Genomic DNA, 144,179 nt, shown 5'->3' on the forward strand with positions numbered 1-144,179 from the left:
CAAATGTCTGCTGCTGGGCTTGTGGGGTGACTCACAGCACAGACAGCTCTGTCCCAATCATTGTGACTAGTCAGAAAGCATCTGCTAGAATCATCTTCTCAGAATACCATGCACGATTTGGCTTCCACTGTGGTCCTGGCCTCTTTTTGTTATTTTAACTTGGCTGAGTTCATTTTAAGGATGATATCATTTTCCAACGGACATGGACTTCACGACTCATATCTACCTAGGGAAGATTCCATATAAGATGGCTAAAGCATTTAATCAAGGGTTTTGTTTTGATTTTTTTTTAAATGTCGTTTAATCTGAAAGTGTTGGAATGAGAACTGAGATTTCTTATAGAAAACTGTATGCTTATTAATCTCTAATGACACATACAAATGAGAGTAAATTAAAAAACTCAGAACATGAATCCTGTTCCCTGTGATAATTATGTACTTTGTTTGCTCATCATTTAATATGCTAAGCAGCTCACTTTATTGTCTATGTCACCTGGGAAATCATCTTTCCTTAGATTACAGCTTGGGATACTGCTGGAGCGCCTGGAACACGTTCCAAACCTTTCATCTTTGACGAGCAGAGTCAGCATTGCGGTACCTTAGCCATCCTTAAGTAAGGGATGGCTGAACTCTAACCTGCCCAGGAAACCCTGCTTTAGATAGGTCACAGAAGAAGGCTCTGCTGTTTTCTATCTTCTCCACCATGTGGTTTCTCCTCCCTTCTGAGGCAAAGATCTTAAATGCATATCCTGACCACTCAGACCAGTCTTCTTTTCCTAAACTTCTTTTTGAACAGTTTTGTCTGTCTGACTTTATCCATTTGTTTTTCTGACTACTGCCCCTCCCTTTCCAGAAGGGTCTGCTTTCTTTCATTTCATTTCTTGGCTCTGTTTTTTTTTTCTCTCCCTACTTTGTTTCTTATAATGTTCCTCTCCATGTCCACCCACCATGAAGTATGCTCCCAGAGCACTACTTCTCACTCATCCAGCAAATATTCACTGAATAAATATTCCTTGATATTCTCTCACACCCACATACAGACCATCACATTTGTTGGCTGTACAGTAAAACTTATTGAGAAATTGACTTTGATTTAGTATACCAATGTGGTTAACACCACCATGGCCTTTTTGCTGGGCTTCAGTCTTTCAATCCGCCTCTATTGTTGCTTTTCACTAACATCTACCCCTTGGTTCTTCATCCAACATCTGGAATATCATTCTTTTATAACTCATCTCAATGCACACTTCTCTGCCTAAAACACTCACAGGACTTTTCTGTTCACTTAGGTCAAAAGAGAAAGTCAGGCAGGCTCCTTATGTGTTCAGCTGTTTTGTAGGACAAGATACACAGAACCTCTAAGGTGGATAAGTTTAACTTGAGCTGGTTGATTCAGTGAAGGGGGAGTGGATTGTTTGTTAGAAGTACTTATACAGAAAGATACCATGAACCAAGGAATGTAGGCTTATACCTGTTTTCTCCTTTGATCTTACCATTTCTGAGCATGCCAACCTGAATTTCTCTAGTCCAGAGTTACACAATCATTGGTAAGTTGCTGTGTCTCTGTATGATGGATGGGGATATGTGAAAAACAAGTATTGTTTCATGGCCCTTTAGTTAATAAATGTTGCAGTTGAGAATAAAGGTATCCCAGATATCTTGCGTCTTGACTACACTATCTATGAGGGGTATGTTATACATTAGGTCTGTGGACTAAGGGCCATACCTACTGAGTTAGATTACAAAATGAATGGATTCCTGCTTGTCTTTCTGGACTTTCTTCAACCTTACCTACTCAGTTTCTTCTGAGCACTCTTCAGATAACCGAAGCTGACATATGGAGGAACCCAAATGATGACAATGATTGCTATACAAACTTTTTTTGTTTTTTTTTAAGGGTATAGATTTTATTACTGGACAAACCATACCCCCAATTTAGACATGAGCAAGTCTCCAGGTTAAAATGTTGAGCTCCATCTGGTAGGACTGGTCAATGACCATGATTCAGTATAAACCCTCAGTCTTACCATTGTGTGAACTGTTACAGACTCAGCTTCGTTCTCCTCCTGTGTCTTAGAGTTCTACCTAATTTTGTTTCCAGTTTTCATTCAAATTCATTGGGGCAATAGGACAATTTTCCTTTTGTTTCTTGGCCAGGAACCACTTGATTCTGAAAGTCCTGCGAGAAGGCATGGCAAGAAGCCGAATCAGGTGTAGGGCAGAGGAAAGGAGAAGAGAGTGCTATACAGATTTTGAAGAATAAAAATAAAACATCTTGTGGTGAGAGACAAAGTACGCCAAACCAATCAAGTGTAAGATACAGAATGAGGTGGCTTATATTTTAGTGAAATAATTTGAACTGTAGGCAAATGGGTTAGGATTGTTTCCGGTTCTGTGAAATCTTTTGTGTTTTGGGATGAAAACAAAATCCTGAGTATGATGGATCTAGCCATAGTACTGCCACAGGTTGGGGACAGGAAGCAGTCACAGGAAAGTTGGTCAGTGATAAAAAGCTTGAGCCAAGGCATTAAGAGGTGTGTTACCTAAGCAGGAAAGAATGGAAGAAGGGAGAAAAAAATATGAAAAAAAAATGTAGCAGTCCTCTAGGTTGGTGGTATTGAGAGCAGAGATTTTAAAAAAATCTGAAGCCATGTAAGTTTGAGTATCATTAATAAAGATAAAGAACGTAAGTGTGAGATCTGGTTTTGATGAGCTAAAGATGCTGTCTTTGCCATGGGAAGTAGACATATATGGAGTAGACAGCCCTAGCAGACAGGAGCTCTGGAAACCTGAGAGGGTTGGAAGGGTTTGGTTACAGGCTGTTATTGAAGCGTCTGGCTATTTTGAAAATCTCAGAGAGTATTGCTTTATAGAAGCTCTTAAGTTCTGCCTTTGAGACTCAACAGAGGATGAGACTGTCATGGTAACCTATAATTACTGGTGGACTCTACAACGAAGCATACATGGAAATTCCATCACTAGCCAGGCAAGTTGAGGACTCCAGAGGTTCGGGGAAGCAAGAAATCAAGTTCAAGGAACTTGGCAGTCATAAATCTGCATTTCTGGAAACATATTTAGCCAAACTACCAGCCATTCTTCTGAGGGCTGGTACTACTTGCCCCTGCCTGGATTCACGACTGCACCTGCCACCCACACTGCAGAAGAATCCATCCCTTTGCTGATACTCTTCAGAGAAAAAACAAGTTTAACATCATTCTTCCTTACTCCATTCTTCTGCAGTCACAGTTTCCATTTCTTTGACTATTTCTATTCATGTCTGAAGTTTCCCCAATTTTCCTTTATTAAAAAAGAGAGGGAGGAGGGCAGACACACCAAGACCTTCAAAACAGCAAAAACTGGCTCAGTCTCAAGATTATTTTTCCCTCTAAATGTCACACTCCAAATATTTACAGACTTTCCCACCTGCTTTCAATCTGTTAGCTAGTATTCCTCTTGAATTTATGCTAATTTTTACAAAAACTGTGATCATGAACTTGAGTAATTTTAACTTCAAAAATTCAGAGTTAGAATGAGTATTTCCTTTCTTTCCTCATTTCTGGAAGATTTAAGTAGAAGCTTCTCGAATGTGGTCAATTTGATTCTTCATTTTTAAGCATATGACGGAGTGTGTGAAACAAAGTTGCCAAAACTTTTGCCCCTGCATAATTCAGTTTAAATCTTAGGCTAAAGTGTGAAAACACGGGGCAAATGATTCTGCATTGACCTACTAATCAAAACCTGAAGTAGTGGAGGCGGCTCCCAGGAGCTCAGGAATGGCTCCCTTACATCTTCGGAAGTAATTTTCCATGTGCCTGGCAGGGAGATCTTGTAAAGCACAGCCTCAGGTTGCACAAGCTGGGCTTGGACTCCGGCGGATTTACAAGCTTCATTACTGGAAAGAGTCTAAGGCTCTCCTGGCACCGGCAGCAGGAGAGATGTTCACCGGACAATGAAAAGTTTCTGTTTACAGAATAAAATCAAAAGCTTGGGAGTGTGACAAGCGCCTCCTCAGCCAAGCAGGCTGAAGCCCCGCAGTCACCACTCACCTCCGGGAGCGCCCGGGGTTCAGTAGAGAAGTAGATCTAGACAGGGCGTGCCGAGGAAGCTTCTGGAACGAGGGGAGAGCAGAGGGGCGCACGCTCCGCAAGCAAGCGCCCTGGAGCTCGGGCGTGAGGCGGTGCACGTAGGCGTAGGCGGCTCGGAGGGTGGGGGCGCAGCCCGGGTAGCCCCGGGACGCGGGGTCCCGGAGCAGCGCCCCGCCCCCGGCCCTGACCCCGCCCCCCTTGGCTGCTCTTAAGCCCGCGCCGTGCGCGCCACCGGTTGGGTCATCCGCTCTGTGCGCTCCGGCTCCGCCGTAGTCCGCTCAGTCCTCTCCGAGCGCTTCGGTACCCACGCAGTCCACTCAGTCCGCACTCCGCTCCCGTCCCGGGCCCACGTCTGGCCCGTTGCTCTTCGGGGTCTCCGCGTCTCGCGAGAAGTCCTCGCCGCAGGCCTCCGGCTCCCGGGCTCAGGGGCGGATGGGGGACCACGGAGTGAGGCCGGGGCGTCTGATGCCGGTGCTCGCCCTGCTGTCATGGGCGGCCGGCCTGGGTGTGGCGGAGGAGACGCCCTTGCGCATCCCTACAGGTGAGCTCCGCACGCCGGCTTCGACCGGCGCGTCTAGAGGGCATGTTTCCTCTTTGCGTGCTTCATCCGTGGGGGACCTAACCGCGGGGCTCCGTGCTTGCCGATGGACAGGAACCTTCTTTTCTGCGCCCCGGGAAGCTGCTCTCCATCCTGCCTCTGTCTACACGCCGCGCTTGGGACCTGGTTATGAGCGGACCCAAAGCGCGCCCACCCACTCCTCCTTCTATTATACTTTGGGGCGCCCCTGAGCCCTTGGTTGGCCCTGGCCGGTGTTCGGAAGCTGAACTAAAGCTAGTAGTTGGAGGCAAGTTCCTGTGAACAAACTTTCTGGGTTCAGCCAGAGGAGAGCTCCGCCGCCTATTTGTCTCAATGGGACTTTATCACTCAGGGGAGTTCTTTGGCCACTTCGACTTTTGGGCCTAAACTCTCTGGAACTGAGCCTTGTGTTTAAATGACCTGATGTACTCCGGTGGTGAGTGGGTGGATGCGATAATTTTGCATTCTTCAGTAACTAGTTAGATTCTATTCTGCTGGAAACCAAGCCCAGGAGCAAACATTTCCATCTTGGGATTCCAGTTCAGAGGGTGACACTTGGCACAGGTCCACCTGGTCCCCGTGTAGCCATCGCATCGGGTGGTTTTTTTTTTTTTTTTTGTCTTTCTCTAGGCTCAATATGTGAAACTTAAGGGCTTTTAGAAGCACCTGGTTCTGTGGAACAGTGCTCGCTTTGTTGGCAGCAGAAATGCTTGCCTTTATTCTATCAGTCACAGGGAAATCTGAACCTGTATGGTTATTCTGGTCTTGAACTAAATTTAATCACATAACAAAGGTATTTCTTTCAGGATAATACTAGAAGACCACACAGAGAAATGCAAATAGAGACACAGAATATAAAAACTTATTCTGAAAACTGTCTTTGCTCAAACACCCAAACAAGCTTTTATTGATAAGTAAAAATAACCTCTAGGATTTGCTAATTTTAGAGTTTGGCTTCAGCGTCTGTGTATTTTATGCCACCGCGATGCAACCTCTCACTTTTTACTGAGGATATCCGTGCCAGGTTGCTACCTTTAAACTTGAGGTTAAAAAAAAAAAAAATTAACTTAACCTGTGCAAACTTTTACATTTTATGGAATTGGATGTTAAATTTTTAATGGATTGTAATATCTGAAGCAGGGGATTTCAGATATGAAAGTTTTCCATATAAAGCCGATGGTTAATATCTGAGACATTTTTTCCTGTGGTAGGTGGGCCCAGAGTTTTGAGCTAAATGTTGGAAATGTTCCCGTGCATTAATGGAGCCAGCTGGGCAGCAGCCATTCTGGTCAGACACACAGAGAGATTGTTTTACATGGTCTGTGTTAAGCTAATAAATGCAGAAGAGGCATTGTTTGTAAATTTGGTCAGATTTATTATCAGATTTATTGGTAAGTTTATGCCTGAAGTAGTACAACTGAAAATTATTACATAAATATGAGAAGATTTAATCTTTAAGATCTAAATTGTCTAGAAGAATAGGCTTTCAAGAAGAGTGCAGATCACCTGTGACCCTCATTATTTGTCAGTGTGTTCTAGCTGGTCAGTAAAAAAGTGTATTCGGAGCTGGGGAGATGGCTCAGTAAAGTACTTGTCCCCAAAAGCGTGAGGATCTGACTTTTGGATCCCCAGGGTCTACTTAAAAGCTAGGCATGGTGGCCTGTGCTTATATTCACATCGATGATGAGATAGATGGTAGGCAGACTTCGGCAGAACCCTGGAGCTGACTGGCCACCTCGTATAGCTGGCTTGGCAAAGTTTGCTTGGCTAATAACAGCTCCTGTGTCAAACAGAAGGTGTCTGGTTCCTGAGGATGACTCTTGAGATTGTCTTCCATGCCTTCACATGCAGCCCCACCCCCACCAGTATGTGCTCACTCTCTCACATAAATAGGAATGGACCCTATTGATAATTTGAGCCATACCCTCTTTGCGCAAATTGTAAGTCTAGCTTTTTCCTTGACCTCTATGTACTACATGCAGTAGTACTCTGAATGTGGGAACAGAAGTCTTCAGCAAAAGGCCAGCCTCTTGAGAGGCAAATGGTCCAGGCTTGAGAATCACTGTGCAAGATAAATAGGTGTCCTGGAGGCAATGTGACATTACAATGCAATTGGGAGGATATTAGGTCCTACTCTGCCCTTCCGTTTAGTTTTGAGACTTTGCTGAAACTTCTGGACTCACGTGATCCTCCTACCTCAGCTTCCCGAGTTGTGACTACAGGTCTTAGTTTTTAAAAGAAACAAATTTCTCTAGCAATTTTCCATTGTTACAGTGAATGTTACAATGGAATATATTCAATGGAATTCTGGAATATATTTCCTGGCTTTGGGCTGTGTGTTCAATGGTCGGGAATGTCCCGCTTGTTACAGCAACTGAAAGGGCTGCTGTGTGCTGCCCTGGATGTCTCTTGTCTACCCCAGCAGTCCAGGCTCAGAGAGAATGTAGCAAAGATTTCAGTTGAAATCATTTGTCCCCATTTGTCCTCAAAGCATTCATCGAAATTTTCTTTCCTGGAGTTTTCCCCAGGCAGAGATCTTCAGTCAGGTTCTTACGTTGATGCTTCTTTCTGTACTCCATGCCTTCTAGATGAGAGAAGTAGAGGGGGGTTCCTGCCAAGTCTTTGCAGTCCAGATGCTAGACCTGGATCCAGACTGGTGTGTGCTTTTAGAGGTACCTTGACTATTGTATGAACCCCACTGGGCCAAAACCAAGTTTGGAGCAGAATTGAAAGAGACGGTTTCAGACATTTCTGTTAAGACTAGCATTTTTCAATGATGTTCATTTATAAGCTCTTTTAATTGCTATGGTGCGTTCGAGGAAGGAAGAGAAGGCTTGTCCCTATCTGCTGATGCAAACCAGCAATTTACAGGGCGGAGAGGGAGACAGCAAGTCCTCAGAGAGGCTGTGGGGAGGGAAGGAGGGAAGCTCCTTCTCTGGACTCTGCCTTTCCTGCATGTCTCCCTAGTCTGAGACCTGGGAGATTCCCCCACTTACTCTCTTTTGTTTTTGCTTTTCTTTCTTTTATAACTTAGTATGGTCAGTTTATGCAGCTCAAACCTGTTTTGCTTTGTGTTTATAACTTAGACTATTTGAAGTAGAGGTTTACTCAGTTTTACAGTCTTTAGAGTGTACGTCTGGCTCTTTTACCACAAAGAGATTCACCGTTTATTTTGTAAGGCGTAAGGTCTCCTTTACAAATTATGAAGAGAAGCATGTAGCCTTTGAGGTTAGTAGCTGTGCCTCTTCCAGGCCTTTAGCTAACTTGGTCCAGTGTTCTTTCTCCCCCAGGGACCCTTGCTACCAAGACTGAGCACTTTAACCATGTCCTGTCAGCCAGGACCTTATTTCTAAGCTGCTGTCTCCTACTCCCTGATTTCTCCTAATAAAAGATGGTGCATTCACTGTTCCCTTCAGGTGCTTGCATGTCACAATCAGTTATAGGACCAGAATTGAGATTTGGGGTGTTTTGTACCTCAAGGCCACTGGGGAACACTAAGAGGAGCCTGTATCCATTCTGTACTGTTTCTGTTTCTCTGTGCCCTGCCTGCCCTAGGTATTGTTCTGTTGGACTTTTGGGAAAAAATTAGCAACTGGGCTTCAGTGACTTAGACAGATGGTTGTTTAACAGGGAAAGAATGCTGTTCGTAAGTTATGTATATATTGGTATACGTGCAAGACTGCAGGCCAATTTGCCCCTCAGCCAGGGACAGAATGTAAACCACAGGCCACATCCACAAGGTCAAACCCAGCGGTGTGTTTTGTATGGCCTTTCAGCAACCAGACTCCACAATTTAGGATAGATGGAAAAGATCAGAAGTAAAGTCATATATCATGGCATGTGAAAACTTTATGAACTCAAAGCTGTATTGGCTGCAGTCATATTCATGTGCTGGCACATTGTCTGTGGTGGCTTTAGTGCTCCCTGGCAGAGCAGAGTAGCTCGCCACAGATGGAATTGACTACTCCAGTCTTAAAATGTTTACTGTCTTGCCCTGTGCTAGTCCTGGCCATAGACGATGACATTCTTACTGAAGCTGTAACACATGTAGATTGCTCCTCTCTTGGAAAGAGCCACATTTGGGACAGTAGCAGCTGGCTCTGGGCACGCCAGAGGCCTGGTTTTCATTTTAGATGTTGCCAGTGATTTCTGCAAATTTTGAAACACAATACTTGAATCTAACTGAATATATGCTTTGGTGTAAATACAGTTTGTGTAGTTAAAAACAAAGTATCTTTATTTTGGCCAGATGGGAAGGAGATACATGTGTCTTTAGATTTATATTTTAAAACTTTATTCAAGAGAGGAACTTGGCCTTTGGCTTAGTTCCTTGAATGAAATAAATAGTATATTTGCCCATCAGAAGTTTTAGTCTCTTGTAACTGCAGCAGAAAATCAGGCTGAACTGGGAACGCAGTGCATTTTCAAGTGACTTGAACTGTTTGTGTGTGTGTGTGTGTGTGTGTGTGTGTGTGTGTGTCTGTGTTTTACTTTTTGTTTTCTGTGATCACACTATAAAGCAGTAACTTCCAAAACTATTACCATTTCAGTTGCCCTTAAGTAGTTAGGGTCTTAGAATATGGGCAGTGTCTCTGCGCTGAAGCTGCCTTGAAAGAAGCATGGTTTGTTAAGCAGTTGCTGACAGTGGAGTCCTGTTAAATTATTACCATACTCATTGGGTCACAAGGATACTTTTTATACCTGAAATGCTTCATAATTTTAAAATGTACCTTCAAATACATTACTGTTTATGTAAAAAATGCTGTTTATAATTTAAAATATAGTAACTTCGTGTACATTTGAATATTTTTTCATTCAAGATAACTTCACTTAGAAACTTAGATTGGAGATAGGTAATTTTTATGTAAAAAGCTAGATTTCCTTCATTTTTATGTTTTCATAGAGGGGAAATTAAGTCTTGGTAGCATTTCTATAACACATGAATATTCTGTTTTTTAAAGTAATTTAAGCCAGAGTATTTATGCATCGATCTGTTTGAGTTATGACTTGCAACAGTTTTCTCATTGTAATAAGAGGATTGCATTCACGTTCCTACTAACACACATATTTTCTTGGATTTCTTAAAGGAGGTGCGATTATGAGCAAAGGGAGCTGTGGTGACTCTTTTGGTTCCGCAGACTATTTCTATACCGTTACCAGAACTTGATTTTAACATCTACTCTGTGTAGGTGTAGAATGCTGAGTAGCTGACGAGATAGCACTAAGGAGGCATGGACAACCTTTGTTCCTGATGTTGAGAGCGGCCAAGACTGCAATCTCTCCTTTCGCCATTCTTTTTGATTGCCACGTCTCACATAAGTGCCAGCATTTGTGCGGGGTTCTGAATGACAGGGACACTCCACCCCTTGCTGAGACAGGGAGACCCTTGCCTTTAGTAGCCTTCCCTTCTGCCTGTGCATTTCTGTTCCTGAAGAACAACTGTACTCAGAGACTTCACCAGACATGAAAACCAACAAAACAAACAAACCATCACATTTCAAATGTTAATGCAACCTGCAGGACATGCTTCGTACTGTGAATAGTCCCTAGGATGACTTCTGGTGAACACACAGTAATACGTGGGGCTATTGAGGGCTTGTCAGGAGAGGTGTTTCTGTCAAACCAGGGTGAGTTTAAGTAAGAGAAAGTTAAACTTACATCTCATTTGTTACATCATGTGTTGATTTTAGTATTATCTAGTCTATTTGTTAGATGCATAAGGCATCCATTTCTCATGCTAACTTATCGTTGGCATTTTTTGTTGCGGGGTTGCAGTGTCAGATGTTGCTGAGGAAATCCTCCATTTGCTTTCCAGCTTTAAGGTTTCTTCCAAAAGCAAAACGAAAGAGGTTTTTCATTTGATTTCAACAGTGTGGTTATATACCATGCAGACAGATGAAGATTTCTTTTTGCATGGAATAAAGGGGCCATCAAATGCTTGATTTTGTGTACGGAAGAGGAGGGTCTGACTGTGTAACTCAGCCTGGCTTCATTCTCCTGCATCAGCATCTCTAGGACTGGCTAGGGTTGTGGATGTGAGCTATCATAGCTACCTCAGCATAGACAGTTCTTAATGCTCTCATCATCACTGCCTCACCCTAGGATGGGCTACCGCCACCCTGTTTCCCGTATCCCCTCTCTGGAACGGCCAGGAAGGGCTGACAGACTGGTCTCTCAAGACTCATGAAAGCTAATCCCTCTCCTTAGCACCTGGCATTTACAGATAACTTGGGCTGCAGAGGGGTTGTGGAAGACAAAACTGACTCATGACATCCAACCTTGGGCATTGCTTCACACATGACCTTTATCCCAGGGATGCCCCTGGACCCTTTAAACTTCCTCAGCCAGAAGTGAAAAAAAAAATGCATTTTCCTAAGTCTAACTGGGTGATGTCAGCTGACCTTGGGACCATTTCCTTGGGTAGAACACTTTTCCCCCTCCTTACAGAACTGACTGTGTTCTTTCTGGACTGGTCAAAGCTTCCCTTTAATCCCAGTGTCCTGTCTTGTTGTTCTCCAATAAACTCTCCAGGGAAATTGCTCCTTCTTGGTGATGTTCTCCGAGTAACTGAATAGTGCACCATGGTTGATTGTTCTGCAGCCTTAGCAATATGTGAAAGGACTGCATGGATTCAGGCCGTCACCAAGTTCCTATCGCTGAAGCATCCCTGGTTGGTAGGAGACACACCCAGAAGCCCATGCCTTTTCTCTAGAGCCCGGGGCATGTGTTTGGTGCTGCCTTTGGTTTAGTTTGCTTGGAGCCAAAGTTTATATGGGGTCTTCGAATGCTAATTACTTAATATCTAATATCTATTGCACAGAGCGGATCTTTTTCCTTTAGTTTCTTTTCTCCCCTTTAAGGCCATATCTTGCTTATATAGCCTAAGTGGTCTTTAAACTGCTGGCCCTCCCTCCTCCGTTCCCTTGGGATTACAGGCCCTTGTCACCAGGTGTGTCTCCTATTTTTTTTGTATTCTAGATTCAGTTTCTAACAGGTTCCTGGAGCATGTGAAAACTTTTCTTCTTGGTTCTTTAGGTATGGTAAATTCCAGCAGCTATTTTGTTTTCAAAAATTCTGCAAATGGAGAATTTAAATCATGTCTTTCAAAACCCAAATGACCTGACTAATTCACTCTCCCAGGAAGCCTTGCAAGACCTTGTGCCTAGGGCTGACTGTCTGGTTGGTTGTTTGAGTTTTTCCAGTTCTGGCCAAGCCAGCTCTGAGACCTCTTGTCTCCGGAGGTCTCGGCTCCCACTCCAGCTGGTATTTCCTGGCAGCCAGCCTGCACTGTGGCTGTGACCAGAATGCCCTGCTCATCCAGGCCCTACTAATTCCTACCGGCCACTTCTAGGGGACAGTTCTCTTTTTCTTCTTAGTTTAGTTTAGAGAAGGTTGGAATTTTTTAAACAGTGACTTTACTAGGTAACCAAGGGCAAAACAAAACCAAACCCAAATCTGGAAAATCACCAAAGCAAAGAAAATGACCAGACCCACGCAGCAGACAGAGTTCTCAGTGTTTTCTGACTCGGCGTCCTCAGGGCCCTATGCTCCTGGCATTCGACTGGTTTCCGAAAATCCATGCCCAACTTTTGTCTGGCCAATCCTTATCTCCTTGCTTTTCCCAGCAGAGTATTTTACAGAGACAAATGATTTCCAAGATAGGAGTTCTTGACATTTAAGGCAGAAAAAGACTAGTGGATGGTTATATTTGTAGCCTCTTGGTGACTTGTTAGCATAACCTTACCCACTTAGCGTTCCGTTTTCTGCAATAGGAGAAAAATTTTGTGTTTTTATGTATCTACTTTAAAATTTTTTCCCCTATAATTCCTTTTTTCCTTTATTAGTTATTTAGAGAGTTTCAAGTCTGTACATGTTTTGATCATATTCACTTTATCTTCCAACTCTTTCCAGGTGTAACCCCCTTCCCTAGGAACCCAGCTTTGGGGTTCTTTTAAAACACTCTTCAGGGCCATTTTGTGGTGCCCAAGTGTGCATGTATGTGTAGTCTTTCCGTGGAGCTGGTAAACTCCTTTATATTGTTATAATTCTTGGTTTTGAGTAGTAATTTGCTAAGGCTTTTGTGATTCTATAGTTTCCTAAATACTGATTTAATTAGCTAAACTTTATGTTTTCCTCTAATAAGAGTTGTTGTTGGTGGCTAACAGCACCACCATTCCATTGTTTAATACTCTGGATATGACAATATTTGGGGTCCCAGTGTTTATTGACTATCTTGTCTATGTTTTGTTGCTTTATGTGGAGAGAAGATAAAAGTAACAAACAGAATCACAGTAGATTCAGTTCTTTTGTACTCTGAAACTGTAGGAATCATGATAGGAAAATAATTCATATGTATGGTTGAAGAAATCAAAAAGCCTTTGGGGTGAACCCCAGGAGGACAGCTGGCGCCAGGAGGCAGGGACCTGAGATCCCTTCATTCTGTAACCTGAGCCCTCACCATGCCAGCAAACCTGATTTGCAGTGTGTGAGCTTTCCCCTGAGTCCTTGGGAAAACTGCTATTATTTTATTCGGCCAAAGAGAACAGAGATACACAGTGGTCTTGTGTTTTGAAGTTTGTGTTTGCTCCTAGTTATTGTATCTGTCATGGGATTTGACTGAAATTTGATGTGGCTTTTTTTCTTAACGAGTTTTTGATTTAGAGGTAAGATAATGCTAACAATAACTAGAATTAAATTTACATTTTAAAATGTTCCAAATGTTTCATATGAGGGAGGAAAAACAGTCTAGTGTTGATGTGAAGCTATTGTTTGTTTTCTTAGAGGAATTAGATAATCCAGTACATTTAAATAAATACTGTAAACATTTATAAAAGAACTGTATTCTGTTGTTCCTTATTTCAAATTTATAAATTAACAAAGGTGATGCTGATAACCCTGGCATGGCTAAAAGTCAACCTATGGAGTGTTTGCTATTTTAAAATTTTACTTTCTTTAGTTTCTTACTGAAATAGTTAGATTATCCCATAATTTTAAAATATGATGACATTTATTATACTAGAACCATAATTTCGAAATAAATCACTTTATAGTAGAAAAGTTCAGGAGCGCATGTGTGTTCTCCAGTGTACATGCACGCTTGCATGTGCTCTGCTAGATACAGTGTGTGTGTGTGTGTGTGTGTGTGTGTGTATGTGTGTTCTCCAGTGTACGTGCACACTTGCATGTGCTCTGCTAGATAGAGATCACCCTTGGGCCTTTAGAATGGAGTGCCTTCCCTGAGGTCTTGCTGGGCCGCTGCTGTCTCAGCAGTAATTGTTCTTAGTGTTTGCATATCTACAATTGAATGCTATCTAGGGAGTAGCAGCCTTATTGCTAATACTTGGAGGATTGCTTTGTCCTGTCCTGTCCTGTCCTTTCCTTTCTTTTCTTGTCCTTTTTTTGGACTATTTTATTTACAGTTTCCAAAAGGACTACACCCCATCTCCCACATTTGGGGACCAAACTTGCTCTTGCTAGGCAAGTGCTCTACCCCAGAGCTAAATCCCCCAGCTCTCCAAAATGACTTTAGGTAAATTAAAGGAAGAAGTTCAAACAGGATAATATGAAGGAAAGAGTGTAAATTTTGAACAAGGAAAATTACTCTTTTGTTATGATACTATAAAATTGCAAAATCACTCAACTTGAGAACTGGGAAATTAACCACGATCTGAGTAAACAAATAAATATTAACAGTTATTCATCCCAATATATGATGTATTAAAGAGATATCTGGTTTATTAAAATGGTAAAAACTTTAGTGTGTGGGTAGACTCTTTAGTGCATAGGTGTACATGCTCATTTGCACATGTGTGAGTACACATGAACGTGTGTGTGTGTGTGTGTGTACACGTGCAGGGATTGGAACTGGGGATCATCCTAGATCCCTCTATACTTTATTGATATCTCTCCCTGAATCCAGTGCTCCAGTATGTTAGCCGGTCAGCTTGCCCATAGGATTTTTCTGTCTTCTTTCAAGTACTGGGATTATCACTGGTCCATACCCACTCAGTTTTTAATATGGGTGCTGTGTAACCAAATTCTGGCCCTCGAGACTAAGGGCTCATAATTGATGTTTTTATGTTCTTCAAGTTCAAGCATTTTTTCTCCTCAACACAGTGATAGGTCCTAAATAGCTAAGCTAAGCTTAGGATGATGGAGTAGGATCCTGGCTGAAGTGTGAGGGATCAAGTAAGAAGTTTATGTTTTAACACATGCTGAACCACCATGCTAATGCATTTCGTTTCCTATTACTAGGTTTGGATTCTGATGGGCCTGTGTGAGCAGCTCAGTGTTAGAGTGCTTGACCTGTGTCAATCCCCAACACTGAAAATGAAAGTAAACTAATTGGTCATAGATGGAAGACATGCCTTCTTCTCAATAGTCATATCACCCACATGTGAATCAATTGAAGAGTCCATTTAAGTTGTAGTGAAGGAATGATAGGAAGCAGAGTGGAGAGAAATCACTTGTAAGTGTGAAGGAAAAGGGCCCAGACAAGTAAGAAAAACGTTAATCAGAATCCATTGATTGGGTTTTGTGATCCATTTTGATTACATAAGTTGAACCTTTAATTGTGTCCAAAGTAGAAACATGATTTGGTCAGTTTCACTGTTATCTAGTTATGTTAATTGATGCCATGGCATTTTATATTGACTCTAACGAATGTACTGTTCCAGATGTTCTTGCTAGACCATGGCATTTAGCTTGTGGTCTCCTGTGGGTGGACCCTGGCAATTCTCTCTCTCTCTCTCTCTCTCTCTCTCTCTCTTTCTCTCTCTCTTTCTCCCTCTCTCTCTCCCCCTCTCTCCCTCTCTCTTTCTCCCTCTCTCTCCCCCTTTTCCTCTCTCTTACACACACTCTCTCTTAAACACACAGACACACACACACACACACACACACACACACACACACACTCCTCCTCATACTCTGTCTCTCTCTCACACACATTCTCCCTGTCTCTGTCTCTCTTTTTCTCCCTCTCCTTCTGTCTCTCTGATTCTCTCTCTCTCTCTCTCTCTCACACACACACACACACACAGAGGAAATCAGCTGGCTGTTTCCATGATTAGCAGAGATGGAGAAAGGTAGATATTATCAACTCTACATGGGTGTTGACGGTGAACAGGATCAGGATTCTCATGTCTCTTGGTATGTCTGATGAATTGAGGCATAAGTCTGCTGTGCTGTGAATGACCTGAATCGCTGTATTAATTTCCTCTTCATCCTGTTTAACATTACCCTGACTTTAAAGATGATATCAATTTATTTTGACATACAGACAGAAATTCAGAAGGAATACAGAAGAGGGTGCTTGCTTTCTGAAAATAGCCAGAGAGGGCTCACCATAAAACCCGATGGAACTGTGAATTTAAAGTACTCATGCTGCTGCCTCTGATGCTGGGGATACCTGATGTGTTTGAAAGCCAAGGGCTTACAAACTGCTTACATAGTGACGGAAAGATAAAAGGTGTGGAAGCGGTGTAGGGCAATAGTTAAGAGGATCAAGCTTTAGACTGAACAGATGAGCCATAAGATGTCACACATTAGCAGATTATCCTCCGCACAAGCTTCTTAACCTCTCTGAACCCTCATAGCCCCCTAACAGTAACGCTGCTTCCTCAGCAATTATTTGAACAACGACTCTGACGCTACCTGTAGAGGAAGCGTGCCTACAAATAGAAATTGCCCCACTTGCTATTACTTTTGTACCATTTTAAGAAATATAATTCTAGTTAGCATTTTCTAAGGTGGAAGCTAAAATTGGTGGAATTATTCTTACGTTCACGTAATGGAATATATACAGGATCTCAGCAGGGTTTAACAAACTAAGCTGTAACGGCAGCATTTTCTGAAGAACTCAGAGGAAATAAGATAAATCTAACGGTGCAGATGTCATCTTTTTGATGATGCTGATTACTTAGTTTCAAAACTTAATTTTTTGTTATTCTTCTTATATATGATTTTTCTTTCTTTTAGTTTTTATTTTCTTTAAGCCCAGATTTCCTTGGGATTTACGATCATAAATCTAAGATTGTCTTGTTCAGGTTGGATTAGGCTAGGCGCTCAGATCCGCTGTGTGCACCATGATTTCCGTGGCATCTGCTTTATTCATTTTCAGTAGAAGCTTATGCACACATTAGTCGGTGTGTGCAACAGCTAAGGCCTTTAGATACACAATCTGAAGCTACGATGATCTGAATTCATCTCTGCTGTTGGTCCTCAGAAATCCCTTCGCTAGGAGGTTTGTGTGATCAGATCCATTAATCTCTGTTTCTAAACTCCCTCGCAGGCGTCTCCATCTGACGCCGGGCTGCGGAGTCAAATCTCTTCTGCTTATGGGATTTTAAAAAGGTCAAATAGTGTTAGGTTTGCAGGATTAGGGAATTTTACCTGAAGTCTCGCTTTATTTATTTAGTTTTTTCTTTTGGTGGGGAGAGAGAAGGAAGACGGAGAGGGAGAGAAGGGAAGGGAGAGAATGGAGGGCGGGACAGACAGGCAGAGACACCCCAGAGCTGCCTTCCCCACAGACAGGGATGCAGGGTGACCTGGGGAAGGGGTGCATTGCTCTTCTGCTCCGAAGGAGATAGCCGCAACTCTTCCACATCCTCCTCTTGCCCCTCTCAAGTCCAGTGGCTCCTAAGCAGGAAACGTTCTCACAAAGGACAAATGATAATATTTTTCAGGGCTTTGCTATGAGTAGTTGGTGCTGCTGAACTCCTGTAGATAAACACTGATGGATGGGTGAGTGGGTGGGAGGTCCTGTAAGGTCCAGCATGGCTCCCAAGGAAGAATGGCCTGTCCTGATTGGCAGATCTGCTGAGTGTGAAGACAGATTCATCATCTCAGCTCATTCCTGATTACACTGCCTGCATCCTGTGCTTCTCAGGGTTCCAGGTATATCTATGTTCCCTCAGCCGGGACTCACAGTGGACTCTTTGTTGTCAGCCAAGCTTGCTTTTACCTCTACGTACTTTGGATCATAGTTCTGGGCCCTTTAACTTTTAAAATCCCACTTAGCAATTTTAAGTCCTCTGTTAGTGCATCCACGCAACAGTTTTTGATGGCACTTTATTCTCTAAAAGCTGTCTTATTAGAAGTGGAAGCTTTCGTAGAGAAAGAATATTTTACTGTATTCTCGGTGGAGTCCTTCCTCTGCCCGCACAGCTTGCTGTTGTCTCATTGTTGGTAAGTAGCCACTGAGCAACCTCTCCTTCCCCCTGTCCTCAGCCTGTGGTTACTGATTCTATTCTCCAGGTCTAAGGGAGCAGTTTGTTTAGATTAGTTAGTATGAGTGAAGTCATGGGCTCTGTCTTTCTGTGACAGCTCTTTTCAGTTAACATACTGATTCCCATTTAATCGCAGTTGTTGCAGATGATTCTTTAACTCGTTTGTGGCTGAGAAGTATTCCAGTGTGTGTGTGTGTCTTGTTCAACTGTTTAGTGACTGGATTCATTTTGATGACACGTGTCTCTAGTATAGGCCTTTCGTGTGTAGCATGTCCCAAAATGCTTCAGTAAGAAACGCCAAAGCACCAATGGAGTCAGTGCAGACTGATTAATGTAGAAACTATGTCATTATTTAAAATAGTGGTTTTGCTTGCAGTGAAATGGGTTTCTGTAACTTAAAATATAGTCACTAGCAAACTAAATTGTCTGTGATCCCACTGTGAAGTAGTTAGCAAAATATGGGGATATTTTTTCAAGTTGATATACCTTTATGTGTTCGCTTTACAAAATCCGGTACATCTGTGTCAGCGGGCATGCAAAGACAATTTTGTATTCTGCCCTGCTTCAAAACACTGTTCTGTAAGTCTTTCCCACAGTGCTTGTTTGCTTTCGGAGCGTGGTTGTATAGTTGTAATATTTTGGTATCTGTGGAAGGCTTGTTTCAGCCTACGTTTCTACAAATGCATTGTTTAGTATGGTGCACCAATTCAGATTATTTTGTAATAGTATTATTGAAAATACACTTTGGACACATTTTTTACTTATTTGCGCGTGACTTGTAAAAGGAAAAACGTGCCATGGAGTATGGACTTTTTCTTTCTTGTGTTTTGTATCAAAGTGAATAGCAGAAAGTTGTGTGGCTTGTCATCTTGCCCCTCACATTTCTATTGAATCATGGCAGCTTTGCCAATACTGCTACTGATGTATTTCAGAAATTTGTATATTTTTTTGTTTTTGTTTGTTTTTTGTTTTCTCTCTACTTAGCGGAATAAGAGGGTTTTTTTTTTCCTCCAGTTTTCTTCCTGTGAGATGTCTTATTATTTTACTGGAATACACAATCTACTTGAGTGGAGGAAGCACTCAAGAACAAAGAATTCTATCAGTGAATGTCAAAAAGAAGAAAGAACTTGTGTGTGTGTGTGTGTGTGTGTGTGTGTGTGTGTGTGTGTGTGTGTTGATGATCTGGTATAAGAATGATGGCTTTGCAGAATACCATTTCAGGTCTCCTCAGGGCTTTGTCCCACATTTGCGTTCTTGTAAGCCAGTGGTTCTCAACCTGTTCATTGGGACCTCTTTTAGGACCTTTCACAGGTCACCTAAGATCACCAGAAAACATAAATATTCATGATAATAGCAAAATCACATTTAAAACAGCAACAAAAATACTTTCACTTTTGGGGCCTCATCATAACATGAGAAACTGTATTAAAGGGCCACAGTATTAGGAAGGTTGGCAGCCACTGTTTAAGCGGATTGAGGATGCTTTGTTTCTGAGAGAGGAGCCGTGAAAAAGCAGAGCATAAGCAACAACTTCCTGGAACTGCCCAAGGTATGTGTGCAGAGTAGTGGGCCTACCATGGTGCTAAGAGTTCAGACCCACAGACAGGTAGGAAACACCATACCAAAGAGCCCGAACACTACTGAAAACAAGAGAAAACCTGCTGAGAACTTTGAGGTGAAAGGAGCTTTTCAGGCCCTTGATGGCAGTGTGAAGAACAGATTGACTAGGTCTGGAGTGGTCGCTATGAGGGCCTTTAGAATATAGGACAAGGGAAGGAGATGATGGTGCCAGACATGGGACAGAAGAGCCCGGGCCCCATGACTGATAGAATTTGCAGACACTTTGCACATGCATAAGAAAGAGGATCATCGGATATAAGACAGCTCTACATTTTATACATGTATGGCCGTTAAATGCTTAAATTTGCTTTAATCTTCACAAAGCAAAAATGGACTATTCCTCCTCTAACATTCTGATATGGAGGTAAACTCGAGCTTTCTGAGAAGCTTTGGTGACAGTTTTGCCTTCAGTAATCACTTATTAAAGTGTTTTATCCCTGTAATTATACAAGGGTTTAATTTACTGGTGTGCCAGGGCTGAAAAGAACCGACTGCTGGAACAGGGGCCCTGCAGAGGGACTTGGAGTGTCTCTAACTCGGGAAGACCTGGAACGGCTGCTGCTGGTCACTGACCCCGTGAGTTTGGGACACAGCGTTCTTGGAACTTCAGTTACAGTACTGAGACATTATATTCCCTGGAAGCTCCAACAGTCACAGCTAGGAAATGGGAATAGGCCAGGGAATCTGACTCCAGGGCTCTAAGATCATTGCTCAGGTACCCCCGAGTCAGCAGAGGGCTGTTGCAACGTGAGAAGCATTTCTGATTTGATGCAAGATTAGCATGCACTGACTGACTGTCTTCCCTCCGCCCTCATACTCTATTGGGGTACGGTAACTAGAGGGTTTATTTTGAATTTCTGTATTTATTTGTTATCAATAAAACTTGTTTGAAGACGGGCACTGCTTTGCGTGGTTTGGTTTGTTTAAGGGAAGTCCTGGGACATTAATGTTCCCTGAAAGTGCGTTCCCTGTACCCCAGTGTCCCTTGAGTTCTTCTGGGCTGCTTTGCGGTGCCCGATGATCTTTTCTGCTGAATATTCAGCTTATGAAATTTGAAAGGAATGTTTAGATGTGTTGTTGTTATGCATTAGCCTCAGCTTTCAGTCATGGGTGAAGGGAGAAATAACTGGAAAAGAGACTGAAAAGGAGATGATTAAAGCAATGGTATTGAGAGGCGTCAGTGGAGAATGGATTAATGCGCTGGAAAGTGGATTTGGCACTAGGCAGGTTTGCTAATAGAAAAGGGAATTGATTGCATTACATAATCTTGTATTTACTGAAGAAAGGAAATCTGTTTTTCTTCACACCTTTCTCCTTGGTGGCTATGATAAAAACACTGTTAAAAGTCTGTCAGGGAGAAAGCATTTCTTCCAGTTACAGTTCCTGTGTTGGGGATGTCACAGAGGCCATAGCATGAGGGACGTAGGCATATGGTGTTCACAGTCAGGGAGCAAAGAATGATCCGTTCTTGAGTTCAGCTCACTTCCTGCTTTTCTGTGTAGTCTAGAATCCCAGTCCAGGGAATTCTCTACAGTTTAATCAATTTCTACCTCAGTTAACTTAATCCCTGAGGGAATCCTGGATCTCTTCATGTTGAAGGTTGATAGTGGCCATTGTTTTATTTCTAATGATTCTGAAAGTATGTTTCTTGGTGACAGCAGTGAAAGAGTCAGTTCATGGCTGGAGATGCGGCTCGGCAGTTAGGAGTGTATATATTGCTCCTGCAGAAGTCCTGAGTTCAGTTCCCACAAGAAACCACCTACAACTGCCTGTACCTCCAACTCTAGGGACAGTTAATGCCCTGACTCTGTGGGCACCTGCACCCACATACGCATACCCCATCCCCAGTTAGAAATAAAAAAAAAAAAACTTTAAAAGAAGTTTTAAATGATGTGCATTAAGTATTAATACTAATGATTGTTACGGTACTTTAAAGGTACTTTCAAAGGTTTAAACATTTCCTTGATAATTTTTCATTAACATTTTTTTCTGAGAGACTGGAGAGATAGCTCAGCAGTTACGAGAACAGTTATTACTCTTACAGAGGACCCTGGTTTGATTTTTAGCACCTCCCATGATGGTTCACAAGCATCTGTAACTTCTGTTCTGAGAGGATTAGACCTCTTTCTTAAGCACCAGGCATGTTGTGCACTTACATACATGTGGCCAAAATACATACCTATAAAATAGAAAAAAACATAAAAATTTAAAAACAAACAAATAAATAGATAATTTGTAGGCTGGGAAGTAGCTTCTTACTCCAGCATGAAAACCCGAATTCAGATATCTCAGCATCCTCATAAAAGCCGGATCAGTTGCACATCTGCAACTCCATCTCTGGCCGGCAGAGACAGGTGGATCCTGTTGGGCTTGCTGCCTGGTTAGCCAGCCTTGCCGAAAAGGCCAGTTCCAGGTTCTTTGAGAGACCCTGTCTTAAAAAATGAAGAGGAACACAGCAGAGTAAGACCCTTAAACTGATGACTTTTGACATCTGCACACACACACACATGCACACACATGCACAGACAGACAGACAGACAGACAGACAGACAGACACAGTTATTTTTTTTATCTCAGCATTTGATCAGTGATACAGTAAGGGAAGTTGTTCTCATCCTCCAGCTCTCTAAGAACAGAAATGACAAAGGAAGTCTGATCCTGGAACATTGATTGATTGCTGGTTTAAAACCATTTCCCTGCGAATGCATTTCTTTCCTTTAGGTTTCACTGTTAGTATAAATTTCTCAGAACTATTTCCTAACCTTCAAGTTTAATACACTTTCTTCTTTAAAAAAAATCTCTCATCTCACTATAGTTTTAAAAGGATTCTTTGTTCATTTCTCACAGTTAGCATGGAACCTTTGTTTCGCAGCAAAACTTACTGTGCTTTGTCTTCGCCATTCCCCGCGAAGTTACGAAGTTACGTGCAGTCAGGAACCTGCCTTTCAAAGTAAATCTACAGAGGATATTTCTTTAACTCAGAGTTTGTCAACCATTAGTTTATGTTCTTCTAAATTTTAGTATTCCCTTGGCTTCCTATAGCATCTCTGGATGAGTTGGCACCTGTTTCAAAGTGAACAGTGGTAACTGTTGCCAATGAGAATGAAACAAGTAATATAATTTGTAGGACTTGAGGGTAGACTGGATCCCGGACTTAAGTCCGTGGTTTAGGAGCCAGATTCGCCTCAAGAATGTAAGCGCCTTTTCCTTAAAATTTCTAAGTGTCCTGCTACGCTGGCACTGTCTTGCTATATATGAGGTTTTCATCTGGTCGTAAAGGAAAATGAACTAAAAGTAGCCTCGAGATTCTATTAGTTCCTATATTAGATTCTGTATTAGTTCCTCTGGGATTTATTCTAAGCATCTGTGTTTAAAACTTTCTTTAGGTGTTCAAATTGCATGAAGGTTTCAAAGTTATATCCCAAAGGAGTATGAAGCTGCTGCAGTGTGTGGGTGGAGCGTCCACTTTTCTTCAGTCATTCCTTATTTTCCGTTGGCAAGGGAGTCTCTAGATAAGAGTGTTTGTGTGTGTTTCTCCAGAAGGAGTCTGGAATTTTTTTCCATGCCATTCTAATGGTTATCAAAACATGGTTACCTTTCACAAGATACCATGGAAGCTTTCGACGCTTTCCACTGCTGCAGTCTGGAAGTGTGTGGGTGAGTCTGGCTTTGCTTTGCTTTCAGTAAATATAACCTCCCTGTGCTTAAATTCATTGTTTCAGTTGCCCTCAGAGGACCTATATGCAGTTTGAGCAAGTTTCAAGAGAAATTTCTTACATGTTGGTAATCAGTTTAGTATTGGTGAAAACATTGGCTACAAATATTTTAACAGCTTTCTGTATTGTATGGTCATAGCTTAAAATCCAGCAATTATTTATATTACTAGTGATTAAGGATTGCATACAGAATGAGCAAATGAGATTTTTCTTTTTAAACTTGGTACAAAATACATTTTTAAAATCATACAGGGATAGCTAGTGAAGAGGCATGCTGGCTGGTGCCATCAGGTACCCTGACCCTTCAGGTATTAAACTGGGAACTAAGCCATTAAAGTTCCAGGGCCAGGGACATAGCTTAATGGTAGCACACTTGCCTCCTGTATGCAAAGTCCTGAGTTCAGTTCCCAGAATCAGAACAACACAAGCAAAGCAAGAAAAATAAAATTAAAGTTAAAAGCATGTAAAAAATATTCTATCTGGGGCTCTTTTTTATGGTAATTAGGAGTCACAGAGAAGTTATATTTCTCATATGCCTTTCCTAATTATAGTATGATGCACAGTCAGTTCAGTTCCGTAATGGGAATGTGTTGTAACAGAAAATGCAGAGTAATTTATAAATTTGAGAAATGTTGTTTTTACTTGAATCACACATACAGGTGCATGTGCATGCGTGTGCTGTCTCTCTCTCTCTCTCTCTCTCTCTCTCTCTCTCTCTCCATAGTTTTATTGGTATTGATTATTTTATTTAGCACTAAATGAATTTATTATGTTTCCTCTTGGAGAAATCTTGGAATTAAGGGTATGCAAGGCCCACTGGGAGCGATCACTGATTCTGAGGAAATACCCAGAGTTGACAGTGCTTCTTGGCTGTAGAGGTTAGGCTGGATGAGTAACAGCTTTGCAGCAGTGGGCAGGGTGACCTTGTACTGTAAGAAGTGTTTGCAGAGTTCACAATTCTCAGGATTTCTGTTAGAAGCTGATCACATGGGATATTGGGTACACTCTCCAACAAGAGTGACGGATGTCTTCATTTACTGCTCGAAAAAGTTTCTACCTTAGCTGCTGACTGCCTGGGTACTGCAGAGCCTGGCCAGTGCTCAAAGTGGATATGGGGTTGGCATCCTGCCCTGTGTGTTAATCCTTTGTGGATTTATACACAGATGTTAGATTGCAGTCATAGAGCTATTGTATGAACATCTGTTTTAAATGTGTGTCATCTTTAAGACTAATTAATGCTTTTCTATGTTCTTGTGGAGTCATCTTAGTATTTGAACAACCACATGGCCTGCCGTTTATTTCTACAGTATCATAGCAAGAAAGTAAATGAATAGTTCTATACAGAAGACAGGGAAAGAATGGAGGGGCCAGGGAAAGGAGGCTAGCTAGATGAACCTTTGACCCAGTCTTCCCTCCTCAGCGTTTTCTGCCTGCAGGAAATTCCTTGTCAGTGAGCTTCAATGGCTATATTCCAATCCTTGTAAGAACTGTCTTAGTAATGACTTAAAGTGGTGAATTTACTCAATGTACCAGTGACTTGTTTATTTTACTCTAGTTTAAAATGAGAAAAAGTCTCTGCATACTGACTGCTCAGTCTGGTGAAATTCAAACTGATGGGAAGTATAGAAAAGCATTGGGTGTTGAGGAGAGCTCATTCCCCACTGTCACACAGTGTAGTGAAACCCACAGTAGCATGTTGCAGTTTCTTGCTAGTTTGCTGAGATTCTCCTGGGAACAAGAAAATATCAACACAAGAAAAGCTATCAGGTTATTGTCACATTCTGGGTTTCTTAGGATCTACTTTGTCATTGTAAGTACTTTTAATTTAAACGTTTTCTTGCCATTTTCTGGGCAAGTCATCTTAAATAATTTGGAATTCCTTCTTCTCTCCCTTCCTCACAAACTTAATTTAATATATCAGTTAACTTGTTGAATTTTTCAAAACACTCCTCAATCAGTTGCTACTCACATTCTTCATTGCTGCTCCTTGGTTCCAATCATGATCTTTAGCCTAGAGTGTTGTAACCGCCCCCCACCCCCGTCCTAGTCCTAGCCAGCAGTGCCTGAATTTATCCTTGTTTCTTTCAGCAAAGCCAAGCAATCCTGATAAATATTAGTGATAATGGGTGAGAAAGCCACATTCCACTGCACTAAGCATTTTGTCTGGCCTCAAATCTTGGATCCTGTCACTTCAAATATATTTTATTCAGGGCAGCATATTTGATGTGAAATAGAATGTTTAGAAATTGAATTTAATGAATAATAGGTAAATGTTATTGCTGTTAGCAGATACTAATCTTGGCCTTGTATTTTATCCCTGTTCTCAAACTTCTGATAGCATTGCTGTCACGATTAAAATCTGTAGTGACCTGTGAGGCCTTCTGTAGATCACAAGCAGTTCTGAGTTTTGCGTGTACCACATCTTCTCTTGCTTGATATCTTCTGTCCATGTATATGCCTGTCTTGTCCTTTCCCAAGCCAGAAACCATGACTTACTTTTTACTGATTGTTGTTTCTTACTAGAAAACTTCCAGAAGATTACCTGCATCGCTCACAGCCTCCGCGTTAGACTTTCCTCTCAGCGTGCTATGTGTATGACTCAGAATTGCAGCATTGCAGTGGCCACGACTCCCTGTGCTTCCTGTGCATGTACCTTAGAACAGAAAGTTATCTGAAGTATTGTCCTTGGTGTTTGCTTCCCCACCCCAGTAGCAATGATAAGACACTGTCTGGTACACATGCTAGAAGACAACACATATTGAAGTGGCTGATGACTTTCTGGCATCTTTAAACTGTTTATTCCTTACTTGCAAACCGCACAGGACAGCATCTTCCCCTGTCTGTGCCTGGTACTTCTCAAAGCTGTGCATGGTATTTTTCATTTTGACTTCCAGATGCCTTTTCTCTCAGTGACTGTGTTTAACCATTTCTTTTCATTTTTGAATGCAGAAGATGGGAGTCTCTTGCCTCTATTTCTTAGTATTTAAATCTTACTCTTTCTTCAAGAACCACCTACAGTTTATTTCTCCTATGGAATAATCCACATTACTCTTCTTCTTCCTCCTCCTATGTCTTGTTGCATCTCACTGTGGATATTTGCTGGCATACCTAGATTACTAGTTTATAATGTAATCCCCATTTCAACTTTAACAGTATCTCCTGGTGCACAGAAATTCACTTCCCAGTAGTTCTTTACACACAGTGAGGAGAATTGTGACCCAGCATCTATGTTTAAATGAGACTTTGGATAGTTCTGGCACATGTTCATGTCTGAGAACCAGTTGAAAAGGACAGTGTATGAATGGAACAGACTGATGATACCTGAAATTAGGGAACCAGTTGGTAAATTATTATTACTAGCACTGAATTGTCAGGGATCAGTAGTCCCTAGGAATAGAAAATCAAGAGTGAAATGGGGGCCTAGAACTCCAGTGTTCCAAGAATGAATAATATGGTTATTTCTCTGAATGTATCATTAAATGGGAGATGTCCTGTAGGACAAAGAACCGTCAATGAGATGAAAATAGGTCAGTGTTTACATCTGTGGTTTAGACTTTGGTCTTTTGAGCACATTTTGGATAATAGATGGTTAGCTGCCTTGCTTCCTGCGGACTTCACAGTGGGGAGATTTGAGACGGGCAAGCTAAATGTGGCACCCATGGCTTCATGGGATGGGTGAGAACCTAAGGTTCTGGATTCATGACTGGAATAAGACAAAGAAACTGGTGACTGGTGGGAAGAAGTAAAAGGACCAACTTCATAGAAAATCTTAGAATTGTAAAACATGGACACTGAGAGCGAGGGTGCTGTGCTCTTCAGGAAAAGGGTAAGTGGTCTCGAGTGTAGGGGTTGCTTTTGAGGGACAAGTTCAATATATATCACTAAGGTCAACAGAGTATCTTCTGGGAGGTACTTGGAGTATCAAATTACTCCAAGTGTTTTACGTGGAGACAGGCCATGTATTCTTTTATCTCTTGGTACAGGACTAATGGATTGGAATGAAATGCTTGGATTACCTACTGTTTATGAGCATCCATTAACTATACATGTGTATTTACTGTGTGGTTCTAAACCCTTTGATTTCCCTCTCAGTTCATAACTAGGATAAAATATACTTGAACTCTGCTCTTGGTTCTCCTGCCTGCTATAAGTTGAGATGAACCACACACCTGCCTGCTATAAGTTGAGATGAACTAAACCACACCAGTCCCTCCTCGTGGAATCGGGAGGCGTATGGAATCCTTTCCTTTCCAAGAAGCATATATTTTTGCTCCTTTTGCCTTGAACACTCATTATAAACCTGACCAAAAGCATCTAGTAACAGTCATGCCACAGACTGAATGCTAGGCTGTCATGAAATTTACCCTGTCAAATAAATAAGTTAATTGTTTTAGAGTTCAGCTTCATTCCTATTTCCAGGACACAGGGAGAATGTCCTCAGAATATAACCTGAGTGGCCTCCAGCCCAGCTTTTAGTAGTCTTTGTTGCTTCCTGAAACCTCATAAACAGTCTTTACGGCCCATGTTTCTGTCAGCATCCCTTGCTTACGGCACTCTAGGGTTTCTCTGCATCTGCTGGAAAAGTCTTCCACAAAGCAGTTCCTAAGGGCTGTGAACTACATGTTCAGTTTTATCACACTCTGAGAACCCTGGGTTTCTCTCTCCTGAAATTATTAATTTTCTTGCTGCTGTAACAGCATTCCTGATACATGCAACTTAAGGGAGGCCTGGATTATGCTAACTATGGTTACAGAGGACTTTAGTCCGTCATGGCAGAGAAGAAGTAGCATCAGGAGCTCCCCCATCTGTGGTGGAGAGCAGGACACTATGAGTGCAGACAGTAGGAGGCTGACCAGGAAGCAGAGAATGCCCCAGAAGCAGGGCCAAGCCATATGCTCAAAAGGTCACTTTCTGGGTTTGGCTTTTCCCGGGCTGACCTAACCTCTTAAAGTCCCCCAAATCCAGGCCAACAGGTAGAGACTAGTTGCTCTGTGCCTTTGGGGGACACTGCAGATTCAAGTCATAATAGAATTGAACTTGGAATAGATATTGTATAAATATAGTGTACCTGTAGAAATATATGTACATTACGAGCAACTGTATCTTCTTAAATGTTCTGGAGGATAGCTGTGTTTTAAAGTAGCTTAACTAAGTCCACAGCATAATGGTTCAATATGTTATAGCTTATGTAAACCAAATTATACTGTTGTTTCATTTGGAAACAGCTCAAATATATGTAAAAACCCATAAAAGGAAATTATAGATTAGCATGTAAAATGTGCTTATGTATAATAATATATGAAATACCCACTTGTGTGGTGTTGAGGTTTCTTTAGAAGCAAGCAGCAGAACCAGGTTTTTTTAATGTCTTGAGTAGGAACCAATCAGATGTCTGGAAATATATTTTAATTTCATTATTTACTCCAAAAGCTAAATTATAAAGAAGGAAATATTGATCATCTATTTATATCTATAAAATAAATTTTTTTAGAAAAATTATGTGCCTAAGTGTTTTGCCTGAATGTATGTCTGTGCACCAGTTGTGAGCTTGATACTCAGAGAGGTTAGAAGAAGGTGTTGGATCTGCTGGAATTGGAGTTACAACAGGTTATGAGCCCCACTGTGTGAGTGCTGGGAATCAAACCTGAGTCCTCTGGAAGGGAAGCCAGTGCTCTTAACCATTGACCCATTGCTCTAGCCATATATGCATGTATGTATGTATATATATGTGTGTGTGTGTGTGTATATATATATATATATATATATATATATATATCTCCCTATGCTGGGCAGCTCATAACTGCCTGTAACTCCAGTTCCAAGGAGATCCAAAGCATCTTATCTCTGAGAACAGCTAAACCCATATGCAAAGATTTCCCCCAAAACACACACACACACACACACACAATTAAAAATAAACCTCTACAAATTATTTTGCTTTATTTAAATATTCTTAATGAGATGTATGTACATACACACACACATATATATACGTGTATACACATACACACATACACACACACATATATATATATCCACACACACACATATATATGTATACACACACACACACACACACACACACATATGTAATATTTGACTTGGCACAGTGAAACTAGACTATTATACTTTCTGAAACACCCCCAGGCTGTTAACTTTTTCAGCAAGATGAGAGTATGACAGTTGGTAGCAGAGCATACAGATGATTTTTGTGATGATTGTAGTCATCCCACAGAGGCCTAGTCTGGAAAGGTGGCTTTGTGAGGAATTTGGGAGTTAACGTTTGTAGCCCTGAGTTATTATGTAATATGCTAGTCCATATTTTTGTAATCTCTTACATGGAAACTTCTTTTGAATAATGTGAACTGAAGCAGCAGGAAGGTGGTCTAAAGATTCTGACTTCCTGGAGAAGATGCTGTAAAACCTTAAAGACAGAATGAAGCTGAGCTGCTGCTGCTTAATTGAATGTTCTCGACTGTACATAAAAGGTAGACAGGGCGGGCAGGATCACCTGCTTCCACTTCTTACATTATGCTGTGAATCAGGCCAGGCCAGGAGTATGCTAAACAAGCACTGTAATGAAGAACCGAGAAACAACATTCCAAGCTCGGCAGTCCAACCCGTTGAAAATAATTCTGCAGTGTTCTCTTAGAATAGCAGGGTAGAGGAAACAGCTACTCCCTTGTAACTGAAGATGAGAAGTGAAGTTTAGGACTTTGTTTCATTAAGTTTCAACAGCACATGTTTCTGGATCTTTTAATTAGATCATTCTCTTAGAGCATGGTCTCTTAATCCCAGCACAGCTGCAAGCGGCCCCTGCTGCAGGGCAGCTCTTACAATTGTGTGAGCTAGTGGGAATGTATGTTATCTTTATCTGTGTTCCTTTCTCCTGGTCCCTAAATGGTGGCCCCTGTGGGGGATATTTTTGATGCCTGTGTAAAATATGGAATAGATAGCGACATCTTAAATGTATTTCTACAAGCTACATAATCTGCTTGGAGAGTTCAGAAAGGCAGTTTCCCAGTCTCTGATAAAGCATTTGGCCAGCAGATGCATTACTCCACACTGCTCAGAGGAAGTTCTCACTTCTTTCTATCTTCGTGACTGTTCATGTGTCTGAAGCCCTGGAGTTCATTAATGTATACTTTTTCTATCGGGCGGATGGTTGGCAGCCTTTTGTGTCTTTGACATTCAAATAATATCTAGTGTTCACATTTTGTGATATGTGGAGGTATCAAATATGCTGTTACAGATTCTGGAAAGTTGCACTGTATTTGTTGGATCTAAGGGATAGAGTGCACATTCATTTTCTCATGTAGCTCATTTATTTTGGATGCATCTTACTCTTATTGTTGACACATCTTCCTCAACTAATTACTCCTCTCATAACCACCTCTCTAAAATTATGCAGAAAAACCTAGTTTTTTTCCCTCTCAAATGAAATGAGTTAGTGCAAAAGGTGGTTGATTACTTTCTTATTTTTTCCTTTGTATCAGGGTAGGAAAACATCTCAGTCCCTAAACTATTATTACATGGCATGACTTCCAGATCTCTTGCTACCCTGGTCAAACCTCACACAGTCAACACTTCCCGACATAGCTCACCAGTGTCTTGTGACTTCCCACCTGGGAAGGAGCTAGCACATGTCACCTGCCTGACTAAGATGGCTGTTCTCTTTGCTGGTTTGGCATGTGTTGGCTGTTTCTGAGCCTGTGCTCAGCCTCGTGAGGTTTTTGTTGTTGTTTTATGTCACAGTTTAACTCGGGTTTTACGTGCCTGAGTTGCGAGTCCTTTAGCATGCTCATTCTTTGGTATTTGAACTTTGTTTTCACATTCTAAACTCCAGAAGAAACCTCTTGGATCTCTGTGTATAGCTTTTGGCTGTCATTCAGGCTTGTGTAATTTTTATTTCCATGTTTCTGGGAAGGGATTACTATGGATGTGAAGGAGTGAATCCCTTCATTTTTCTTCCTGTCACTTATTACATTGAACTTGGGGTCCTTTAACATTCGATAACATGTTTAATATTACATTTAACATGGGTCTGCGGGAATGGTGAGGGAGTGTTGGGGGTGAGTGGGGGCATTCTTACAAAGTAGTTCTGAATGGAATGCATTTTGTACAGATTAGATAAGTTATGTGTCTTGAGTCTTATTAATCTTAAGCTTGTAACTGTTGTTACAAAAAGGGCATGAGCTTATCTGAACTAGGCATTGTGTTATGGCCAGCTAGTCTCATTTTAATTTCTGTGATCAGTCATTGTAATCCCACTGACATAAAGTATGTGGCCAACAATATATTAAAACTTACATCATAGAGTAGGACAGAGTTTATCATTTCAATCTTTACCTAATAATCACTTTTACTATAAAATATACTAATTGTGTTTTTATTTGCAATATAAATAATCTACTTGCATACTTTAAAAATGTCTTTAAGCACCCATAGCTCCATGAAGGTTACTTTGTTTTCTGATCACGATGTGGCTACCTACAATAATATGCAAAACAAATGGGTATGTATAAATATATTATCAGAAAAATGGTATGGAAAGGAAAAGAAGTGCATTTAATACATGTTTTAAAGTTTTAATTCTAGTACGTGTTCAATTTTATTTGGAGTGAGTATATAGAAATGTATTTTGGTCAGGCAGTGGTGGCACATGCTTTTAATCCCAGCACTTGGGAGGCAGAGGCAGCTGGATTTCTGAGTTCCAGGCCAGCCTGGTCTACAGAGTGACTTTCAGGACAGCCAGGGATACACAGAGAAACCCTGTCTTGAAAAACCAAAAACGGGAAAAAAAAAAGTGTGTTTTGTTTGGCAGTCTTTGGGAAGAACTGTCATAATCTCCTTAGTGATGTCTATCATTTCTTGCAGGTATAATCTGTTTGCCTCAGTCTGGGTCCAGAAGAGTTTGCCTAGAACATGCTGTGTACATGTAGGACAGATGATCATATAGCCAGTAGCTGGGGACACCCACCACAGTATGCACACTGCTGTGGTGATCAGTTTATCCTGGTTTGCCCATGGATTTTTCTGCTTCTGTAACCACATGCAGGACGTGGGGAAGGGAATGGGTGAACAGCCGACCCGTATTCCCTCTGTGAACACAGCTCCCTATATACTGTTTGTCTTACCTCGTGCAGTTTAGTGTGGAAGTGCAGATGAAACTGTTCCCCTGTCTCCCATTGTTCTCACTGAAATTACGATGGGAATTGCTCTTGACGCACTTTTACCTTGAGTTCCTTCCAACAGTTTCACAAGATAAAATGTTCTTCCCTAGCCACCTAGAGTGCAGTTACACTGTCGGCTGTAGCTCGGTACTTAGCAACGAAATGGTGCTGTAAGATCTGGGAAAACACATTTTTAAGATTTATTGTCTGTTTCTGGGCGTGTTCTTGTGACTGTATGCCATTGTGCAAGTGCTCCTGGAGCCAGAAGACAGTATCATATCGCTTGGAGCTACAGTTGTGTGCTCTTAACCGCTGACTCAGCCCTCCAGCCCCCAGAAAACCTTATCTTTATGTAATTTGTATCTCAAATGTAGTTTTAAATTGACTACTACCTAGCTACAGGATCTTAGGCAAGTCTTATTTTCTCTTCAGACCATCATTTTCTCCCCCCTCCCCCCCATAAGAAGTGGGTTTACTCTTCTGTTGCTGAAGTTATTTACATTAATAGGAAATGACTGTTTATGGAAGACTGCAGCATGCCTACCCTTCGCATGAATTCTGCTTCTGGCATTTGTTTGCAGTCTTCTCTATATGGCTAGCTTATATTCTGAATCTTGAAATGATGAACAATTGTATCATTTAATTAACCAGTTGGCCTTGTTGAGGCATCAGGTTCCTTCCTATACCTACCTGTCAGGGATGTGCCCAAAGGAGTGAGGATTCAGCCCAAGTTACAGAGATAGGAGGATAACTTGGGCTGAATCCTCAGGGTGTTTCAAAGCAAATGCAGCCTTGGAGACTCTGGAGGGCCATGCAGTAGTCTCCTAGTCTTTCCTGGTGTAGTCAAACAGGATGGGTTCAGTTACCCAGCAGCCAGTATGCATGAGATGTTGGTAACATGGGAAGCTCTCCAGTGACTCAGTACCCCGTTTTCACTGAGGACTTCTGACATACTCAAGCTCCTTACCACCATTCCAAAACCTGGCAGAAAATAAGGTGTTCAACACGAACCACATTGGACAGCTTAGGCACAGTGAACAATTCTTCAGGAAGGTTGTTCCTCTTGAAAATGTAGTAGACAGTATCTGGGGCCCAACTTTGCACAACCCTTTTTAGGCAGGCCTTTCTGAAGAGGGAAGCCTCTGGCTTACCATTCCTTTTCTGCACATTTGCACATATACCATTCTTCATTATTATTATTTTATTTATTTGTATCCCAAATGTGTTTCCCCTCCAAGTCCTCCCTTGAAGAATTCTTTTCCTGTCCTCCCTCCCCTTTGCTTCTGAGAGAGCCTCTCCCCCCAGGGCATCCTCCCTCCCTTGGCATCAAGTCTCCACAGGATTAGTCTCATCTTTCCCACTGAGGCCAGACAAGGCAGTCCTTCACTACATCACACATATTCTAAAGTTTGTTTTTGGCCCTGTGAGCCTTTGCCAAATAAGGCTGCCTTAAATACTGGAAACAAATGGGCTTTACAGATTAGCTCCTTGTTCTGCAAATAACTTGTTTGGTAGTATTAGCTAAATCACTTATACTATTTAACTCTTACTCTCCTCATCTGTGAATGCCAGGTAGTGCTATGTATTTTGTTGAAAATGAGTATTTTATGTACATGTATGCATGTGATCTATGAATTTGTCTATAAATCTACTCAATCAAAATTTTGTTACATGAAATATATATATGCATGAAAAATTTCTTGTACTCAATTATATGTACAATTTTATGTTATTTTGCATCAATTGAAAGTGAAATTAAAAAGTTTAGTAATCCACAGAATACCACACTACATACCATGAATAACCTCGTGGCGTAGTTAATGGTTAAGGACATCTAGACTCTTTGGATACAGGCTGGTTGGAGAGAATTTGATCATAAATTTAAAGTGTTCTAGGGAATTCATAATTACTCTTACTTAAGATTGTTAAGAACAGTATGCTATTAATGAATGAATCTTTAAAACAAAGACTGGATGCCATCCCTACTGCATATAGCCTGCTGCCTGGGAGCTTCTTTCTGCAGGCTCTCCTGTCTTTGCCTTGTGTCTTCTCTTCTGTGGGGCATGCTGGGACCCTTGTGCTGTTGCTGCTCCCAACCTCCTCCCTTCCCCCTCTCCCCATGTTCTGGACATCCAGCTCAGATGGTCAGCATTGACAACTTTTCCAGCCCTGGAAAATTTTCTTTTCTAAAAATAATAATTTAAAGATATTAAGATATGTTTACTCAGTGTCTTAGTCACTGTTCTATTGCTGTGAAGAAACACAAGCAGGTGACTCTTAACAAAAGAAAGCATTTAGTTAGGGACTCACTTATAGCTTAATCTATAAACATCATGGAGTAAGCAGACAGGAATGGTGCTGGAGCAGTTGTCCAGAGCTTTACAACCTGATCTTCGGGTACCTGGCAAAGGGGGGCTGGAGGTGGGTGGGGAGAGACAAACCGACAGACAGACAGACAGACAGACAGACACACACACACACACACACACACACACACACACACAAAGAGACAGAGAGAAAGAGACAGAGACACAGAGTCAAAGAGACAGAGACAGACATTGGGCCTGGATTGGCCTTTGGAAAGTCAAAGCCCACCCCAGTAACATCTCCTCCAGCCAGCCTACAACTCCTAATCCCTCCTAAACAGTTCCATGCCTGATGACTACCATTCAAGAATATGACCCTGCGGTGAGCATTTGTATTCCAGCATTCATACTCAGACCTTCATAACGACTGATTGATGTCTTTATCTTATTTGGAACATTTATTCAACCAAAATTTTGTTTGTTTGTTTGTTTGTTTTTTCAAGACAGGGTTTCTCTGTATAGCCCTGGCTATCCTGGAACTCACTCTGTAGACCAGGCTGGCCTCGAACTCAGAAATCCGCCTGCCTCTGCCTCCCAAGTGCTGGGATCAAAGGCGTGTGCCACCACCGCCCGGCTCAACCAAAAATTTTGTAAGGTAATACTTTGTAATAGAAATCTAGAAATGCATTATTTATCTTCATGGAAATGGGTTTTTCTTTTTTTTTGTTTTGAATAATGCATGTTTAGCTAACCTACATTAATTATACTTACTTTCTATAGTAAAATATTTTTAGAATTTGATAGGAAGAATTACCCTAATTTGTTATCTGATTTCTGTGATCCTAATGGCTATGACTAAAGATTATTTATGACTTAGGGGCCATGCAGGACCTTCTCGGTCTCCTTGCATCACTAGGCTGTGGAGAATTGCGTGGGATAGCTTGATGCTTACAATGTTGAGATGTTAGCTCAGCTGTCCTAGTCCATGACTGCTCTTAACTCTGGGATCAGGAATGCGCCACTCCTGAGTGCGTGCTGGGGAGGATGCAACTTTTATGAATTTTCCAGCATGCTTTTGCCGGATGAATATTGTCCCATCTGTCTACGGCACCTTTTATGGGTATTTGCAAACAGATCCTCAGTCCACTCACCTCTGTTAAGAAGATAACCTATATTAAGTTTGAGAGCAATTGTAAAAGTCAGCTAAAAGCTACCAATTTACTGATGGTGCTATTATCATCTCTGACTTTTGATCCAATTACTGTTTACAAAACTAAGAATAAATAAAGGATATAAATGCAAAGTCTTTTAAGACTTTTAGTAAAAGACCTTATGCATAGGAGGAAAAATACGACTTTTTAAATAGTCTGTTTTCACTCTGTTCAGCTTATTTTAGAGACTAAGAGTTAGTCTTGCAATTAGGTCCTCCTTTGTGAGTGTTAGTGCGGAGTGAATAGAGCTTGCTGAGGAAATAACATGATTATATGCCTCAAATCCGGGATGGTGTGTAGGTAACAGTGCGGTGACTGACGGAGTGATGTCTACAAAAGTCTTAATTAGAGATAAAATAGGCATTTTGTGAAAGCTCATCTTCTATATTTGAAACACTCTATTCAGGACCTGTTTTCCTTGAGCCACTAATGAACTTTCTTTTACCAGTAAAATAATTTCTTACTATATGAGCTAATCATTGCTGTGTAACATGGCCCATTTTATATGCCTGTTTTTTCAGTAGCTCTTCAGTTAACTAAACAAAAGCATTCCCATGGGATACTGACGTGTTTAATCACCATAATGTTATGGAGAAACGGCATTTAATGTTTTGCTAAACCTTCTTTCTTTATCTCTTCAGATAAATTATTAGTCATAACTGTAGCAACAAAAGAAAATGATGGATTCCACAGATTTATGAATTCAGCCAAGTATTTCAATTATACTGTGAAGGTATGTCTTTCAATCTTTGGACTTGCTGAAATATGTGCCTGAAGTATATTATCTAGTGGTTTATTTAAACATATTCTACAAGCAACAGAAATATGTATATATGTAACTTTCCTGACTTCTTTTGGAGGGTCATGTACACATATATTGTAATCAAGGTTTGACAGTAAATATTTTTCACTGAGTAAAGGGGTTGCCTGCCGTGGTGTTTTATTTTTATTTTTATTTTCATTTTATTTGTTGAAAACATGACTGGAAGGGAGCTTTGGGGTGCACTATTGATAGTTGCTTTTTCTGTTATGTTTTGTTTGGGTTCATTGGTTGGAACATTGCCAAGTGTCTTAGATGTTTTGTCTACAGGGCACGGTTCATGGATATGATCAGAGGTGACTTGGAGCCCCTGGTAGAGTACCAGACTGCCTTCTGTGAGATTGGCTCTTTTGATCCGGTTATTTATTTTTTGATACAAAGAGTATGCCAGCCATCTCTTTTCTAGAAAGAGGAGCGTGAGGAAGTATCTGAGAGACTGAAAAAAAAAAAGAAAAACAAAAAGAAGGAAAACATTGCTCCTGCCTTGGGAAGACCTGGGCTATTTTAGCGTGCAGTGTAGAGGACAGCCCTCCATTACGTAGCCACCAGATGACAAGGTGCGGATTTTCATGCAGAGTCTTAATGTTGCTGAACTTCGCTGGAAAGAGGTCTAGTGACAGCATCTACGTGTTTAAAGAGGCTAAGTGAGGAAGTACATGAGAAATATTGTTAGCATGCCTTGATGGAAACAGTGTATAAGTACAAACACATAAAGTAAGATATGCCTGGAACTCACTGGGCCAATCTTTAGGGCTCGATGTGACGAGAGAATAGAAAGTTTCTCATATGCAAGAATTAGGAAATTTGTAAGTGGTGTGCTGTTTGATCATTTGGGCGACCAAAGTGAGATACACATGTTTATGAGCAAAATTTGTTTATTTGTGAGGGAAACTTCTCCTAGAGTACCTATCATATCTTAGAGTCCAGTCCCATTTGTATACTCGAGATTTGGGCCCTCTCTTCGTCCTCCTGTTCTGTGGTCTAGAGGTTTCTAAGGCACATACTTTGTGCCAGTGAGATCTTCATTACTCGAAAGGAGCTAGACCCAGGAGTATCGTCAGATCAGTGAGTCAGAGAGTAGACCCAGGAGTCTTGCTTTCACCACTTGTCCATGTGGCTGATGTGCAGCAAAGCCTGGCTCCTCCCTGAGCTTGGCCTCAGATAGGCCTCAGATGTGGTTGGCTCAATGGCTCAGTATTGGAGACTGCAGAGGATCCTGGAAGGAATCTCAGCAGGAGCACTGATCATTCAGCAGACTTGCCCCCACTGCATCCAGTTCCACACTAACTTCACTTTGGATGTCTTTACCCCAGACATCCCTGCAAGCAGTAAAACATCTGAGGTTGGCTTCACTGAATTTGTTTTTATTGTGTTTCATTTAAATTCCATTCCCCTTTGATTCCCCAGATCTACTTGTATGTTGGGAGGGGTACACGTGTTGGTTGCATCTCTCTCTCTCTCAAAGCCAGGTTGTCAGTTATCAATTACAGTTCATGGTGAAGTGGCTGAGGCTGAGGCTAGAGAGTCAGTGCCTGTTTAGCCCAGACTATGTCAGCATCCCTTGCACTGGGTAATTCTTATTAACCTTTTGAGGCTGATACAAATGTAAAATTTGCTAAAGAAATAAGGGTCCTTTGTACTTGATGCTTTCTGTGTGTCTTGTTTGACAGGCCAGTCTAGGAGCCTCTAAGTATAGGAATTTCCTTGTAGATTTCCTGTCACATTAGACAGGTGAACTACAGGTTTCTTTATTTTGATTTAAGTCTGAAAAACAATGAGAACTCCTTTCTGAGTCGACTACTATAGGTTAGAATCAACTTTTAAAATGTCGTTTGGAATGGCATCTTAGTGGTGGATAGCATTGGAGAATTATGACCCTCCTGTGCATTAATTTCCACTCCATCCTAGCACTGTGCTTTAATTATAAATAAGCAGTTGCTTACAAGGAGTGTGGCACAAGCTTCTGTTGACATTTTTATGCTGCAGTCACCATTGGTATTTCCTCAGGATGAGTTCTTGATTTCATTTCCAGGTTCTTGGTCAAGGGCAAGAGTGGAGAGGTGGTGATGGAATGAACAGTATCGGAGGTGGGCAGAAGGTGAGGTTAATGAAAGAAGCCATGGAGCACTACGCTGGGCAGGATGATCTGGTCATCTTGTTTACTGAATGGTAAGAGGAATATCCTGTGGGTTTTCCAGTCTGTTTTACATTACCTTTAAAGACTGAATTTAATAATTGAAGTTTAAATGTTGAAATGTTTTACTGACCGCGACTCATTGTAAAAAGTGTATTTTCCTCACACGTAACTGAAAATTTTCCAGTGAGCAGCTGCTGCATGTGAGCCCCAACTTAAAAGCAAGATTATTTATAGTGAATTTGTTTTCATTCCATGTAAGGAATTTTTTTTTCTTTTGTATAAAATAGAGTTACTATGCGTGAAAAAAATCACAATCTGATCTTGTAATATTAAAGATGACGAGCTATAGTAAGAACTACTGGGAACACATGGTATAGTCTAGCATTTTTGTGAAATTCGTTTTGATCTTGGGTTAAAAGCACAGTGAAGATCATGCTTGAGCATGCAATTGAGGAAGACAACAAAACGAGCTCTGTTCAACCAATCAGAAATGCCTTAGAAAGCGGTGAGTACGCGGCAGACATAGGAGGCCCTGCGCTGTCAGGAACACAGAGTCTTTGGGTGCATAAGTTTCTTTGTGTTTATTTACTCTTGAGCTTGGCTGAAATCCAAAGGGATACACATCCAAAGCATGTATCCTGCCACAGAGGCGTCTCCCTAACCCATTTTGCACACTACCTTATTCTCTTGAAATATGTAACGTCTTCTCAAAGCTTTACATATTTTAAAAACACCACATTGCACCATAATGCTGTTCTGTATCTTTTTCATTTTTATAGTGTTGTTACTGATCTTTCATTTTTAAATCCTGTTGAATTTTTCCTCATTGGTGTAGTGAAGTCATCTGAAATTTCTTTCTTTTCAGTTTCCAAATGCAAAAACACATTATTTGCAGATGAAATTAAAGATGATCGTTCTTAGGCAAAAGTATATGTGAGGATGGCCTGAATTCTGACATAAAAACAGAAACAGTGATGCCTCAGCACCGTCAACACTTAGTACTTTTGTGCTTCCAGTTTTCGGAAGTCCTCCAGACAAAGCTTTATTTTCTTGTATGCACCTTTTCTTGCAAGGTGAATTGTGGTATGACAGGGATGGTATAGCTTATGCACTGTGAAGTTTTTTACATTGTATAGTACATCCATACCATATATAATATACATCATATAATATCTAGATTAAATGCTGAGTATACATTTCTAATATTCACATCCCTGAGTTTGAACCTGGCACAAGCAAATTTGGATTTTGATGATTGTGAGGCAGATGGTCTGTGAACAAGCATCTGTGAAGGAGCTAGTAATGACCTCTAGGTTCCTGAGCCTTTGAGTTTGGGGACCTGCTTTTCTTTGAGCTTCTCTTCCCAGCCTCCTTTCTCCCCTGCTCATATGACTTATGAGTATTTGGCAGTGTAAGGAGCCCAGTTGTTCCTGAAAGACAGAAGGCACTATAAGATACCCATACCCAGAGACAAGTCAGTCTGATTCATTTGGATTGTATTTAAGACTCAGGTTGGCGGTGAATACAGTGTGTGAAAAAAGTCCGATGGCTTTAGGTCTTGTTAGGATCAGCCATTTGTCAGTGGACCAGGTAAATTTTTTGAGAACAAACTTTTAAAAGCAAACCTGTACTAAAAGCAGGTTGATTGGGCGAAGCCTCCTCCATGGCAATAATGACAGCTTACATGTGCAGACACAAAGGATCTCATCATTAGTGATGGGTAGCACTTCACATATATATTATAGCAGTGACTGCTCGCTCTCTCTCTCTCTCTCTCTCTCTCTCTCTCTCTCTCTTACACTACACACACATATATGTATATATAATAGCAGTGACTGGTCTCTCTCTCATACACACATGTATACACAAACACACGTACACATACACATATGTATGCACACACAGAGAAACATGTCTGCATCCTTGCACGTGTATTCCCAAGCCAAACTGTCTATTTGAAATTTGTTCTTCTTTAGTGAACAAGTATTAGATATCTCTATATTCAAAATAAGATAACAGTTATGGGTATTGACAGCTGACTGGGGCAGAAATCCTACTTCTGAATATATTTTCTCTTTTATATATGTTAAAATATGTATGTTTTTCTCTTTTATGTATGTTTTAGCTGACATAAGAGATCTGAAAGTTTCTTTATTGAGTGAATAAATTCTCAGTTTTACAGATTACTATTTGCCAGCTTTTCAAATTATTATGTTCAGAGATAAGCCCTATCATTTTAAAAGGAGATGGGATTTTCATCTAATGCATTGTATGATTTTAAAGTTTAAAGGACTGACTAAGAAACAAGGGGAAATCCTGGTCTGGCAGTTAGCTGGGCTGAGGAGTATGCAGCTTTTAGATTTGCCAATTCTCTTTCTGGCTGTCCTCTGTGCCCTGTGGCTCCTGCACTTGGGCCCCTCTGAAAACCATCTGGAGGCAGTGACCTTCCAGACAGAGAGATCTTTCCTGATTCTGACTTTGTTCAGCATCAGTATGCCCTTCATTTGGAGACACCTACTTTAGTCCACTAACTCCCCTTTCCCCTATACCAGATTACTAATATTTATTTGATTGTTTCCAGTAATGGTTTATACTTTATTCTGAAAATTCACTTGAGTGGGCATTTTCAACTAGTTAAAATGGTGTGTGTGTGTGTGTGTCCCTGTATATCTGTGTGTCTGTGTCATCCATGTGTGTTGAAGGTATTAAAGCTTCTATACTGTTGTATCATGATTTTATCTTTGGAAATAACAAAATGTATTTGAGGAGAGACTTAAGATACATAGTTTAAGGTTCTATACTGTTGCATGAGATTTTATCTTTGGAAATACCAAAATGTATTTGAGGGGAAACTTAAGATACATAGTTTTCAGGTATGGGCTGTTTCTTTTGCATTCAACTTTATTGTAACTGCACCTTATGATTCCGATGGTTATAATTTGTGTTTAACTCTATGCATGTAATGATCAGTAAAGTTCTGGATTAGGGATGAGTAACAGGGTTCGGGGAGACTTCTGTGGCATTTTTCCTTGGTAACCCAGTAGCTTTTACCTCTTGTATCAATATATTTTAATTCATTTAGTGGTTGATTCACTCATTTTTAAACTGACATTTATTGAATGTCTTCAAAATCCTCAGCTAAGGGCCTAGATAGATGCTAAAGACATGAATACAGCTTATAAGGGAGAAGATGCAGCCTGGAATAAGAGGGGCTTTTTGATTAGGTGCATGGGTACAGGGAATTGAAGGATGAGTGAGAGGTAAATAGAAGGAAATGCTATTTTCCTGCCATGTCTAGGGGCTGTCTAGGGGAGTTGACACTGGAAATAAGCCTTGAAAGCAAAGGAATGGCTTGGGCCCAGTTGGGAAATCTATGCTAAGTAGATCGTGGCTCATTATGAAGACACACATGAAAGAATTCATATTAGCTTCTGAATAGGATAGTGTATCAAGGTTATTGCTGTGAGCCTGATCTATTTAGATTTTATTCTACAGGGCAGGTATCTTAAATGGGTCTTGTGTGACCAAGCATTGTTCTGTAACTGAGAAATCTACATTTGCTTATGTTTTATATGTGACTGCTTTTGTACCAGCCTGGCAGAATTAAGTTGTTTGACAGAAACTATGTGGCCTTAGAGTCCAAACTGTCTTCTGCAGGCCAGTGTAAATATTTGGTGACTTATTTTAGGCCACAGCTAGAAACTACTGGTTGACTTGGGTGTGGTACCTTCAAGAAATCCTCAGACTCTTCAAGCCACGAGTGCATGAGTGGCAGGGGTGGCAGATTGCTGGGAGGTGCATATGGATCCTGTAGGGGATGTAAATCAATACGAGTCAATGTCTTCCTGGAGGAACTGGATAGTAGATGTAAGGTGGAATCAGTAAGACACTGTGAAACGATTTCCATGGAAGTTGTCATGGAAATCAAAGAGTCCAGGATGAATGACGAATTTTCATCCAGTCTGAGTCTCTGTGGTAGAAGTTACCACAAACATAACACAGAAGAACAAACACTCATAAAAGTCTCAATGACCTGCTGGAGAGAGAACTGTGACATGTCTGAGCTCACTCTTATGGGTTTTGCAGGACTTGGGAATATTTACCATGCTTAAATGTGGAAAAGCTTTATTTTATTTCTCGTATTTGAATGGACTGAGTCCCTGTGAGAATTATTTTTATGACTTCTGTGCATTCATATTTTGAAAAAATATTTTTATTGTACATTTTTTGTGGCTCAAATAATTTCAAGTGGAAAAACTTTCTTCCATTTGAGAAGTTTTAAATAGGCTGAGTGACACCCCCATCCAAGGAACTCAAACAGAAATGACACCTGCTAAAAGGAAATGGGAAAAAAATGCCACAAACTTTACCTTTTTTTAGCTGAGTGTGGTGGCGCCTGCCTGTAATGCCAGCACTTAGGAGGTGAAGGCAGAAATGTCAGGGCCAGCCTGGACTTCATACCATGTCCCTGGCTTACCTGGGTTACATGAGACCCTTTCTCAGAAGAGGAAATATTTTACATTTTTTTAGTCAAAGTACTTACTTGAATTATGTGAAAATAATTTCCTTCTCATCTACCTTAAGAGAATTGCATTTTAAAAGTAATGTTCATGAAATGCTAAATTAGCAAATTAAACATCATATCTTCTTCTTTTCTAAGCTGTTGACTTTATTAATAGTCCAAAATACAATTTTCTCTTTGTTTTTCATCAGAGTTTCAAAGGTGAAAAACATTCACTTTCCAAATGGCATCTGTAACATTTTTTGGCCAAGCTGTGGATTAAATCCAGGTTTCCTTCACCTGAGTACAAGGCTGTACATGGAGTTACACACACACACACACACACAAACACACACACACACACACCATTCTCATTTGTAACCTTTGAGTATGTGGTGCTGCTTAAAAATTTCTATAGACTATATCTGTCTGACTGTTTGTCCGTTCATCCATCCATCCATCCATCCATCCATCCATCCATAGACTATAAATTATTAAATAGTAGTTTTATATTACTTCAAAAAAAATTGGGGGGTGTATGTTGAGTAGTGGATTGTATGGATAATTCCAGCCCCCATAGATTGAGTTAGGAGAATTTCAAGTTTAATGGCAGTCTGGCCTATCTAGTGAGACTCTTACCTCAAAGTAAATTAGTAAATACAATTTGTTTAGCAGAGTTACAGAATTTAGTTATACACATTTTTCATTCAGTTTTTAGCCATGTATTGTATTTTATAAATATATAAGCACTTGTTCCCTATGCAAGGGAAGGAGCAGAGAGATGCAGGCAGTTTACCTTTTAAAGGATGTGGCTTGGTGGTTGTCTGTCCTGCTACTTCACGCTGCTGGACAGAATTAGTCACGTGGCATGTGTTCCTTCCTTCATAGCACTTTCTAAGCAGGATGGTCATGTGCTCAATTTACACATGAGCAATGCCGTTATTAAAGGATTCAGATGTAAAAGAGAGGCAGGTATTATTTTTGCCAAGAGCCTAATGGAAAACATAAGCTTATATTATTTTTGCCGAAAGTTGTTTAACTCAGTACACTATACGTTACCCTAACTCTTACATGTGCATATCCAGTCCCTCATAGATGCAGCTAGAGGTCACTGATGGAGCAGCCCTGTGCTTCTGAGACATGTAACTCACAGCCCATTTGCAGTGTTAGCCACTAGGAAACCCTTTGCAGAACTCCAGGGCTTGCCCTTCGTATTTGCCACCTACCATAAGCATTAGCTTATGTTCAACAGACATTGGCTTTCAGCTGCACTGGGATAAAAACAAATACTGGTAGATTTAAAGTTGTAAATCTAGGACTTTCTGCAGAGAGATTACATTCCTTATAGAGGTTATTACAACTAATTTTTTGTTAAGTTATGATCCTGTGAGTTAGTTCTGAAAAATAAAGTTTGGAGCAAGGGGTGGGAGGAGGGAACAATAAACCAGAGACCTTAAATTATATTGTTAATTTTTCCTTGTTTTGAATTTATGGGTTGATCTGATTAAGATTAAGAATGTGATTAAGATTCCATAGTATATAGTATATCAAATATTAAGTGTATACTGATAGCAGTGTGAGACATTAGTCAAAATCAGTTTATCAGAGGCAATAATGAAGTGGTGACAGAAACTTTCTGTGTATGAATGTCACTGAAATATTTGACCTTTAAGATGGAAACATTATTAAGTATTTATGCCAGTGTCATTAATTTAAATTCACTGGAATATTTGCACACTAACTTACAGGTTTTATTTTGGAGATGAGCTACTATATATTATAGTGAAAATATCTCATATTTTTATTTCATTTGTCACATGTAGTTCATGTGATGCGAGCTGGAAAGACATTGCCTGGTGAACGTGTTCCCTAAACCTGTTTTAATCCTGTATGTATTCTAAATCCTCAGGGTTTTTTTTTTTTAGGGATTTTTTTTGTTTGTTTGTTTTTGTGCGTAAATTCTGAAACATGCATTTTAAGGCTTGTTTGTTTCTTTTAAAAAACAGTTTTGATGTTGTATTTGCTGGTGGGCCTGAAGAAGTTCTTAAAAAGTTTCAAAAGACAAATCATAAAATCGTCTTTGCAGCGGACGGGCTGCTGTGGCCAGATAAGCGGCTGGCAGACAAGTACCCTGTGGTGCACATTGGGAAACGCTACCTGAACTCTGGAGGTATGAACAGAGCTGCTGTAGACAGAAGTCTCACAGCCCCACCACCAGGATCTTGCTAGGAAATATTCTGAAGGCCCGTGCACAGATTAGGGCTTAAAGACCATTCCCCATGTGCTAGCTATATATTTAGGCAGCGTGGATGTTCGAATTTCCACATTATAGGTGAGAATTGGTGTTTTTGGTATAGGAGATTAAGTTTAATAAGTTTACTTTGAAAACGTGTCATTTTCAATCTATAATCATGTGATTAAAAACAGTCACTTGTTAATCTGGTCTGTTTTTAAATACCTTGTGCTAAATTACTTATTTTGATGCTTTTAGTCAAAATTTTAATAGTGTCTGAGTGTACAGAAGCGTTGCATTCTCTACATAAATCACCACAGATTAAATAACAGTGGTCGCATACACTCCTTAAGATATGAGAAAATTTTACCTTGGAGACATTAGGACTATAGAAAATGTTCTCCTTGAACTGGGATTAATATAAACATGCAGACAGAAGGCATAATCTCACAGATGGAGGACATATGTTCCCTGTGAGTGAATAACTTTGGATTAGGTTGTATTTTGTATTCAGTTATTTTTTTTCATGGAAATGGCAAGTATCCTGTGGAATACATTCATCTGGACAGTAAAAACCACTGAGGGAAGTTTCAGAGGGCCTCCCGGTGCTGTGAAGATGACAGATAATAGCAAGTCCGTGCTGTTGGCAGGGAAGCCCTCGGAGATAGGGGATGGAGGTTCTACCTGCAGCCAGGATTGTTAGCGAGAAGGCAGGGGCCATGAGTAGGAGCAGTCAGTGTGTGGTTTCAGAGACAGCCTATGAGAAGTATTCAAAGGACATGATTTACAATCTAGTGAAAATGGATCCTTTAGTTTTAAAACATGTCAGTAGAAAAAAGTACATTAAGAATGTATATGAATGTAATTTTATTTCACTTATCTAAGGATATATGACCTTAGAAGAAGGATAAGAAAATCATTTTTCTGTAAGACAATACTGTAAGTCACTAAAAATGTTGTATTACTAATCTTTTATCTTAGAACATTACTCATAGTAGTTAAACATACTTTGTCAGGCTGGAGAGGCTCTCTGTGTGAATGCTCCCACTGTTTCCCCAGTTCTCAGCACCCACATAGCAGCTAGCTCATACGTCTGTAACTCCAGTTCAAGGGGATCTGACACTGTCTTCTGGCCAGTGTGAGCACCTGCATACATGTGGCACACATACAAACAGGCAGACTACTCACAAACATAAAATAAGTATTTAAAAAAAAAAAACTGTTGTCTCTTTGTGGTGCTTTGTGCCTGTTAGTGAAGCAGAGTAGCTGGTTGCATGTCTGAAACTCAGGGGAGACTTAGAAAATGATCCTGTTGTCTCTGGTCTTTATAGATACATGCCATTGGCAGACTCGTTGCATAGGCTCGAAGGTCAAGTGGAATACTCCAGTTTTAGAGTTTTAGACAATGACATATGAAAGCTAGCCAGAAAAACAGAATAGCAGGCATAGTAACACTGGTTGAAGTAATGGAAAAAATTCCCCACATTCCCTAGATAGAAAATTTCTTCATGATTTTTGTAGTTAGTGACAACCTACATTCCTTGCCTACACTGGAATCTTGGCACAGCAGGAGACATTTCCTTCATTCAGAAGCAGTGGTTCCTTTTCTTTACAGTAAGTCCAAGGAGAACCAATTCACAGGGTTGAGGGGAATGCCGTCTTACCCTGCTCCCTCATAGTTAGCTTTCCCTTAGCAATCTTTGAAGGTTAGTTGCCATATGTCAGTTAACTTCAGGAGTGCATGCATTCAATGCATCTTTGGTTGTCTTGCTTTGTATTATAGTTGGTTTTATCTCTCCATTATAGCATACATACAGATACGTTAGACCTTATGACTTCCCCATGTTGTCAGCTGTCCAACGGCACTAACATCAACATGTTGATGTGCATTTAAGTCTTTGAATCCTGAGCTCTCTGCTGTGTTTTGTGCGTTGCAGGCTTTATCGGCTATGCTCCGTACATCAGCCGTCTGGTCCAGCAGTGGAATCTGCAGGATAATGATGATGACCAGCTCTTTTACACTAAAATTTACATCGACCCACTGAAGAGGGTGAGCAGCAGCTTACAATTTCTCATTTGCTGTTTTGGCTGTTTTGATGTTTGTATTTTCCTCAACCAAGTGGTCAAAGAAACAAAGGATTTTGAGGAAGCTGAACTGCAAATTATGTTTGTTAACGTCACAGTTAAAAACTGTGACGATCAAGTCAGTGTAACGAGCATGGAGTGGCGACCTTGGGTCTCCTTCCCTACCTTGGCTGTGAGAACTCTCTGTCTCTATCTCTCAGTGGCTGAGTCAGGAGCCTTGTGCTGGCCATCTCCACGGCAAGCTGGTCAGCTAAGTTAGCTCGGTTGGTGAGCTCCACATTTGAGTACGAAGCCCTGTCTCCATGGAAGGTAGAGAGCAGTAGAAAAAATTGTCAGTGTAGACCTCTGGCTTTCACATAGAGATCACACATAAACACACACAACAAAAAAAAAAAAAAAAAAAAAAAAAAAAGGAAGAAAAAAAAAGAGTGCTTTGGAATGTATGTAGATTGTGGAATGAATTAATCATGAAATTCCAGAGATTATGGCCTGGGATTCTAGGGCTCCCTTAGTGAGTCTTTCTGGAAGGGTCAGGAAGTACATTTGCATTGCTTTGACAAAATATCATGTGACTGCACATTACACATGAATAAAATTTTGTGCTTCTCAAATACACAGACCATACTAAAAATTCCGGGAACTGTTACAACTCAGTCTGCCGCATGCTTTATAGAAAACTTTTGTAAAAATGATTTAAGCTTTAATTCAGGGAACAAGCAAATATAATTTGAAAAAAATGTTCTTAAGTGATATGAAGTAACACTTTATGCATTTTGGAGCAATATAAATAAAATAGATTTTCTTGACTTGGGAGTCCTGCACACTGTCACCAGGAACAGACGACCTGTGTGAGTGTAAGAGTCACGTGTACAGTGGTGTCTGTCCTCATAGTACATTGAACAAGTATTTGAAGGTGCAAATCCCCTCAAAGATACATATATCTCTATGACTGTGCTGTTGGATGTTTCTGCTATAATTATCAGTGTTTCCTGTTTTCCTATTTTTTTTTTAGGAAGCTTTTAACATCACACTGGATCACAAGTGCAAAATTTTCCAGGCTTTGAATGGAGCTACAGGTACAGATATTCGTGCCCCCTTCTCACACTTGTGAATTTTCAACATTCTCTCCTGCGTTATACTATGTGGTGTTGTAGCCGAGATAGCAACCCTTAACATGTTCAAAACATCAAATGCTGAATTGAACCTGACGTGTTTCCATAGGGTCCAGAGAGATCCTTCTATGAGTTAAAAATATTAAGTGCTGGCTTTGGGTCAATTAGATTGGATGAGTAGCTGTGAGTTTATTATAGCTTTACAACACAGTGTTTTGTTCAAGGTCTTGGGGTCTTGAGTTACCTGGAAAGGTTAGATGTTCTTTAGTAAATTGAAAGTAAATTTTAGTAAATTAGTAAAATCTATTAAAGGATTGTGGAAGAGAGATGATCTGAACATCCGTACATGTGTGAGAATTCACAGAACATGTTCATACCTGCATATATAGGAGTACACTCCCACAGAGCACTGTGCTCACAGCACTTATGTGAGTACACCCCCACAGTGTGTGTGCATGCACCAGCACACATAAGAGTATATGCACACATGCCTACACACGTGTGAATAACCTCTCAGTGTGCACATAATACCTGCACACTTATTACATAAGTGAACACCTGCACCTGTGTGTGTACTCAAAAAAGCACACACACGAGTCACAGAGCATATGATCACACATGTACACTTATATACAAACAAGCATGTTTGCATACTTGGGAGTACATATATAGAGTGTGCTTGTGCACACTTGTGAGGATCCATGCAGAGCATGTGAACACACCTGCACATGAGTGTGTGTGTATATATATATATATATATATATATATATATATATATATATATATGGCATATGTGTACACCTATGCTTTTGTCAGTATTTGCTCATACAACATGCAGATACATCTGCACTCTTTTGTGTGTGCACACAACTGTATACTTGTGGCTACTCAAACAGTACTTCTGTACACACTTGCATATTTGTAAGTAGACATGCAGAACATGTGCATACCTGCATATCTGAGTACATCTGTACAGAGAATGCACATGTACATACTTGTGGATAATCCTTGTTTGAATTATTTTTCTAGAGATGTATATACCCCATAGGACATATCAATGCATTAATTTGAATACTAGAAGTCAGAATGTTTTTATCTATGAATGCATTATTGTTATGGGCCTGAGTTCAGTATAGTTCATAGTGCTGTCCAGACAGTGACTACGCTCTTGGGATAGAAAGCATGTAGTGTTTTGAACTGTGAGGAGAGAAGCCTGAAATAAAAACACAATGCCTTTCGTGCTCCTCTATGTCTTTCTAGACCATCACAAAAAGTCAGATGAGAATTGTTAATCCAATCAGGTGGCCAGTCAACTGTGCAAGTCTGGCTTATACCTGGGAATGAACACTCACCACACACACGTTGCTTGCTGTTTCTAGAACAAGACCTTCAAGACCAGTGTGAGTTCACTACCGGAGGATAAATTGTGACAGGGAGTCTGATATCACACTGCTAGGAACCAAGTCAGGGACCAGCGAAGCAACCTTGTACTACTTCATAACCCAGCTTAGTGACAAGTCATTTGGTTGGGAGTCACCTTTGGTTTGCTGGACTTGGAGAAGATAAATTCTATGCATTAAAATATGGGACAGTGTGTCTTAGAAACCCGTAGACCTATATATGATAGAAGTTGACAAAAAGTTTTCTTTTTTTTTTTTTAACCCAGATGAGGTTGTTTTAAAGTTTGAAAATGGTAAAAGCAGAGTGAAGAATACATTTTATGAAACACTGCCAGTGGCAATTAATGGAAACGGGCCCACCAAGGTGAGTACCCGTGTCCTCAGTTTACTCTCTTGTTTCTCAGTGTTGGAGTGTGGAGAAATGCATGAGGGTCATCATCTCATAAAATGTATGTAAAAAACTTTAGTGTGAAGAATTTATTTACATTGTCTTTATGCAGTATAGCATTTGATTTAAAATAAACCGGACTTTCTCTTAGCAAGATTATGACCTTTTATTCTATAGGTAGAAACTTCACTTCACTTTATTTTTTTAGGAAGAGTAAAGGCCAGGGGACAGGAGAGCAAGCCTTATTCCCCAAATTGTTCAGAGACCTTAGAATAATCACCTGTTTTGCACATGAAAAGAAGTAATTTCTTCAATTCTCTTGATTTATAATAAAATGACCTTAAATCACGCCCCCAAATCACACAGCCACTGTGACCTTCAAGAATAGCTAAATATGGTTCAGGGTAGGTTCTCGGCAAGTGCAAATGACATCATACTTGGAAGTGCTTTGAAGAGGAGTCAGGAAAGTACTAGGACCCAGTGCCCAGGAGCCCAGGGCAGCCTCGCCCTGTAAGCAGCTTTCCACACCTTCTATGGCAGCCAGCAGAAATGTCTCCAGTTATGAGAAAAACAGATGGTGTGTGGGAATTGGGAGGATGTGGATACTGTCTGCCATGGATGACAAACATGAGGACATTTCCCATCAAAAGGACTGTTTCTCAATATCTTAATCACTCAGGCAACAAAGGGCAGAAAGGTGGAAAGTTACAAGATAAATTTTAATTCTGAAAACAGAAAGCACAAATGTCCCTTTGTGCTTTACCCCTTGGATCTATTTACCATTTTCTTATTTATACGGGGGATCTAGTATATGAATTCATGGCATAAATATTAAATTTTTAATGTTATTTCTAAGTTGTCAGTCATATACTGTGAGGATTTTTAATGTGTCCAGTTTTATATTTCCTGCTTTGCATTTTTCATGTTCTTTAAAAGGAACATATATTAAGGTGTCCATTTTTATATAAGCATGTCTTATTTTAATAGTCACTTTTATTATTTGACAGTCAGAAGTACTTTCTGTGTCTGTTTCTGTTATGCATTTAAAATGTCGCCATTGCCCCCTACTCCTTCTCAGAGGGTGTCATTGTACAGTTCTGGCTAGCCTGGAACCTGCCTTGTAGATCAGGCTAGCTTTGAACTCAAAGAAATCCATCTGCTTCTGCCTCTGGAGTGCTGGAATTAAAGGTGCACACCCCATGCCTAGCCACACTGACCCTTGAAAAGTTATAATAACTGACATGGCCGCATGGCTCCTAACTTCTGAGGTACCACATCATCCAAAGCAAATGCCCTTGTGGTGCTTGTCCATGTCTTAGGTTTTCGAAGTCCAATGTAGCTGTATCTATAGCATCTCAGCAGCACAATGGCTTTCCTGTTCTAATGCAGAGCTTACTGGTTTCAACAGCCTCTGACTGAAATCTTCAGTGCAGTGGAAATATGTGGACAGAGCTGTAGAAGGGCTCTGGTGAAGCAGCCAGGTCAGCTCTGTCTGTGCTGCAGCTTAGAGCCAGCAGAAGCTGGAAAATATCTCCTTGGCACTTCTATTTTTTTCTTTAAGATCTTACTTTTGCCGTGATTTAAAAACATGCTTAAATAAGCATAGAGGGGCTTTGGAGTGTTCTCACAGTGGTCGTGTTGGGTTACAGCAGACACTGTGTGGTAGCAAGACTGCAAAACATGTAGGGGCTTTGTTACTTACACATCTAGAGAATATCTTCTGCAGTGCCCCAGTTCGAGATTTGTTTAGGGCTCAAAAGGAATCGTAGTGTGCTTGCTTCTTGTGCCATCTTTCAGTTAACCTCAGTCAGTACTTAGAAGTGAAGGCCATAAGTCAGGGAGGAGGTACCTTGTCAAATGGATAAGCAGCCTGTACTTTAGCACATTCTTGGTTTGTGGATTAGACATTTTAATCCCATAATCAGTGATCTGAGCAGTACTCCAAAGCCTGGTTGACAGATAGTCTCCAGGAATTGCTTAGTGTTCTTTGGTGATGAAGTTTCCTCAGTATTTGTTTTGTGTGATGTGTTGTAGAGAGATTACATTATCCCTGCCCCGTTTACTACAGGTGTCTGTGCTGCACGTTTAACCACATTTATCTCATTACTAAATTACTAAGTCCTGATTTATGGTGATTGCTCTCAAATGTCTTATTTGCTCCTTTAATAATTTTTTGTTTGGCATATTTTTGCAATGATCATTTTTTAAATTATTATTCCTTACATCAAATTATATCAAGTAGTACAACTAGCATGTTCTATAACAATGTAGACATTTCTAGACACATTTCGCAGCAGTTGGTGATTCATTGTCTGAAGAAAACTTTATTCAATGTGTATATATTGTTGATAAATGTTAGTGTGATTCTGGGGATATACCAGGTCCAGACAGAATTCTGTGGAGCTGTGAGTGTTGGGTGAGAACACCTTGGTGGGTGAGGACTACTGCACATCTGTTTTTCTTGCATTTACTAGCTTCTCCTGAATTACTTTGGAAACTACGTTCCAAATTCATGGACACAGGAAAATGGCTGTGCGCTTTGTGACGTTGACACAATTGACTTGTCTACTCTAGCTGTAAGTGGCATTTATTTTTATGCACTTATATTAAAAACCTACATTGTCATACAATGCAGTGACTCAGGAAAAGGCAAATTGTTTTATATTGTCCATTGGATATTAGGTAATGGATTTATACTGTACAAGTATGGTGACTGAGAAAATCTATTGGCTTGTCTTTTTTAAATTGTTTTGAGACCACAACCAGCCGAAAGTTGCAGGAATTGCGCATTTACAGCATGCCTGGGAGGTAAAGCGGTGCAGGTTAAATAAACTCTCTGGGGACAGCAAGGTCCCCCATGCAGCACACTGGCACTCACAAAACGAATGCTTCATTTCTCATTGCTTCCTGAAGGGAGGATAAAAAGTGAACTGTCTGCGTTTAGTAACTTCTGAATAGAGCTCTATGTCACTTGAAAGGAAGGATGTTTTGGCCAGACTTTCAAGCAACAAACTAAATGTTTCCTATCTGGAAAGTGAGCCAGAGCAGTTCTGAATGAATCTGCACACAGAGATGGTTCAACGTTTGTCTTGATGTTTTTTGCAGAAAATGGTGCTGTCCTCTGGAAGGAGAATCAATTTCTTCTGTTTGGATTTTCCTTTCTAATATAAACTTTCTGGTTGAAGGATAAAATGTTAGTGTTGAGATTTTTTTTTTTTAATTCAACATATAAATAATTTCGTACTTAACTGTGCTTGACTTAATAAAATGTACTAGATTAAAAACTTAATAAAATGTACTAGAAAAGGGAAACAACTTATTCCTAAATATAATAAAAGTCTGTAGTCTCAAAATGTAGTGATCATTTAATAGGGACATAAAAATTAAATATTTGTCGGAGTTAAGGGTCCAGATTCAGCATATGTTTAGATGTGGGTCATAGCACATTTTTATTGGGTAAAATTAAATTTCTGTTGTATTTTAATTGGTTCATGCTTTGTTTGTGACTGTGTTTGTGTGCATGCTAGTGTGCACACTCTGTGTGCACATATGGAGGTCAGTGGACAGCTTGCAAGAGTTTGTTCTCTCCTTTGAATGTGAGCCCTGTGGGTTAGAAACCCCTTCACTGTTCTGGAGTCGTCTTACTGGCACTGTATGTGCATATCTTAGATACTTTCAATGTTTGATAGATGTTTAACTATTGGTGCCACTGTTTTAAAAGAATTAAAATAACTCTTCTTTTATATAAAAAAAAACTTTTAAAATAAAAAAAGAAAGAAAATAAGGATAACGGCTGTAAGTTAGTCCTGAGTTCCATCTTGCTTTTCTATAATGTGTGACGGCTAATAAATGACTTCTAAGGCATTGGGACACTGAATGAAACACGGAAAGGATGGTGAACTTGACTCATTTCTTCCACAGAAAGCTCCTAGAGGCTGGGTGTGCTGCTTCCAGGGAGTTTTCATTTATTTACACGTCTGGTAATCAGTGTTTGAAGTGATAAAGCCCAGTGGATAGGCTCGCTTTCCTGCAAACATGTTCACATATTCAGAGAACGGAGGGATGTGCTTTGAGGAATGAGGAGAGCCAAGTCAGCAGTTAACATGTGGGACTGGAGGCCTGGCTCAGTGGAGTCGCGCGTGCGCAGCATGTTTGGGCTCCATGAAGATGTCTGTTAGCTCTGTTGCATAGTAGTTGACTTGTATGTGTGTTTTCCTCCTTAACTGTAACCTTTTAAAACCAGGAACTTCCATTCCCTTTGGTAAAAACATTACAAAGACTGCCATGGTCAACGTGTATTCTATATAGTTTCATATAAAGAATAAAAGAAAGAAACTACACCTAAATATGCCTAAAGTAATTTAAGAAAGTACATAAAGTATTTTCATTAAGATAAAATATTAGCGAAAGTAGTGTACATAAAATAATATGAAGACAAGAGTAAAAACAAATGAGTCCATTAATACAGTGAGGTTATTCATCTTCATCCCCCTTCTTTTCCTTTTTCCTTCCTTCCCTCCTCTTCTTTCTCCATGCCTAGGGATAGTTAGGCCGTCTACCAGTGAGCTATGCCCCTGGCCTGGAACTTAACAGAATTTTTCAAAACAGTTCAGTTCTGAAGACACTTTTTTGAGAACAGCCCTGAAGGAAATGGATCACGGAAGTAGGCTGTATCCTACCTTCATGCGATGAATAGGATAAAAACTGTTATATATCCAGGTTTTGGGACCATGATATGATTTGATACAATCACATTGATTGGCTTCGTGTAAATTCACTTGCAGTGTTAGAGGACATTGGTGATTGCTGCAAGCTTAGTGATTGTGCTGACGTGAAAGTCTAGTGTGTTACTGTTGTAGTTGTTTGTTTGTGGTTTTCCCCCACACTGGTACTGCTTAAGATTTGAGTAGAATTTAAAGTCATAATGATTATAATTTGCTTTTGTATTTATTATAACACATAGGTCCATCCAAAGGTAACACTAGGTGTTTTTATTGAACAACCAACTCCCTTTCTACCTCGGTTCCTGAACTTACTGTTAACACTGGATTATCCCAAAGAAGCACTTCAGCTCTTTATTCATAATAAAGTAAGTACTTCACTCAGAGTGTTGCGGGTGAGAATTCTTTTGAAGTGAAGTGGACGGTTTTACTTCCATTCTATGTTAAGAATTGAAAATTATATCTAATATTAGGCTGAGCAGCGTGAAATTGACAGTTTCTGTAGATCAAAATGACTGAATATTAGGTATTTTCATACAGCATGTCTGTGAAGGGTGTGGAAGAGCTTGTGTTCCTTCACATTGGAAAGGATTTGGGGCTTTCTTTTCAGTGGGTTTCTGGCCATTGCTGATTTTCTAGCAATAATACCATAACATCAGAACTAAAACTAGAGAGGTCACTATTTCCGTACATCTCAAAGTGGCATTAGCTTCACCAGAGGAATTTGATATTGTTATTTCTTGCAAGACATGAAGCATGCTATTTTCTATTTTTGTGGTAATAGTGTTTTTTTTTTTTAACTATTGTCTTTTGGATGTCTCATAATCATTTGTTTTTTTCTGGAGATGATTTTAAAATTTCAGAAACCCATCTTTAGTAATTTCAAGCAGTAAAAATCAGACAATTGCCATCCAAAATTAATTCTAGTATAGATACTTAAAAACAGACCTTTTTTGCTTTCATGGCATTATGCTTTTTGTTTACATTTTACATGCTTTTAAGTGGCCTTAAAGTCCTTAACATTTTTGTTTGTCATTCTGTTTAAGTTTGTGTCATGCAGCCTTATGTGACAGCTGACCTTCCTGTACTGTGACAGGACTTTTCAGAAGGCAAAGGATGTGCCACATAAAAGTCTCCTCACAGTCAGGTGCTGGAGAGAGACTCCATCTGAACTTCAATGTGGCTGAATCATGCTAAATTGATGGGTTACACCACAGATGGGCTGTCTGTCAATATGAATTTGTCAAACAGTTTCCATTTTACTAAAGACAGTCTTGTGTATCATTAATTGCTATTTTTGGCTTCAAAGATTATTTCATTTTGTTTATACATTGAGACTTTATATTCATAACAGATTAATATTTATCAATAGACATTCATTTCTAGATTTTTTTTATGGCAAATGTATAAGATTCTTAGGCTACAGGAATTTTTCTCCATTCAGTTCAAATTCTCTTGAATGACTAGGATTCCAGTAGTGTTGTAGTACTTAACTGAGAAGCAAACACTGAAATAATTCTGAAGCCGCTTCTCTTTTTGGATATTGATGTAAACAGATTTTATGTTCTTTGTGTGCGTGTGTTCGATAGTTAAGTGCATTTTCTGTACTTGAACAACTGTGAATCATATAATTCACACTTTCAATGTGAAGCATTGTCTTTAGGTATAAAACATGATTGTTTCCCCTCTAACTTTTTCTATTTAAAATGTTACAGGAAGTTTACCATGAAAAGGACATCAAAGTGTTTGTTGATAAAGCTAAGCATGACATCAGCTCTATAAAAATAGTAGGACCAGAGGAAAACCTAAGTCAAGCGGAAGCCAGGAACATGGGCATGTATGTCTGGACGATGTATGGTGAATTAGTGTTCTAGTAGATAACTTCGTGAAAACGTTTCCCAAAATTATTCCATTAAAGTTGCAAGGCAGCTGCTTCCTGTGTGTCACAGATCCAGCTGCAGGAGTTAGTTTTGCATGGGTGTGGTTACACAGTATGGCTGTAGAAGTTTCTTATATTTTTCTTTAAACCGAGTCAAAATATTAAATCACCCTATGAACTGAACTTCAGATAAAGATTGAAACAAAAGAGATAAATGTATATTATGGCTTCAACAGTGAGTAACTTACTTTTACAGTCACCATTAGAAGACCCTGTAATAAAGCTCCTATGGGGAATACAAGTGCTCCTGCTTGACATGGCTAAATGTTGTATACTCAGAAGAGCGTTTGAAGTCTTTTAATACTTCTAATAGAATCCATGTATAATTCTGCTCATAGAGAAGTCATGGCTTCAAAGAACACCAGGCTGATACTCCAGACTGCGTTGTGAAAGCAGCTTGTGAAAAGGCAAACATACCGTGCCTTCTTCTCAGGAGACATTCTTGTCTGCTGCTGACTCTCATGCCTTTTACTCTGCAAGTCCTGCTCATAGCTAGGGGTTCTGCTTGGGATGGGCTTTTAGCACAGTCAGAAGTGCCTGTTCCCTTGACTTAATCATTAGACAATCCCTTGGGTCCCCGTTCAGGACTTACTCAGATGGCTTGGGTAACTTCTGTAAATCTTCCCATCAGCTGTCATGCTTGGCACCTACTTTGAAAAATGTACTTAAGAGCAGAAAGGAGCCAGCAGGGCCAGCACTGGAAGGACGAAGAGGCAAAAGAATCCTAAATGCAGAAGCTGTAACATGTGAAAGATTTCACAGGTCATCATGGTATCAGCAGTGGCTCAATCCTTGGTATTTCTGTTGATAACACTGCAGGGTTTCTTGGAAAAAGATGCCAGACACCACCTCCAGTGAGCAGACAGGAGATAACTGACTTAAAAAACATTCTATGCAACCATGTATTAAATATTAATACTTAAGGCACCTTTAACTTTATCTCCATAATTCCTCTCAAATTCTAGTTGTTGATGTCTAGGTTTGTGGTACAGTGGTCTTAGCATGTACAAGGCTGAGATTAATCTCCATCATTATACACGCACACACTCATGCACATGTACACACACACAGTAACAACAGCAAAAACATAAACCAGTAAAAAATTTGAATTATTTAGATAGAGTATTTCATTTTGTGTATCTATGTGTTTGCATGTAAATAGTAATTTCAAATATAAATAAATTGAGATAAGCTATTTTTTCCCTTTCAGAAAGCATTTGGAAGATTCACATATTCTCATTGTTACAATTTGTTTTATATACATGGTGTATGTGTGTACATAAGTGTATGCACCTATCATGTGTGTAGAAGCCAGAGTAGGACATCAGATATCCTTATTTTTCCTTATTCCCTTGAGACAATGTCTCTCACTTCCCTGGAGGCAGACTGGAAGCCAGCCAGTCACAGCCACCCGCTCTGTCTGTGTCTCTATAGTCCTGGAGTACAGACCTGCGTGTTAGACCATGCTGAGGTTTTTACAAGGATTTGGGGTATAAGTCCTTATGCTTGCACAGCAAGAACTATGATACACCGAGCCATCCCTGTGACTCCTATATATTTTTATGTCTTAAAATACATAGCGACTTAAAATATATTTCTCACTTGGTCTCACATTGTAGTGATATATACTTATGCATTGATGAATTAGGGCTTTTCAGTATCAAGCAGTGTTGTTTGGAAAATAATATCAGAGCGTCCCTACTTATGTTTGCTTTATGCTAATATTTTCAAACAGGAAATTCTTTTTGAATGTTTAATTTTATTTTCCTTCTCAACATCAGGGATTTCTGCCGTCAGGATGAACAGTGTGATTACTACTTTAGTGTGGATGCAGATGTTGTTTTGACAAACCCAAGAACCTTAAAAATTTTGATTGAACAAAACAGGTACTAAGATTTAACATGAATTCATTAGTCATATGGTAATTTCCCACATCTGTGTGGGAATACTCTCTAACTGTACTAAATCGAGGTGAGTCACATTCAACTGTCTTCTGTACCTTGCAAGCTCCCTGTACCAAATATCCCGTTAGCAGTCATAGAGTCACGATTTAAAACTAACCAACACAGATGAGTTAATTTTACAATAGTTTGGATGGTTATAATTACTTAATTATTAGTTACTGGTCCTGGTGTAACAATTCATACCAAATATTAAATATAGATTTCCCCTTAATATTAATAAAATGTTTTAATACCCTTAAACATAAAATTTATTTCAAAAGGAAGTCAGTTACCTTTTTTATTCCTTACCTCTTTACAGACTTGTAAAACCAGTGGTTTCTGTTTTCATGGACATCTCAGTTACAAAAGTTTATGTATGGTCCTCGTGGTTCTTGCCTCTGTTTCTGAGGTCTCCATGAGAGATGTGTGCATAATGATGTGTGTGAGGTGTGAGGTGCAGAGGACTGAAGTGTGGATCACTTGTTCAGGATGGGATAAGTAACTTTGAACATCTGTCACTTCTGTTCTCCCTTTTTTTCTTGCTCCCCATTTCACTTCTTTGGTATAAGAGAAGTTATCTCCCCCAGATTGTAGCCTCATGTTTTCCATTTAAAAAAAAACATTGGTGTACACAGCAAGCAAGCTTTGGGTTCTGAGTTTCAGAATCACACGCAGGGCCTGCTGCCTTGTAACATTCACAAGTACATTATGAGAGGGACAGGAGGAAAAGAGTTTCAAGGTCTCTCTGCTTTTATAACCTTCTCCGAAGTTAGGGACTGAGACGCACTGGAGGCCTCTCAAAGTCCCATCTCAGTCGAGGTAGCAATTAAATTTAAACTCTAGCTTCCTAGGGGACTTTCAGTTCCAGGCAAGCACCTCTGTTTTGTTTTCTGAAGTGAAGGCTGACGCATCTATTGCTGCGAGGCCAGCTTACAACTATAACCCAGTTTTAAAAGTCATAAAATCCTGGAGACAGATGGTAAAGTAATTAGGGTTTGTTTTAGGAGCATTACCTAGTCAGTGTCTTTGCCCATCTGCATGTGTTGCTTTTCATTCAACAAATATTCTAATACTGTAGAGAGTGTTCAGATTGCCAGCTAAACCAGAATTTAATTTAAACACAATGAAACAATTTAGTTTTATTCTATCCAATGTAACTGACATGCTGTTAAAAAGTTATTTCATTATTTTGTTAGAATTTTCAATAAATGTTCCATTTTTGCTTTAATTAACATAACTGAATTTTTTGTATCTATTGAAGAAAACACGAAGGGATTTATTTTTATTTGCATATTATATATGAGTCTATATGTTATGTTGGTTATAATATATTCAGTGAACTTCATGTTACATGTCTTGCAAAATACACAACTCCAATGAACATTTAAAAATTAATAATGCTATGGGTTTCCTTTCTTAGGAAGATCATTGCTCCTCTTGTGACACGTCATGGAAAATTGTGGTCCAACTTCTGGGGAGCACTGAGTCCTGATGGGTACTATGCTCGCTCTGAAGATTACGTGGATATTGTTCAGGGAAACAGAGTGTGAGTTACATAATTAATCTTTTCATAGACAATATAGTGATGATATCTTCTTACTAATATTATTTTAAAATTATCTGTCTTTATTTTGGTTAGTATAAATTTGAGAACTTGGAGATCACTTACAGTTACATAAAAACATTTTTTTTTAAGTTAGAAAGCAATCTACATGATTAATGGGACAGCTTCATTGTTACATGATAATACTTGGTTTCCGTGTGTACACATCTAGTGTATAGAGGAGTAGAGCTCTTTCCTGAAAGTTGGAAAAGTGTTTAGTTTGCCTAAGTCATTTAATAGCTCCAATAAAACTTGCCTTTATTGTCTTTAAAATTTATAAACACAGAAATAATAATGCAGAAAACCAGAACTTCCCAACATTCCCAATGGCACCATTTTGTTGGTGATGGTGGTAGCCTTTGGTTTGTTTTGTTATCTCTGTGTGTAAAAGGTAGAACTTCACTGACATTCAATTGTCATCTTTTAGATGTCTCAAAAAATACACATGCCGCAAAGTACAAGTATACAAGTAATGTATACTTTCTAGATGATAGCTGACATTTTCTAATATTAAAAAAAATTAGTCTGTTAAATATCAAAAGAGTTTTCTTAAGGAAATGCTAGGCAAGAATGTCCTTCTGTTTTTCCCAGATGATGGGCTAGCATGCCTGCGTCCTAAGTGCTTTGTCCTAATTATCAGACTCATCAGCTCAGTTCAAAAGGGGAATATACTCTGACACCATAAAAAGGTGCCTTAGATTAAATGCATCATATTTTCCTGTGGGGCTTCTTCCACACAGATTTAAGGAAATCTCAATCAGTTTCTTGACACCATTTAAGGGTTCTTATTTTTCTGTTTATTATTTATTTATACTGTGGTTGGATGCATGCCCTCAGTCATAGTGTTTACAAAACACTGTGGTATAAATATTTGTATGTCCTGTGCCTTGGTTGTGATATCTATCTGCTTTAGGGAATTATGCCAGCTAATGCTAGCACACCTCTTCTGTGTGAGCGTGTGTTCGCTATCAGATGCTCACTGTTAAACAGAAAATACTCTGTACAGTAGACTATCATGACACAACTTTAACAATGATGCCATGTAACAACAGCTAGATACAACCTAAATTAAAGTCTATCTAGGGATAATAATCTCTCCTAAACCTCATTAGGATACGTGTATATAAAAGTTCATATTCGTGATATGCTTTACCGGCTGAATAATTTATATATACATAATTTATATAATTTATATAATATGAACGAAAAGTTGATATTCGTGATATGCTTTACCGGCTGAATAATTTATATATACATAATTTATATAAACCTGAACATGTCCAAAGCATTTATTTTAAAATGTAAGCATGAAGAACATTTTTTGTATGTGAGGTATTTTTGGAATGTATGTCTTTTTATTTTCTACTTTCAGAGGAATCTGGAATGTTCCATACATGGCTAATGTGTACTTAATTCAAGGAAAGACACTCCGATCAGAGATGAACGAAAGGAACTATTTTGTCCGTGATAAACTGGATCCTGATATGGCACTTTGCCGCAACGCTAGAGATATGGTAAGACTCACAGCTGCGGCTTCCTGCGGCTTTCTGATGAGACGCTCGCTTTTCAGTCCGCGTGCCCTGTATTTGGATGCCCTCTTCTTCCTTATTTGTAAATACTAGCCAATTTTTTTGATCCTGTGGTTTTTGGAGAATAATTTGTGAACATTTGGAAAATAGATTTTTAAATGTTAAACTAGGCATGTCTCATAAGCAGCCTAAAAAGATTTTAGTAGAGGCAGAATTAAGAATAAGCTTGTTCTTTTAAGAATACTATGTTTACTCACATTTGAAAATTTTTAACTAACAAAATCGAGTTTGGTTAATATTAATTTGAATGAAATCTTCACATTTCATAAGCACATAATTTTCTTGTGAAATCAGTGACTATATTTTTCTGAGTATACTCTATAGTATTAGTGATGGTATACTCTTACAAAGAGGTTCCCTAACTATAAAAATAGTATATTTAATATATGTGCAGGTAATGATACATCAGTGTTTTAGAAATGTCCTTTTATAATAAAGTATAAATAGTTATAGAAAATAATTTTTTCAAAATGCACAAATACGTTTTAATTCAGAAAACATATTTATAAGATATGTTTTCTGTATCAGCTATTGTTGTTTTGTTCCTGAATTTACATAAGCCCTTAGGAATGAATTTACAATGGCCTTAGGAATATCAGAAAAGTTGGCAAGTATTTTTTCTTAGTTTAACAAGGCATGTGTTCCAGTGTGTTTGTACTGCCTGTGTATCTGTGTGCATCCTCATTGAACACCCTCAGGACCTTTGATTGTATTTGTGTGCTCATGTTTGGCTGATTTCACTCAACAGCGCATCCGGAATGGCCTCTTACTCCTTTTTTTCCTTTGTCTTAACTATGTGTCTCATGAAGTTTCGCTAAGGAATGAGCTTGGGTATGTGTTTCACCAACAAGTCAAAGGAAAGCAGCGGGGAAGGCTTGACGTTCCTGTGTGCTCTGTAAGCTTTGCTTGTTCTGCATGTCGTCTAGGAAGGGCATTTCACAGTGTCAGCTTTTATCCGAGCTGCTGTATTTATTTACCAAGCTGCCTCACACATGGGTGTGCAGATCAACTGACCCGATGCTTCTCTTCATTTTAGACCTTACAAAGGGAAAAAGACTCCCCTACTCCGGAAACATTCCAAATGCTGAGCCCCCCAAAGGTGTCATCTTTATTTATTTTTTACTAAGTTTTCTTTATGTAATTCTGTTAGATATGCTATGTCGAGTGGCAGTAAAGCCACCCCATAAGAGCCTCTTATCCATTGATTGGTAAAATGTTGCTCCTCATGGGATCCTATCTGCTCGTATGTGTGTTGTGGGCTTTTGGAGGAGTGTTGCTGGAGGATCTGCTCTTGGTTGATTAAAGTAGTTTACATCTTATAATTAGCAGGTGAGAGAAATGGCCTCAGATACTTATTGTTGTGAGGTTTTGGGGTACTGTAGAGAGGAGAAGGAGGTAGGTTTAAAGCATGTCTCCATTTGAGCTGAGACGTGGGCACTTGCTGATATGTTTGTTTGCCACTAATCCTTTTTATAACAAAAACAGGTGCAAAGAGACGTCCTTGACCCAGTGGTGTCTGCCATACTGCCTGGGTTTAGGGCAAGGACAGGAGAAGTCCCTTTTAGACCCTTCTATTGCCTACAGAACTGTGTGGGTGCTGAGGCAGAACCATAGAGGTGTGCAGCCCTGAGCAAGAACTTCTGATGCCTTGAGCTCCCATAAAATACATGTTTCTTTGAAAGGAAACGAAGAGACAAAGAAGACACACTTGACTGCCTGTTGATGTCTGAATTGTTTTCTGCTTTTGTCTAGGATTAATGAGAAAGTAACAGAGCGGCCTGGCCGCCCAGTCCTCTTCTTTTCAGTTGATTTTAATGCTATTAGTTTTGTGCGTTGCGTGAATTCATAACTATTTATTTTAAATAATGCATGTTTTATGAAAATCAAAACGTGTGTTTACAGATGAAGTATCATAAAAATTGAAATTCATACATTCTATGTATTTTTCCATGATTAGGTGTTCTGTACTTTGAGATTAATACTGCTTTTTTTTCTGGGTGCATAGGGTGTGTTTATGTACATTTCTAACAGACATGAGTTTGGACGGCTGTTATCAACTGCTAATTACAACACTTCCCATTTCAACAATGACCTCTGGCAGATTTTTGAAAACCCCGTGGTATGTTCATGTTCAAGTCCCTTGTTGCTTATCTTCCCATCACATTAAATGGACATAAATCGTGCACTAATATTGATACGTACATGTTTTTAAATGGGTACAGTTGCATTCTATTTTCTGCAGTCGTTCTAAACTCCACCAAGAGCTTTTTAAAATTAAGACATAATTAAAGGAAAGGAACTTATCAGTTTCTTTGCTTTCTCCCAGTACTGACCATAACTTAAAAAATATTAATAACATACATATTTTCAAAAGGGGGAAAAAAAGAAAGTCCTTAGTGACTTGGGGTTAGAACTCTCCCCTAGCATGCAAAATGCATTAGGTTCATCCCCAGGTGTGCCCACCCCCACCTACACACACACACAAAGAGAGAGAGAGAGAGAGAGAGAGAGAGAGAGAGAGAGAGAGAGAGAGAGAAGGAGAGAGAAGGTGGGAAAGGATGATATCACAAGTTAGTTTGAGAAAACACCCAATATTTAATTAAAGTTACTTAGCGTCCTGATAGTAAAGTGTTTGACAGTTTTGTAAAAATGTATACTAAGATGGCCAGAGGACAACGCAGAGTAAAGCTTTCTCCCATATAAGGTAGTGTGCTCTCAAGTTGAAGAAATTTCAATCAGATAGTAATAGCTGCCAGTTCTGAATTACAAGGACCTTGTTCACAGTAGCACTGGCACATCTATCCAGTAAGAAAGCTTTCTTGAATAGTCATTTTCGTTACCTTCCTAAGATCTCTTTCCCTTGCCAACAGTAAGTTTTAAATTACAAAGACTCCAACCTCCTGCTGGGAGTAGTCTTTGATTTTTGGAAAAATAGCAGGATTCTAGAAAGAGCAACTTTGAACACTGAGTCCTCTGTTGGATTTAAAAAAAAAAAAAAAAAGAATATCTTTTTGGTGTTTTGGCATTTCAAAGGTACATTTGTCTTATTTTACCTGTATATCTTCAACTTTAATGAGATAGAGCTGGAAATGGTTTTCTTTTCTTAAGGAGAGAATGCAGTCCACACGATTAACTCGGGTTCTGAATTTTTAAGTTTTGAGGGACAGCATTACTTGGTTACAGCTTCCAGGTGAGCTTTAGTTCCTGCCCTTTATTGTCTGCATTCCTGTAGAGCTCAGCTCTCCTGAGAAGTCATGGTGAGTGTGCTGAGCGAGTAGGCTCTGGTGGCCTTCCCACAGCCTTGCTCATTCTTTCACACTTCAGTCAGAAGATGCTCCGTGACAGAGTACTTAGAGATTTTCCCATTTCAGAATTTCTAAAAGATAGGGGAGATTAATATAATTGACTTAATGACTAGAAAGATGTTTTCAGATGAAGAGTTTGTGTCAGTGACCAATATAAAACATTAGGGACTTTAACATCAACAAGTTAAAAATGAAAATCCAACCCAACTGGAATATGAGGTTTTTTGTCCCTACCCTTAACGCCCTGAGCTACATTCCCAGTTGTGTTTTTTACAGTTACACACCACAAGTTTAATTTCATAAAAATTGCCTACAAATCTATCCATTATAATATTGTTCAATTTTAATAGCCTGAGACATGAAACTTTATAGATAAAAGCCTTGGTTTCATTTGGTGTACCCATACACAGAATCAGGCCAAGATTGAAATATAAACTGGTTACTGGAAATTACTATTTTTATAAACTTACAAGTTATTTGAATATTTTTACAATGTATATACTTACTAATGGAATAATTATTTGTTTAAATGTGTTCTTTTTGTAGGATTGGAAGGAAAAATATATAAACCGTGATTATTCAAAGATTTTTACTGAAAATATAGTCGAACAGGTCTGTACTAATAATTCTAACTTGTACAGTGGTTTTCCTATAATTTCCACAAAATGTTATGCAGTACTACAATAGCAGAAAATTTAAATACGGAGAAAGTATTGGTTAGGTACTATTCATAAGGTTTACTTACAGCTTTTAGTTTTCTTAATGGAGCCAGCCATTAAGACTTCACTGCCTTTGAAAACATGCAGATGTACTTTCTAGATGCCTGAGCTGCCTCAAGCCACTGAACCTGGTGAACTGATGATAGACTAGGGTACAGTGGAACTTGGTCATTGAAAAAACAGTGGATTCCCTTTCTTAAATAGTCTTTACTCAGATCTGTTAAAAATGAACTACATTTCAGTGTTCAAAACTGTTATTCAGATTTGTTTCTGAGGAAGTTTCGCCAGGTCTATGATACAACATTGTTTTATGGATCAAGAAGAACAATTAAACAATTAAACAATGATAAAATTATTTTCTAGTGAGGATTTTTAAGAAATGCATACATATCAAGAGCTATTGCTCCATCTTCTAATGGCATGCTTTATCGTAGCCTTGTCCAGATGTCTTCTGGTTTCCCATATTTTCGGAACAAGCCTGTGATGAGTTGGTAGAAGAAATGGAGCATTATGGCAAGTGGTCCGGGGGAAAGCATCACGTGAGTTGTAATGTGTAGAAAGGAGTAAAATGGGAAGGGGTAGGCATTCAGAGATATTTCAGAGGACATGCCCCTTATTTGATACATGTCTCTGGGGTCTTGAGCTAATTGAATTAGCCATCAAGAAACTTGTATGCCTAATTTTACTAATTGCTAATTATTTTAACTCACTCTGTTCCTGGGTACCTTTTTAATATATGGGAGTAATTCCACTGTGTATTCATGAGGGAACTGTGCCCCCAGACTGGAAGAGATAAGGAAATCCATGTCTTTACTTGTCAGTGTTCCAAGGACAGTTTTTATTCCCTGTGCTTATTGTCCCAGCAATAAAACGCTAAGACAGTCATGCATTTGACCGTTGGCATGGTCTTGTATGTGTGTGAAATAGTGCAGCAGAATCTGTAATTCTGCTTCTTATTTACATTCAGCTAAGAAACTTGGCAGGAAGTAATACAAGCATTTATATCTCTTTAAGAAGCCCTAAGGACAGCCTGCTCTTAGTACAGTGGAATGTTAGTGGGATAGTTTGGCACCTTAACTCCATTGGCCCACCTTGGCTCACAGTTATGTAGCTAACCAGGAAGGCAGGTGTGCTTTCAAGACATGAAAGAGAACTCGTGGCCTAACGATGGTGTTGTGATGGTGAACAGATGCTGAAAGCCTTGGGTTTCACCAAACGCAAGAAAGGCGGCAGGGGGCTCTGGTCCAGAGAGCACACAGTGGGTTCTACCATGAGGCTGATTGTAAAGTTATTTTCAGGGGTGCTATGAAGATTTACAAAGTCTACTTTAATAGTGAAACTCTATCTACAATTAATAAGTAGAAAAGCGTTTTCTGACTGAAGCTCATTTCACCACTGACACATGCATGTGATGTGCAAAGCTGTGTTACCTAAATGAACTTGATCCTCTTGCAACTAAAACAGATGGCACACCATAATCAAACAGCTGTTTATTTTATTATGATTCTTGATCGAAAAAAAATACCAAGATGATAATCAGTACAAATTATCTTGATATATTAATGTTATTTCCAGGATAGCCGTATATCTGGTGGTTATGAAAATGTCCCAACTGATGATATTCATATGAAGCAGATCGATCTGGAGAACGTTTGGCTTCACTTTATCCGTGAGTTCATTGCTCCCGTCACACTGAAGGTCTTCGCAGGATATTATACAAAGGTAGTTGTCCTGTTCTCCCTGCCTGTTCCACGCCTACCAGTTCAGGCGTGGGTGTGCTCTTGTGTGTTTTCACTGTTAAGCAAGTGTCCTGCATTGATCTTCTAGGGATTTGCACTGCTAAACTTTGTAGTAAAGTACTCACCTGAAAGGCAACGCTCACTCCGTCCCCACCATGATGCCTCAACATTTACCATCAACATTGCTCTGAATAACGTAGGAGAGGATTTTCAGGTAATTATGACAAACATCTGAAAAAATTTTAGGAGCTGTATTATTATGGAAAAGGTTCTGCTGATAGTTGGTTTTTGCTTGGTGTTTTAGATGGCACAGTTTGAATATTGCCACTGATTAAAAATGTGTTTGTTTGTGTTTAACTTTTTTAGGGAGGTGGATGCAAATTTCTAAGGTATAATTGCTCCATTGAGTCCCCACGAAAAGGCTGGAGCTTCATGCATCCTGGGAGGCTTACACATTTGCACGAAGGACTTCCTGTTAAAAATGGAACAAGATACATTGCGGTGTCGTTTATAGATCCCTAAGTTCTTTACGTAACGTAAACTGAATGGCTCTTTGAGATGGATGACTGATGTGAACATGTCTCTGAAGTTGAACTTGAGAAGACAAGAGGAATATTTAAATAATGTCAACAGAACAAAGTCACTTTGGGCCAAGCATTTGAGAACTTTTTGTGTAAAATTGTGTGATGTCTCTTAATGTCTGCTCTGAGCCTTAAAACACAGGTTGAAGAAGAAAAGAAAGGAAAAAAAGTGAAAGTTGGTATTTATTTCTGTGCTTTGTCTTTGAAAATAATGGCAGTTTATAAAATGTTTAGGTACAAAGGCCTAAATGATAAGTAAGCCTGGTAATATTTTCTTATTTAAGAAGAACCTGAGAAGATTTTATTTATCGGTGGGGAAATACAGAAAATGTTTCTAAATGAAAATCAGCAAATGTGGAAGCCCGAGATTCTGATGCTTACTGAATTTATATGTAATTATTAAGCTACGTTGACCTCTGTGTAGGTCTGTTTTTCAGTAATTAGGAAGAAAACCCAAAGAAAATATTGCACAAAGGTTTTCCTCAAGAAACCCAGTGCAGCTAGCGAATGGTAGCGTAGCCATTGGAAAGAAACTTAGCGTGTGAGGCGGATGTTCATTTCTGTTGGGAATTGGGCCCCTGCGTTCCTCCAGGGCAAGCTCTCAGGGGAAGCTCATGTCTTTCTGCTTTATGAAGTCCTTCAAGCATCAACTCCAAGTGTCCTTATGTCGAGCAGGCTTTGTTTCCTTCTGGGTTTTTTCCCCCTAACTATAGAAAATAGTAAGGAAAAATAACAGTTTCTTTGAGATTAGTAGTAAATTTTACTATGTTTTTTTTTAAAAGCTTAAGTACTTGAATTTTATATCAGGAAAATAGTTTTTGAGCCTGTTCCTTACCTTTGACCGTAGTTGGTAGTTGGTCTCTTTTTTTTTTCTTGGGGGAGGGGCTTTACTTTTCCTCCTCATAATCTATTTTTTCATTCTTAGTCTCCTTATTGCTTTACCTCTATCCTACTTTTTAAAAATTCCCACAGCAAAATTTTTTATTTCAATTTTTAATATTTCTCTGAATGAGGTTTAAATATCTTTATTACAGCTACTGTTTTTAATTTAAAGGTTAAACTTGAAGAAAGTCTTTATTCACGGTGCCAAAATTCATTTTTCTAACTCTGTGTGTTAGAAAATAATGAAAAATATAATAATTTAAAATAAACATTGTGCTTTTCTGTATTTTTGGTGATTATTTATAAGTGAATATATTATAAACTAATCTGAAAGCATATCTGAATATAAAAGCTATAAATATTTCATTTACCTTGATGCTTAATAGTATATCAATTACTACCTAAATTTTAGATTCAACTCTATTTTTTTTCTACTCTTACAGTGTTGGGTCATCTTACAGTGATCAGGAAGATGATATAACTCATAGGAATGCAAATGAAAGCCATACATTTCATCAATCTACATATTTTTCTAGTTGTAGTTTCAAGTCTCTGAAGCCAAGCAATGAGAATGTGGTGATTCTGCTCTTGTGCTCACTAGGCGACTGACCTGAGAAGTAAAGAAGTTGGGTTCCCTCCTTGTGCTCCTCTTGTGGTGGCCCTAAACATTCAAAGTAGATCAACCAGATTGAGGAAGTCTTTTTAGCAATGATTTATCAATCAAATCTCACTTAAGGCAGGATGTTCACAATAAGTAGATCTGGTCTGGCAGTGGCGCCATCCAGGTCCAACAGACTCTAAAGGACACATGCTACATTGTTGAGAGGGGGCCAGATGCCAAGCATCGGATCCTATGTGACACATCAGGCCATGTTTCCAGAAACTGAATGAAAACAAAAGATTACCAAGTTTTCAAGTTTTATTTTTCATCTCACTTTAATAAAACAATACACAGTGTATCTTAGAATCATAATTAGTGAGAGTAAACCTCCCACAAGTAGATCATACAAGTTAAAGATGGGGAAATGTAGGATTGGGTAGGTGGAGAAAACAGACTACTGAGACACTGATGGGGAGAGTTCCCAGAGCCATGATTCATGCATTCTTTTTAGGACTAGCAAAATGACAGATGTCTCTGGAAGAGAGGTGTCTGAGGAAAATATTACACTGCTGTAGTGCATGGTCTCTCTCTCTCTCTCTCTCTCTCTCTCTCTCTGTGTGTGTCTGTGTGTGTGTGTGTGTGAAATATGCTAGAAAAGAACATAAAGGTGTGAGACTTTGGATGAGTAAATAGATTTTGTGCTTTTGTTGTTTCTTTACACCTGAAATTTTTCAATATGTAAATGTCATTTAGGCATTACCGAAAGAAAGCACACACAAAAATACCATTTACATGTGTAAGATGAGGGGACTTTCAAATTCTCATGGTAGTTATTTTGTTCCAAGTTACTTTTCTCCTTGTCTTATTTCTTCGTCCTCCTTCCTGTTTGAAACGGGAACCTCTTGCTCACTTATGTTCGTTAGACACCTCTCATTTCTGCTTTTGCTTAATGGTTAATGCATGTGCAAATCAGTGTAAATATTGTCCCCTAGAACAAATCAGTATATTCTAGTATTTCAGCCTCTCTTCTGCTTTACCTTTAAAAATAACTAACATCTTATTGGTAATTTCATAGAGTAAAAATTTGGAAAACCACATATATATGTAGTAAGTGGGACTTAGTGATAGAAGGAGCCCACATTCCTGCTAGTTTGCCTGCTGGACTAGAGCACATTTTTGGTATTAGTGTTTGGACATGTCATTCATTCAGAGTTTGGGACCATTTACACACTGCATCTCTTTAAATGGCAGACAAATCTAATAGAATTTAAAATTGCTGTTCATGGTGTTGAATCAGTCTTTGTAAATAACTTCCTTTCACTGGATGTTGTTTTGGGGAAATTAAATTATTTAGGACATCATGAAAGCAGGCTCTGTCAGCACTGTTTTGCTGTGGCCTTTCAGAGAAAAAGTAAAGACTTGGAATTGCTATTAAAAAGACATTGGAGGCAAACATGGTGTGTGTGTGTGTGTGTGTGTGTGTGTGTGTGTGTGTGTGTGTGTGTAAGAAATGAGCTTTGATTCAAATTAAGAAGTAATAAGAGAAAACTACTTGGACACATGCTTCTAAAATGCAAACTGAGCTGTGGACTGGGCTTAGAGCCCATTGGAAGAGCTCTTGCCATATCTATACAAGACCCTGCATTCAGTTATGAGAGCGGTTTTGTGCTATCAAATTTATGATGTTCATATTTGTATATTAAGAAACCAATTAGCATGTTCTGCCTTCACCAAAAAATGTGACTACTTTTGAATATTAATATTCTTTGTAAATTAGGAATTTCTGCCCATGTAATAGTAAAAAAACACGAATCATCAACTCAGAGTTGCCATAGCATGCCATAGGGTTACCCTTTCCAAACCTCATTCTCAAGTAAATGTTACTTTGTCGCTGAGAATTAAAGCGTAGAGTAGGTTTCCTGTAAATTTGTGGTAGATAATAAACTGCTTTGTGCATAATTGCACGTTAACTTTTAAAGTAATTTTTAAAGGCGTTCCTTACAGTGTTGTTCAGTGAACTTTGAGGCCGTAATAGGATCTCTAAGAAGAGATCACGTGCGTCTGCTAGAGCTCAGAACAGCCGGGACAGCACTGAGCTAGTGGAAGTCTATTTGATACTGAGCGTCAGTGGTACATAATTGATTAATTGGAAAAAGTATATAGTTTCAAAATTAAGTTAGCCTCTTCTGTTGTGTTTTACTAAAGAATTCTCATCTGGGTTTACATAGTTTGTATTTGCAAACTATGACATCACAGCTCCACCTTGTGGCTAGCATCCACGGATGATAGAGGCTAATCCAAACAGAATGCAATCACTTGAATTTTTCCTTTAGTTATTTCCAAGCCTTTTCTTTTTCTTTAAAGCTAGTACAAATGAAGGTTGCAGAGATGATTTTTAACAGTTCTTCTTAAACGTTTTGCAGTCCTTTATATCAATGTTTTAAAAGGAGTAATTGCAACTTTATTCTCAAAGAATGGACATGCTTCCAGTTAATGCTAATGAGACACTGTGTCCTCAATTCTAACCTGCATTGTAGACTTTCTCATTTAAGTTCAGTCTCTATTAGTCACTGCTAGAGTGTGTTACTAGTGTAAAACTGGTATAGAAGATGTCAGATGCAGGTAAATTTGATAAACACTGGAGTACACAAGTTATAGCTATACCACCACAGGAAGAGGTCCATAGGATTCTACAAAGGAAAATGTTTGTACTTATACTGTGTATGAAAAAGAAATAAATCATAACTGTGAGTGCTCCTCCCAAGGCTGATGGGTGTAACATTGAGGAAAGTTACTGCAGTTAAAAAGAAATAGAAACTGGGTGATTAAGACTGAACGTTACAATGTCTACATTTTTTTGACATTAATGATATTCTTGTAAATGGAAAGAGGTTGGCAAGTAGTTCTCAGGTATGTCTGCATTTCATGTTCACATGTTCACCGCCACCCTTTTCTTGCGCCTTGGCTGTTTGATTAAACCAACCAAAGGGACCCAGCTCACTCTACAAGAATGATTCTCAACCTTCCTAATGCCTTGTCCCTTTAATATAGGTCCTCATGTTGTGTTGATCCCCAACTATAAAATTATTTTTGTTGCTACTTTATAACTATAATTTTGCTACTGTTATGAATCATGATGTAAATGTTTGTGTTTTCTGATAGTCTTAAACTGACCCCCGTGAAAGGGTCATTGGACCACAAACGGGTCATGAACCACAGGTTGAGAACCACTGCTCTAAGCTGTACACTTATCTCAGAACCTCAAGGACAAAGAATGGGAACTGCAGGTCATCGTGAGGAGTGGATGCTGTGGCAGTGATCATCCAGAGCTGGTCCTGGATGGGTAGTGACATGGGCCCTTGTGAAGTCACTGCCCTCCACATCAAATCTATGTGAACACTGTAGAGAGGAAAGAAATCTTTCCTGAAGTGGTAGTATAGCTTGCAGGTTTAATTACAGAAGAACTTACAGCTTTAGTTCTTTGGACAGTGACTCTCAGGGAAATCTCTCCAGACTCCTGCTGCCGTGTTCATTACAAGCTCTGCCAGCAAAGCTGAGCACCCACCAAGCCCTGTCACATGTTAAGAGACAAGGGTCAGCAGTTAAAGTGGAGTGATAACACTCTACGCCACTAAGCTTCCATGGGAAGCCCTCTGAGCGCTCAATTTATTTACATTTCCCTCAAGTCCCTGAGTTTCCCAAGGACAGAAATGAAGCCTCCACCCTCAACAGTCTTTCCAGTTTTGGAGCCTCTCATACATTCTGGCCACCTAGCTACTAAGTGCTTAAGTGTGAGTAATTGGGAGGTACTTTTATTTCTAAAATTTTATTGTGTTTGAACCAGTATTCGCTAGAGGCTTGGGTGGGGCAGCTGCTTTGAACCTAACAGGTTCATTTTGGAAAATCCATGGAGTTTTTACTACATACAAGATGAAGGTGTCGAGTCTGTCCCTGAATAGAACTGTGTACTTGTAGCCCAAGTAGGAGAGAGTGATGCATTAGGACAATATCAAGAACTCGTGTCTCTACTCTCATTATGATTTAGTCAGGTTATGAGTGACCTACTCACTGGCGGCATGTGGTAGACTTCAGTAGTCACTTTCAATCAAATGAATTGGTGTCACCTATCTTCAAAAAGAGTATATTTATATGTATTTCAGAAAGTGCTGTGCCTATAAAGTATCTAAAAAGCTCCTATTTAATCATCTAACTGAAGTAAAATATAGTTCTAAAACAGCAACCAGCGGAAGAGAGTGGATTCAGACGCTGAGGCTGAGAGTGGCCTTCACGTGTTTACTGCAGCCACATGGTTACCCTGGTTACTGATGGCATTGCTCATTCCACTTGGCTGGCTGATTTGACCAAACATCATTTCAACATCTTTTCAGACTGGTCTGCGAAATGGGATAAATACTATTTAGGAGAGTTAAAACTACAGTGATGTTGAAAGAAAAGGAAAAAATAAAAGGCTAGAACTTAGTGGCTTTCACTTGAAAGGTAGATATTAGTGAATCATATAAACTTAGAAAATAGTAATTTTTTTGAAAGTATGAACATGTTATTTTTAACTCTACAATTGCTATAAGTGAGTTGGTCATGTGTAAAGGAAACTTGCAGTGAATTCAAGGATTAAATTATTGATGAAGGTGGTAGAGTAGGCAGGGCTCAGGAAATATGATTACTTTTATTCATTTGTGTGTGTGCATGTGGGTTAAGACAATCTCTATGTAGTTTCGACTGTTCTGAAACTAGCTAAAATTAGTTATGTAAATCAGACTGGCCTCAAACTCTGCTTGCTTATGCTTTCTGAGTACTGGGATTAAAGGTGTGAGCTACCACTACTAGAGGAATAATCTGATTTTATTATCCATGAGTTATGGTGAAAATTGACAGGAACTCATAGGTAGCTTGTCACTGGTTAAATAGCCTTCCTCTACTAATTTGAGACGTTTGTCATGGCAGTGTTTTTTTGTTTTTTGGCTTTTTTTTGGATAAGAGTGTTTGCAATACATTTTGTAAAAATTTAGTCCATTGTTAAACTATTTGGGGTCTAAAATGACACAACTAATTCTAAAATACATAGTTGTCTTTGTGACATAGGTGATGGCTCTCAGATGCTTATGGCCCTGGATGATGGTTGATAGCTCACTTTTGTGGTAGTTACAGGTACCCATTGGGTCCTAATGGGCTTCCAGATTCCCTGCCTTGTCACAGATGAGATCATGTGACTCTGTAGATCACTCCGAAATCAAGCATTTAGCATGCATTTGGGATACCCTCTAAGCCATGTACACTGAGAGGCCTAATCTTAGAGTCGCTCTTGGAAATAAGAAAATTTGAGAGCTGCAAGACCCAGGACATTTGTGTGAGAACTGAAGTTGATTTATGTTAATTAAGTAACTGAGACTTTGGAGTTTGCCAAGCAGTTTATTGCGGTATAACTGGTGTTCTGAATGAGATGTCCTGCGTGTTCTGGAACATTTGAGAAATTGATCCCCAGTAGGTGGTACTGTCTGGGGAAGAGGTGTGTATGAAATATGTCACTGAGTCAGGCTTTGGGAGTTCAAAATCCTCCCACCATTCCCAGTTCATTCTCTCTGTCTCTCTTTCTGTCTCTGTTTCACTGTCTCTGTCTCTCTCTCCCTCCACCATGTCCCTCCCTCCCTTTGTCCTCCCCCCACACTGCTTGCTGCCTGCAGTTCTAGATGTGAGCTTTTAGCTGTTCCTGCCTCCCTTGCCTTCCTGCTCCCATGCTTCACCACTCTTGTGGGTGATGGACTCTTAGCCTTCTAGAACCCTAACCCCCAAATAAACCTTTCCCACTGTAAGTTGCCTTGGTTATGATGTTTTATCACAGCAACAGAAAAATATGGTAGCATAACAGTCTATGGGACGAGAAAAGATATACATGGATAGTCACTGACTTACCAATTTAGTTTTTTTTTTTTTAACTTTTGATGATTCAAAAATAATGCACACGAAGTATAAAAACGTTGCAATTTTATCTTTTCTCAGGTTGATGCGCGTAGTACTGCCTCCATGTTCCCAAGAAGCCTGGGCTCTCAACTGGTGCTCTGCAGGGCTGTGTTAGGATGTCAGGCTTGTGCTAAGTGGACTTTCAACTTAAGTGGAACTTTTCGATTTATTGTGTGTAGGGATATAGCTCCACTTTATCCAAGGAACGTCTGAATTTAGTATGCATTGAATTTCAGTAATAAAGTGATAGCATCATCTGAAGAGGTAGTGATTTCATTTGTCATCTAAGAAGAGAAGCTGTGTGTTGGTGGCTCTCTAAAAGAGTGGTTCACGCTCTGAGCACTTTCTCCCTAAACAAAGCCTTTAATTCCTTTCTTGTTGGCCATCCACACTCCTTCCCTTGCAGTCTTCCCTTAGTGAGTGACCCAGACATGGACTTGCAAGTTGTCAACATGAAGTTGACATCATTCCTGCGCTGCAGATCCACAGGAAACAAATCACAAACTTCTTTGACCTGTTGAAATCTATCATTTGTAAGTTCTAAGAATTTATCTGTAGATCTACGAACAATATGAAAGAACACACACAAATTAAGTTTACAATTTTTAATATTTGTAGTCATAATTATCACTCCAGTTAAGATATTTTACAGTAATTGTAACTTAGACTGAACTTTCTGATCGGATCTGTACACTAGAGATGTGACTTGCTCATATTTAGGTAACATGAACCAGGGCTAGACTGAAAAATTATGTTAGGTGGGGAGAAAAAGTCACCTATCACAAATAATGGCAACAATGTAGAACTACAAACTAAAACCACAAAGATAAATAGAATTCAATAGTTTTTTATATTTGGCTCAAAAACATAGCAATTATAAAGTTGTAGGATTGATTGTAAGGGAAACAAAATTTTATCTGACTACAAATTGTCCATAATAAAATATAACTGGACTGTGCAGTAGTCAGGGTAGCTGGGGTTGCCCAGCTTTTCTGAAGTCTATGAGGGTGTGTTTTCAAAAGAGCTTAGCACGAGTGTGAGGTGAAAAGTATGGACTGAAGAATTTCCTGATATTCTACAGCACAGGAGGTGGTTAGAAGTACCACTGTGGTCTTCCCCTCTAGGCTGAAGGGAGTCTTGGCTGTGTTCTCCTTTTTCCAGTAGATCAAAGCAGCTGGATTTAGCCCATGTTCCTTTTAATTATTAATGTCTGGGAACTCTCAGTGGAAAGATTCTGTAATCAATTCTGAATTTTTAGTTATCAGGTTTAAAGTTTCCTTATAATAGTATACTGTGGCTCCCTTTAGCAGTCTTTTGACCATATTTTTATAGGATGTTTAACACTTACTTTATAAAGGGATTATGGATGTTTCCTATGAAGGACACATCTTAGATATGGAAGATCTAATGGGAGGGTCTCAGACCAAGGAAGCCAAAGTCTTCAATCAAGCTTAACAATTATTGTCTCTTGTTCATTCAAATATTGATGCAGAGGTTGTGGGGTGGGGCTCTGGGTGGGAGAGGCGAGTTATTTACCATTCTTCCTCTTCCCAATATGGCCATATCAGAAAGAATCTCATTTCTGTATTTATTGTTGTTTCTTTGTTTTGTTGCTGGTGGTGTGTTTGTGTGTCTGTTTCACTATTATTTGTCTCTTTAATTGGTCTGTTGAGGATGTATGGCTTCACAGACTTGTGGGTTGTGGGGCCCAGCCTATGATCCTAACCATTCCAGGGCCACTAAAAGAATGATATTTTAAGAAAGCTATGTTCTTTCATAGAAATTTCAACAGAAATTCAGGCATGACATCAATATTAAAGTATTGAATTTTGACCTTGGGGATTTCAATGACTTCTAATTATAGCCAATTTAGTCTTAATATGTAATCTTTATTTAAATTTTAACTTTTGTAGAATTTTTATGATTAACTTTGTAGTTTTCTCTTTATCTTGTATTGTCAACTTTGGAACAATCCTTTATTTTAGGATGTGTCTTATTTATAGTCTTATAGCCTCCTTATTTAAAGGCATTTTTATTTTTTCTGCCTTTTTTTTTCCTTTAGCAAAATACTTATCCAACTACTTTTCTTTTTCTCATTTCATGATTTCATTTTTTATTATTTACTATAGCACCTAGAAAATGGGAGCTAGTGAGATGGCTCAGAAGTAAAGGCGGTTTCCACTAAGCCTTAACCCATGAATTTGATCCCTGGGACCCATATAGTAGTAGGAAATAAACAGCTGAAAAGACCCTTGTCACAATAAAGTAACTATATCATGAAATCATAATAATTTCAAACTTGTTAACATGTGAAAATCATTCTGAATTCACTGGATTTTCAAGTTGTTGATCTGTATACACCCTGTAAGTGGAAACAAACAAGGAAAGAAAAAAAAAATGCTTGGGTACTGGTTGACCAGGGATCAATGTTTAAAGATACTCATACATTTATTACATCCCAGGCTAGTTCTGACTATAGCTCAGCTCACACCATTAGCACCCAGTGCTGCAGGCCATGCCACATGGACAGTCCTTGGGTTTTCTCTTTATAAGTCTGACAACATAGTAACATTTCCTGCAAATTTATGTCCCTAGGTTAAGCCCAGAACTGAAGCCAGTAATTCAGCTTACCCACAAGAACAGCAAGGTCATATTTGTGTCTGACTATATCTAGCACCAGCATTCACTGGGCATTGTTAAGGGATCAACTGTACTTTCTGGGAACTTCATGTTATGGACACTCTCAGGCACTCTGCCTGCCGACACCACAGTTTACTTGTCTTTAGACAGTTTACACAGTTGGCTGTGTTTTTGGCAGGAGCTGAAGCTATGAAAACTAACAGTATAAAAAACTAATACTGTCAATAATTTCCCTTCTACACAACAAGCCTGGTCTTTATTTGTTTTATGGTCAATTCTCCAAATATCAAGCGTGTAGAGACGTGTGCTCATGTAGTGAGGATGGAAAGTGGAAAGATCCATTCCCAGCCGGACCTAGGAAGGGGCATCACTGTAGGTGAAACGTCTGTGCTACTAAAAAAAAGGAATTTTAAATACCTTTCGTAACACCCTGGAATTTGGACCCCTGTGCACCATGTACTGTGAAAAAAAAGTTACAAGGTTTTAAATTGTCAAGATTAAAGCAAGAAAAGACTTGAGGATAGAATTTTTTTTTTTTTTTTTTGGAAAAGTAAAATCATTCCACATTTGTTTGTTAAATCCCATACAATTTTAGTTTGAGATTGTTTTTCTGAAAGTGATTCCCTGGGGTAAAAAAACCCAGCTATTTCTGAAATGTGGCTGCACTGGAAAGCCAGCTGTTGAGAATTGCAGGTAGTTCCACACACTCCTGGGGCAGCAACAGAAAGGAGCACCGTGATTTCACTGTACCTTTCAGAAGTTTCTCGAAAGACCAGAATCTGAGGCAAGTATGGTCTGCAGTCTGTTTAGAAAGTAGTAACAATGTCCTCTGCCTTACAGAAGCTTCTCAGTTTCATAAGGTCTCATTTATCAATTGTTGATCTTAGACCCTGAGCCATTGTTGTTCTGTTCAGGAACTTTTCCCCTGTGCCAATGAGCTCAGGGTTCTTTCCCACCTTCTCTTCTATTCAGTGTATCTGATTTTATGTTGAGGTCCTTGATCCACTTGGACTTGAGCTTTGTGCAGGGTGATAGATATGGATCAATTTTCATTCTTCTACATTCAGACTGCCAGTTAAATCAGCACCGTTTGTTGAATATGCTGTCTTTTCCATTGAATATTTTTGACTTTTTTTTTTTTTGTCTAAGATTAAGTATCCATATGGGGTTTATTTCTGGGTCTTTGATTCTATTCCACTGTTTGGTCTGTCTGTCTCTGTACCAGTATCATGCGGGCTTTATCACGATTGCTCTGTTGTACAGCTTGTAGTTAGGGTTGGTGATTCCCCCAGAAGTTCTTTTATTTTTGAGAATTGTTTTCACTACCCTGGGTTGTTTGTTTTTTCATATGAATTTGAGAATTGCTCTTTCCATGTCTGTGAAGAATTGTGTTGGGATTTTGATGGGGATTGCATTGAATCTGTAGATTGCTTTTGGTAAGATGGGCATTTTCACTATAGTAATCTTGACAATCAATGAGCACGGGAGATCTTCCCATCTTCTGAGGTCTTCTTCGATTTCTTACTTCAGGGACATGAAGTCAGATACATACACCTAACCATTGGACTGAGGTTGGGACCCCAGTGGAAGATTTAGGGGAAGGATTGAAGGAGCTGAAGGGCATGTCAACCCCATAGGAAGATGAGCAGTGTCAACTAACCCAGACCTTCAGGAGCTCTCAGAGACTAGGTCACCAACCAAAACACATACATAGGTTGGTCTGAGGCCTCGAGCACTTATGTAGCAGAGGACTGCCCTGTCTGGCTTCAGTGGGAGAAGACATGCCTAATCCTGTGGGTAGTTGATGCCCTAGGGAAAGGGAATGCCAGGGGTGGGAGCAGAGGAGCAACTCCTCAGGAGTGAAGGAGGGGGAGGATGTGGTGAAGAGCTCTGGGAGGGGGGGCAACATTTGGGCTGTAAATAAATAAAATAATTATTTTTAAAAATTAATAAAAAATAAAATAGTAACAATGATATATATATATATATATATATATATATATATATATATATATATATATATATGAATGCCAGTAGTAACAAAACTTCAAGGAAATCTCTATGGGAGAAAGTTCTGTTGTGTGTTTTATTTCTTCATGTTGAATATATTGGTTCTTTTCTGTTTTGTCAGCCTCTGCCAGTGTGGGAGTGGAGGATGAGAAGTGTCCATTGAGAATGAAGCTGTGTGCTTAGCAGACTTTACACTTCTTTCTAGATTCCCATAACACTTGAGCTTGTTGGAGTTTGTGTTTTTCACTCACTGAGCTGCTCAGAGTGAAACTTCACTAAAATAATGTTTTAACAAGAATTGCTGACTGGAACATGATCAGAAGTATCATTAGTTTTGTTACTAAAAGAATTTAAGAATGGGCTCAAATAGATGTTTGATGACAGGTCACTAATGTTTAACATGAAAACCTGAGGGGAGGAAATCTCACAGGACTATGAGGAAGGAGAGTGGAGAAGACAAGGAAGCCAGCTGCAGCCAGCCATGGGGTTTAGCAAGAGTAAGGGAGCTGAAAGCAATGGAGACTTTAAAAACATACTTAGGTTCTGGCCAATACTTGATAGAAAAATGCAGAAGAGAAAGAAAAAACATAATCACGCCTTCCTAAGTGCTCAGAAAGGCAGGCGACCCAACCAGACTTGGCTTTACTACTAAGTACTGCAATAGGGGGTGGGGATTCTGAGAAGGGAAAGTCCATTATCTTAAGGCGAGCCTGCCATCTTGGGCTAACCCCCAGCCAGATTCCCAACCTGCCTCACTGGATTTACCCATAAGGGAAAGACAAGGTGGATGCCACTTAGATGTGGAGTCTGTTTTTAACAAGGGTGTCAGCTGTTCTGCACAGTTTTTCTTGTCAGAATTTTTTATTTTAGTTATCCTTGTGAATGTGGGTTGCTATCCCACTGTGACGTTAAAGATGTTGGATACCCATGGATTTATAGGTCTTTGGTATGTTTTCATTTGGGAAACATCTGGGTAAGTCTTGGCCAACTTTGTTATTTTTCTTCTTACTCTTAAGCTGTTGGGGATTTACTATATATCTAGTAAACATACTAATATTTTAACCTACCCAAGATGTTTTTAATAGTAGCTTTTATTGAACAGAAAGCTTACATTTTTAATTTTTAGAAATTCTGTATATATACATATGTCTTTTGCGGGGATTAGTGCATGTGAACACAGTGTCCACAGAGTCTAAAAGAGAGTGTCAGTTACCCTGAACATAGAGTTGCAAGTGGTTTTGAACTGTGCAGTGTTGCTGGGAACTAAACCTGGGTCCACTGTAAAGGCAGTACATGCTCTTAACTACTGTGCGACCCCTCCAGCCCAAAGTTTGATTGTTGGTAAATTTATCAATTATATACATTTTTCAAGTTTATTAAGGGTTGATATCTTTAAAAGGATTATATTTTTAATTGAGAAATTTGATTTAGAATTTCAGACAACGTCAATAGGGAAAACAGGGTTTAAACTTTTTTCTTGACAGCAATGGGTATATAGGCACAGAGGTATCATCAACATTATATGTATATGTTTTCTTCTGAGTATATGTTGTATAAAGTATGCATGCATGGGTTCACTAGCCTGTGTGTACTTGTGGAGAGCTGAAATCAACTTCGTGCGTCTTCCTCTGGTGTCTTATTTCTGTTCACATTTTTCCCAGACAGGGCTGTTATTGAATATAGAACTCACTGTTTAAGCTAGATTGTTTAGTAAGCAAGCTCTGGGAATCTGTTTGCTGCCCTGCCCCAATCCACCTTATATAGGTTCTGTGAATCTGAACTCTGCCTTTTCTGCTTATGCAACAGAAATTTTTACTGCTTGAGCTGTATCTTTGGCCCAGCATTTCATTTCTTTATAAACTTATATAGAAATCAATTATAGAGAAATAATTTCAGCTGAAAATATAGAAAGGGTTCAGTAGGGAAGATGTAGTGATAAATGAATATATATATATATCATGGACATATGATGAGAGGTGAGTGTGAAAAAAGCTTGGCAAAGTAGGCAACTAAGATGGCTGAGGAAACATGCATACTCAATGTGATGCACACAGAAGGGGAGAGAGAGACAGATATGCAGAGAGAGACAGAGATGCAGAGAGAGACAGAGAGAGAGGGGGAATAGCCAAAACACAACCACGTTACTCTTTGAGAACTTGGGTCATTGGTAGCTCCTTATACTGTGAGATAAGCAGGTTTGTATTCAGGGAAGGTGGCAAGCTTGCTTGGTATGATGAATTCAGGCTTGGTATGATTGATTCTGGTAGTTAGAGGTTGAGCCATAGCTTCAGGAGTGGGCTTTGCCTATAAAAAGACAGGTGTGGGGATCTGCAGTACAACAGTGGTCATTTTCCAACACACAATTGGATGAAGACTTCAGCCACTGATGGAGCATAATGAAGCCTTCTGTGAGGGTTTGTGCTAATGACAGAGCAGGGGAGTTCTTGAATGATGAAGCTTCCCCCTCAGTGATGCAGCAGCTGAGGGGAGGAGGGCCCCACACCCATCAGTTATCCCGGGAGGTCCATTCCTCTTGCAACCTCAGCCTTTCTTAGGAGGAAGGTTTTCGAAGAGACTTGTGCGTTTTCTTCTGTGGTAGTGAAATTTCTGAAATTAGAACTGACTATTGCAAAGCAGAACATGGCATGGTGGAATAGAAGAATCTAATTAAAACTCCATTTCATTTCATTGTCGCATTGACCTATTTTTCCCCTGTTCAGTTTTAGTAGTAAATGCTACACACACATCGTGTGCCACCAAATGATTTTGAGTAGGACTTGTTGACTAAATCTGTAAATAACAGCAGACAAGTATGATGATTTGGTTAAAAATACAAGATATACGAAGCATAGTTAATAAGATTCTGGTGGGTAAGAAAACCCAAAAGCACTTTGCATTTGTGTACAGTTCCTTAGTGATTTTACTGAAATCTCTAAGCAATTGCGTGGAACTGTTGGAAGCAATAGCAATACCAGTTCCCAAGAGTGAGCAGTGCCAGTTCCCGAGGGTCAGCAGTGTTGTCAGATTCAGGAGGTCCAGCTCTTCCCAGCACCAGCAGCCATCTCCTCTTCTTTTTCAGTATTTGTAGACATCTTTGGCTTAAAAACAGATGTAGATACTTTTTATAACCCGCATTAGTCATAAAGGCTACTCACGCCTGTGAGAGTTCTCCAAACAGCAAACTGAGTGGTGTTCAGCAACAACTACTTCCCCAACATCTGCAGACATCTGCCCAGCAGGGGACTGAGTTTTCACTTTTACGGACCTGATGGTTGTATGTGCTTCCACACGATATACCCTATTTCCTATTTTTTGCTGTTAATTTTTTTGTCAGTTTCTATCTTTTAGTTAACTTATAGACAATTTTTTTGTCATTTGGTTTGCTGAAGCAATCAGTCAGAAATTTGTCACAACACTATCAGTCAAAGCAGGTGACCATGATAACTCCAGCATCACATCCATAGAAAGACACTCTCCACAAAAGTGACTAATGTTTGCCATTTTCAGGCACCTTAGAGCAGTCCAGGCCAGCCATTGTTTCTTTTCCCTTCTGTTTATTCTTCTTGGGAGCGGTGTAAGATTTCTTCTTTTATGTAGTAGCACCACCACAAGATTTCAGTGCAAGCTGAGGCGCTGGCTTCTTTCAAACTTGGTCAGACAGAGTTCATCCATCTTTCATCTACTTGCTGGGACAAATCTTTGCTGAACAGGAGGAATTCCTTTTTCACTTGGGATCTGAGCCCTTCTATTTTCCACAGTCTGGTTCAACCTGAAGATTGATACTTTTCCTCAAAAGAGCCTTCATGCAAATTTGTATTTTGGTGACTTTTGCATTGAACTCTAAAAATCTCGAATTTATTCAGAGTATTCCTAAAAGTCTAAGGTTCTTAACCCATTTTTATATTCGGGTTGCTGCTCATCACCTCTGCATTGGAAGTGTTTAGCAGGGAGAAGTGGGCAGAAGATTATAAAGCCTTAGGCTAGTGTAGATCAAAGACTTATGTCCCGTTCATGTAACACCTCAGATTACCATAAAATGTGTAGTCATTCACCTTCTCCAGATTGCCTCCCAAATTGTGGGAGGTCCCTGCGGGCTTTACAGCTGGCAGGAAAAATGATCCGGTCCAGGGGAAAATGAGACACGGTTCAGCCCAATTTAGGTAACTGGTGCTGGGCCAAGACTTCATGGAGTCTGATATCAGCTTGTATATTTTTGCCAAACTGAAACACAGCACAGTTTTGGAAAAAGTTTTCAGATAACAATGAACTCTGCCCCATGAGTACTACAGAGCTTCAAGGTTGTTTATGCGGACGCTCTTTAACGTGCTAAAGGCTTTGTGCATAAGAAGGGCCCTGGTTGACTTAGAAGCAGTGCTCGAGATCAGGGTCTAGGGAGAATGGCAGAGGTGACCAAAAATCCATGTGGGGTTTGGTCTGGCCCTAAAATAACACAGAGTTAAATTTGTAACATAGCATAGAATTACATGTGTAGAGTACAAATCTCACAAGGATGAGTTTTATGGCCTAGAAACAGTGGTCAAAGTTTTAGGGAGAAAAGATCTGGGATAAACAAACAGAATATTCTGCTTGATATGGGTGGAGCCTGGTTCAACAGGTATCAAAGGTTTATCCTGGAGAACACCCGAGTATCTTCTCTCTTTGAAAAGATCACCCGTGTGTTTAACTTTTCCTGGCTTTTCCAGTACTTATCTGTGTGCAGAAGGCCCTTTTTGCCCTCTAAACCAAATCAGGAGAAAATGTATTTTATTGGCCACAGCAACCTTGACTTCAGAACAACAGTCAGTCTGGTGGCTTCACAGCTAAACGGCAAAGACAAGAACTACAAGCAAGGCTCTCTCCAAGCTCAAAGAGCTCTGAGTGTTCAGTGTGGATTTCTGGGAACATTGGAATCCACAGAAACTGGCAGGCACTGAACTGGTAACAAGGGGGTCTTCATACTGAATGTTGGCCCTGCTATTAACCAATCTGTGAACAGGGCGAAAGCCTGTTCCCATCCCCAGACCAAACTCCTCATCTGAAATATGCGTATTGGCTTAGAACTGTGGAAGCCCATGGATAGCATTAATTATTACATTCACAGAAGTCTCTCACCATCTTTTCTTTCCTCATTTCTCATAGTTAAAATGGTTCAAACAATCATTAAATAATTTTTCTCCAGAATACAAGAAAAGTGAATGTGAAATAGTCACTCCTAGAATTGCCTACCTAACCAGGTCTGTCAAAATGGCAATATCAATGGACATATTCACTTGGAAGGGGGAAATATTTGCCGAGTTCCACCTCTAGGCAAAGAAATACAGGAAACTAATAACTGCTTGGAAAAGAAGAATTAGCCCCTCCCAGATGTGTACCACCCTTGTCCAATGCAGAGTTGCATTGACAACTCTGAAACCATATGCACACAAACAACCTAAGTGGACTCCGTAGGTTCTATCTCTATCTCTGTCTCCATCTATATCTACATCCATATTAATATCTACATCATCTGTATCATCTAATGTATATATCTATATGCCACCTATATATTTTCACATATACATACACAAATGCATATGTATGTAACAGTGATAATCAAAGAACAGTAAGCTACCAACTTGAAGGGTATGGGAAGGATTCAAGGTAGGAGATGTGCGAGGTCCTGGATGGGGAAAAAGTAGGGAAGAAAGTGATGTATTTGTATTTAAACTAAAATGTATAGAAATAAATAATAAAGAAAAAACTAAGTAATTTTACTCATAATTTATGTTTGCAGTTTCAGAGGGGAGTTGGCCATGTGGAGTCTCAGCGATCACAGGGTAAGAACTTAACCATAGAACACAGAATGGTGCTGTCCCTGCAGATTCTGTGCTGCCACAGTGTCTGCAGCACCCCTCCCCCCCCGCCCCCCCAGCATTCACCCTGACTTCAGTAGGCGCTTGGGTTTGTGACCTCTGCGATTTTAGGCCTGTGATTTGCCTGCTGCTTTCCTTTCATCACTGCAGGACTGTAATTCTCAATGAGCAAACCAGTAATTACATCTTATTTATATTACCGTTTCAGCAGCCTGGCATGCAGGCTGGAAAACCTTAGTACAAGACCAGACTAAATTAGCATAACTGGAGGGTTTTTTTCCCTCTACAGATCTTTCTTGTAGGTGGCAGACTTTCCTACGCCGTCCGTCTTTTCTGCATCTTAGGTGCTGGCTTCATCTTTTAAAAAGCATATCCTCAAAATCAGATGTTCATTTAAAAAAAAAATTAGACTCTTGTCTTCTTTTCAAAGCGAATCATCTTTTGAACATACCAAGCGCTCAGCTTCAAAGCTCACAGTGCCATAACTTGTATTGTTTAGCCAACTGTAGAACTACGAAGTCTGAAAATGACATCGTGGTTCTGTCGGAAGTCCTAAAGTGATTTCCCACAGGTTCACCTACTGTCTTCACTAAGAATCTTTCAAAACCATGTTCTCCTTTGTCCCTTTATCTTCTTCTTTTCTGTCGTGGTTGACATCCATTCATCTGAGCGCCTCTCGTCTGGTCGGACACTGCCCTGCCCTTGTGTCTTCTCATCTTTTTAAATGACAGAAAGAATGAAGGGAAATAGGGAAGCAGAGACAAAGTATCTGCTTCAGTAGTTTTCCATTTTCTGTTAAGTAGCTGTGCTTAGACTCCATTCCTACCCTGACCCTGACTCAGCCTCGCTGACTTTTCTATATTCCCGAATGGTGATTCTGTGAAAAATCAGTCATTTCCCTTTCCAAGATAAAGACTGATTTCCTGTGTCCCCTAAACAGTGCACAGGATTTATGCAAAAAAAAAAAAAAAAAAAGGACCATTTGGTTCTAACAAAGAAATGTGACATTTGGCATAATCTTCCTACTGTTTCTGCCTGGATCAAACTCAGGAAATGTGAGTGTGCCATCCCCCTCACCCTAGCTGCCTAACATCTGTGCAGGTGCTGGCATTGGCTCCCCCTTGCCAGGACTAGGGAGAGGCACTTCTTTTATGTCTCGGAGAGGGCAGAGGGTAGTTTGGCCTGGGACAGCATTTGGCAAGAAGGTAACAGCATCCCTACAGCTTGCAGACTAACTCAGAATCAGGACCCCATGTTGATCCATGCAGATACCAGAGCTAAGACAATTTCCCCACAATCTATGGGGAAATTCCCCATATCTATACCGAAAGCTGATTCTTCTCTGAGTCCTTCTTGTGGGTGTGGCATCTTCTAGGCTTCACATCTACAGTGGAACTCAAAGTCTTAACTGTGTGCCCCTCTCAAGATAGGCTTTGGCTTAAACTGCAGTAATTTCTTGTCTTGCCTGACAAGTCTGTCAGCCTGTCTACATTACAGCTGCCGCCATACCCTCCATCAAGTCTAAATACTGGCCTCCATGGTAGCACAGTGCTAGCTTCTTTGTAGTTTATGATAGTTTTCTATTACAGTTTCATATTTACATTTTCTCCTGTAAATTGCTTTATTTCTGTGTCTTGACCACACTGATGCTAACTTAACAACTCATAGATGAAGCAAAACTTCCATCCACACAGTATACTGACATCAGAGCCCTTCTGGAAGAAAGGAATCTTGAGGACTCCATAAACCTTAGTTGCTTCTAAGAAACAGTGTTAGGATAAAGTTTCCGGTAACTGCCCCATTTGGTATAGACAGAGGCTGCAAGATGCAAGGCGGTGTAAAAATGTCTGAGGAAGATGGAGGACTCTATAGATCACCACTCCTGACAGCACAGAAAATTCCATCTTTCATTGACTTTTGACTGCATTTGTCAACATTTCCTGAAATAAAATATCTTTTGAAATGAAAAATATAGAATATGTTTGAAGCACATATAGCAAAACCTATTAAATGCACAGCTAATTCATGCTGAGAAAATTGGTTTTTATGTCATTAATTGTGAGAAGTGAAAAAAATTTTAAGATGACGAAAATTTTTAATATAATAGCAAAAAAAGTCGTAGGAGAGAGATAATAAACAATAAGAATAGAAAGCTATATGACATAAAATAGAGAAATAAGTGAGAAAAGTGGATTATTTCAAAAGATCAATAAAATTCATTAAAGTAACCATAAAAACTTGCAAGTTCTAGGATGTATAAAGGGTTACTATTACATAACTTGAAAACTCAATAACAAAATATACACTAACAATGTTAGGCCATGAAAATTCAGCAATATTCACTGAAGCTATTTTTAAATGCAAATTGTAAAACTATGCTTACATGGAAAACCTGTTATCTTTATTTTTTTAAAGAGGGATTGAGTTTAGCACAGAGAAGCACACAGTTACACCCTCACATACACACATACTCATATGCACACACACATGGCCACACACCCTCACACACGTACATGGAGAACACATACGTGCACATTCACACACAGACATTCACACCACAGGCTCAACTGGCTTCACTGCTGAACACAATACAAATTCTAAAGAGGATTTCAGAAAAAGAATAAGAAAACATTATAAACACACAGTCCTCACTACCAAAGGCTCACAAAAATTTAAAGGAAAACTAGAGGCCTGTATATTATAAACACGGGCCCAGAATATTAGTAAATTCAATCCAGCAATACATGGAAAGAACAACATGTTCAAGTGAGGTTTTCTTTCAAGAATGCCAAGTTGATTTAACATTAAAGGAAATATTGACAGAATAGTTGTACTTACAGAATAGAAGAAAACGTGTTTAATTATATAGGAAACATTTGAAAATTTTTAAAGTGGAGCCTTGATACATTTTTAGTGGATTGAATTTCTCACAACTGAATAGATTTACAGGTACCATCACAGTTAATTACAAGTCTGAGTTCTTTCTGCTAAAATCAAAGCAAATGTCAAAGATGTCTTTTTAAAATACTACCTTACATTAGAGTTCCTAACCAGCTCAGGCAGGCTGTGTGTGTGTGTGTGTGTGTGTGTGTGTGTGTGTGTGTGTACACTCATACATATGTGCATGCTCATATTTATATGTACATAAAATGCATGTAGATTGGCAAGGGAAAACTGATTTTAATCTTACAATAATGAAAATGTAACAATCTACAAAAAGCTACTCAAACGTGACAGTGATTTTGGCAAGGCCAACATGCACAGACATATGAAACAGAAGTAAAAGATATGATGTAATTGCATCTAAATTCATAAAGTTTAAAATTTATCCCTAACATAATATTTGTAGTACCTAAGTGCTGACAAACACCACCGCCAGGGATTTCTAAAAAGAACTATGTCATAGTTTCTGATAAGGGGAGCCTTTCCCGTGAATTATCTCAGCAATTTCCTTGAAAATTAACTGCAACTATATGTGTTTGTCGTTTCTGGAGTCTGCCCACTAGTGTTCCAGCAAGGCATGCTTATGATGTGTACAATTATGTAAATGAGGTAGGGTGGGGCCCTGTAAAATTTACCCTATCTACATTACCAGGGCTACTGCTTGGTCGTTCTGCAGGTCTGGTTTAGTTAATCATATTATTGGAATTAGTAGGTACAGCATCCCTGTCATGTCTGAGATACACTTGCTCAAAGCTTGTGTCCTGTCCTTTGCATTTTACAGGTTTTTCCTCTAGTCATCGATGAGGTTTTCTGAGCTGGAAGTGTCGGGGTTGTGCTGTGGATGTATTGATCGATGTTGCCACTCTGTGCTGAGTTTTTCTCTGTATTTTGACCAGTTGTGGGTTTCTGTAATGATTTCTGATTGTTGCAAAAGGCAGCTTCTTTAATGGTTGCTGAGAGGTACAGTTAGTTATCTGTGGCTATAAGGATAAGCATTTAGAATGAAATGAGATGTTACACTGGTTTGGGGAAGTGGTGGGAGTAGGTTCAGTTCTATCCATTTCCCTGCAAATGTCATGATTTCATGTTTCTTTATGAATGGGCTTCAATAGAATTTCATGGGGTATATGCAATACAATTTATTTATCTATGCATCTGTTGAAAGACATTGTGATGGTTTGTATATGCTTGGCCCAGGGCATGGCACTACTAGGAAGTGTGGTGTTGTTGGAGTAGGTGTGTCACTGTGAGCATAGGCTAAAGACCCTCATCCCAGCTTCCTGGAAGTCTGTCTCTTTAGAATAGTAGCCTTCAGATGAAGATGTAGAACTCCCACCACTGCCTGCACCATGCCTGCCTGGATACAGCCATGCTCCTGCCTTGATGATTACAGACTGAACTTCTGAACCTGTAAGCCAGTCCCAATTAAATGTTATCCTTATAAGACTTGCCTTGGTCATGGTATCTGTTCACAGCAGTAAAACTCTAAGACAAACATCTAAACTATTATTATTTCCTAGCTCTTGTAAATGTAGTAGCAATGAACATGGCAGAGCAAATATCTCTGTAGTAGATATGTAGTCTTTTGGACGTATGTCAAGAATTGGTATGGTTAGCTCGTATGGTAGACTTATTTTTAGCTTTTTGAGACTTCTCCACACTGCTCTCCGTACTGTCTGAGCCAGTTTGTAATACCAGCAATTATGAATGAAGGTGCCTTTGGTCTTAGTCATTCTGACTAGAGGAATGGTAGAATTTGCATTTCCCTGATGGCTAAGGATGGTGAACACTCTTAATTTATTGCTAGCAAAGATGTCCTATGCTATGGGATTCTTCTTCACTTGATTATTCTGCAGAGAAACCTTTAGTTTTATGAGGTTTTGTTTGCTAATTTTCAGCATTGATTCAAGAATGAATGGAATTGTATGCAGAAAGTCCTTCCTTGCACCTGCATCTTGCAAGGTATGCTTTCTGTCAACAACTTGTCAGTGTTTCAAGTTTTACATTGAAGTTCTTGATGCATTTGGTGTTGATTTTTGTGCAAGCAATGGGTAGAGGTCTAATTGCATTCTTCCACATGTGAACATCCAGTTTTCCTTGCAAAATTTGTTTAAGACATCCCCTTCTTCCATGTGTATTTTTAAAGCATATTTGTCAAATATCAGATGATTTTAGGTATGTGTAGTTTGATTAATGTGTTTCATTTTGGTCCATTTAGGTCTATGTTGCAATTGTATTAGTAGGTCTCTGTAATGCAGCTTGACATCTGGAAAGTATTCCCTCTAGAACTGCTTTCTGCTCATCACTGCTTTGGCTACTTGCGAATTGTATTCGATTTCTCTAGAGTAACAAAACTTATAGAATGAATCTCTCCATATGTATAAACCAGGGATTTACTAGGCTGATTGACAGGCTATGGTTCAACTAATGCAACAATCGCTGTCTAGAACAGAAGGTCCAAGAATACAATAGTTGCTCAATTCATGGTTCTAATGTCTTAGCTTGTCTGCAGTATAAGGCAGAATCCAGAAGAAGTAGGTTCTAATGCCAGTCAAAGAACTGATTTGATAGCAAGACAACAGCAAGTAGGCAAAGAGAAAAAACTTTGTTCTTCCAGGTATTTATATTTCTAGCAGAAGGCCTAGCCCAGATTAGATCTGAATTGAAGGTCAGTCTTCTGACCTCAAGATCTTGATTAAATATGTGTCTTCCCATTTCAAAGATGCAGATTATCTTCCCACTTCAAATTAAGCAGAAATACTTCACAGATGTGTAAGGTTTGATTTTTCAAAACCTACTATAGTAAGGGTTCTCAAACACTTCAACTCCCTTCTCGCCCACTGTCCAAAGGTAGGGGAGAAAAGACAGGTAATGAAACAATAGGGATGTAGACCTGCATAGAAGTACTTCTTTCAGGGTGATTCCTCCTTATCAGGATACCAGTTGTCCAGTTCGGTAGTCTCAGGATACCAACAGTCCGGTTCAAAAAGTGTCACCAAATACAAAGCAATAGTGGTGGCAGGATCCAGCAGAAAAAGACAGGCTTCCACCACATCAGCAGTGGGAGTGACCAGAGCCAGTGGGAACTCCAGGAGAAGTTTTCTGCTGTGCCTCTCTCAAGTGAAGTTCAGTGAAGACCAACTAAGCGTTGCACAGCAAGCTATTCAAGCCCTCCATCACTGTCCGCTGGATCCTGCTTATACTTTCTCCAACATCATATATCCTCTCAAGAGTCAGCTTCAGCAAAACAGCACATGAGTCCACAGCACACAACACAGCCCGAAATTTCCACTTCATAGATATGCTCTCCTATTTTTTTGAGTTAATTTCAGATGTAGTCAAGTTGGCAACTAAGAAATGATATTGCAAAACTTTTGTGTGACATAGAAATTTTGGTATTCTTTCTGTCTCTATTAAAAAATATCCTGGATATCTTAATTGAGATTGCATTTTGTCTATAACTCGCTTTTGATAAAATGGTTATTTTCACAAAATTAAATCTACCAATCCTTCTTTTAGTGTCCTTCTCAGTTTATTTTTTCAGAGGCTTAATAATTTAATTTTACAGCTTTACTTCCTTGGTTAGGTTTTTTTTTAGACATTCTTTGTTCAGGATGTTTTTAGTGAGAGTATTTTTATGTTACCTTCCTTATCATACTTTGTGTGTGTGTGTGTGTGTAGGAAGAGTACTGATTTTTTTTTGTATGTTGATTTTATATCTTAACACTTTGATGAATATGTTACTCATTTCTAGTAGAATTTTGGGATCTCTTACATATACTGTATCACTCTTAGATATATTAGTCACAAATCGGTATAATTTGACTTCTTATATTCTTTTTATATTTCCTTGTATTATATTTATATTTCGGATGTAATTATTTTTATTTTATCTATTTGGGTGTTTTGCCTACATGATTGTCTGTGGAACATTTGTCTGTCTAATTCCTGAAGAGTCCAGAAGGTGGTATTGGATCCTCTGGAGCTGTAATTAAAGGTGATAGTTGCCATGTGGATCCTGTGAATCTAACTGGGGTTCTCTGAAAAAGTAACAAGTGCTCTTAGACAGTTAACATTTCTGTGGTCCCTTCTTTTCTTCTCTTACTACTCTGTCTAGTTCTTTAAATACTGCATTGAAAAGGAACAGTTATAATGGGTAGCCCAGTTTTATTCCAGATAGCTTCTGGGTTTTAAGCCAGATAGCTTCTGGGTTTTCTCCGTTTTGGATGGTGTTGCCTGTGGGTTTGTTATAGGCAGCCTTTATTATGTCAAGGTCTGCTTCTTCCAGAAGGACAGTGGCATTCTTAAGTGTTTTCAAGGCATCAGTTCTCTGTCCTCCAGCTTTTCTTTTTTATTTCTCTAGCTTGATCATCACCATCCAGTGGCTCATGATCGCTTTCTCAACTGCACACCCAGGAGTCCAGTGAATTGTTAACAGAGCGTGGTTTAGTTCTTTCTGAAACTCTTGACTGAATCCTACAAGCCCTTCCTCTTTTCTTAGTTTGTGGAAAGTTTAGTTATTTAGAAGCTTACCACAGTTTCCAGAGAGAGCCCAGTAAAGAAAACCACCATGAGTGTTCTTTAATTACTGGCCAAACTCTGTGAAGCAGCTGTTTACTTGCTGAGCTGCTGATCACTGTTGTACACTGACTGATTGCCCACTCAGACTGGAGGGTGTCTGAAGAGGACGTCTCTTCAGGCACACTCATCCATAAGAGATGCAAGCATGCTGGGCTGTTGGGGACAGGTGTGTGTTTGATATTCAAAATTCCAAAAGCTAATTGCTTCTATTAATAACTGTGCTACAGAAATATATAATTTTCCTGTTTGTTTTTAAACATTAGAAATTTTATATTATGGCTTTTAGTCCATAGGAGGGCAATGTTGAGCTGCAGGAAACATTTTTCTAGGTTTTTTTGCAAAAGAGCATATAGAACTGGTTAATTTAAAAATTAATGAATTGAAACAGATTAACTAATTTAAACACACTACAAGAAAATACTTGTTTAATAATATGCCAGGCATGTGTTGATGGTTCGTGTGTTTGCCATACTGAAAACTGGAAACTGATGCCAGCAAAGCTTGCCATCAAAAGCCAGACCACAAACTGTCCCTTGGGGGAATGTTGGCTTCTCTGTGTAATTCTTTAAAGTAAATATTGGAAGAACTTGAGTTCCGGTAGATATAGAATATTATTTATCATTTTTATGTGGCCTCCTGCAGATATCTGCTTAAGGAGATAAGGACATTGTAGTTCTGATTCCCACGTTCTGTGACATTCCTTGTGGCAGTGTTTTTGGTTGCCTTTAGCCAAATGCTGTCACAGAGCCTTTAGAGCCCAAAGTCAACCAAACATTATGTCTTAAATGAGTTATAAAATGTCTTTTAAATTTATGTATATATGGTCATATTATTATAATTGTTATTATTATTGGTGTGTATGTATGTGTGTGTTTGTGTGCACATGTGCATGTATAGCTGAGAGGACTACATTCAAGGGTCAGTAGTTCTTGGGCTGGAGAGATGGCTCAGAAGTTAAAAGTATTGACTGCTCTTCTAGAGGTCCTGAGTTCAATTCCCAGCAACCACATGGTGGCTCACAACCATCTGCAATGTCATCTGATGCCCTCTTCTGGTGTGCCTGAAGACAGCTCCAGTGTACACATATCCATGAAATAAATAAAAATCATAATTTTAAAAAGTCAGTAGTTCTCCCTTCCCACCATGTTGAATCACTGTTTGTTTTTGCTGCAGTCCTATGTACTGTAGGCTAGCTGGATCACAAGACTCTGGGGCACTCTCTTGCCTCCGCCTTCCATTTTACTGAAGGAGTGCTGGGATTACAGATGCAATCCAGTCATTAAGTTTCTTATGTCAGTTCAGGAGTCTGAACTCAAGACATCCTGCTTCCAGTTCTCACATGCTTTTCCTCACAGAGCCATCTTGCTGCTAGGACATGAGCACAGAGAAAACAAAATTTCAGCCAAATCTTCCGATGAGGAAGTCGGCCTTATTTCAGTATTATTTTCATATGAACAGTCACAGACTGACATGTAGCCCCACCATTTTGTTCTATGTCTAAAGAAAATCTAATTCAAAATTTAATACAATTTAAGTATAGTTATGGGTATGTGTGGGAAAGTAACAAATGCTGTGCCACCATGAAGATCCATCAGTGATAGTCTCCATTAGCAAGAAGTGTGCCCTTCCTCTGAATGGTAAGTCCTTTCCACATTGATTCAGGACTGTGTGTTGCTGTCCTAAGGCACAATCTTGGTTGTAGAACACCACCTTTATCCCCAAGTTCCTGAGTACAAGAAGCAGGCAGCCACTGAATAACTTCAGGCCATGTTTATCAGATGCTTAATGCACAATAAACACTATAATATAATATATTGTTTCTAATTCAATTGAATTTTTAGAACAATAGCTTACATTGTGTTATTAATATAATTTACTAAGGGAGTAAACAGAGCTGCACAGTGAGTAAATTACTTGCTTAAAGTCAAAAATCTTCCTGAGAAATGGAGTCTAGTACCCTGGGGGATCTATCTTCAATACTTCTAGTTTAAAAGTAAAGTGGAACACAGACTAGGGGAGGTGTTATTTTTGTTGTTACTGAGAAAAAAGGGAAAGTAAGTTGGACTGATTCCTCATTCACCTCTGATTATCTGAATTCTTCTCATTCTATATGAGGAGGTAGAAGTGAACAAGTTGTCACCGAGCACCACTGGAGGACTTGATCTTTGAACTGCTAGGATGTTTTAATATTCTTTTTTTTTTTTTTTTTTTTTTTTTTTTTTTTTTTTTTTTTTTTTGCAGTAGCTTCTGGAAATAGGGATGTGTTAATATAAAATGGCCCATTCTAGCCAGCATTTGGCATGCTAATTTTATAGAAAAATTACGTCTCAGAATTCTCCATAGCACTTAGGTAGGAATAAGAGTATATGATTTGAGAAAAAAAAAAGGAAGATGGCAAACAAAGAAAACATCATAGAAGAAGGACAAGATTATGGGCATGGTTGTAAAATTATTAGATTAAAATTTGAATGTACTTCACAAGAAGGTGCAGGGATTAAAATTATGAAAAAAAAAACACTTTAGCCTCATAATATAAAACAATTTCATCATGCTCTCCACACCCCATTTATACAAATGAGTTAGTATGATTTAAGTAGAACCACTTCCACTGTTCAATTTATTCTCAGAAGCATGTTTGAAAACTCACAGGTAGAAATCAGCCAGTCTACCATCCTGACTAGATCAGATCCAGAACCATTCAAAGCTGACGAGGTCAGCTGAAATGAAGCAGTGAGGATATAAACAGTGGTAAGTAATCACATTTTAGTGGTTTCAGTCCAATTACTAATGATGTAGGCTTTCTCTGACCTTCAAGTCTAATTGCAACAGTAACAGGGGTCAAAGTGAGCACCTGGTGACATCCTAGAGAAGTGCTTTTTTATTTTAGTTGAGGCATCTGCCCGCAGCCCCTAAGAGACTTTCCTCTTTAAAAATGCAGGATACAATTCTTGGCTTAGCTCTCCTGCAATTAAGGAAGCTTCAAAGTAACTAAAATATTTTGCTTTAGAGCTAAATAAAATATTCAATTTGAGGTAGCTTTAGACTTATTGGGACTTCTCTAAGATATCCCGATAAATTCCAATATATATGGTGTACAGATTCTCTAACTGTTGTAATCCAGTATCACTGTGGCACACAGATAATGAACCAATATTGCTACATTATTGTTAACTGAACTTCATACTTCAGCATTTTTCTAATGCTCATTTAAAAACTTCCTGTCTTTTCTCTCTTCCTGTCTACCTACATTTGTGTGTGTGTGTGTGTGTGTGTGTGTGTGTGTGTGTGTGGTTATTTTACCTGCACAGAGTGTTATGGAACTCAGAGGATAACCTCAGCTGTTGGTCATCACCTTCCAACCACTTTATAGATAATTTCTTATTTGGTACTGCCTAACCCAGGCTGGCTGGCCCACAGGTTCCAAGGGAGTCTTGTGTTTCTGCATCCTATCTTGCCACAATTGCACTAAGGTTGCAGGCAAGTGATACCATATCCTCTGAAGTTTTTTGAATACTCTCACAGCTTGACTGAGATACCAGACTGAGGTGATTTGTGTAGTAAAGCCTCTGTTTGGCTTTAAGTGAAGTGTATAGTCAAGCCTTTGTGTCTGGCTTTGAATGTAGTGATTAGGTAAAGCCTTTGCTATGTTTGAGTCAACCAGTAGTGGCTGATTAATTGTTATGAGACTGTTTGAACCTTGAAGAAATATATTCTCTCTGGAAGGTCTGTACTTGGTGCTACGTGAGAGCTTGCAGCTGCACTAATTTTGGTCCTAAGATACTCCTCATAAACTGGGAGTTCTTACTTTTGATTATGGCTAGCCACAGTGAAATGAGACTCAGATTTATGTGGGTTGTCTGCTCTCATGGGCTGCTTAGGGCAAGATAACTTTGGTAGCTGGAACTTTTTCCAGCCGCAATTAACCTTGTATGATGTTCGAATAAAGTAACTCGAGTGAGCTAGCTGGGTGTCTGTCTTCCCTGAGAGGCTGTACCCTTCTGCTCCTTCTGAAAAATGAAGGCTTAGCATCTTGGTGAGCTTCTGTCTCTACTGCAGCACCCACGGTGAGCATCCATGAGTACCAGACTCATTTCAGTTATGTCTTCTCTGTGTTTTAATGCTTTATCACAACTTTAACGGTTTTGAGGGGTTCTAGAATGGACATCAGTAGACTGGTTCTCAATTCATTCTTTTCCTTTTATTTTTGTTAAATTAGTTGTTTGGGGGACAGGCCACAGAGGTGAAGTGCCATTGTCAACCTACATTAAAGATGCTTGCTATGAATGTAATGTCATTGTTGATGTTCTCTGGGATCACCTGGAGAAAGAAGTTCCTTCTTGGCTGTACCACAGGACATTATTCATTTCCATAAATGTCACCATATCATGCAATTTGAAAACAGCTCACTAAGAACAGCACACACTAAAGGACTGAGTTCATTTCTCTTTCATGGGACAAGAGACATGGTGAGTCCAATCTAAAACAAATTTATATGATTCTTGTGTAAGCATGTGCTAAGGTCATTTATTTACGTATTTATTCATTGATTCACTTATATTGGTATGGACAGGCACAGATAGTCTCTAAAATGTAATGAGTTACAATCATTTCAGCATCAGTCAACTGAAGCTCTATGCCCATTTGCCATGTGGTCATCATTTTGTCTTTTTCACAGTTTGTCAGCTGTGGTTCTGAAAGATGCTTGAGGCTCATATACCTACAGCTACAGAGTCAAACACTTCTCTGAGGAGAAACTTGACAATAGTATTAAAAATCAAGGTCTGAGAAAAAATAATGTTTAAAATTTCTCTTTCTTTTTCTATATTTTTTCTTTTATTATTGTTGCTGCTGCTGAAGAAGAAGAATGAGGGGGAGGAAGAGAAGGAGGAGAAGGAGGGAGGAGGAGGAGGAGAAGGAGAAAGGAGGAGGAGGAAGTAGAAGAAAGAGGAGGAGGAGGAGGAGGAAGTAGAAGAAAGAGGAGGAGGAGGAGGAGGAGGAGGAGGAGGAGGAGGAGGAGGAGAAGAAGAAGAAGAAGAAGAAGAAGAAGAAGAAGAAGAAGAAGAAGAAGAAGAAGAAGAAGAAGAGGAGGAGGAGGAGGAGGAGGAGGAGGAGGAGGAGGAGGAGAAGGAGGAGGAGGAGGAGGAAGAGGAGGAGGAGGAGGAGGAGGAGGAGGAGGAGGAGGAGGAGGAGGAGAGGGGAAGGAGAAGGAGGAGAAAGAGGAAGAGGAGGAGGAGGGGGAAGAGAAGGAGGAGAAGGAGGGGGGAGGAGGAGGAGAAGGAGAAAGGAGGAGGAGGAAGTAGAAGAAAGAGGAGCAGGAGGAGGAGGAGAAGAAGAAGAAGAAGAAGAGGAGGAGGAGGAGGAGGAGGAGGAGGAGAAGAAGAAGAAGAAGAACTTACTAAATGTTTATGCTTGCTTTAATATACATTGCATGCAAGTAGGAGGACACCATTCTTAGAAACTAGGGAGAACAAGGGGGAACAAGTGGGAGCAAGGGCCACTTTACTGCATTTGCTGGCAAAGAAGATAACAAGCCACTGGCTCTTGAAGTGTCTTCAAGGAGGGGAGACTCTTTCAAATCCCATAGCTGAAGGATTCTCTTTGCCAAACTTTGGGTAGAGTAAGAAATGACATGCTACAGGTCTTAAAAATAGGAAGAGGAGACTTGGTTTGGGCAACATCTTGAATATTCTCTGCAGTATAATTCATGTTTCCCAGTATAATAAGGAGATTTCTATGCCAAAAACTTAAAAATGCTTGATATCTATGTTGCAAACACTTAAAGAGATAGGCAAATCAACAAATAGTAATGCACATATAAACATTCAAATATTATTATTTTAAAAGTCAGTGCACTATTTTTGTGATACTTTGCATTCATTTTTTTCACACAAAAATTTGAAATCTAAGTAGTGTTTTTTTACAGATCACTTTTCAACTTCATTTGAACTACTGAATTTCAAGTATTTAATAAATACTTGTAAGCCAGGAGTAGTGGCCTGCACTTTTAATTCTAGCACTCCAGAGATGGTAGATATAGAATTCAAGGGCATCCTGGTCTACAGAGTGACTTACAGGACATCCAGGGTTACACAGAGAAACACTGTATCAAAAACCATACCAAAAAAATTATTACATGTGATTAAATAATGCTGTTTTAATACATTCAATAAATGTGGATAGAATATTAAGTGACCATCAACTGGGACCATTTCATAGCTTTACTCCTTTGTAACACCATTGATGTTTTTGTTTTCAGGTTTATTTCATCCTGTGTATATCCCCTACTTAAACTGAGACCTAAACAGCAAGAAGTCTGTGGAGGATTACAAGTCAAGACTTTCCAGAGACTCTCACTGCATGAGTCTTAATTTTTGTTCATTTAACTGTTGATTGAGTTTGTGTTTTATATCTGTAGCTAGCATTTCTTGCTACTCCTTCTGCTTGATATTGCTGTATGCTGGGGGACCATGAGGCTTCCCAGTACTGTGCTGATTTAACCTGCTTTAATGCAGTGTGAAGCACTGGTGTTAAAGTGAGAGGATTATATTCAAAGGTAAGCATCTAGCACGCAGAGGATGGATAGTGAGTTGTAGCTCAGAGGCCAGAGGTTAGGCTTACAGTCACTCCATAGCTCTGTGAAGGGCAGCAGCTCTCTGTGGCCCTGACCTCCATTTTTTATCTCACGTTTCTTTCAGAATGTACGCAATCTGCCAGATACGTTTTGTTTATCTGAAAAAGGTTTATGCGCTGTTCAAAAAGGCACATACCCTGTAAATGAAAACAGTAAGGTTCTAAAAATGATATGGGTCACATAAAAGAAATAGAAATACTTGCCTGGAAGACACAGACCACTAGTTCAGAAAGGCCTGTTAACTCGTCATGTAAAAAACTGGCTGCTTACACTAGACAGGTGTCCTAGGGATGGGCAGATAGTATTTGCCAGTTCAATAGCTGCCCTTCACTGGGAAGCTCCCAAAGAAAAGCTTCCCAGAAGTCTTTACTGGAATTAGTATACTGTAATCTGGTGTTTATTTATTTATTTATTTATTTTGTCTTTTGTTAAAATACCACCAGATCCGTGGTTTGACCTGTGATTTGGATAACATTTCTTATTCAGTGTACTCCCTAGGTCTTTTTATGTAAGGTTTATTTTATTGTGGTGCTGAACTCATCCTAAGCTGTAATCATAAAGAAATGTAAGCTGACAAAAATAATTTGATTTGGGGGTGATAATGAGAAACCAGCTCACACTAATCTAGCTGCAAGGGTGTAGCCTCACAGGACTTCAGCTGCTGTGCAGTTTAGTGGTCATCACCCACTTTACACACACTGTTTACAACCAGATGATGAGTACAGCTGGAATGGATTTGGGGGTTGGGAAGTTTCTGGGAGTCATGGTGGGCTACTAAAGTCTTGTCAACCCCTGAATGCTTGGCCAAACTTCCTTTCCCCTGACTTGCTCATCCTTTCCCTCAGTTGCAGTAGAGCATACCCAAACTCAGACAGTGCTTTGACTTGGTCTGGCTCCTTCCCTGTTGTCCTGCACAGAGTCATCTCCTTAAACAAACCATTCCAAAATGAATCTGCTCTTCAGACATGCTTCATGGAGTGTCTAGGAGTAATACAGTGATTTGAAGTCACTTCACATTTTGACTTTAGAATGGAAATATTGTGTGGCACTGTGGGGAGGCCAGGTAATGTGAAAGAAAGCCCTGCAGGGTGCTGGTAGCCTTGGCTGGTGTGAGGTGTTGGAGCCTGAACTGGACAAGAGGAGCATTTTTATAGGAGCAGAGGGAGGCTGCAGCAGCTCAGAGTCAGCAAAGGGAACAGAAGAAAGATGTGGTAACAATGGGAGGCTCATTGCACACTGCAGGAACTGAACTAAAAAGGCAACTTGAAGATAATGGCAGCCCAGCTTCACCCTGTCGGAGAGAGAGAGGATAAGATGTGTAAATGGAGGACCTTGTATAAACCTGGGGTGTTTGTCCATACAGACTGTCAACTCTCAGTGTGGATGCTTTCAGTTATGGGTACATATCCAACACCTTTCCCAGTTCTGACTGAGAATATACCAACAATAATGAGCATGCATGTCATGCAGAATATAATTTTTCTCAAACATTTTTTTATTGTAGTAATGGACTTTGTTACTGACTGCTCCTCCTCCTCCTCCTCCTCCTTGTTCTTCTCTCTCTCCTACCCCCCCCTCGTGTGTGTGGTGTGTGTAGTTTGGGGTTAATGTCAGGAATTATCTTTCATCAAATGTTCTTCCAACTGATTGAGTCAGAGTACCTCAGTCATATCCAGAACTCACAAACAAAAACAAATTTTACATATTTTTCTTAACCTTTGTAACTGTTGATTATTTTAAAAATTTGATTTATTGCTTGAGTTCCATGCATATATTTAATGCGTTTTGATCAAATACACCTCCCAATCCTCCTTTTAACTCCTCCATTACCCCCACACTACTTTGGAATGAATACAATTTGTACACTTCTTTGCTTCTTTCTTTTAAGACCCACTGAGTCCACTTAGTGAGTCTACTTCGTGCTTCCTATATGGGTGTGAGTGAAGGGCTGCCTTAGGATCTCCATTGAAATAAAGAGACACCATGACCAAAGCAAATCTTATAAAGGCAAACATTTATTCAGGGACTAGCTTACAGCTTCAGAGGTTTAGTCTATTATCATCACAGCAGGAAGTACGGAAGCATGCAGGTAGACATGGAGGAGCTGAGAGGTTTACATCTTAATTTGAAGGCAGCCAGGGGATGAGTATTCCACACTGGGCAGAGCTTCAGAGCCCATGCTCACAGTGAAGCACTTCCTCCAACAAGGCCACCTCCTAATAGTACCACTTCCCATGGGTCAAGCATTTTCAAGCCACCACAAGGCCCATCTACTAGAGAATGTGTAGCCTCTTTGAGACAACATCTCATAAGAAAATGGATTCTCAGTCTATCAGCAGCCATCGATTACTGATAGCTCCTCAGCTGGGATGGGGCCCTACCCCTCTCTGTGCTTTAATTTGGGCCAAATTTATCTTGGTTACGTCTTAAGCATGTAGTCATAGCCACTGTGAGTTCATACATACAGTGGCACTGCATGGGTCTTCTATTTCTGCCTCTTACATTCTTTCTATTCTCTCTTCAGCAATGGTCACTGAGCTTAGGGAGAAGGGGGTGTGATAGAGATGCCCCGTTTAGAGCAGAGCAGTCTACTGTTTCATTCTGTCCTGCTCATTGACCAGTCTCGGGTCTCTGTACTAATCATCAACTACAATTGGCACTGATGTGGGAAAGCGGGATGATTATTCACTGCTAGTGCTTAGTGCAATAATGCCCATAGTGTGGATGAAAACGGCTGTGCGTACTATAGAAACCTCAAAAAGGGAGAACTAGATCTAGCAGAGGTTGGAGCTATACAACAGTTAGAGGTGCTCCCAAAGGATTTACCTCTGACTACAGAGTATTCTATTCATGTTCAATGCTGCTCTGTTAACAATAACCAAGAAATGTGAACAGCCGAGGTGGCTATCAGTGGATACATGGATAATGAAATTGTGAAACGGAGTGCACTGTTATTCAGCTGTAAGAAAAAATGTGAAATTCCATTGCTAGGTTTAAAACTGGAGTATTTTAGGTCCAACACAAGCTTTTCCAAAGTAGCAAGATGAACCATCAGTTAGCTGCAAACATGCTGATATTCAGTGGAAACACTCAGTACATGTCAGTAGGTGAGTATGTATGTTTCTTTCTGTTTTAAACGTTTTTTTTATTTGAAGTATAAGTTTAGCAATTAAAGCAGGAGAAAATATCTTGAGTTTTATCATCTTTAAAACAAGATTATAAAAATTACTGACTTTAGAGTATTAAAATATATTAGAAAGATTAGTTATGTTCTAAAACTTTTTGGATCAAACAAAGCATTATCATCAAAACTTGAGTCAAAATGAAATTCATGTCTAACAAATGGAATTAGGATTGCAAAATGTAATGTTTTTAAATTGTGTGAATAAGAAATGTTTCTTGAATACTTTTTAATTTTTAAAATGTATACTATTAACAAATAAAATATTCTTTTCCATGTAAATTATTTTTTAATTTTTATTTTTGTCTCACTTTGATTAGTTCCTTGAGAATTTCAAACAATGTATTTTGATTATATTCACTGCTCCTTCCGAATCTTCTTTCCAACCCACCAAAATTTATGTGTTTCTTTTTCAAAACCCATCAATTTCTTATGGAGATGTCCATATATTCTTGAATGTAAAATCTCCTACTGGAGGGTAGTCAATCTACCAGAGACCTTACCCTTAAAAATGTTCTTCCCTTGATCCTAGCAGCTATCTGTTACCAACCACTACTAAGCTGCAGGTGGGACTCAGTCCACCTGCTGAATGAATGATTCAATTGGATTTGACAAACATATTCATATACATTCATGACACACAGGGTATTTTCATAAGCTGAGAACATAATCTCTGCTCTTTCCTGGTTGACTTCTGTCACACTTGATGCTAAATTTATCTATCTATGGTGCATGAGTTCATCTTGTCCTTGTGAAACTGCATACAAAGATGGTATCTTACAGCACCTGTTGTAGTTATGGTTATAGTCACATCAACACATGAATGTCATTATCATTTTTATTGTGGTTATATTTCTAAGCAATCACTGTCATTTGAGTATATAAGAAAGTGGTAAAGAAGAAAAATTACAACACACTTCTTTAGATCTAGTATATATGAAAATATATAACTTGGTTTCTATGTAATTTACAGACTGTAATTTGTAGACTTGTTTATATTTTGCATTTATCTTAAGCTTCAAAAAATCTTTAAGAATTTAAGTAACATACAGTGTATTTTTATAACCACAGTAAAAACAAGCTAAAAATAACAGGAAAATAAGATGATGATCTTTAAATATTTAAATTAAATGATAAACTTCCTAATAAACAATTAGTCAAAAAAAAAAAAAAAAAAGAATAAGAACATAAGTCAGACCTGGGTTTATACTGAATGATAGTGAAAATGCAGCACATCGCAGTCAAAAGCCAATTGTAACTTGAATGTACACATTTAACTACAAGAATGACTGAAAAATAATGCAACCTTTACATTACACAATTATCTAAACATTATATTGACAGAATTTTGTTGTTTTTGGAATTGAACCCAAGCCCTTGCATGATAAAAAGTCTAGCAAGATGATAATAGAAAACCCAAAGTGCTCATCTAAGATATGAAAAAGGTAACTCCTCTGAAGATGACATAGAAATTGAAAATGTAAGTGGAAAGATTGTGCATCTTCATCAAGATTCAAGATTGAGCTTGTGCCACACACATAGTGAGAGATTCTATCAATTAGTCAAGAAGGAAAAGGGAAAGCAAATACAATACAATTAGGCGTCGATGCTCAGCATTACTAAATCAATGTTACTAACTAACTGCAGCTTTAAGAACCTGCAAATCAAAACTGATTCATACTCTCTGTAATGACATAAAAAGAAGAAGAAGAAGGACTTATGGAATGATGAGAAGCAGGGCCTTCCGCACATTCCTCTGTGAGAAATGTAACATGGTGCATCTGCTTTCTTCAGCAGCCCCAATGCACTGTAGATAGAGTTAGTGTGTGACCTGGAAATTCCCCCCTCTTAGATTTGTGTACCCGCATGATTAAAAACAAAATTCAGACCATTATTTCATGCGTTGTCATGGAAACAGCCTTCCTAACAGCCCACATAGGAAACAACCCAAATTTCTATCAACTGACGAATAAAAAAGGGTGGTGTATTCGATGCAGAGGGATACCGCTGAGCTCCAGAAGGGAACAGACTACTGACAGATGCTGTTACGTAAGTGAACCTTGTAAACATCTCACCGAGTGAAAGAAACCAGTCATAAAATGTCACACAGTGTATAATTCTATTTATACAAGATATCCTCAAATGGCCAATTTTTGAGAGACATAAGGCAGGTATGTGGTTGCCAGAAGTTGGGAGGAAGTATAACTAGTGACTGCTAACAGGTGTATGACCTCTTTGGGGAGTTGTAAAAATGCGCCAGAGTTAACCGCCATGATGATTGTACAACCTTATAAATATTCCCAAATCCACTGAATTGTACACTTTAAGATTATGAATTTTTATAGTATGTGAACTAGAAAATTAGGAACACATTTATACTAACATATTTGAAAACAAATCAAATGCGTATCTTGGACAAACACAACTTACATAAGGATTTTTGGATCCCAAGAACCCATGTAAAAAACTGGGTGTGGTGGCACAGCCATCATCCTAGTGCTGGGAAGGCAGCTGAGGATGCCTCTGGAGCTTACTGGCCAGCTAGTCTAGATGAATTGGTAGTGCCAGGTTGACTGACAGACTTTGTCTCCATAAATAAGATAGAGCTGGTGATACAGTAAGACATGAGTGTTGTCTTTGGCCTTTCATATGTACATGTCAATATGCCCACACACTTCAGCATGCATATATACATAAACATGTACACTTATAACACATGCATTACTGCAAAAGTTAAATGGGCCATTTGCTGGACAAATTGAATTCACAACCTTCCTAGATGTATATAAATTCTTCAATTTTATGTCAGCTTATCAGGGAGTGAATATGACTCCAACTATTTAATGAAGAAAAAATAGTTATTGTTAGTTCATTCAAAATCTACAGAAAAAAAGTATACTATTTTCAAGTATATATGGAAAACCAGGATTATCTTCATGCCAAAACCATGTAGTAATTTTAAGAAAAAATAAGTCTTACTTGTATTGTGAAGTTCAATGTAAACAAACACACAAACAACATCCAAGAATGCTAGCTAAGCTTACTCTAGGAATGGAGACTGGTTAACCACTAGAAAGTTATCAACTCTCTTCCTCTGCTTTACGAGTGATAATGAAAAGGCTTATGACTGACTGTAGAAAGAGGGAAAAAGTTTGAAAAAAATTAAAAAACCATGCTGTATAAGAACACTCAGGAGCATAAAAATAAATTAATACTCCTTAACTCACAAAGGCTCTGCAGGGTAATGCCAACCTTTAGCTAGCATTGGCATAAGAAGACACCAAGTGCTTTTTTCTCAAAATTGAAAATAATCATATGTATGATCAATACCTCTAGTAATGCTTCACAAAGTCCCTAACTTGTGCACTATTACCACCGTAGAAATCAAGGAGAAAATACCATTAGTTGTAAATACAATAATGATATACGATCTAATTTATAAATTATTAGAAGAAATTAGCAAGTTTTACAAAGACACTATTGGATATTCAAAATATACCCACTATTAAAAAGTTTAAAATTGGGAACTTAAGGTAAAGTATCATTTTCCATTGTATTACACAATGACTTTGAATAGAATTCAGTGAAAAGTAGCTTTTTTTTTTTAAAGCTGTCAGATTCCTTTTCACCTTGACCAAATTCTCTGCATTTTTATGACAAATTGTTTTTAAGTTGTATAGATTTGATTGTGATGATGATGATGTTGTCTCTGCATGCTTATATTTGCTATATATGTGAATGCAGGCACATACATGCCATGGCACACACATGAGGGGTCAGAGGAGAACATCTGGGAATCAGTTCTCTTTTTCCTCTGTGTTGAGGCAGGGTCATTTCTGTTTCTTTTGCATTGGGTCCAACTAGTTGGTTACGAGCTTGTAGGTGCTTTTCCAGTCTCTGTTTCCTTAGCTTCCATGGAAGTACTGGTATTTCAGATGCCTGCTACCACACTAAGTTCATGCATGAATTATAAGGATAGAAATCAGCCTCCCAGGTTTGCATGTAAGTACTTTTATTTGCTGAGCCATCTCAGTGGTACAAAGTTGAGTGTAGACATATGAATGATCTACAGTTTCTCAAAAACACTAAAAATACTAGGCACTAAAAATGAACTCAGTGGTATTTTGGGATGGTTTTTGTTTCATAATGCTTTGTCTGGACATTTCTTACCTTCCGGGTCTTTTGTTTCTGATTTTGTACTTCTACAGGATTTGTGTGTGTGTGTGTGTGTGTGTGTGTGTGTGTGTGTGTGTGTGGAGTATGTGTGTGTGTTTGTACATCTTTCATGTGTTTCTTGTGCATTTTTTATTGGCTCCTTTTGATTGTTGGTTTGGTTTTTGGTTTTGTTTTGTTCTATTTTGATTTGTTTGTTGGTTTGTTTTAGATACCTGATTTCCCATGAGATGGTTAAAGGGTAGGGTGTGGATTTGAGTAGGTGGGAAAATAGGATATGGGAGGAGCAACCATGATTGAAATATAGTGATTGTATGAAAAAAGAGTTATCAATAAGTATAGCACAAAAAGGTGTAGGCATTTCAGCTAGAATGATGCAAACACACATCTGCTGGGCAGGTGTCAGCAGCCAACCAGTGGAATAGCACAGATTCCTGAAAACAAAGGTACGCTAACACAGAGACTGCATTAAATAACATGGTAAATACAATGTGTGAGTGAAAGTACTTCCAGTATATTTTTCTCCATTAATTGCATCAGATACAATACATCCTAATTACTATGTACAGGCAATTGCTTTGCAACTATTTTTTTATTTAGGTCTGAAAGACTAAATAATAACAAAATAAAATATATGAGAATGTATTCAAGATCTTGAGATAGACAAAATACCCAGCAGTGTTCCACAAAACATTAAGCAGGGATTTATGAACTGGGTTTTATTTCTTACAAGCAATTCTGACTCTATTCTGTTCATTGATAACCAACATTAACAGTAGTCAAAGGAGCTAGATAAGACATTTCAAAAGACAAATCTTACTAAGTATTTTACACAGCATGTATTAAGTAGCTTTTACATTTTTGGGGTGTGCTTCGGATTGAGCATGGGGCTTCACACATGGTAAGGAAAAAAGCTTTCTCAGAATTTGAGATTAAACATCAAACATTTGAATAAATATATAACACAGGGAAATACCAAAGTGGCAGGCAAACAAACTTACCCGAAATATGTTCATCACAGTTAATTTTCTGGATTGATGCAAATTTATCCGCAATACAGTATTACAATGCACCCAATAGTAATTGTTCCAACTGAAATTATTAATAAAATTTCTATTGGCAAAAATAGCAAATATTTTACATGTTTATAATTATTAGCAAGAAACATAAACAGATAAGACTTATTTGGAAAGTTGATTGAATACTGAAACCAAATTGACATTTATGCCCAGCAGTGATATTTCTGGGTGTATACTTGAGCAAAATCAAAAACAGGGTCCAGCTGTACCATTCTTGGTTATATACCAAACAGACTCAGTATCTTACTATTGAGATACCTGCATATCCATGTTTATTGGTACTTTATTCACAGTAGCAAGATTGACATCTGGTACAGCCCAGATGTCAGTTGACTGATGAATGGATAATAAAAGTTTGGCACATTTACAAATTGAGATAGTATTCAACTTTTAAAAACAAAATGATGAAAACTTCAATTGAACAAGAGAAACTGGAAACAATCTTTCTGAACAAAATAACACAGACTCGCAAAGACAGATGTCTTGTGGATGTTAGTTTTCAATCCTTAAGTAGGTGTGTTTCATTTAGAATAACTATGGAAGTCAGGAGATTAGTAATGGGATGTTATGGGAGGCTTTCAAGGGAAAGTGATGAACAGCAGTATAAAGGGCTATACTATAAAGGGCTGAAAGAATACTGTAACAGGGAGCGTTACATTGTCATGGTAGATGAGATGGCAGAGTGGAGAAGGGAATTTGGAAAGGATAACTATCATTAAAGATTTTTTTTGAAAAGTGTCACAAGGAAACCAACAGTAGTATAAATTATAAATGCATATGTGTATATGCAAATATATAAAATGGATACAAATTAATAAAGTTAACCTATATAGTAGGGAACTAATACTCCAGCTAGACAATGTCAAGAAATGGCTTATCTTTTTTGGAGCTGTTGGCTAGTAAGGTCAACAGACCCTACATTAGAGGCTAGTAACTGTGAGTGAAACTGATGACACTCCAGAACTTGATCAGAGAGAGCACTGATGAAGGAAATCATGTACTTAAGTCATAGAAAAATCAAGGTGGTAGTTACCTGGATGCTTCAAGCAAATGAAATGGCTAGAATTCATTTGCTGGAAGGTGCTGTGTATGCTAACAGATGAGAAAATTAACCACCAATCTCACCAATCTGTGAACCTTGCAAACTCTAACAATACCTTGCCTAATAAGCAAGGTGTAGTAATGGCATAAAAATTATAGGAGTAACTGACCACTTTCTTACTATATCTGAGGCATGATTCCATGATGGAACTCACATTCAGTACAGTTAGTAAGGACAAGAACCTGTGGCTATATAGATAATAGGCTCTATCTAAGTAGGGAAGATCATAAGGCAGTTTGTCTGACAAATGGACATATTAAAATGACTCCTTATTATGTATTGCTGCAGCCATAGAGCAGTACATTCCTTAATTCTCATATTGAAAAAACTTCTTGTAGAATATGGATGGCTCTTAACCCAGAGAACCTTGAGTGGTTAATATGCAAGGTATAAAAGACTACAGAGTTTTTCGTTCTAAATGGAAAGTACCTATCGCGAAGAAAGATTACAAGGGATAGAATTTGTGGCAGCATTTACAAGACCTAGGTACGCTCAAACCAGACAAAATTAAAACATGGGGGAGAGTGGATACAGCCCACACTAGCTGAGGAGCTATTGACACTGAGCGTGAGTTGATTTTCCTTAAGGGTGTGGATATGGGAGGTGTTGAGGGGGAATGGTAAACATGATCAAAATACATTTTACAACACTCCCAATTGGTGAATTACACATTTTTAGAATTTATTCTGATTATTATTTAAATGTTCTCAGTGCCTGTTTTAATGTCTCTCATTTTCTCTCAAATCTAATTAATTATGATAAGCTCTCTCTTCCTTTTGGATAGTTTGGCTAAAGGTTGTTATTATGTTAACAATTATGAAAAGCCAACTCTTCGCTGTGAGTTGTTCTTTGTTTTTCTTTGTTTCTATTTCCTTAATATCAGCCCTGATTTTGATTATCCTTTCAAGTTTATTGATTGCAGGGTTTGTTTTTTCTTTTTTTTTTTTTTAAGAATATTTAAAAGTGTCCTTAAATTATTATTTTAAGATCTCAATATTTTTGAATGTAGGTACTTAGTCCATCCATTTTCCTTTGGGACAACTTTCATTGTGCTTTATAGATTTCAGTATAGTGTATTTTCATTTCCATTTAATTCTAGAAATTTTAAAGTTTCCTTCTTTATTTCTGCCTGATTATTGTTCACTTTCCTGGTTGTTTATAATTTACTGTATATTTATTGTACATATAACTTATTATTGTATATTATTATATTGTTTATAAATTATTGTATAATTTCCTGATTATTGTTTAACAATGTGTTATTTTATTCCCATAAGTTTGTATACATCCTATAGTTTCCATTGCTATTGCTATCCCGCTTTATTCTATTGTTGCTATCTAGATTGCAGGTTGTTTCAGTTTGCCTGTATTTGCTGAGACATTCTGCAACTATTAGACTATTAGTCGCCACCCCCCAACCCCTGGAATAAGATTGTATTAACTGTTCTCAATGGAAAAAAGTAAACAAAACTTGTGTTCTTTACTGCCAACACCAGTGCATTCTGTGGTCTTCTCTTCATCTCTGTTGTTTAGCGTATGAAGAATCCCTGCAACTTTCAACACAGTGGTAATGAGATGTCTATGTGCACTGCGAGCACACAATATGTGGAATGACCCAGTGTGAGGTGGGTCCACAAATAAAGTTATTTGAGGTTTCTTTTTTTTGTAGTTATAAACAACATTTTTTTTTTTGTGAAATCACTTTTAAAGGAAAATAATTTTCACATGAGCCATAACACTGTCTTTTGATATTCTCATATCAGAGAATAGAAAGTTAAGATATTTTATGAACGGGGTTAAGAAGAGGCAGATTTTGACTTCCACTTCCACTTCCAAAAGACTCCACTTCTGAGTCTCTGAACATCAAAACTATAATACAAGAAATACTACACAGAAAACATTTAAGAGTCAAGTATGATTGAATAGTATATTGTATCAAAAAATCCTACACAGAGTCTCACCATATAGCCTTGCCTGATGATGTTGAACTCACTATGTTGACCACAGTAGCCTTGAACTCTCAGAGATTTATCTACCTCTGCCTCCCGAGTGCTGGGATTAAAGGCACATCCAACTACACCTGGCAAGTTTATTGAGTTTTATAGAAATACTGCATGTGTTCTTTAATAATTAACAAGCAAGACATTTTAGGGATAAGAAATGCACAATACACTTCACAATGGGTACATTTAGAGTCTGTCTTTACCTTTTTGCATGATGACATGCTAAATAAATCTGGCAACTTCTTTGAAATATTTTTAACTATAAAAACAATGCCATCACATGAAAATATAAAGTTAACAATATACTTTATTTATGACATAAGATATTTGCTTATGTCGACAGTGAAAGTCAAAATAGAATGTGTCATATTGCGATCTATTTAAATATGCTATAATTTTTGTCAACAAAGTATTTTTAGGCTGTGCTGTTTTCACACAATAACTTCAGATGTGGCAAATATTTAGAACTTATAAAATAGAACAGTGAATAATTTTGTTTTGAAATATTTAACAAATATGATTGCTAGTTATATGTAAAGGGCAGAAGTTAAACTTTAGGAAGTATCATTTGTTATTTCTTCACAATAAGTTTGTTTTACTTGTATAGCTTTAGAGAACTCAAACACCCAATTGAATTTTGATTAATTGTTGAATTACAAATATTGAAAACTTGGAAACTTTTCCAGATTCTTTGGAAAGAAACTCTGCTCCCTCTCATTTCCAGTGAGCTTCGGCGTCAGCATCTGCCTGGTCGAAACACTTGGAAAGTTTTCTAGAATTAAGACTGACTTTTGCAATGGCTGGATGGTCTTCAAGTATTATATTTGATACATTGCTGGAGAGCTTGTAGAGGACTTTTATAAATTGTGCTGGGGATTTTTCCTGCTTCAGTACATCATATGTAACACGTCCTGTTATAAATTGGTGGGATTTCTTTCATCATTTTGAGGTCAACTCAGGACAAGAAGCAACAAACACAGTCTTGAAACTGTGTTGGCCCGGGATTTGAGACTCTGCGGGTCAACATGACATTTCCATTTTTGCATGCAAAGAAAACACACATTGTCCATTTAGGCTGCTCTTCCACATTTTCTCTTCCGAACCACAGCATTTTCTGGTTTATAGGTTAGCATTTTCAGTTAAAGAACCGCACATTTATTTTGAAAGGAGAAAAATCCTCCAGGTTGTAGAAAAAAAAGAGAGCAATTAAAATGGTCAGAGTTCCATGAAAATTTACCTCTCCCAATCCCAAATTCTTCTTGACTGGAAAATATGACGATGGTACACAGCACCTTCAGCCATAAAATGTGTGTAATACTGGTCAGGTAAGAATAACATTTTTGTTTCCGGGTAGCAGCTTGAGTACATACTCTATTGAGCAATATCCTAACCATAAGATAGAGCTTTTCGCAGTATAAATTTTTTAGCTTTAGTACTTATTAAAATCGTCTTTAAAAACGTTTAATTATATTAATGCCATCTGGACTACAATGTGTTCTACGTGCTGGTAAACTAACGTGTAGGATAAAGCAAAGAATCCTCATCTGTGAACTTAGGGTAACAAAAGTTTTTTTTTTTTTTTTTTTTTTTTTTCAAAGCTACTTCAAGTGAAGAGTGCAAGCATAAAGAAGAAGCTCCTAATGGCTATAGTGTGAAAGCTAGCGAGTCTCGTTCAATCTGTCCCTACTGTCTTCTTCCAAGATCGAACACATTTATTACCTTTCTGTTTTATGATTCTGAGAAAACTTGGAACTGACATGAACCTACCAACTTAAAGCTAGACCATGGTGTCTTTACCCAAGTTTCTTTGGAGTTGTGGGGATTTGGACAGAATCTGTAACTCTAGAGTGCACTGGATCAACCAGAATTAACTCACATGATGAAAGGAAACAATCTGTGGCCGTGATACAATATTCCTCAATATAAATCAATCCAATTTCCACTATCAAAAATAAATGTGGAGATTTCACAGGTGAGGTCAACCTTCTGTGGACTAGATGACCGAGCGTTACTGCATGGCGGTAATAAACCACACCTGCAGCTTATGCACTCTGGGGATTGTTAAATAGCACTTTCTTAAGCATACTTAGTGTTCTTTCTACATTTGTAGACCTGTTTCCAAATTGCTCACAGATTGCGAAAGTGCTAATTGGCAATGCTCCTGTACTGGTTCAGTGACTCCCACATTCTCTGGCAGTTGGTTCAGTTAAAACAGAAAACTACTAAAGGTGCTGTTTTAACTAAAGTAATTTAGATAGTGTTTTGATTGCTAATTTGGGAAGCTATCTTATGCTCAAAACTTCAGTGACTCCTGAAATTAACTTGGCCAGGATTATCTTTACATCAACTACCAAACATAAAATTTGGAGTAGAGAGTATATAGCTAGATGAACAAGGTAAGATGAAATTTTCAGATACCAGTACTAAACAAAATATATTTTAGAATTTATTGCCTTTTCTTTGTTTATAAATATGCATAATTGCATGGGCATTTGGAATGTACAAGACTGTCCAAGCATCAGTAAGCATGCTGTATATAAATTTAGAAGTTAAATCTTAGTTTTCAATGTGTCCAGGAGGATGCATCAATTACATGCGAATAAGTGGGTATGGTATCCAGTTCTTCTCTCTCCTCATCTCCCTCATCATGTTAGATGAAGAGGACCATTGGTAGATAGAAAATGAGCTAAGCATTTGAAGGAGGACTAATGCTACCTGCTCTGAAATCTTAGAAAGTGCTTCTAGATGCTTCTAAATCATCTGGGAGAAAACTGTGTCCTTTCAGTTCATGTTGAATATAATCTTAAACTTGGAAGGGAAGAAAATTTTCTAAAACTGGAGAATATTAGTACATCAGGGGGTATCACCAGTAACAGAAGTTAAGGCAGGAGGAAGAAAAGGGAAATTTTGCCAAATTTTCAGGATTATATTCTGTCAAGTATTACCTAATTTGTCTCCATTTTTATTTTTTTAATTGTCAATAATTTATTTCATTCTGTCTAATTTATTCAAATTTACATTTTTAAACATTTAGCTGACTTTATTTGTTTTTACTTCCCATACCCATCTCGATGCCTTTTTGTTGGGGAAAGGGAGCCTCCACTCTGGAGCGCCCGGCGGCCGTCCGTGCACGGAGAGGAGGTTTTGGCATGAAACTTTTGTGCAATCAGGCATACTTTCGGGAAATCTATCCACACTCGTGGAACATTCCCTGTCGAGTACCCACTCGCAAACACCTCTAAATATTCAGGTACCACAGTTATTCAGGCAAGGGCTGGCTGGACTTAGACCTCTCATCGACCCAGTGCAATGGGCTGAACCCTTGGGGTGCATCGACTGAGGGTCTCAGTCATCAGATACTTTCTTAGCCTAGATAGCCAAATTTCAGGGGAAGATCCTTGCTCAAGGCTACGAGTGCTTGGGCGATAGCGACCTTGTCACGTTTTTGTTGGGCTCTGAGCTTGCAGACCAACCATAACATGAACACTAATCCAAAACATAGGGCTGCACCAAACAGACCTATCCCCACCCATTCCTTAAAGAAAGAAAAGGCAGAAGAAATTCAAGAAGTAAAATCGCCAAGGGCAACAGGGTCCACTTGTGTTCCATCAAGGCTCAAGATCCGGATCTGCAATTGCTGCTGCATCTGGTCCAGCTCCCCACTCCAATTCCCTTGTAAATAAGCAGAAAGATTATGGCTTTGAATAAATGTATCATAACTTCTGTTAGTTTCCTTGTGTCTCGATTTAGTTTCTGTTTCCATGATCTGTCCATAGCTGAGAGTGGGGTGTTGAAATCTCCCACTATTATTGTGTAGGGTGCAATGTATGCTTTAAGCTTTAGTAAAGTGTCTTTTATATATGTGGGTGCCCTTACATTTGGGGCATAGATGTTGAAAATTGCGAGTTCCTCTTGGTACATTTTTCCTTTGATGCATAGCCATAACCTATTAGTAGAAATCTGTATAATTAATATCAAGATGAAGATATAAATTCTTAAATGGCACCAATTTACTTTGTTTACAAATTTTAAGATTTTCATTGGCATGAGCTTCTTAGTGATATAAGAGTGAGATGAATATTGTTATTCCCATAGGCATTGTACCAGTATAACACATTTAGGAATACAAAGCTTAGACCCAGTCCTTCTTTAACTTTTTTAACTGATTTGAGATGGTCAGCCTGTGAGTTAAGGGACTATAGCAAAGTCATGGCTTGGAGTTTATTATAAGGGTGTTCTCTATGTTTTATTTAGAAATAGCTGAGTGGAGTTAACAGGCAACAGTCCAGATTACCTTACATGGATAGCTGGTTTTCAAAACATCAGAAATCCTTAGAATTGACATGACAAACATTTCAGTATTAAGGTTCATTTTCATTAGAGACCTGTCTGCTCCGGACAGCTTCCTATATTGAATTCTAAGAAGAAATTGAGCATCCTTGGAGTTACTCCAGTTGTGGTGAGACAGCCACTAGGCAAGAATTGCCACTTTCCTCCTACAGACAAATTACTGTCCAGAAAAGGACACACTTGCAGAATAGTCGACTGATTATATCTGCCTAGACAGAGTAATCAGCCCTTAATAATTCTTCAGCACTAAGGTCTGCCAGATGATCCTGGGCCAGAAGGCAGAAGAACCGATGCTCCAATGTTTTGAAGTAGAGCGAGTGTCCAGGTGTTCAGAGGTCTCTATAAATTGGCTAAGTTTTAGAAACTATGATTTGTGCTTCCCACAATTATAGTTAACTCAGTCATTCTGGATTTCTGATGGGGTTGAAAACATATAGCTATTGACCTTAAGAGAAAAGACTTGAGTGGATGGTCGTCAGCTGACATTCATCCTAAAGCCAGGTTCAGAACTACATGTTTTAGTTAGAATAGATGACAGAGGAGCTGGTTAGTCAACAAAAGGATGGACTGGGTATTAGGACTATCCTGTACCTCACTGGTACAAATTGGCATAATTATGTTCTAATTGTATTTTGAGAGAAAAGTTTCATTTTAACAGGAAGGGTGATGTGTAGGAGGAGCTAAGGCAGGAGGAGTACTGAGAGGAAGAAAAGGAGTAAGAAGAGGAGAAGAAGAAAGAGAGGAGAAGCTAGGTGAAGAAAGAGAGAAAGAGGGGGGAGACAGGGAGGCAGAGGTTCAAGTATCTCCACCAGTCAAAGATAGTTGTTATATCTAGGTTGGTCAGTGGGTTACACCTCTGATTGAACAATTCCAAACTTATAAAGCCTATGATTAACATTATTTTTTAAAAAATGTATAAATGCAAAAAGGAAAAGGGGGCATGGGATATGGGTTTCCTAAGGGGGGTGGAGGGGGAATGGGGAAAGGGGATGCCATCTGAAGTGTAAATAAAATATCTAATAAAAAATACATGAAAATATTAAAAAAAAAAGAAATTGGGACTAGAAATCTCTTAAACAGAAGCTGTGGCCACAAACATTTTTTTCACTTTGTATGAATTATTTTCATTCAAATGTTGTGAATATGGGCAATAGGAAGAATATTTTGCTTTGAGTTTTAATGTCTTTAACATTTCAAATTATCTTTTGCTAAGATCAGTAAAGTGACAAAATGTGACTTCTGATTTTCTAGTGTCTGTGTATAGAAATCTTATAGTAATTATGTAAAAGAATTTACAGTAGACTGTGATTATAAGGAAATCCTGGCATCATGAGGGAATGAATAAATGAATGAAATAAAACAAATGATATGTATAAGGACAAAAAAAGATTTAAAATAAAAAGAATATGTTTAAATGAAAAAAATAAATAAATGTATCGTTCATAAATCTCAGAGGTGTAATACATAGATGTGGGGTTGCTGACATGCAGCTCATTTGAACCACATCCGTGAGCTGCTCCACATGGGCTTGGAGCAAATCAGCTCTCTGATTGACCAACAGAATGCCTGATGCCAAGTGTGCATCCACTTTCTGTAGAGTGGTCAAAGCCTCAGAAGTCTTTTCTGAAATTTGATTAACAACAGTAGCTGTTGTAACTTGATTAGCCATGGCTATGCTGGCTGTCACAGCTGCAGCTGCAGAGATGGTAATAGCAGTAATAATGGCTGCAGTAATGTCAAAGTCTCTTTTATGTCTTATTAATGATGTAATAGGGAAAGTTTCAGGATCGGCTTCTACTGGGATGGGCACAAAGGTAGGCACGTGCACAACCAAGGCTAGGTCTAGTGATCCATTCCAGCATTGTGCCAAAAAGCATGTAACATTCTTACAATCCAAGATATCAGAATTATTTTGAAAGTTGGATAGCATATAGAAAAATAGGGGGTCCACACACACTGACACCGGTTGTGCAGATGTATTCCTAAACACCTTATTAATTTTAATGTTATTCAAATGGCTACAGATATTAGATCGTGTAGCTGAAACATTTTGTACTTCTTGAAATATACCATTCAACAAGGCAAAGGCAGATACACTGGCACTAGCTCCAGCCACATTACTTAACACCCAATGATAAAAGGGCCAAATATTTTCTATGCCAGTGCTCTTACCTGTATTATTCATTATAGCCAAATCGAGAGGAGGGGATAAATTAAATCCTCTGGCAATTTGTTTTTTGGGTTTAATCTTAGACTGGCAAGGTGAAAACACCACTGGAAAGGACAAATCTGGATAGCACCACGGTATCATCTGTTGTGAAGTGGCATTATTGGTATGCCAATTGGACCTCTTAATTATAGTAACATTACTTCTAATCATGGTGGTGGTAATGTTTATAGGTGCTGATGAATTCAGACCGATATTTCCCGGTCCTTCCATCTGTCCTGAACTAATCTGATTCAAGACAGCCCCTAGCACTCTTGTCTCTACCTTACTGTAAGTCACAGGATCCACCCAATTAGCAAGAGTAGCTTTCTTAAGAATCATACAAGGTGTATGTAGTTTACTTGTCTTATTATCCTTGCTTGCTGCCACAAAACAAAGTGTAAAATTTAATGAAAAACTTGTAACATTATATAACTCAGGGTGCTGGTAGGTATGCCGAGAGCACGGGGCATCCATACAACACTCAGTAGCTGTAAACAACGGCAGCACTGTAGAATTTGAATGTACTGGCATGGGAACAGGCCAAGATCTAACTATGACCCATAGTGGTATACTTATCCCCAAATCGAACATCAGCATCAGGAGAATCAGAGCCGTTATCTTGCAATCTAGCTTCATTCTTCACGATCTACACCAGCCTCGTGGGGACCCAAATTGGATTGTCTTCACCCTGTGGAAAAACACAGACAGCTCCCCTCCCTGGCCATGGTGGGGGTCTATTTCATCCCTGACCTTGGAGAAGGACAGCAGCCATCTCTAAATTTGCTGCCGCAAGTCCTGCATTAGTGAGGGGTCCTCCCAAGCCACGACAGATTCTTAACCAGTCTTGTAATCCCTTGGCTCTCCGAGGAGCAATGGCTGCACGGCATTCAGCTGTGGCATTTTCAAAGATCATCTGTTCAATTAATGGCATCGCTTGCTCTGGATCCCCAAAGATTCTGCCAGCTGCCTCAGTCATGCGGGCCACAAAGTCACAGAAGGACTCACTGGTCCCCTGAGTTATTTTGGACAAATAAAGATTACTCCCTTCTCGCCTGGGGAGAGACTTCCAGACCCTAACAGCAGCTGTCGCTATTTGTGCGTAGACCTGCCAATGGTGAGCGGTCTGGTCGTTGGCATGTACGCCAACTCCAGCCAGCATGTCAAAATTCCATAATTGTTGACCCTCAATGCTTGCATTAGCTCTGGCTTGTGCTTGCAGTGCCTCGTGCCACAAGGCCTTCCACTCTAGGTGTTGGCCCATATTGTTGAGTACCGCCTTCACTGTGTCCTGCCAGTCTCCTGGTGTCATAGCAGCTGCACTTAATCTCTCCTCTTGGGATACAGTAAAATTAGCCCCAATTCCATATGCGTGTACTGCCTCAGCTAATTCTTTGACCTGCCTATACTCTACTGGGGCATGAACATGGGCGCCTTCTGCCCCTTCAAAGACTGGAAATGCCAGCTGTAGCTGTCTCCGATCTCCTGGGCTGAGAAATGAATTAGAGACGCTGCCAGGGGTATAGGCCGGAGGCAAGGGCGGGGCCGAAGGACTCAAGGTCTTTCTTAGTCTTATCTCAGAACGGTTATTTTTTGCATAGGCGGCTGCCTCCTCTTCTAGGCTTTCTTCTTAGGAACTGCTAAGGACTATGGCAGCAAGCTCCTTAATGGGGTATAGGGGGTCCTTTTGACCTCCAGTCTCTCTTCACCAGCCGGTGAAGGGTCCTTAACCTTAACAGGCCCTGCAGTGGCTTCTGTTCCTTTTGAGTACTCTTTTCTTTGACCAGGCTCCTTGGCCTGTCTCTGTTGCCCAGGCTTTTTTGCCTGCTTCTCCTTTTCAGTCTCCTTGGCCTTGTCTTTTTCCCCAGGCTCCTTGGCCTGATGCTGGCTAACATGCTCTGTTTCTGATACCCCGGAGTGGACCTCTCCTGAAACCTCTTGACTTGCCCTAATAGCTATGCCTCGAGCTGGATCCCCACAACACAAATAAGCTAAAAACAAAAGCAACACAAGCAAGAGGCCAACAAGTGCAGCGTCGGCAATGGGTGAAAATCCGCTCGCCACGAAAGCTTCCACCCCAAATATATCTCTCAGAGACGTACCTCCACCAATTATTCTCTGAAGTGCTGGATTTGTGTTGAGATACTGTGTAAATTTGGATTTGTCATGGAATATTTTGGTTTCTCCATCAATAATGATTGAGAGCTTTGCTGGGTATAGTAGTCTGGGCTGGCATTTGTGTTCTATTAGGGTCTGTATGATATCGGTCCAGGATCTTCTGGCTTTTATGGTCTCTGGTGAGAAGTCTGGTGTAATTCTTATAGGTCTGCCTTTATATGTTACGTTGCCTTTTTCCCTTACTGCTTTTAGTATTTTTTCTTTGTTTTGTACATTTGATGTTTTGACTATTATATGGTGGGAAGTACTTCTTTTCTGGTCTAAACTATTTGGAGTTCTGTAGGCTTCTTGTATATTTATGGACATCTCTTTCTTTAGGTTAGGGAAGTTTTCCTCTATAATTTTGTTGAGGATATTTACTGGTCCTTTAAGTTGGGTGTCTTCCCCCTCATCTATACCTATTATCCTTAGGTTTGACCTTCTCATTGTGTCTTGAATTTCTTGTATATTTTGGGTTAGTAGCTTTTTGTATTTTGCATTTTCTTTGACAGTTGTGTCAATGTTTTCCATGGTATCTTCTGCACATGAGATTCTCTCTTCCATCTCTTGTATTCTGTTGGTGATACTTGTGTCTATGACTCCTGATCTTTTTTTTTTTTTTAGGTTTTCTATCTCCAGGGTATTGTCCCTTTGTGATTTCTTTATTGTTTCTACTTCCATTTTTAGATCCTGCATGGTTCTGTTTAATTCCTTCTCCCGTTTGGTTGCATTTTCTTGCAATTCCTTAAGGGATTTTTGTGTTTCCTCTTTAAGGGTTTCTATCTATCTACCGGTGCTCTCCTTAAGTTCTTTGAGAGTGTTATGTCTTTCTTAAAGCTCTCTATCATCATCATGAGAAGTGATTTTAATTCTAAATCCTGCTTTTCTGGTGTGATGGGGTGTTCAGGGCTTGCTCTGATGGGGGAGCTGGGTTCTGATGATGCCATGTAACTTTGGTTTCTGTTGCTTACGTTCTTGTGCTTGCCTTTTGCCATCTGGTTAACTCTAGTGCTGCCTGTACTTGCTGTCTCTGACTGAAGCCTGCCTTCCAGTTATCTAGCTAGTGTCTGATCTCCTAGGGGTCCTGATGTCTCTGTGATCTTTTCCAGCTGCACTGATTACAGTGGTACCTCTAGGATGCTTCAGGATATGGTGCCTCCAAGGTAGCAGTCCAGCTAGGTGTCTGCTGTTCTGGGTGCAGTGTCTCCTCTAGAATATCTCAGGATATGTTGTCTGACACTCTGAGTTCAGTTGTTCCTCTGTGGCTCTGGGTTGAGTGGACCTTCCAGAATGTCTAGGGCGAAATCCGGGGTCCTCACAACAGCAGACCGGGCAGAGGTTTGGTCCAGGCCTCAGATCCAGGAGAGGGGCGGAAGGGGAGTGCTAGTCTGCAGGGGCGGGGTGGGGGGATGGGGTTGGGTACTACTGGAATCTGAGTGCTACCAGCACCCAGCTATGGGCTTAGGGCAGTGTGTGAGTCTTCCTACCTACAGCTGGCTGTGGGATCTGTGGAGCCTCCAGGATGTCTCGGGCAGAATCTGGGGTCCACACAACAGCAGACCGGGCAGAGGTCTGGTCCAGGCCTCAGATCCGGGAGAGGGGCGGAAGGGGATTGCTCTTGTCTCCATTTTTAAATGAAAAAAAAAAAAAAACACGAATGTTCGAGATTCTCTGAGTCATAGTATGGAATGATTTGAAGAATGTTTGATCATTTTATTGAGTCTGTGATTCATTTTCTTCAATGGTGAAAAGCATGATCAACTTTTTTTTCCCAATAGAGTTACAGTAAAAAGTTAGTAATACTTTATAGTTGGTTTGTTTTAGCACCATTTTGATATGGAAACATTATTTATAACTCAAATGTATATATAAAACTGATTATATAAGATTTCCTCTTGCCCCTTTTACTTCACATTTAAAAAATATTTGATGAGTTTATGTTGTAAAAATGTATATGACATTTTTAAATAGTAATTTTGTTAATTCTTTGAACGTTGCAAATAGTGCCTAATTGGCCATTCTTCTGAAGGTCTTAGCAGAATTGAATGAGGACAGTGGAGGAGCAATACATGAGGTTTTAGAAGGGAACAAGCATCTATCAAGAAGTGGGCTAGAAGTTATTTGTGTGATGTTCTGATGAAGAAACCAGGAGCATTTATTTGTATTCTGAGAAACTGAGTAGGGCTGAATTTAAAAGAGATCAGTTAATGGGTTTTATGGGAGATATTTTAAAACAGAAAAGGATCCAAGCTGAGGCATAATTATTGTTCATTACTTTTACCCAGGTCTCTCATGAAAAAAACCCCAAATAGTTAAATATATAAAAAATGCATGCTTTAAAGGAAAAGTTTGTGCAACTTGCAGCCTCTGCACATTCTGAGAAAGAGGCAGGAATTGTCAGAGTGAAAGCTCCCACTCAGCACAGAACAGTAGGAAGGCCTTCCTGAGGGCAAGAGCGGACCCATTAAAGTTTTCAGTGTGTGAAGATTCAAATTCATTTAGCAAGAGAGTGTAGATTGAGGATGCCGCCGAAAAGGCTGCTTACTCATTGAAAGCAACTGAGGGAAATGCTTTCTCAGGGTCTGCACACAGAGGATACTGCAGTTGCAGTTCAAGTTGGTGTCAGAACTTGCCAACAGCATCCACATAGAACTTGTTTTGCAAGTATGAAAGATGCCAGATTGAAGGAGGCATCTTTTTACATCATGGTTCAACAGGCATGCTGTGGTTATAGCAGTTTGTGCGTCCCCTTGGGCAGGTCCTGAGAGGCCATTGAATGGAACTTTGAAGGTGAAATCTTTTACAAGGAAGAGTTCAGGATGGTGGAGAAGATAAAACAACAGGATGTCTACAGGGGAAAGCAGCAGGCAAAAAGTGGAATGATCCCAAGACAGATGCTATGCATACAACATTCTGTAGGCCAAAGGGCTGGAAGGAAATGTCCAAGCCTTTTAGAGTCAAGATGATGCTATCAAATCCTAGGGTTTGATGTTTTCCTTTATGAATTTTGGTTTTGCTTTGGCTGATTTTTCTTTGCTATGGTCCTACTTCATTCTGGAATGTGCCTGTTTATGCTGGAAGAGTGTAAATTGCTCTTTAATTCAACAGAGGTTCACCGTTAAAAGAAGCTCAACTGTACTTTTGAAGTTGGAGTGAATTGATTTTACATTATAAGATAGCCATGGAGATAGCATGGAAGGCTATGGCTCATAGCCATGGGGATAGTGTGGAAGGTTATGACTCAAAAGTGACAGATTTAGATTTTGATAAAGATGGACTTGTAATGGTTAATACAGACTATCGACTTGACAGGTTTTAGAATTGCTAAAGAGAAAAAAAAACATGTTTATGAAGGATTGTGTGCATTATGTTAACTGAGCTGAGAACTATCCTAAGTGTGAATAATACCATACTTTGGGCTGTGGTCCTGAACTGAAATGAAAAGGAAATGAGCTAAGTACAAGCACCCACCTCTCTTTGCTTCCTGATGGAGGATATGATGTGAACAGTCACCCCTCATTCCACCACCATGATGTTTCCATCTCTCCTATGTCCAGCATCGCCTGGTCCTAGACACCTGACTAGGGCAAAGGGGGATGAAACAAGGACAGATACATACAGAAAAGTTTTCTCCAGATAGACCATGTTCATTCTGATGGAGTGGCTTCAACTCCATAACAACTCAGAACATCAGCACGTTTATTGGATACAGCAGAAGGTGGCTTTAGCTGATTTCAGTGGGTGGTTTTAGTAGAGGAGCCATCTCAGGCTCCAAACACATGGGAGGAGGAAGCTGGGGCTGAAGATTTCTCTTCACTGTGTCAGCATGCCCGCAGGGAGCAGAGGAAGGATTTACCAGTTTCTTTGGGTCCAAGGCATCAGTCCTTGTCCATAACATAGATTCCATCAGGGCTTCCTCAGCCCACCCACAATATGATGGACTGTATTCCTTCACTTTGTGCCAAATTAAACCCCTTATTCGTTAAGTTGCTTTTTTCAGGTATTTTCTCACATTAACAAAGAGCTAATTTATGAATTTATACTTCTTGTCATTCCTTTACCTTACCTTTTATGCCTTTGGATCTCTTTTATTTAAGGTAAAAATCCACATATGTAAGCTGACAACTTCATTAAGGAAGTCAGTGGACTGTAATCATGCTAATGGCCCCTGGAAAATTCATTATCATACAGGTAAAATGGGAAGGAGGCATACGCTGTCATTCTGAGCTTTGTGTCAGGTATTTGGGCAAAACAATGAGAAAAGTAACTATAAATAACAAAATATAACCAAAAATACTAAGATTTTGGTAAATCTTTGGTAAATTGAAAACAATCTTACTTCTCAGACTTTTCAAGCCAATATCTTTGACAAAGAAATGGTAAAATCAACCAGATGATTCCAGTATGCAGGGATACATAGAGAAATTCTGCTGGAATTGAGACCTAGAAACACCTGCGCTGTCCTAAGAGTAAGCATGTCCACTTCCCACCCACAAATACATATATTTAACTGATGAGGTATAATAGGGTTCTCAGGAAGTTTTAAAAATCAATGTAACTCTAGTATGCAAAGTTTTAAATTCCCAATTCTTATTCTTATGTTTGTTCCAGAATCATCTAAAGTTTTTTTTTTTTTTTTAACAGTTTTTAGGTCACACTCAAGAGATGTTGACTGGATACATCTTCATTGGAGATCCAAGATGTTCCCAGATGCTAATACTTGTCTTTTAACAATGACTTCTTTTAGAGAAGTGCTTCTTAACTGTTACTCAGGTTAAGGTACTGGGTCAGTAAGTCTGGAGTAGAACTGCAGTTGCACCAAGCCTCCAGGTGGTACTGTGGACAGAAGACCACTTTCTACCTAAAAAAGGTGGTTAGAGGCCCAAGGGGCTCATTGAGCAGGAACATGAGTAGAGCAGCTAGAATGTTCTGCAGGCTTGGTTAGAAGATATGGCTCTGGGGAGGGGAGCTGTTAAGCATTGCATTCATTGCAGCTCACCTCCTTCTCTCAGCTAGTGATGTTGCTCACCTAGTTGTGTAAAAACATATTAATTCACAATGACTTATACAAGACTAGAGGGGAAGACCAGTACATCGGGTCAGCAAATTCTTTTGTAGTATGCAAAATCACAGGAAGTCTGCTTGTTGGAAGATTGCCTAATGAGCCTTAAACAACTTAAGAATCCATATTTATAAAACATTTCTCAGATGAAGTTGGCTGAGACAGTTTCATCCACTGAAACTTACTTCTTTGCCAAAAGAATCATAATATATGAATTTCTTTATAAAGATACAACTCTCCATGAACATATCTGATAAGCCTGCTGAGATAACTCTCTTTCACTGGAAGTGGCAGGGTTTTGGTTCCTACAACCTTTGAATGTTGAGACTAATGGCTATGAAGATGGAGTGACACTTGCCAAATGAATACCGAGATTATACATTCCGTTGAAACTTTTAATGATTTATAATGAGGATATTCTCAATTTTCTTGATAAACTCAAAGTAATTGGACTTTTGGAAGTGAAAAGTGAAAGTAAAAAAATAATCAAAATTATTCTAGAAGCTATGAATCATTCTTAGATGATAGCTAATGAGAAAACAAGAACTCCTGTTTTATTACTACAATGAGCTGAACTGTGCCATAAACCTAAAAGCAAAGGGTAGTACTGTCTCTGAACCACTACAGATCAATGCACAGCTAATGGTTGAATTTGGTTAATATCCAAGAGCTGACAAATACCTTCAGTAAAGTAGCAGGAAACAAAATTAACAGGATAAAACAGTAAACTTCTTATATACAAATGACAAATGGATTTGAAAAAGAAATCAGGGAAACAAAACCTTTCACAATAGCTCTAAAAATATAAAATATCTTGGGGTGATGAACCAAGAAAGTGAAAGATTTGTATGATCCAAATATTAAAACATTGATGAAAGAAATTGAGAAACTATCAGCAGATGGATAGATCTCCTATGCTCATGGATTGGTAAGATGAATATAGTAAAAATGGCCACCCTATCAAAAGCAATCTGTAGATTTAATGGAATTTTCATCAGACTTCTAACAATATTCTTCTCAGATCTGGAAAGACACATTTCAGCTTTGTATAAACGTGCGTGCGTGCGCACACACACACACACACACACACACACACACACAGAGAGAGAGAGAGAGAGAGAGAGAGAGAGAGATCTAAAGCACCCCTGAATGATATCTGAACTGTTCTATGGTATTGCCACAAAAACAGACATATTGATAAGTGAACGAGATTGAAGACCCAGACATAAATTCACACACCTGTGGATGCCTGATTTTTAATGAAGAAGCCAGAAATGTACTCTGGAAAAAAAAAAAAAAAACCAGCATCTTCAACAGTGCTGGCTGAACTGGATGGCTGCATGTAGAATCCAAACAGATACATAATTGTCACCGTTCACAAAGCTCAACTCCATATGGATCAAAGACCTAAACATTAAATCAGATACACTGATCCTGATAGAATAGAAAGTGGGAGCTTGCCTTAAACTTATTAGCACAAGGAAATATTTTCTGAACAGAACATCATTAGCACAGGCACCAACAACAACCCTTCATAAATAGGATCTCATGGAATCTAAAAGCTTTTTGACAGCAAAGCACAGCATCATTTGGTTAAATCAGCAGGCTATATAATTGGAAAAGATTTTTCCCAACTGCAAACCTGATAGATAGCTAATATCCAAAACATATAAAGAACCTCCCCACAAAAACTGAGCAGCAAGAAAATGATTAATTTAGTTTAAAAGTGGGGTACAGATCTAAACAAAATTCTCAAAAGAGGGAACTCAAATGGCTGTAAATACTTAAAGAAAAATTTATCATCCTTAGTCATGAGGAAAATGCAAATCAAAACTGCTTTGAGATTTTATCTGACACCAATCAGAGTGGCCAAGATCAATAAAATAATGATAGCTTGTGTTGGCAAGGAAATGTAGTAAAGAAAATACTTATCCATTGCTGGTGAGGGTTCACACTTGTACAGCAAGAGGAAATCAGTGTGGTGGTTCATTAGAAAGATGAGAATTAATCTACTTCAAGATCCAGCTATACCACTCTTGGACATATGTTCCAAATGACACTTCATCCTCCTACATAGACACTTGTTTTAACCATGTTCATTGCTGCTCTATTTATAATAGCAGAAGTTGGAAAGCACCTAGACCTCTGCCAACAGATAATGGATAAAGAAAATGTGGTACATTTGCACAATGAAAGTTTACTCAGTGTTTAAAATCTGCAATAATGAAATTCACAGGTAAATGGATGGAACTAGAAAAATCACCCTGATTGAAGTAACTCAGACCCAGACAAACAATGTTGGTGTTAGCTGATAAATCATTGATAAGTGACCTGCAAACCACAGAACCACAGAAGTTAGAGAGTAAGAGACTCGGAGAGAGGTACATCCCCTTAGGAAGGGGAAATAGATTAAATACTTTTGGATGATGAGAGGTAGAGGGGCTGGAATGGAAAGATGAAACAGGAACAGGGAAGGTAAGGGGAAGGAAGAAAATAGAGATACAGATAAAACTAAGGGCCATTTGAGGGATTGTATATAAGCTTACTGCAGGACAAACTACTTAAATACATACATACATGCATACATATGTACATACATACTACATGCTAAATACATACATATGTACATACATACTACATGCTATATACATACATACATACACACACACATACACACACATGAGTATATTGTGTTCTAAATGAAATCATCAAATAAGGGGAGATTTAGAGTCTCACAAATGAGCATCTCTCATCACCAAATGAAGCTTCCAATAATAAAAATGCATTACATCTAAAGGAGTTGACCAGAAGATTCCCGCGGGAACCCTCTGACAGCCTAGGCTATTTTTGAAGTTATCCGTTACTCTCAACATACTGAAGGTGAAACCCCGTTGCTGAAGGCAATACCTACACAACTTATTGAACTAGTAGATGCCAAGCTGATGCCTACCTAGCACTTTTACTTGAAAGTACTCTACATACTACCAAAGAAGAAAGATAAACACCAACTCAGGTACAAACTCTTTGATTTACAGGATTGACCCACGTGAAAAAATGTGTTGGAGCAATGGTGGCACAAAGCTTGTGTGAGTAACCAACCAATATCTGATTTGGGTTAAGTCCCACTCCATGAGATGGAAGCCATACCTAGCTCTGCTCAGGTGACCAAGAAGCTAAGACTGAATAGCTCAGAGACTTAGGATAGCCGTAAAAATAACTTTTATTCTCCTGAGGTCATTGTCATCTCAGAGGTTTACTGCCAAATAAGCTCACCCTTTCTAGTTCTTTCTGAACTTTGGTTGGTTTAACTGAGCTGTTCTGGCTCAAAACTTCTATCCAAGCTGAATTATTCAATCTTGCTTCTCTCAGCTTCTCACAACATAAATCACTCTATGAGCCATGATCCTGAACTGAATAAAATGGAGAAAATTTGTCGCATGCTAGCATTTATCTCTTTTTGCTTCTTAGCCACCAACACATGGCAAACTGCTTTAGAGTTATGACACCCAGAGCAAGACATGGATATATGAGGGGAGTAGAATGTCAGTAGGAGTCATTTTATTTGTACATTCCTGTAGTAGAAAAGTAGTATTTGATTTTTGTAGATGTATTTTAATAGAGAAACATGCCTGCTCTGGCAAGGGATCACATACAAAGATTTTCTAGTGATCTATGTGATCTGGCTGGGATACAGACCCACCCTTAGTACACACCTTTAATTCCTAACAATGAAGGTAAAATTAGTTGGTAGAAGGAAGCAGCCCTGTTTAAGAGTGATGTCTAATTGGGGGACAGATAAAGTGACAAATCAGAGAAAAATTTAACAAAATGTGTCAGCGATAGGATATGCCCAACTCTCAGGAGAATAGACAGGAAAGAGAAGCCATTTAAGAGCAATGCAGAGAGGAAGAGTCAGAGAACTGGGAGCGAGTGAATCAGTTGGGAGTCAGTTAAACCCAGAGAATAAGGAGCCAGAAGTTTAGAACACATTGCCAGAGTTAGTTTGAAGCAAAGCTGAGCAATGTATTGAGAAGCTTTCTTCTAGGTCCTTTGAGAGCAAAGGACATCATGCAACGCCATGCTTCTAGACAAAAGTTTTAAGAAAAACCAACTAAGGGAACACAAGCTTAGATGATATTCATTGTTCTCATAGACCACATTCATTTGTGTATGTCTGATAGGTCTTTTGTTGTTGTTGTTGTTGTGAAGAACCATTAAAATATGATTAGCACTGAAATATACATGGTATCAGGATTACACAAAAAAGACAGAATCAGTGATAAGTGAGATACACAGAGACACATGATTAGTATATGAAACTGGCTGACCTAACTATGAAAACTGACAAGGGCTGGGATCTACAGTCAAGCAGGAGAAATGATGGTAAAGTTTTTATTCAAATGGAATATTTGAGACTGATAAAGGGGTATTATAGTATGAGGGTAAAAAATAAGACCTACAAGATCAAGCTAGCCCGAATCCCAGCAAAGATAGAGTAAGTGCTTCTGTACTCCAATCCATACTGTGTTATTGCAGCAGATAGTTTCTTGGGAGGGAGAGTCATTTTTATTGAGGATATGGCTAGTTGGAGGTTTTGAATGCTCCAGGAAATAATTTTATATCCATGTACATACAGGCATCACTAATTGGTATATGTCAGAAAAACTAAAACCATGAAGTTGGGAGGCTGGAGTGTTGGAAGGGCTATGGGAGAGTTGGAAGGGGAAGATAAATAATATGACATTTTATGGTATACATAAATGAAATTGTGTACATAAATGTATAAAATTGTCAAAAAAGTTAAAAGTTAAGTGCTGCTTGTCACACATGGTGACCATACAGGAAGGACATTTACTGGGTGGTGGTGGTGGGGAGTGTCGGCATTTTTCTATTCAGCTAAAGCAAATGCCGAGTAAGTGAGGTCCAGCTAACGGTAGGGAGCTTGGTCTGCTTTGTCAAGCTGAAGGCAACAAGGCTAAGTTCATTTAGAAACACCTCCAAAGACCTGATAAATACAACACTTGATGAATTCAATTATGTGTTTGCCCCTTGGCCTTAACAAATTAATATATAAAATTTACCATAGAAGTGGTGACAGGTAAGTTTGCAGGTACTATTTTGTTTTATAACAGAAACAAAGCAGGGGTTACAATAAACAGTCCTATGAGTTATGTGGTTCATACAATCAGAGAGTTCCATTCATGCTAGCCAGTCTGCTGAACCCTGGAGTCCTTAGAACCCCTGGAGTCCTGAGGGAGCTATGCTTTTTACACTGGTGGAGGATAGAGGATCTTGCTCTGTTAAGGCTGCTGTCAGGTAAGTTGTTAACACTTAGTGTGGTTGTGCCATTTTCTTGGAATAGAACAATAAAATATGCTGCATCTTTTATGCCTTTCTTTTATCAAAGATTTCTATATAGTATGTGATGCTGTGTGGCTACATGCTATACAGATAGAAATGTTTTTCCAAATGGGAGCCAGTCCTTTTCATCCTTGCTGTTGCCAAATGGGATAAGTTTGCATGACATTTGAAACCCTCCACTCCTCGTTTTAACATTGTTTCCGGCTTCTTTGGTCCAGCTCCTTTTAACATCGTTTCCGGCTTCTTTGGTCCAGCTCCATTTCAAAGAACCACTTTCTCCGCTCATTTTCAACAAGCAGCTTTTCACTTATCGAAATTTTATCATTCGGTTGTACAATTCGGCTCCATCTTCTAATTCGGGCTCTCTTGCTGTTTCCACAACCTCTAAAGTCACATCTGCGACAGTAATGAACTCTTGCAAGCATCATCTATGACTGTTAGAATCAACTCCTTCCAACATCCTGTTGGTGCTAATGCATGGATCTCCTTTCATGAGTCATAAATGCTCATTCTTTCTGCACTTCCTGGCTTCACTGAGAATTAAGTACAGGGTTTTATTCATTGCTGGTGACTTGTCTATACCTGATTTAGATCCCAATTTGCAAAGATAATATTTGCAGCATTTAATGCTTAATCTGGGCCTGCGTAGACAGCCCAGTGGTTATGAACACTTTCAGACAATCCAAGTTTATTTCTGAATACACGCCTGGTAGCTCACACTCATCATTCCCTTGGGTCCCAGGGAATCTGATCTCCTCTTCTGTCCTCTACATGCATATTATGCACACAGTGCACAGACATGCAGGTAAAACAACCTGCACAGAAACATATAAATAAATAAATAAATAAATAGATAGATAGATAGATAGATAGATAGATAGATAAATAAATAAATACATACATACATAAATAAATAAAACAAATAAAAGTGGTGAATTCTTTTCAGAAATTTCAATTTACTTTGGCCCCATATGGAAGAGAATCACCATCTTCAGTAGTTACAGTCATGAAATGTATTAATTAAATATACGACTTGAAAACCAAGCATGCTCTTTGACCCAAGAGTGAGAATGGATGCTGTTGGAAGTCACAAGGCAATGGGAGTCTCATACATCTCTATCAGAGCTCTTCTGTGCCCAGGTGGACTGTCAATGACTGGTGATATTTTTGAAAGGACTTTTTTCTCCTTAACAGTACATCTCAACAATAGGTTTATAGTATCAAGAAACCATGCTGTAGATATGTGGTCAACCAGGCTTTAATGTTCCACTCAGAAAACAGCACATACAAAGCAGACTTAGTATAATTCTTAAGGGTTCCAATGTAATATGATCATTGCTGTTGTTCACAAGCTAAAGGCTGTATTTGTCTGAACACAACTGCCAGCTTGCTCTTTGAAGCTTTAAAGTTAGGCACTGACTTCTCCCCTCAAGCTAAAGAGCCCTAGAGGATGTCCACGGATGTGTAGAACATCTGTTATGTAGTTGAGGTCTTTCATCTATTTCCTTAGCTTGAGTATGGATGTAACAGCTGTCTTTATACCAGCACTCGCTACTTCAATGTACACTTGTGGAGGTGACATCTTCTCAGAAACCTCACTAACCAACCTTTGTCTGCCTCTATCTGCTTCACCCACTCCTTCTGCAGCTGCCTCAGCTATCAGAGCCTTCACGGAACAGAAAAGCCTGGCCCTTGCTCTGGATTCGGTTATGGTTTAAGGAACCTTGTGGCTGGTTTGATTTTCTAAGGAGACCATTCAAATGCTCTTCACAGTCCTACCTAGTAAAACACTTTTACCACAGAATCAATGGAGTAATATGTTGAACATCTTTCAAGACCTTTCCCTGTGTATTCACAACTTGGATAAATGTTAGACACAGGAGGCTTTAAAAAAAAAATCTTCAGATATACCTTCTCCATTGAGCTTTACCGCTTTTTGTTTTTGACTGAAGAAAGGAAGGTCACATTTCCTGTCTTTTGAACACTTACAGGCTTTTGTGGGATAATTAATTTTCTTAATTTCTGTGTATCACTTTGTGTCTGAGAACCCGAGGATTGAGGTCAGGAAGAGAGAGAGAGAGAGAGAGAGAGAGAGAGAGAGAGAGAGAGAGAGAGAGAGAGAAGTGACCTGGGTGAAGGATAGAACTCATTACAATGGCAGAACAAGTTTGCTGTCCTATGTGTGTGAGAAGAATTATTTAAACAAATGAAATATTTTTAAAAAAAAAAATCACCAAAATATGACCAAAGGACAGAGAGTGAGCACATGCTACTTAAAAAGGTGATACCAGACTTATTGATAAGGGATGTTTCAAACTTTACCTTTGTAAAACAATGTATGTCAGCAAAGCACAATAATACTTGGAAAAGCAGAGTGATTGGGTGTCCACTATTATCGATAAAAGGGAGCAGGCAGAAACTAGGTGTACTTTTTAGCAGTTCTTTAAGCCACGGAGTGAGTGATTTGCTTCAGAAAACTAGTGAGATAGTTCTTGGCATGGTTTCTGGCTATTTAGAGCAAGTGTGACATCTGGATCAACAGAATGAAGGGCTCCATAAGGATAGATGTGTCCATGTTGGCTTCATATCAGAAAGTTGCCAGGTGGACTAGAGTGAAAATCAAATTGCTAGTCAGGGAAGATTTTCTCTATATCCAATGTTATAATAAACAAAATCTCTCTCCCTCTCCCTCTCCCTCTCCCTCTCCCTCTCCCTCTCCCTCTCCCTCTCCCTCTCCCTCTCCCTCTCCCTCTCCCTCTCCCTCTCCCTCTCCCTCTCCCTCTCCCTCTCCCTCTCCCTCTCCCTCTCCCTCTCCCTCTCCCTCTCCCTCCCCCCTTCTTTCCCCCCTCTCTCTTCTCCTCTGTGTCTCTCTCTTTCTCTTCCCTCCCCTACCCTCCTCTTTCTTTTTAAGATTCAACTATAAAATCTTCCTTCATGATGCCTGTAGAATTCAAGCATATTGCTGGTTGAGCAGGAACCAGCAGCTAATTACATACAGGCTTCTAAAACCTTTCACAGTGATGGAATTGCTGTTATTTCCCCAGAGCAAATTGTGCAGATGCAAGGTTGTTTCATTGACATGATCAACAATATCTGAGTATCAGTAGCCAGGAGAGAATAATACCTCACAACAAGATGGCAGCCCCCATCTGCTTCTGGGTCCCCAAAGCGTGACACAAGTGTGAAGAGAACAGGTGCAGCTCCAGTTTAATACATAACAGCTTGTGCGCTAGGAATTCTCAGCTTGCACTGTAAATGCATAGAATGTTTCCTGGTACATATCTTTATTAGCTCTATAGTATTAGTGTCTAAAGAACAGGAATGTCTTGTGTAGATGGTTACTTCCCTGCAGAACACAAAAATTCAATGGTATATAATGGAAAATGTAGGGGCTTCTTCTGTGTGTGTGTGTGTGTGTGTGTGTGTGTGCATGTGGACGCACATATCTTTACTTTTTTGATGCCATTGTTTTTTTTCATAGTAAAATACTGCTTTGTAGGAATTCTGACAGAAATGGTTACTAACCACAAAGCATAAAAATTATCATAGAAACATGGTGAACAAAACAGCCACTATACAGAAGGCCTTGGGAATCAAGGAGACAAGAGAACTATGATTCAGCTGGACCCAAAGCACACTTCTACTCAACTTATGAGCTTCAGAGAAATAGCACACAAAGCACAGGTCTGTAGTCATGTCCTAGATGAGGAAACTGGATCCCAGGCCTGGGAAGGGAAACTTCTGCAAATCATAGCCATAGTTTTAAAACTATGAGTGAAGATATTACTATGTTCTGAATACAAATGAGATCCAGGCTGTACTGTTTTTATGTCCCCACTCACATATAGACATGCAGGTTTATCTATATTACCTAAGCACAATTCTAGAAATCTTAGGATATAAAACATGTAATATGAGCTATCTTTTTTTTAAAAGAAAGGAACATGCACTAGTATAGATTTTGAAACAAGAAAAAATAATCAGCGAGCATATTCTTGACTCTTCCACTTTTGGAAACATTTATAAAGTTGAAAAGTTCAGAAGTTTAAGTTTCTTTGTCTTTGCAGTGATTTTATTTCTGGTACTAACTATAAACTTAGAGAAATGACATGCAGTCTCAAGAATCTAAAGTCAAGTAAATGACTTTCATTTTAATAAAGCATGGCTATAACTTGTACTTTAAGATGATTTGAAATAAAAAAGTCACTGGTTTCTAAGGCCTAATAGCACCTGTGGGAAGGGAGAAAGTAGAATCTTACAGTAGTGGCATTTGAATAGTAAGCTTTAACAGTGGTTTCATAATCATGTACATTTATAGTAAGAAGAAAACTATACAAAACCACTATGTACAGAGCACTGTTCACATTTATTTGTGTTCCATACACTACAAACACACTTGCACACACACACCACCACCACCAACAACAACAGCTGCATGTGGCCATTTACAGTATACCCTGTGATTCCATTTTTTTTCCTGTTTATTCCCTTTTGGTGTCCAGGCTCTGCTGCACAATGAATAGGGAAGACTAGAGTGAAACCAAGTTCCATGGTCCACGGCTTCTTTGGTTCCATGTCTTTCCTTGGTGTGTTTGGACTTTTTTCCAGGCAGGAAAAAATGAAGCAAAGTCTGGAATGGATGGTTCAACAGGATGTGGGTCGGGCTGTGAATGCTGAGGTGGGAGGTTTCCTCCAGATACTTGAGTTATATCTCTTTAGTATTACAGGTCTTTTAGACAGTGTTCAATGAAGCAGCTCTTTCATGTGGTATTTAATGAAACAGCTTGTATGCATGTGCTTTATTGAGGTGAACCAAGAATTGTGTAGTTTTGGGAAAGGGGGTGAGAACATCCAGGGTGGGCAAAGATCATTGGCTGAAGGCTCAGGTACCGAGATGCCTCATTAGCATAGGGAAACCAGCCTCATTAGCATGGGAAGCCATTCCAGGAATCTCAGGTGCCAAGCTTTGTAACTTTTCTCAGTTAGAAGTTTTGGGGTCTAGGATCCCCAGGTAAAGAAGAGAAAATAACACTGACTAAGGGTGTTCAGCATTTAATACCAAGCTCAGGGCTTCCTGGTAATATCAGACTTTGACCATAGCAGTAGGATTTTCTGACAATACCCTACTTTACACATTTTTTTGTTTAATTGGAAAAACAAGTGCCTAGTAAGTTGCACATGGCTGATGGCTTTGGGTGACAAAGTCTAGTCATGAGCCCAGATTGTTGGCTTCAGCTCCTGTGTTTTTTAATGTTTGCCCCTATTCACCTTTCCACATAGGCTATGTTGGTTCTAGGGTCCAGCAAATGGTCAGCAGTATTTGAGCAGAATAGCACTTCCCTAAGAACAGTTAAGATCTGGGATTTACCAAAAGGCTAGTAGAGTTTCTATATGCAATTTAAAATTTCAGCATTAGCCAAATATTGCTAAGTGGAAGTTGATACAGAAACTTATAAACTATCCCAGCTACTGAAGACAGACCATTTAGTATATAAGACCCATTGTTTGTTTGTTGAACAAGGCTTCGGAAGTACTAGTTTAAATGCCTCCCCCACATCTTGTGCTTTTTAAAGGAATGTATATTATGTTGGTGTCATAGATGTGCAAGCCTAACTTGCTATAACTGATCAGTACATCCTGCCACTCAAATGAACATGTACCTATGTATAAGGAGGAGTATAGACTTCACATGTAACAGTCTCATGTGATAGCATACCACCCCCTATACTGACCGTATAGTGCTAGCATTGTTTTGTGTCTACTAAAGGGAGGCAAAATTGAGTGATAGGGAAATGACCAACTACAACCTCAATCAGCTGTAAATGGAAGAAGTAGGCAGGATTCGAACCCAAACTGTCTGTACATTGAAGCTGCTTTCTGACATCTGTGCTCTTCATCTGAAATGTTTGTCTCCAAGAGGTGTGTGCTGACGGTTAAAATGGAGTTGTAAATGCCACTAATGCCTGAAACCCATGGTTTCAGTGTTGCTACAAAAGCCTCTCAGAGACAAGCTGCGAAAGTGGCTGCAAGGAAATTGATGCTCAAATCTTTTAGTGAAAATATACAGAAATGATGGGTAAAAGGAATGGGTAAAGAGATAGTGATGGTTCTGGAATAAATGTCAATTGTATCAAACATCTGTTTAGATCCAATTGTGTTGGGGGCCGACTTTTAGCAGAAAGCGGCTATCAGCTTTGCAGCCATCTTGAGCCATATACCCTGACATGAGATTTAAATTACAATAGCCTACAACAGCTGAGAACACTCGGATAATCTTGGTTTAGATACCTTGAGATTAAAGGTGCGTGAGATTAAAGGTGTGTGACTTAATAGTATACTTAGAAGTATAGAGTTCAGAGTTAGAGACAAGACCTAAGGGCATGATAAAAGGTGTAACTTAGAGGCGTGGCTCGGAGATCAGAGAATACAGGGGGATCATCAGAGACGAATCTCAGACATTAGGTAGAATCTGCCGTCACCCTTGCTCTTGCTGAACCCCTGACCTGAAGACCGGAGTGGCAGCTTGGGCCGGGATACAGTGGCCACCCAAACGTGGGTCAGCCCGGGCCTCAACATTTTGCCTGGGCTGCAACATTTATTTTGGCCGCCCCAACTTGGGGCTAGTGCGGTCCCCAACACAATTGGAGTCAAATAAGGCTATAAATGTATTATGCCTATTAAAAGCTATTGTTTTAAACACTTCTGTCACAAAACACCCTTATTTCGACAAAGGAAAAATCTGTCACATTTCAGTCATGCTGAAAACTTAGACAAAAACATTTAATGTAGAAAAAAGTAATATAAGCACCATATATCAATTGCTGTGGTGGCTGCCCAGAAGAAAAGAAATGATGACAAAAATATAAAATTCTAGTTAGAAAAGATTAAAAAAAAAAAAAGATGCTTGTTATCTTGCACTAACGCAAATTGAAAGAATGGTCAGCATTAGCCCAGCAAATATGGGAGAGTGTTTTTCATAGAAACAGTAGTGTAAGCAAAGAAAAATAAGTAAGGCAGGATTCTTTTTTAATTGTCCCCAAAGTGGAGTGACTTAAGTGGCGTTTCTTGGGTCAAGGGAAATGCATGAAGACTCCATTTTTTAAGGTTGTAAACATAAATAACTGGCTTGGAAAGCTCTTGGAAGGTTTTAATGGTTTAAGTCAGAGAAAAGCAATGTTCAAAATGAAAGATAGTGACGCATACTCATGAGATATGTATGAACAAAAGAAGATGGGTAGTAATAGAGACAAAAAGGTTAGAGGGATAGCATTGGTAAATGCCTGGGAAGCTAAAATAGGGCAAGGAGTATGGGATGTTGGAAACTCCTGCTTCGATGGACATGCTGCTGGCATGGGGTAGCAAGGGGCAAAGAATGTGAGTCCATGTGGTCAAATGTCAAGAGTGCTTGTGTAAAAGTGTTGGGTAGCAATCTTATGATCAGGCACACTAAACACATCTTCAGTGTTAAACACACATGATAATGATTACTCTGCTTTGAGTGTGTATAGTTCAGTGTCTGATTATTATTATAATTATAATTATTATTATTTTGTTGTTATTACATCCTGACTTCAGTTTTTCCTTCATCCTCTTCTCCCAGATCCTCCTCCCCACCTCCCTTCTTCTTCCCTGCCCCTATCCACTCCATCTCTGTTTCTATTCAGAAAATGGTAGTCCTCTCATGAATATCAAGCAAACATGGCACACCAAGTCGTAGTAAGATTAGGTACTTCCCCTGGTATTATGGCTGGCCAAGGCAACCCAGTATGAGGAAAGTGTCATAAAAGCAAGCTAAAGAATCCCTGTTCCCACTATTAGAAGTCCCACAAGAAGACTAACCTACACAAGTGTAACATGTCCCATGAACGGTTTCTGATTGGTGGCTCAGTCTCTGGTAAGCCCCTATAAGGGCAGGTTTATTGGTTCTGTATGTTTCCTTATGGTGTCCTTGACCCCTGTAGCTTCTACAATCCTCTGTCCCCTCTTCAGCAGGATTCTCTAAGTTCCACCTAATGTTCGGCTGTGAGTCTCTGCATCTGTTCCCATCATTTGCTGGGTGAAGCCTCTTTGATGACAACATGCTAGGCACCAATCTATGAGTATTCCAGAATATCATTAGGCATCATTGTATTGAGATGGTTTTTGCCAGTTTAATTATCCTAGTTCTCTGGGCTATCCAGCCTCTGAGTCCTGGCCCTTCTAACAGTGTTAGATGTCTGTGTTTTGTAGAGAGTTAAAACCACTGACCATGTCTATTGGGTGTTTTCTATTGCTTCTGTTTCTATGATAGATTTGCCAGTCCCTTGGGTAAGTACACAGAAACCTTAGTCTGACTTTTCTGTCTATCATGAAGTCTCAACTTATTTCTAGACGCTGGTGTATAATAGAAAGTGGCAGAATTTTTTTCAGCTCAGTATTTTCCAGTCATTACAGTAAAACTGACCTATTTAAACTTTTCCTGGTTGGTCTTTTTCTCCCTACTTTAAAGGTTTTTTTTTTTTTTTTTTTTTTTTTCTAAATTGGATTTGATTTGTTTGTGGAGGCAATGATAATGTTAGAATTCAGGCCAATAGTAAAATAGTTTTTATTGAGTTTGGACAGGAGCTCTATTAAGTTAAACACATGTTGAAACTATTCTTGATCTTTCTTTGTAAACCAGCACACTCTCCTTCACTTTCATCTATCCTGACAGTCCTCAGTGGACTGTTGACAAATCTCTAGAATTAGGGAGATTTACCTCTGGGTATTTGAAGAAAAGGTTTCGAAGTTGCTTTAAGTACAGATAAATTGCACATGATTCTATATCCAACGCATTTTACATTTGCTGACTTAGCAAAATTGGCTATAAAAATCAAAATATATATGATGATTTTATACATAATGGCAGCCTGGAAAATGCAAGACAAAATGAGAAAGATAAATTGAAGAACAGTGGTAATAGTCATGTTATGATACTTATCTATGCTCAAATCAAATTAGTTATTTCTGTGTAAGTTTAAAAATGAGATATTGTATTTAGTTTCTTTTTACTCACCTACTGGGTATATTATTGGTATATTATTGGTATATTATTAGAATATACTGACCATTGTAACAGTTTCAATTCCCATCTGGCTCCATCCTGTTTTTGAGCATGGGGTGAAAACTGGCTTCTTTCTCTCCATTTGCAGAGAACAAATTGCATTTTGGGGCAGTATCCCTGAGCACTGGCATTGGCAGCAATCAGCCAGTGTGTGGCATGCTTTGGGGAGATAGTGTTCTTTTCTAAAATAAATTACTGTATTAGACTCTTACAGATAAAAATTTTAAGAGTTCAGGAACCCTTCAAAGCTAGCACACCTCTGCTGTAAAGGAGTCTCGCTGAAAAAAAAGCTATAAAATATCTGTTATATATAGAACATGTTAAATATCATTGTATGTATTTATAGTAACATAGGAATGTTATAAAATAACCGATTGTTGAGTTTTAGTAACTGTATCTAAATACTAAATGCCACCTTGTCACAACTCAGACTATTTAGTAACAACAAAGAAATTCATGAGTATATTAAAGGATTTGGGCTTTATTTCTGAAAGTCACAACTCTGAATGTTAAAACTCTAATGCTTTATGACTACAGTTCTGTAATATAGTCTGAAATCTGATGTGGGAAGTCCTCCGACATTGTTCTTTTGCTCAGGATCATTTCAGGGCCTTTTGGGATTCCATATGAATTTGAGAGTATTTTGTTCTTATTGTGTGAAGACTGTCATAAGGATTTTGATCGGAATTAGACTGAATCAGTAAAATATTTTTTGTAGAATGACCATTTTTACAATATTAATTCTATCCATCTATGAATATAGTGGGTCTTTCCATCTATTTCTGTCTTCCTCAACCTCTTTTATCAGAGATTTGTAAGATTTAAATATTGCATTGTACAGGTCTGTTAGCTCCTTGCTTAGGCTTTTTTTTTCCTAGTATTTAATTTAGGTTAATGTAAATTGGAATGTTTCCATGATTGCATTCTTGGCATGCTTGTTCTTGGTTCAGAGAAAGCTTACTGATTTTCTGTAAGTTGTTTTTATAGCCTGACAAAACATCGATGTTTGCTAAAAGAATTGATCATTTAGAAGATTTTGGTGGAAACAATCCCATTAAAATGACAAACAAGCCTGTCCCTAGTTGTATTCAGAATAGTGCTCAAAACAATAGCTAGAGCAATAAGACAAGAGAAAGAAATCAAAGAAATATGAATAGGAAAAATGTCAAATGATCCCCATTTGCAGATAATATCCTATACATAGGAAATCCCCCAAATCCACCAGAAACCACTGCCTACCCTCCTCCCAAGGGATGGTACAGCTGAGATCCCCAAGATGGTGATTGCTTGGCTAAGAGGACAATCATTCATGATAGGAAACCTTATTTTACATGCTTACTTACACACACACACACACACACACACACACACACACACACACACACACATTTTAAATGAAAGTGTACCATGAGTTGAACCATATGTGCTTCTTACAATATCAGAGAATATCTAGCTAAATCCTCACTGCTAGCCATGTGAAACCTTTCTAGTTGCTGTTCAGGGGCATCCAAGTGACTCCCCAAACAATAGAGTCCATTGTCATTGCCTTCACTACTTCTCAGAACTTGAAGACAAGTTTCTTCAACTGATGATACCACACAATTTGAGTAGGGAACTTGGAAGAATCACGCTGGAACTGACTTGGATGCATCCTCCCCGATAACTTGTCAGTACTGGGAGGTGGAATGCAAGCTTCCAAGTGAGACAAACAATAGTCATACCCAAAAGTAAAGCCTCTGAGCAGTAACAATGACTGGACCAGAATCTGTATCTCATGGTGCAAGTATGTCATTTTAATATTGGAGATAAGTGAATGCAATCAGTACTTTATGGCCTGCTCAATAGGAAGGACACTATGCCTGACACTATATATCAGCTTCCTACTCATCGTTGGAGAAGACTTAGACCCTAGAGAAGATTCTACTACAATTTTCCTAAATCGATATACTTTCTAAGTGTATTCTAAATACTTATCCTTATACCCACCAGTATACCACTCACCCCTCAACAAGCTTCTTTTTCTAGTCAGCTAGTAATTACATGAATTCACAACTGATAAAAATGCAGAGAATATGTGACTGGCTTTGCCCAACCTCAACACATATGATCTGCAGACACACATTTAGACTGAAGGCTTAGAGAAACTAGTGGATGATGAGGCAGAAAGATTACAAGAATCAGAGAACCAGGCCTGGTTTGAGGGAATGTCTATTAGACATGACAAGATGCTATACCCAGGACATCTCAACAATATAGTTACCTACACAAGACCCGTAGAATGACAAAGCAAGATGACATGCCGATATATATGGGGGAATTTCATGAGGTCCCACTTCTATATGGAGAACTATAGGAAACCCAATCAAGAGTGGGGCCCACGAGAAGAGTTGCAAGGAGAGGGAGGAAGAAATGAAAATACCACGGTCATTTATGATATTCTCAAAAACAAAATATAAACTCTCCCACATTATGTATTCTGTAGAATTCTAGAAAGAGTGAAAAGCTTCTTTTCTACTTTCTTTCCTGCTTTCCATTTCTTTTGGGCTTTTGGATGTTTCCTTGTGAAACCTAGCAGCTGTTTGTGGTATCCTTTGAGAAACGAGATGGTAGTGAGTGTCAGGAAGAAGATGTTGAATGCCTGTGTTCATTTCCCCACTCCATGTAGTCACTGGCATTGTGAATTTAAGTGGAGATGCTCAAAGCTTGAAACATCAAAAGTTCTCTGTCTTCAGAAATTACAGACTCACAGAAACCGGCCTAGTCCTAAAGCTGATGTCATAGGAATTAGAAATGAGCTTTTATTCTAAGAGGCTACTAGGAGGTTAGTGTTATTGTCATAGTGTGATAGATGTTCCACATAGTGCAATGCTGGGTAATGTAGCTCTGGAGGGCATTTATAGTGTTTGCATATGCCCTTGTGTATGTTTAATAGCAGATGCCATTCCATGTGTTTATAAAAATTAAAAAAATAAAAAGATGTAAGTTTAATACTTGATTTTCCCAGGTTTGTGAACAACTACTAGGCAAGAACTGGCAAATTAGATGCACATATGACAACTATTTTTGTTTCTGATAAGAGATACAGGGAGATAAAAAACAATTGTGTCAGCATGTTCCTCTAAACACTGCACTTTCAAATCCACTAAAAGCCAGAAGCAATTTATCTTTTCTTTTTACCTAAATTTTCCATACTTACTGTTTATTTAAATCAGTAAGTAGCTCTTCCTCCTCCTCCTCCTCCTCCTCCTCCTCCTCCTCCTCCTCCTCCTCCTCCTCCTCCTCCTCCTCCTCCTCCTCCTCCTCCTCCTCCTCTTCTTCTTCTTCTTCTTCTTCTTCTTCTTCTTCTTCTTCTTTCTCTTCTTCTTCTGGGAAACACCAAATAGTGGATGACGCCAATGCAGCAGGAGGGCAGACCCAGGATTAGAAGGCCACAGTGGCTTCTGTGAAAGATTTTGCAGAGGTGTTAGGAACCATGTTTGTGGTCCAGGTGGTGGCCCTGGTCAAGGCATGCTGCTTATGGAGGTAAAGTCGAAGATAAGGAGTGAATCCTGTCACCAAACTGGGTTGCCTAATTAAGGA

The 144,179-nt window shown here is 39.2% G+C and overlaps 1 protein-coding gene across 2 annotated transcripts; it reads left to right on the forward strand.

Moving 5' to 3' along the window:
• Positions 1 to 4,317: 4,317 nt before the first annotated feature.
• On the forward strand, positions 4,318 to 69,896 carry Plod2 (procollagen-lysine,2-oxoglutarate 5-dioxygenase 2). Of its 2 annotated transcripts, XM_034484193.2 has the most exons (20): positions 4,318 to 4,625; positions 36,555 to 36,646; positions 38,766 to 38,902; positions 45,378 to 45,541; positions 47,542 to 47,654; positions 48,702 to 48,765; positions 50,468 to 50,565; positions 53,064 to 53,165; positions 55,553 to 55,678; positions 57,026 to 57,147; positions 59,031 to 59,135; positions 60,613 to 60,738; positions 62,168 to 62,309; positions 63,421 to 63,483; positions 64,390 to 64,503; positions 66,236 to 66,301; positions 66,843 to 66,947; positions 67,984 to 68,130; positions 68,236 to 68,361; positions 68,514 to 69,896. In XM_034484193.2, exons 1-20 carry the CDS (start codon positions 4,517 to 4,519, stop codon positions 68,667 to 68,669), a joined length of 2,277 nt encoding a protein of 758 aa, XP_034340084.1. In that variant the 5' UTR covers positions 4,318 to 4,516; the 3' UTR covers positions 68,670 to 69,896. The 2 variants fall into 2 exon arrangements, with proteins under 2 accessions (XP_034340084.1, XP_034340085.1); XM_034484194.2 differs by lacking the exon at positions 63,421 to 63,483 and having other exon boundaries at positions 4,322 to 4,625.
• The last annotated feature ends 74,283 nt before the right edge of the window (positions 69,897 to 144,179 follow it).

The sequence above is a fragment of the Arvicanthis niloticus genome, chromosome 21, assembly GCF_011762505.2.
Source record: "Arvicanthis niloticus isolate mArvNil1 chromosome 21, mArvNil1.pat.X, whole genome shotgun sequence".
NCBI classification, from domain to species: domain Eukaryota; kingdom Metazoa; phylum Chordata; class Mammalia; order Rodentia; family Muridae; genus Arvicanthis; species Arvicanthis niloticus.

What these genes read in the sequence shown, in the direction of transcription:
- Plod2 (XM_034484193.2), top strand. Translation starts at nt 4,517, where the DNA reads ATGGGGGACCACGGAGTGAGGCCGGGGCGTCTGATGCCGGTGCTCGCC. An exon ending in ATGGAAACGGGCCCACCAAG is followed by an intron (nt 50,566 to 53,063) that starts GTGAGTACCCGT and finishes TGCATTTACTAG; the next exon opens with CTTCTCCTGAATTACTTTGG. An exon ending in GGTCCGGGGGAAAGCATCAC is followed by an intron (nt 66,948 to 67,983) that starts GTGAGTTGTAAT and finishes TGTTATTTCCAG; the next exon opens with GATAGCCGTATATCTGGTGG.